General features: G+C 41.6%; 3 protein-coding genes across 7 annotated transcripts; 1 reads left to right on the top strand and 2 right to left on the bottom strand.

Moving 5' to 3' along the window:
- The first annotated feature begins 19,915 nt into the window (after window positions 1–19,915).
- ppp2r3b (protein phosphatase 2, regulatory subunit B'', beta) lies at window positions 19,916–75,933 on the top strand. 4 transcript variants are annotated; one of them, XM_023981757.2, is made up of 15 exons: window positions 19,916–20,027; window positions 24,712–25,103; window positions 55,150–55,335; window positions 55,998–56,101; window positions 62,354–62,456; window positions 67,310–67,384; window positions 67,618–67,704; window positions 67,933–68,089; window positions 68,726–68,774; window positions 68,975–69,064; window positions 69,184–69,359; window positions 71,518–71,636; window positions 71,736–71,842; window positions 72,223–72,286; window positions 74,743–74,829. In XM_023981757.2, the coding sequence occupies exons 2-14, from the start codon at window positions 24,735–24,737 to the stop codon at window positions 72,239–72,241; spliced, it is 1,641 nt and encodes a 546-aa protein (XP_023837525.1). In that variant the 5' UTR covers window positions 19,916–20,027; window positions 24,712–24,734; the 3' UTR covers window positions 72,242–72,286; window positions 74,743–74,829. The 4 variants fall into 4 exon arrangements, with proteins under 4 accessions (XP_023837525.1, XP_023837523.1, XP_023837524.1 ...); XM_023981755.2 differs by lacking the exon at window positions 72,223–72,286 and having other exon boundaries at window positions 19,919–20,027; window positions 74,743–75,933; XM_023981756.2 differs by lacking the exon at window positions 72,223–72,286 and having other exon boundaries at window positions 19,920–20,027; window positions 71,518–71,630; window positions 74,743–75,933.
- A 941-nt stretch (window positions 75,934–76,874) lies between these two features.
- Window positions 76,875–119,013, bottom strand: si:ch211-269e2.1 (cohesin subunit SA-2). Its single transcript, XM_023981754.2, has 32 exons — window positions 118,949–119,013; window positions 112,919–113,055; window positions 110,531–110,618; window positions 109,791–109,949; window positions 109,446–109,542; window positions 109,233–109,306; window positions 106,099–106,170; window positions 105,727–105,931; window positions 104,865–105,016; window positions 104,724–104,797; window positions 104,157–104,280; window positions 103,882–103,980; window positions 99,824–99,903; window positions 99,212–99,319; window positions 98,978–99,098; window positions 98,775–98,892; window positions 97,242–97,345; window positions 88,556–88,648; window positions 88,077–88,163; window positions 87,277–87,477; window positions 87,059–87,135; window positions 86,874–86,961; window positions 86,587–86,667; window positions 86,378–86,470; window positions 85,323–85,497; window positions 83,817–83,956; window positions 82,412–82,513; window positions 80,662–80,816; window positions 80,301–80,429; window positions 78,234–78,445; window positions 77,939–78,017; window positions 76,875–77,626 (listed from the first exon to the last, which is right to left on the bottom strand). Exons 2-32 carry the CDS (start codon window positions 112,960–112,962, stop codon window positions 77,494–77,496), a joined length of 3,564 nt encoding a protein of 1,187 aa, XP_023837522.1. The 5' UTR covers window positions 112,963–113,055; window positions 118,949–119,013; the 3' UTR covers window positions 76,875–77,493.
- A 2,237-nt stretch (window positions 119,014–121,250) lies between these two features.
- Window positions 121,251–125,342, bottom strand: LOC111959420 (P2Y purinoceptor 8-like). Of its 2 annotated transcripts, XM_023980946.3 has the most exons (3): window positions 125,297–125,342; window positions 122,819–123,137; window positions 121,251–122,670 (listed from the first exon to the last, which is right to left on the bottom strand). In XM_023980946.3, exons 2-3 carry the CDS (start codon window positions 123,109–123,111, stop codon window positions 121,911–121,913), a joined length of 1,053 nt encoding a protein of 350 aa, XP_023836714.1. In that variant the 5' UTR covers window positions 123,112–123,137; window positions 125,297–125,342; the 3' UTR covers window positions 121,251–121,910. The 2 variants fall into 2 exon arrangements, with proteins under 2 accessions (XP_023836714.1, XP_023836713.1); XM_023980945.3 differs by lacking the exon at window positions 125,297–125,342 and having other exon boundaries at window positions 122,819–123,261.
- Window positions 125,343–132,843: the final 7,501 nt, after the last annotated feature.

Genomic DNA, 132,843 nt, shown 5'->3' with positions numbered 1-132,843 from the left:
GTTATTTGGAACAGTTCGTTTACTCCAAGCCATAAGACTGGCTAAATAGTTAGCTAAATAGTTAGGTTAAATAGCTTAGTTAAATAGTTAGTTAAATAGCACTACCTGACTATCTGAAAATAACTTATTTTTACAAACTAACTCTTTGACTTCATCATGCTTGCGCTACTGTTTACTAGTCACTTTTAAACCACCCTATATGTACTTGGGGGGCTCCCGAGTGGCGCAGTCTGGAGCCCCAAGCAGAAATATAGTTTTGATTTCAGAGCTCTACAAAATGACATTGTTGGTTCTCAAAACCCATTCCTGGAGAGCAACCTTTCCTTCTGTAACACACCGGATTAAAATGGCCTCCTAAGTGGCGCAGCGGTCTAAGGCACTGCATTTTAGTGCTATAGCCGTCACTACAGACCCTGGTTTGCTCCCGGGCTGTATCACAAACGGCCGTGATCGGGAGTCCCAGCGTCATCCGGGTTAGGGGAGGGTTTGGCCAGGGGCTTTACTTGGCTCATCACGCTCTTGCGGCTCCTTGTGGTGGGCCGGGCGCCTGCAGGCTGACCTTGGTCGTCAGGTGAACAATGTTTCCTTTGACACATTTGTGCGGCTGGCTTCTGCTTCTGCTTCTGGGTTAAGCGAGCAGAGTTGCAGCGATGAGACAAGATCGAATTTTGGGAGAATAATCTTTGTAGTGGTTGATACATTTTTCCAGGTCCTGTTACCCCCAAACAACAGCAGTTCCCTCTTAATTATCAGAATATATTCTACTAGTACTGGATTTTCTTTTTGTGTGTGTGTGTGTGTGGATGGGGGGGGGGGTCTGTTGGTGGGGTGTGTACAGTGCATTCTTCCTCAATGCTTTTGTATGCATCCTCCTTGTGAGGAAATGTAAGACTTCTGGCTGTGTTATTTTCTTTCTGCTGTTTGTTCTTTTGATTTGTTGTGTACATTATCTCCAGCTCTTTGAATTTCAATTTCACTGTCATGTAAGCTCTTTTCATCACTGCCAGTTGCAGCTCTAATAATATTAAACATTTAAGTCACTGTGGAATGCTAATTTAATTTCTATTTCAATTAATATGTCCCTACAGGTTTGCATATCAAATCAGTTAACACTGGATTGTGCACTTTGATTTAATAAACTACAAAAAAGCCCCAAAATAAAATCACTTCAAAAAAGGGAGAGATTTGGAAGACAGGAGTAGAGTGCATTTGAACTGTGTTTACACAAACTGCTTAATCAACTGAATGACATTAAGCACATTGGGGTGGTTTTGAAACTAATGAGGCTTGCTTATATCTTTGTATTGTTATTAAAGTTCCAATGCAGCAATTATTTTAAAATCTCAATATCGAATCATTTATGTGTATCAATGTGTGAATGTGAATGTGAATGTTTTAAATTAAAATAGTCAAAAAGAAACAAAAATAGTTCTAAGCAAAGAGCAATTTCTCAAGCAATCATTTTTCTAGGACTGTCTGGGAGTGGTCTGAGTAGGGAGGGGAACTCGAAAACTAGCTGTTATTGTCAGAGATGTTTGGAGCTCTCTTATTGGTCTATTAACTCAGGCAGGCCAAAACTCACCGCACCAGCCGGAGATTTCAGGCAGTCTTTTCAAACAACTCCTACACTAAAAGGGCGCTCATAATATTCACAATTTCAGTGTATTATTCCAACCTCAAGAGGAGAAATATATATAAAACACAAGAAAATCTAGTTCTTGACTGCACTGGGCCTTTAATATATCCACACATGAACCTGCTAGCTAGATAAAAGCCTGCGTGGCTAATTATTGTCAGGGGCAGAGTTAAACGTTCTAAAATACTGTGACATAAGCACTTGTGTGTATTAATAGCCTTGAGTGTGTGTGAATGTGGTGGCATCACTGAGCTTATGTTTACAAGTGCTTATGCAGTATGTTGTAGTATCGTAAGTAATACAGCATATCAGGTGATGGTCTGTCTGTGTGTGTACGTGCGAGTGTGTGTGTTGGCCTGCCTCCTTAAATGCTTGTTTTGTCCGGCAGCTCTCTGTGTGCCATTCATCATGTTGAGTGGGAAGCAGTGCACCCTGGGATATGAGCACTTCTGTATTCCTCATGCATAATCAAAGGTCACACTGGGGGCCTGGTGTTGAGATTGCTTTACTTCACAGCAACACACACACACACACACCTGCCAAGCCCAACTGGTGCTATGCCAAAAGGAACCGACTAAAAGCTGTAATGTAACCTGGCTATTCTTCTCAGTAAATTGTTACTCTTTGTCTTTCCACTGGCATGGTTCCAGTTTGTAATTAAAATATTGTACGGTTTTAGTCATTTTCCAGTTTAAATTCGAAGGTACTTCAGTTAAATTGTTAAATCATCAGCTATCATCAATATCATCTAAACTGCTATGATAAGCTCATTTGCCACCTTGCATAACTAAATTTCCTCGATATCACGCTATTTTCTCAGTAAGCCTTTTAAGTATGTTCCACAGAACTACGGTTTATAGTTAACAATGATTTATCAGCATTTGTTTTATCTCAAGAGGTTAAAAAATATACAAAAGTGCAGAAGAATTAAAATAAGATGTTATATTCATATTAACCTAAACAAAAATCAACGTAGTTGTTTTGTATTTGATAGTATTCAAACAGCGGCACACTGATGTACCTTATTTAACAGCCCAGATTTACAAACCAGAACATGTTTAAACAGAATACTTTCTCGTGTACATTATAAATATTTTTCAGCTCACTGAGGAAAACTGATATTCAATGGAAGACGAAAAAGTATTTGGGTGTTTATTCTACTTTAAAATGAAGTGATGCGCATCTCGCTGCGATATAATTAATACGGTGGAAATCTTGAATTAAACATGTAAATCCTGACACTTTGGCAGGGGGCCGGTAAAGGACAGTGGTCTCCAAGGTCTGGATTATTCTTAGAGTATACCAATTAACACCATGTATCTTCTTTTATCTTAAATTCAATTAAGGCTCTTTACAATTTTAAAGTTCTTTTCTTCTCCGTAGTTAGAGAATGTCAGAGATGCAGATCAAAGCAGGTAATGCTGCTTTGCATAAAGACATCTGCATATTTCTAAGAAGGTTTTAATTTTGTTTTGCAGAAATTAGAATGCAGGAGAGGTTCGTGGTATCCTGAGATGGGGAGCTGTGTGTACACACATGTAAACATACATGCACGAACATATACATCCGTACACACACGGCCACACGTAGGTTCGCAGACAAATACAGTACCAGTCGAAAGTTTGGATTTACCTACTCATTCAGAGGTTTTTCTTTATTTTTACTATTTTCTACATTGTAAAATAATAGTGAAAACATCAAAACTATGAAATAACACGTGTTTCTATTATATTTATTTAACCTTTATTTAACTAGGCTTAGTTAGTTAAAATAACAAATTCTTATTTACAAGGCCAATTGTGCACCACCCTATGGGACTCCTAATCACGGCTGGAGATGATACAGCCTGGTTTCGAACCAGGGACTGTAGTGATGCCTCTTGCACTAAGATGCAGTGCCTTAGACGGCTGTGCCACTTGGCAAACATATGGAATCATGTAGTAACCAAAAAAAGTGTTAAACAAATCAAAATCTATTTTAGATTTTAGATTCTTCAAAGTAGCCACCCGCCAACTTTGCACACTCTTGGCATTATCTCAACCAGCTTCACCTGGAATGCATTTCCAACAGTCGTTGAAGGAGTTCCCACATATGCTGAGCACTTGTTGGCTGCTTATCCTTCACTCTGCTGTCCAACTCATCCCAAACCATCTCAATTGGGTTGAGATCGGGTGATTGTGGAGGCCAGGTCATCTGATGCAGCACCATCACTCTCCTTCTTGGTCAAATAGCCCTTACACAGCCTGGAGGTGTGTTTTGGGTCATTGTCCTGTGGAAAAACAAATGATAGTACCAGTAAGCGCAAACCAGATGGGATGAGGTATCGCTGCAAAATGCTGTGGAACCCATGCTGGTTAAGTGTGCCTTGAATTCTAAATAAATCACTGACAGTGTCACCAGCAAAGCACCCCCACACATTACACCTCCTCCTCCATGCTTCACGGTAGGAACCACACATGCGGAAATCATCCGTTCACCTACTCTGCGTCTCACAAAGACACGGCGGTTGGAACCAAAAATCGCACATTTCGACTCATCAGACCCAACGACAGATTTCCACTTGTCCAATGTCCATTGCTTGTGTTTCTTGGCCCAAGCAAGTCTCTTCTTATTATTGGTGTCCTTTGGTAGTTGTTTCTTTGCAGCAATTCGACCATGAAGGCCTGATTCACACCGTCTCCTCTGAACAGTTGATGTTGAGATGTGTCTGTTACTTAAACTCTGTGAAGCATTGGGCTGCAATCTGAGGTGCAGTTAACTCTAATGAAATTTTCTCTGCAGCAGATGTAACTCTGGGTCTTCCTTTCCTGTGGCGGTCCTCACGAGAGCAAGTTTCATCATAGCGCTAGATGGTTTTTGCGACTGCACTTGAAGAAACTTTCAAAGTTCTTGAAATTTTCCGTGTTGACTGACCTTCCATTTCTTAAAGTAATGATGGACTGTCGTTTCTCTTTGCCTATTTGAGCTGTTCTTGCCATAATATAGACTTGGTCTTTTACCAAATAGGGCCATATTCTGTATACCATCCATACCTTGTCACAACACAACTGATTGGATCAAACGCATTAAGAAGGAAAGAAATTCCACAAATTAACTGTTAACAAGGCACACCTGTTAATTGAAATGCATTCCAGGTGACTCACCTCATGATGCTGGTTGAGAGAATGCCAAGAGTGTGCAAAGCTGTCATCAAGGCAAAGGATGGCTACTTTGTTTAAAACTTTTTCGCTTACTACATGATTCCATATGTGTTATTTCATAGTTTTGATGTCTTCACTATTATTCTACAATGTAGAAAATAGTAAAAATGAAGAAAAACCCTTGAATGAGTAGGTGTGTCCAAACTTTTGACTGGTACTGTACATACCCAGATACGAGCATACACTCAGACACACACATGCACGCACATACACAGACGCACACACACACTCAAACTCCCTATCAAATCATGGGATATTATTTCACTCTGACACTGGTGTAGTAACATTGTAACCCCCACAGACTAACACCGGGTGTAGAGAACAATTTGTTTTTTTGTCATTTCTGTTTTTGTTCCAATTCCTTGCGGCGCAGGTCCAGGCTGGGACTAGGGAGGGGAGACAGCTATGCTAAATTGGGTCGCTGTTTTTTTTTTTTAAAGGCTTCTGTTGCAGCCTGTCACTGGCTATTAAGAGTGTTAATAATGTTAAAGTTCGTACACAGCAGTGTTAGCACCCAATAACACCAGGCTCTTGAAGTAATCACGCTCTGATTTATGCCTGTAATTTCCGTGCGAGGGCCTACTGAAGCTCTGTTTGTTTTCTAGATCACTATACTTTAATGGGCCTGTTAACCAGACCTGGCCTAATGGCCTTCTTCTCTCTTCTCCACTGCTGGGTTTCTCATTTATTTCTGTTTTTACGCTACTCCTTACCATTCCCTTGCTTTTCGCCTCAGGATTTGTGGTCTATGGTGTGAGGAGGTCGGGGTTGAAGTGGTACTGTACCCAGGTAGGTGTATCGTGACTGAATCTCCTCTCCTAGCTAACCAAATAATTAGATAGCCAGCCATGTTCCTAGCCAAGGCAGCCCCAATGATTATCATCATTAGGTATCAATGGACTGACTAATAAGAGTAATAACTACTAAAGAATTCAAATGTTATTTAATAATTCTAAGTACCTTGTGTGTGTGTGTGTGTTGTGTGTGTGTGTGTGTGTGTGTGTGTGTGTGTGTGTGTGTGTGGTGTTGTGTGTTGTGTTGTGTGTGTGTGTGTGTGTGTGTGTGTGTGTGTGTCAAGCCTAGGATAGGATAAAGTAATCCTTCTAACCCCCCCCTTAAAAGAGTTAGATGCACTATTGTAAAGTGGTTGTTCCACTGGATATCATAAGGTGAATGCACCAATTTGTAAGTCGCTCTGGATAAGAGCGTCTGCTAAATGACTTAAATGTAAATGTAAATGTGTGTGTGTGTGTGTGTGTGTGTGTGTGTGTGTGTGTGTACGCATGCGTGCGTGCTGCATGTGTGAGTGCGTGCATGTCAAGCCTGTAGAGGTGCACATGAGCATCTGCACAGTCAGTGTGTGTAACTGTGTATACCGTGGGTGATGAAGGGCTTGCTACCACACCAGATAGATGCTCTGAGGCCTCCACAATAAAAACACAAACAACCGGTTACCCAATGCGGTAATAATTGCCATGTAATTGCATTATACTACCAGCTATCAATAAATCAATGTGCATATGAACTGGCCATCTATGAGTAATAGCCATTTAGTTGTTTTCCTGTATTATTCTATTGATGTTCCACTAGCGGCTGTCCTGCAGATATTGAATGCCTTTTAAGCGAAGTGCTGACATCATAATAAAGGGCCGTGATGCTCAGGCCGGCCGTGTGGTTTGTGAGCTGAAGGCTAAAAAGTGACCGACAGCCATTGTGGGAGCAGGGACTAGACTCTACTCTCAGTCAACACTACTACCGAGGTCTCTCTAACATGTACTCAAAATAAACGCAATAGACTCAAACTATACTATCAAAGACTCAAGTACACCGCTATATCAAAGATGAACATGTACTCAATTTAAATGCAACGGACTCCGACTATACTATCAAAGACTGAGACACAAATGCACTGCTATACCAAAGACTAACTTGAGGCTTACTCAATATCAACGCAATAGAGTAGGGTTCTCGACTCCAATCCTACTACTAGGTGTGCAGGCGTTTATTCCAGGCCTTCAGTTAATCTGGTGTGATACAGAAGGGCTGGAATGAAAGGTTCACACTGAGTGTCTCCAGGAATGGATTTCAACACCCGGACGATAGTAACTATATCAAAACAGTACTGCTACCGAATACTCTAATGATACACATGCCAGAAACTCACAAACCCATCAAATTAGCTCTGAAATCAAAACAATATATTTCTGCTAAAGGGGCTCCAGACAGTCAAAAAACCTGTCTGGTAAATAGACATGTTATTGTTTGAGATTTATTTTGACTATAACTATTTTTCCCTCAAATCTTGTCAGTCTTATTTGACCCCGAAAGAGGGGGGGAAAGCATTAATTTGTATTGCATTGTAATTGGCCTTTCATACAAGTTTATTTTTAAGCATATTTTGATGAACTTTCACCTTAATTTGTGTGTGTGAACGTGTGTCTGTGACTCTTATCACAATATCCGTTTTAATCCAATGTTCAAAGCCGTTGGCTAATTCAAACATCAAAACATTTTGTCAGGTGTTATTTCTTTGTTGCTGTGTTTTCATAACCCTGGTGTCTCAAAGCATTATCAACTCAAATATTTTGCTCTGTCTAGCATTGCCTGTGCCAATAGGCAGCTCTCGCCAGCACAGTAAGTACACGAAGGATGCACTGCCATCTAGTGTTGAGATTGAACCTATGTACCATGACCCACTGCACAACTGCATAAACTTGAATATACAGTAGCAAACAGTAAAAGGCTATGTCTGCTTGATTGTACATGTTATTTTAGCTTCCACAGTGTATAGGGTAGTGGTAACACTGTGTATAGGGTAGTGGTAACACAGTGCAGAGGGCAGTGGTAACATGTTTAAGTCGAATGACTAGCATGCTGTGAAACCGTGATCTCTCTCAGTATGGCTCTTGATAATAAGATATAAAGTGGTAGAGATAGTGTCCACGTCTGGTCCATTTAACATCTTCATATCGGTGTCTTACTCTTAAAATTATACTTATTCACAGAGACTTCCTCCACAGTACAGTTATTGAAAAATGGGTCCACAATAATATATGCAATCCAAATAAAACCAACAATATACAATGTGTGTTGTTGCATATTGCCAACATGAATATGTATTTGCGGAGTCTTCAAACGGAGACATAAAGGGAGGCCCAACCTGTTGGTGTCCAAACCTCTTTTCCCCGCTGCGCAAACTTCACTCGGTTAATGCTAAACCATAATTATGACAATAGATATTAGAAAATAAACACCACATTATGTACATGACTGCACATTTGAATACACTCAAATAGACAGTATGCACATAATACACACACAGCTCTACATCTTTCCATCTAAGTCCCAGTCCTAGGCCCGGTTAATGTAATTGCTTTTCATTGATCTTGTCTGATCAGGTGACTACTGTTCATGCTTTTCCAGGAGGCCAATGCCAAGCTCCTCTGTCTGTCGGGATGTGAGAAGTGTCTGTCCTTTTCAGCGCATATAAAACAGCTGCCTCTTCATAGAACGACATGGCATTGAGCAAAGAGGATGTTTCACTCCAATTACTCCTCTCTGAAAAGCTTACATCGGAAACTTTCAATGAGAGGCAGTGGTGGAGGACTTTCTCTTTTGGAGGATACACTTAGAAAAAGTGCTCCAAAAGGGTTCTTCGGCTGTCCCCATAGGAGAACATTTTTTTTGTTCCAGGTAGACCCCTTTTTGCTTCCAGTTAGAACTCTTTTTGGGTTCCATGTAGAACCCTCTGTGAAAAAGGTTCTACATGGAACTCAAACGGGTTCTACTTGGAACCAAAAATAGTTATTCAAAGGGTTCTCCTATGGGGACAGCCGAAGAACGCTTTTCGGTTCTAGATAGCTGCTATGTTTCTCAGAGTGTAGGTGTGTGTGTGTGTGAGAGAGAGAGAGAGAGTTGAGCGAGTATGTGCGTGTGTGCGTTTGGCGTGTGTGTCAATTCTCATCGACCCACAGGGCCATGTTTGTGAGTGCTGGGCTCAAACATGGAAACACTTCATACTGTGGACAGACAGACTGACAGACTGACTGGGGGAAGGACTTCATTAACCAAGAGGAAAGAAAGAGGGGAGTCTCTGTGTTTTGGATGAGAAACAATGAGAGCAGACTTTGTAAGAGGGACAGTAAAGCCGCATCATGCAAGGTCAACCAGACCAAGGATTTGGGCCAGACACTCAAAGGCCCTCCCAGAGATCATGTGATTTTTAGCATCTGAAGTGTGTGCCAGGCCAGTGTGTGTTGGCCGCCGCAGCGCAGCAGGCCGAGCTGGAAGAGTTTTTAAGGATCTTTTAGTTTGTTTGAATAGCGCTGGGGAGCGCATACCTCCAACAATATATTTGAACACTTTTTTTTTTTTTTACATACCCCTGAACCCAACTGGACTGGAGCCATTTGTCTGGTACTCACATAGGCACGTACGCACACACACGCAGACATAAAGACACACACACTCCGCACAGTGTAGACTACTAGAGCATGTACCATAGAGAGAGTTTGTTACAGTTTTTTTCAATACATTTTGTGCTAATCTCACAAGTACTACATGTGGTGAATTTTAATAACTAATAGCACAAAACTCCAAATGAGTAACGCTTGGAACCCAGCAACTTTTGAATGTGCATTCATTTTGTTTGAAGGCATCTTTCACCACACAACCATTGATCCAAAGAATACATTTACTGTGAAATACCATGAAAACATTGATTTAAATCACCAAAACACTACATAAGGATATCTTCTCAATTTAGTTATTTTAACAACCAGTTAATCCAATAGCAAAAAATTCTAGATTCATGTTTCAAAATTGCCCTTTGAATGTAACATGCTATAGTACTGTAAATTACAGTACATTACACTGTTTTCACATTTGCTAATACACTTGAAATACCCATTAAAATTGACTGAACATCAAATTTTCCCGTAATTTCTATCCCATGTGTGATCAGAGGTGTGATCATTGAAGACATCTTTCACAATCACTGATGCAAAAAATTAAGCTATTGTTCAGATACATTTACAACATAAGTGTACTGTAATCAAATGAAACACATTAAAGAAATTAAAGAAACATAATTTTTAGCAGGCACTATCAAGCCTGTCTTGAGCATTTGGCCATAGGTTATCCTCAACATCGGAGTAAATGTCATCATTGTTCACGCACCTGGGGAGAAACCTTTTGGTATGGCGAATCCACGGCTGACCGAGGTCTGGATTGATGTTATTGCATTCCTCATCCATGGCCTGAAGAAGGGTGGTACTCTCATTGGGATGGCAATCATACATCTTCCACCTGTATTGTAATCATATTTTACAGTATTGTATTGTAGTGGTCCTGTACGTGGTTTAGTTTGTAAGAGCATGGCACTACTAACACCCGACTTGCGGATTCGATTCCCACTGGGATCACATAGGAAAATGTGTGTCTCATTGGATAAAAGTGTCTGCTACGTAAACTGCATTTATTACCTTAAAAAACAAAACAGCAACTTAATTTTGGACACATGTCCGCTGTGACATACAGTACATCTGTGATCTTGTAAATATCCGTCTTAAATTTGATTTACTACGAAGTAAAATCATGATAGTCATCACCGTAATAGAACATTACAGAATATATCATAATTTGTATGTTTCTACTTGTGTTTCTAGATGGTGGAAAAAAAGTGACTGTATGAATTTACGTGTTGTACTTTAGTCGATTGAAAATGTGCTTGCAGTTTTGAAACAACTGCCTTTTTGATCATTTGTTTGGAGGTGTGTACCAAGAGTTGTGAAAATTTTACCAAAGCGATTGAAAAAATATGCAGTCCAGTTTTTGGTGGTAGTATCTATCAGATCAGAGGCAAGGGGTTTTAAATCAGACCAGGCTGCCGAGAGACTCTGAAGAGACATTCTCTGACAGAGCCTAAGAGACCATTTCCCCCCTAGAAGATCACAGTTAGCCACTTACGATAGAGCAATAACATAAGGCCTTGTCTTGTGATGCTCATTCGAAACATTAACTTGAAATGTAGGAATAGTTTTTTAGCCTTAAGTTGGGGGATAGAGTTCCTTTGAAAGTAACGGCGTAATTATTGTAACTTAATGCATTATTGTAGTGGTCTGTCTTGAAATAGCTCTGAATGAATGGTAAACTCGACTACCAGATTTTATTTCCTATGTCAAGCTGTGAGGCGGTTTCACACACAAAAAAAGTATGATTCTGTTGTTCAGATTCTCCAGTCTTTATAAAGCTTTCATAAACACAGTCCAAAACAGATTGGATTCACAAAACAATTGGGCTCACCGATCACTCAGCCAGGCCTCTTGTGTGTTGAGGTATAGTTTCCTGTGTGTCTAAGAGGAGTATTCCAGCAGGCACTATGAAAGGTATAGTTATAAGCTCACTATAGCAGAAACCTCCATGTGACCCCTACTCCGATCAATGCTGCAAGTTAGGTTAAACAGACTCATACACACACCACTTCTGTGAAACGTAAAAGAATATCAGACACTTTGTTGTGTGTGTGTGTGTGTATATGTGTGTATATGTGTGTGTGTGTGTGTGTGTGTGTCAGAATCTATGTAAACGCTACAACGAGACTACCTGGATCACAGTATACACACACACACACACACACACACACACACACACACACACACACACACACACACACATCTGCAGTTCAAAACCCGTCTCTGTCTCTCCTAATGCCTCTGTAACAATTTATTTGTATTTCCACTATTAAATTAAGTAAATAATACACATGAACTGATGTTTTCATAGTACATGTATGTATTATACAGTGATGCACATCGATAAATTATAATACAAATTCACAAAACGTTTACTAATGTATTATCTAATGTATTATTAGTTAATAAGCAGATCTTTATCTTGTGTGTTACCAATAGCCTCTAATCATCCCTTTCTTTTACTCTGCATGATTCAGTCCGTTCCTGAGGAAACATCAGCCTTCCTCAACAGCAAGCAGAGCAGAGCGGCTGCGGAACAGGCCACAGATATAATGTGATGTAAAATGAATGATGAAATTCAAGGAGCCCGAATGAAAAAGACGCTGGTGTGTGTGCGTATGTGCATGTGTGCATGTGTGTGTGCTCGTGTTGGCGTTTGTGTGTGTGTATGTGTGTGTGTGTGTTCAAAGGTGAGGCCTTGGGTGATAGCGTAGCATAGGCTTCCTTTAACTTCTATAAGCACAGAGGATTAAAGAGAACTATAATGACCTTGGCATAATGAAGGCCTGCTGATTTCCATGATTTCCCTGCTTTCATGCTTGTTTTCCACTATTCCATATGAGGGGCTAAAGGAAGCTTTGTCTGGCCAAACATTAGCGATTGACCAGCAAAATTAGCCCAAAATCGAACACAAACCCTCGTTCCCATGTTTAAGTCATTATGGGCAAGATTGTAATCTCCAGGCAAATTAAGAGATGAAGCACATTTTTGTAAATGGCTTTCTCTTTTTTCATGGCGAACGATTTAAGAGCAATTTCCCTAATTCATGGAATTATTTCGAAAGTGATGTAATGTCCATTCCTTTTTATCTTGAAAGCAAAAGCAATGTCTAGGATTGGGCCTTTCGGAGCTGCTAATATGGCACAACAAAATCAAAGGCTTCAAAATACCTTTTCATTCCACTTAGAGTTGATGAAATGCTGCAACTGACCTAAAATATGATAGAAATATGATTAGACTACATCAAATAGTAGGCAATAAAACAATACAAAACAACACTAAACAACCCGTAATTGTTGTGAATCTTCCAAAATATGTGCCTGTTCCAATCTGTCCTGGCTTGATATAAAGCATAAAAAATAATATTCACACAGGTCCTGCTCATAGTGTGATATTACATGGCAATATAAAAGTATAGTGCGACATACACATAGCTATACACCTAATATAGCGCACCTTCACTAATATCGGGATATATTGAGGAATTCATCATCTGCTCCAATGGGTTTACTGATTGACCTGCTCCTATTCCCTATCAGTACTTGTTTAGAGGTGAGCATTGTCTAGAGATTATCACTGCTGTGGTTCATTCCACAGACACTCAAACCCACACCTCTATTAACTCACTCACTTTCAGTAAAAGACCACTGACCGGACAAGGGCCATTCCAGTGTCATATTTTTGGATATACAGCATGTTAGGTCTTTGTCAACATTGTTGTGGCACTTGGTTACAATGAGGCAAGGATATTTGTCAACAAGAAAAAGAGTGTACATTTAGTGTGTTTTTAAAATTTATTTTTAATTTTACCTTTATTTAATCAGGAAGTCCCATTGATGTCAAAATACCTCCTTCCCAAGGGACTGTGTGAGCGAGAATGACAGAATGTATGTGAGTTGAGCCGTAAACAAGGTGAAGTGTGCCCTCTACTGGCCATTGTCTTGCTTTTTTTACCCTTATTTTACCAGGTAAGTTGACTGAGAACACCTTCTCATTTACAGCAACAATCTGGGGAATAGTTACAGGGGGCAAGAGAGGGGATGAATGAGCCAATTGAAAGATTAGGTGGCCATGATGGTGTGAGGGCCAGATTGGGAATTAACCCTGGCCACCGGGGTTAACACTCCTACTCTTACAATAAGTGCCATGGGATCTTTAGTGACCACAGAGACACGGGACACCCATTTAACATCCCATCCGAAAGACGAAAGGCGTTGGCGGACTGGGATATTTATTTATTTTTAGATCAGAGGAAAGAGTGCCTCCTACTGGTCTGCCAACAACACTTCCAGTCTCACATCCAGGACCAACCCCGCTTAGTTTCAGAGGCAAGCCAGCAGTGGGATTCAGTCACCCACTCCATTCCCTTGTATGTCTCCAACAAAGAAACTGTCCACTGTTACATTATATTGCGATGATGAGGAGATCTTGTACCAAAATGTTTCGTATACAGTCCATATGGATCATAAAGGGGAGAGGAGATAATAAGGAAACTGCTTCAATCCTCCATCATATTTAGTTTTGTCTCTTCAGCTCACCGTGTACAGTAACAGTACCTTTCATTAATATGTGATGAGAGAGAATGCTCTCCGCAGACCTCAATAGGCAGAGGCATTGTCTCTCTTTTAAAGTCATCTCAGATGGAAGGAGCTAACTTCAGAGAGCTACTGATGTGTTCTAATGAAAGAAGTCTCCTCCTCTGCGGGCTCCATCTCGAGCCGCGTATTAGGAATCTAAATGTTGACTGAAGCCAGTTTGATTCTCTCCCTCTGATTTTCTTAAGGAATAAAAACACTGCTCTCGTGTTTACAGTATGACTATAAAAGGAGTATGAGAAGATTTATCAGCATCAGATTACATTTTGGGAGGTAGAACAGGAGGTTTGGAGTGTTTCACAGTTCGCACCCCAACTCAGTTCTAAGGATATCACAGATTTTTTTTGAAGAAGATCAAAGTAATGTACTGTAAATTCACAATGAGAGATTGCTATATCCCAACATTGTAGATTTAAAACAATACAACATTGCTCACATAAATTATACTGTATATGTTGCAGGATTTCAGACAAAGGACAGAGTGGCCTCATTGCCAAACAAAAATTAAATGACGACAAATTACCTCATAAGAATGCCAAACTACTGTACACATATCCACCATTACTGTAATGCGTAGGTGTGTAGCTGGTGTAGATGAGTCAGGCGCAGGACAGCAGATATGAATAATGAACGCAATTTACTCAACAATAATAACAATACACGTCAAATAAATACAAGGCCACAATAACGGACCGCAATACAATAAACAATCACTCACAAACAAACATGGGGGAACAGAGGGTTAAATAATGAACAAGTAATTGGGGGATTGAAACCAGGTGTGTAAGACAAAGACAAAACAAATGGAAAATGAAAAGTGAATCGGCGATAGCTAGAAGGCCGGTGACGTCGACCGCCGGACGCCGCCCGAACAAGGAGAGGGACCGTCTTCGGCGGAAGTCGTGACAATTACTTTATGTGGTGTAAATGTTGGAAAAATTACCAGTGTTTAAATTGTATTTCAGATATGATATGACTTTTGAATGAAAGTAAAAAAAAATAGTTGAAGCCATATTTCTCTTTCATGCCAATGGAAAATATTGTTGCAAAATACTGTAGATTGCAGTAAAGGGGTAAACCTACTGAGAGGAATCTTTATCTGCTACAGAGAATGTTAAATTAATGTTGTTTATGTGCAAGCGCTATATACATAGTCAAACTGTTGGCTTTTTCATTCTATTTTTTTTGTTGATATTTGAGACATTTTCCTACTTGCATTTTTGACTGAACTGTAAGACTTTTCTATTATTGTTAAATTGAAATCACAGATGAAAGAAAGTGAGAATATTCTGCACCCAGTTGTCAACTGTAGTTGCACTGTTGGCTTTGTCACATGTCAGGAAGTGAAATTGCAACACAACTTGATGATAAAAATCTATAACACCATTTAAATGGAGGACCACATGGAGGGCCAGACTAACACCCATTACGCATGTGTTTATACTGTACGTCTGATTGGGAAATAGACAGTAAACTTTGCAAAAACTCTCCCAGCAATCAAAGTACCAAGACTGGCCAAACACAAACTACTGTACGCACTATGCCTATACGGTTTCACCAGCAGTTAGTTCACGTTAGCCGCCTGCACAACATAATTTCCTATGTAACAACAACCAAACTATTTCAACTTTACACACTTGCCTTATTAGTGCAGATTGCTTTAAGCCTACTTCAGAGAGTCCATAAATTGACAGCAGTAGGGGCAAGCTGTACACATGAACCCCTCACTAGCACTCTTCCACGTTAACCAGCTATCCCCTGTGGTTTCTGACTGGGCCAAACCTTTGAAATGTCATTCCAGGCGTGAAAAAACAACATGTTTGCAGCTTTGGGTAAAATCCTATTTGTACACTGTAATTACGCTTTGAGAAGTTGAAAGGTTTAGGGTTTTGAGGTCTTCACTTTTCTCCTCTCATTTCTGATAAATGAGGCTCTCTGTTGAGAAGAACAAAGAGTTTTCTGATTACGTTCCTCGCTTCTGAAAACTCTGAATGCAGCAGATTTTAGTTACTGCTGTTATCAAGGGAAGCAATCAGGAGAACCCAGTCAATAATGTTCACAACAGTGAGATACATTTGCTCTTGGCAAACAAGCTTAACGCGTGTGCGTGTGTCTGTGTGTGCACAAAACACGTTTGCAATACATGTATAGCTTTCTACCTCCTTCATTACTATGCTACTCATATATAGTAAAATTACAGACCTTTCTAAACGTGGTTATATTTCCAGGTGAGTAGTGCAAAGACCGCCTTGGACTGTTGGACTTTCTTTATGGAAAAGTTGCAGCCTTGCAAGATTCATTCGGAGGGTACCGACGTAAGACGTCAACTTGTTTTCTGTATGGGTGTGTGATGGTACCTTTATTGGAACTGACCTCTCCCAGAGTTACTGCCTATGCAGGGGAAGCAGTGGCGGAGCCATGTTGCCTCAGAAGACTCCTCTCCAGTAATCAATAAGACCGCCCAGTTCGCTTAACACTGCCCCATCTCATCCTACAGAGTCTCCAGTAGGATGAGAAGGAAAGGGGGGAGAAGGAGAAGAGAGAGACTGGAATCAGACACAGATGAAGAATTGTCATTCGTGGAAAGAGAAGCAGGATCGAGTTATTACAGGAAAAATCGAACACATAATACTTGTTTCCTGGAAATAAGTACAGTACTTCAGTGTGGGGAAATTAGAGTATAACTCAAATCTGGATTATGAATGGTATAAAACAAACCAGCTTAACTGCAGTGGAATGTGGTTGACATTTACAAATGGAAAGAAATAGAAGCAGTTTTAGGGTATTGAATATATGGGCTTTCTGTGATTTTGTTAGTAATGTGCATAGCATCATAGAACGATAAGTAAAACAGGGTGGCATCTTGTCCATCTCATCTTCAGGGAGAAGTGTGTGTGTGTGTGTGGGTCCTTATTAGGTATACCATTTCCACAGTCAACTCCAGCTATATAATAGGACACACCTAAACGCTGACAAGCAGTATTTTTTTGTTGATGGAATTTTTTTCTCCCTATATCCTCCATTATAACCACCAGTTTCCTGCTGGCCTTTTAGTTCTATCTCAATGGCTCTTAATGGAGGGTGGAGGAATAAATACAATTTAAGAATTTGATTACAACATCTTCTTATTTGGCTTGTGTGACCTTATAGGTTAAATTTCCCTGCCGTTGACACACTGCACATCTCAGTGAATACTATTAGTTATTCATCATGGAGGGAATCTCAATTTCATGAAAATGTTTCACATTTAGATTTTTATGGATGATGGATGATGCTCGTCTTCAGTGTTAGTGATAATGAAAATTGTGGCTCCAAGGAAAATTGTTGATGTCAAATGTTGCTTATATTAAATGCATGTTGCAAGAACATCTTCAACACACTACCAATTTGTCCCTCATTTGGCTGCGGTATAATCAAAAAGATACTTAGAACTAACACTTATGCATCTGCGCTACACTGGCAAAAAGTAGAATAACAGCACTGATATCACACCATTTGTGGGTGCCTACCTGTCTTTGTCTTTGTGTCTACAGTGTTATGTCTTAGGGTAAGGCTATTGTTTAAAACACTGACCACATTCTCACTCACTCATGACAAAATGGTCTCTGATAAATGTGTCAGAATGGTGTGAATACGGCATACTTCCAAACCATCTTCCCTTTCTTCTTGAGTGAGTGGATGTGAGGAAACAAGGCGCTCACTTCATTTGTGGTCATGTGGTTATCAAATGATTTCAGCGATTTGCAATTGATTACATGGCAATCTGTGATTGAAACATACATTGTTGGACTTTTAAATGAATAATATTTACCTTATGAACTTAGTTCCACTGTCGTACCCCACCGGAACTCAAAATATACGTTTTTATTACTCCATTGTTTGTTAACACTGAAATAGTAACACTGTGGCCTAAAAACATGGTTAAAACCACAGATATTCTATTAAATTACTCTACTAAATGAATAAAGTCTTGTTCTAATATGTAATTCTATTGTTAAAACTATCATTTTGATAACATTTTGAGTCCTTGCATCCATAGCTCTGTCTCTAAATTCGAGAGTGGTTACAGCCCCATCACTCAGCTGTTTGTCAAAACAGTGGCGGGGAAGCTTTGTTGTTTAAATCCAAATTGCCCCTTTAACCCAATGAGTCCCACATAATGCTGGCATGATTTAGGACTTCTAACCCCTTTTAAACATTGTATGTTTGAGCTGCCATTGGATTAATCTATTTCTTCTTCATCTGTTGGTACCAACCATTAGTCTGTGTAATTAGGAGGAGAAAAAGGGGCCAGAGGGTAGGCTGCCTTCTGAGAATTCGTAGGAGATCGAATAAACTCCCACTTGCTTCCATTCTGCGAGCAAACATGAAATCTTTGGAGAATAAAATGTATGACCTATGCGGAAGATTAAACTACCAACGGGACATTCAAAACTGTAATATCTTATGCTTCACGGAGTTGTGGCTAAACGACGACACTATCAACACACAGCTGGCTGGTTATACGCTGTACCGGCAGGATAGAACAGTGGCGTCTGGTAGGACAAGGGGCGGCGGACTATGTATTTTTGTAAATAACAGCTGGTGCACGATATCTAAGGAAGTCTCGAGCTATTGCTTGCCTGAGGTAGAGTATCTCATGATAAGCTGTAGACCACATTATCTACCTAGAGAGATTTCATCTGTATTTCTCGTAGCTGTACATACCACCACAGACTGCGGCTGGCACTAAGACAGCATTGAGCTGTATTCCACCATAAGCAAACAAGAAAACAGTCACCCAGAGGCGGCGCTCCTAGTGTCTGGGGACTTTAATGCAGGGAAACTTAAATCCGTTTTACCTAATTTCTACCAGCATGTTAAATGTGCAACCAGAGGGAAAAAAACTTACTCCACACACAGAGATGCATACAATGCTCTCCCTCACCCTCCATTTGGCAAATCTGACCATAATTCTATCCTCCTGATTCCTGCTCACAAGCAAAAATTAAAGCAGGAAGCACCAGTGACTAGATCAATAAAAAAAGTGGTCAGATGAAGCAGTTGCTACAGGACTGTTTTTCTAGCACAGACTGGAATATGTTCCGGGATTCCTCCGATAGCAATGAAGAGAACACTACATCAGCCATTGGCTTCATCAATAAGTGCATTGATGACATCGTCCCCACAGTGACTGTACATACCCTAACCAATATCCGGTATCCCCCTGTACATAGTCTCGCTATTTTACAACTGCTCTTTAATTACTTTTACTGCTGCTCATTAATTACTTTTATTTCTTATTCTTATCCATATATTTTTTAACTGCATTGTTGGTTAAGGGCTAATAAGTATGCATTTCACTGTAAGGTCTACCTACACCGGTTGTATTCGGTGCATGTGACTAATACAACTTGATTTGAGCTAGAGTGGATTTTGTGAGACAATGGCAGATCCCGAAAGGGCCCGGTGCCGGTCTTTTTACAAAAATGTTTTTAGAGTCCGAATGGTTTGAGCTAGAAACTATTAAATGCTATCTATGAAAAGCTGAGACTCAGGGACTGAACATGTTTTGTTCTACACAAGAGTTGTTAGAAGGTACAGAGTTTTTCTATCACAAACTCCAAACAGTTGTCACTGACTAGTTAGATAATAATTTCCCACTGAGCATTCATATAAATGTATCTTTATCGGGTTTTTGCTTTGGCCAACCTTACTTTTATTTATTTACATTTGCTCCTGCACCTAAATATAAATCGGAATCTACTTCAGTCCAAGTAAAGCACTGGACATTTGTCAATAACACTTAGGAAACTCATTCATTGTTTTGTGTTCTACTTGTACCCCTGGTTGTCCTGAAAAGAAAGGCTAAAAAAACTAAAAAAAGCAACAACAAAAAAAAGGCTAAATATACGGGCTGGACAGATAAATGAAAGTTAGATAAATGAAAAGCCGACTTCTGATGGGGTCTCAGGACTGATAGGGTTAATTAAGTTACGTATGTACGTTCTTCTTGTCAGAGAGCTCCCGCGTTGTTTGCTCTTCCTGGTTACCTAGGTAGGGAACGAGATCTGGAATTCAAAGTAAACCCCGGTGAAATGAACGCTTCTCTACAATTTGTATCCTGACTATAATTTACATACAGGTAATCTTTAAAATGTGAATCTACTTGTATATGGTAGCTAGCTACATACATTTCCTTTCAATGCCTTTATCGTAGCTAGTGGTATTTTGCTTGCTTTGCTCCAATTAGCGTAGCAGTTTGTGTCACGACAGAAGCAGTAACTAGATGCTGCTGTAGCTATAACGTTATTTGTTTTAATTTTAACTTTGATTAAGTAACTTGTTATTTATTATGTTGCTTTTCAGTATTAGGAAATGGCTGATGCAACTGTCTAGCTATTTAACTGCTGGGTAAATTAGCTAATTGTTGTGATAATGATTTGCGAGCCATAGCTAATTTGCTAAATGCAACAACAAGCTAACGTTACCGTAGTAACATTAATCTTGACAGGGTTCGTGCAAAAGGTAACGTTAGTTAATCGGTTTAGATAAATTAGCTAACTACTACTGTTGAAGGCTGGCGTTTCTTGCAGTTTCCAAACATTAGATACCTATTTGGTTTTCCTTTCCAATGTATCTCTCTGTCTGATACGCGAGAGATGAGCTAACAAGTTTTCTAGCTACCGCACTAGCCCAATAATGGACTAAAGGAGCCTAACGTTACCCAAGAACCTTAGCTACATATTCTGTTCAGGCAAATTGGCTCTGGCAGCCAAAACAGCTAAATACTCAATCTAAATGTGAATCAATTCTCATTTGCAATACGGTTCTAGGAACATAGTCATCTACTTTCAAATCACATTAAAATAATTGTACAAATGCAAAATGTACTTATTGTACACCACAGGAGGTTGGTGGCACCAAAATTTGGGAGGACCGGCTTGTGGCAATGGCTGGAATGGAATTGGTGTAATGGTATTAAATACATCAAACTCATGTTTTTATGTGTTTGACTCGATTCCATTTACTCTGTTACAGACATTATTATGAGCTGTCCTCCCCTCAGCAGCCTCCACTGCTGTACCCTGTTTTAACATTTGCTGCCGACAGTAGTTTTCAGTGACAACACCTTTGTGGTATCTGTCTTCCGTTTACACACAGGTGTTCGGAGATGCATATAGCTAATTAGCACAGGCAGTCGATTCTGATTTCTGTCTGTTTTCCATAAAGAAGTGCTGTAACATGTAAATATGCCGTGTGGAAACCCTAACCATATACAGGTGTGTAGTAATTTAACCTTAAATAATAATCTTGCTGATATGATAGATACACTCCTTATGTTTCCAAAACCGTACTGCAAGCGATGCGTCTTAATGTTAGTGCAAGCGCCGGGGCTTTAACAAAACATCTGGCTAACGTTAATGCGTTTGCCGGAAGATAATATCGTCGAGGCGCTAACACGGAACCCAAACCGGCTGCGCACGTGTGCTATCGTGCATACATTTATTTTGTCCCCCTACACCAAACGCGATCACGACACGCAGGTTAAAATATCAAAACAAACTCTGAACCAATGACATTAATTTGGGGACAGGTCGAAAAGCATTAAACATGTATAGCAATTTAGCTAGTTAGCTTGCATTTGTGCTTTTTAGCTAGCTTGCTTTTGCTAGCTAATTTGTCCTGGGATATAAACATTGAGTTGTTATTTTACCTGAAATGCACAAGGTCCTCTACTCCGACAATTAATCCACACATAAAACGGCCAACCGACTCGTTTCTAGTCATCTCTCCTCCTTCCAGGCTTTTTCATCTTTGAACTTATATGGTGATTGGCATCTAAACTTTCATAGTATTACCACGACGACCGGCAAAACAGTTCGTCTTTCAATCACCCACGTGGGTATAACCAATGAGGAGATGGCACGTGGCTACCTGCTTCTATAAACCAATGAGGAGATGGGAGAGGCAGGACTTTCAGCGCGATCTGCATCAGAAGTAGAAAGGAGTTCTATTTTAGCCCTTGGCATCGCAGACGCCCGCGAGCAGTGTGGGTGCAATAATTGAATAACATGGATTTCAACATTTATTTTGCGACGCTCGTGCACGCGACGTGTCCGGTCTGGTCAGCATGTTAAGGTAGCGTCTATGAATGGGCTAGCTAACGCATTAACGTTAGTATCCATAGACTATTTAAACTCAACTCCACGATTTAAGCAGCTACTATTGTGAGCGCACTGGAGCTCTGACACCACATTAAAAAAAAATGGAAAAAAGAGAGACTTAATTCAGCATCTAAAGAATAGCCAGCAATTACACACAACATAGTTCTGCGTAATTGCAGTGGAGAGCTAAATAAATATGTAAACACTCGGTTGTATCTATTTTTGAATGTTTCATTATGTTAGTCTGTTTGTCTCCACCGTTAGGCACATTTTTCTATAAAGATGTTTGATATGGAAGTTAAAACTCTCTTCAAGTACCATTATGCCACAGATAGAAAAATTAGCTAGATATTTCATTGGATGTATAAATGTGAAGCATCCGGTTGGTGTTTCCACTCACTATCAAATATGGTATTTAAAATATATATATTTAACCTTTATTTAACCAGGCAAGTCAGTTAAAGAACAAATTCTTATTTACAATGACGGCCTACCCTGGCCAAACCCGGACGACGCTGGGCCAATTGTGTGCCGCCCTTTGGGACTCCCAATCACGTCCAGATGTGATGCAGGCGGGATTCGAACTAGGTACTAGAGGTCGACCGATTTATGATTTTTCAATACCGATACCGATTATTGGAGGACCAAAAAAGCCGATACCGATTAATCGGCCGATTTTTTTAAATATTCTTTTACTTGTAATAATGACAATTACAACAATACTGAATGAACACTTATTTTAACTTAATATAATACATCAATAAAATCGATTTATCCTCAAATAAATAATGAAACATGTTCAATTTGGTTTAAATAATGCACAAACAAAGTGTTGGAGAAGAAAGTAAAAGTGCAAAATGTGCCATGTAAGAAAGCTAACGTTTAAGTTCCTTGCTCAGAACATGAGAACATATGGAAGCTGGTGGTTCCTTTTAACATGGGTCTTCAATATTCCCAGGTAAGAAGTTTTAGGTTGTAGTTATTATAGGAATTATAGGACTATTTCTCTCTACCATTTGTATTTCATTAACCTTTGACTATTGGATGTTCTTCTAGGCACTTTAGTATTGCCAGTGTAACAGTATAGCTTCCATTCCTCTCCTCGCTCCTACCTGGGCTCGAACCAGGAACACAACGACAACAGCCACCCTCGAAGCATCGTTACCCATGCAGAGCAAGGGGAATAACTACTCCAAGTCTCGGAGCGAGTGACGTTTGAAACGCTATTAGCGCGCACCCCGCTAACTAGCTATCCATTTCACATCGGTTACACCGGTCTAATCTCGGGAGTTGATAGGCTTGAAGCACAGCGAAGAGCTTCTGGCAAAACGCAGGAAAGTGCTGTTTGAATTAATGCTTACGAGCCTGCTGATGCCTACCACCGCTCAGACTGCTCTATCAAATCATAGACTTAGTTATAACATAATAACACACAGAAATACGAGCCTTAGGTCATTAATATGGTCGAATCCGGAAACTATCATCTCGAAAACAATTTATTTCAGTGAATTACGGAACCGTTCCGTATTTTATCTAACGGGTGGCATCCATAAGTCTAAATATTCCTGTTACATTGCACAACCTTCAATGTTATGTCATAATTACGTAAAATTATGGCAAATTAGGCGGCCCAAACTGTTGCATATACACTGACTCTGCGTGCAATGAACGCAAGAGAAGTGACACAATTTCACCTAGTTAATATTGCCTGCTAACCTGGATTTCTTTTAGCTAAATATGCAGGTTTAAAATATATACTTCTGTGTATTGATTTTAAGAAAGGCATTGATGTTTATGGTTAGGTACACATTGGAGCAACGATACGCACCGCATCGATTATATGCAACGCAGGACACGCTAGATAAACTAGTAATATCAACAACCATGTGTAGTTAACTAGTGATTATGATTGATTGATTGTTTTTTATAAGATACGTTTAATGCTAGCTAGCAACTTACCTTGGCTTCTACTGCATTCGCGTAACAGGCCGGCTCCCCGTGGAGTGCAATGTAATCAGGTGGTTAGAGCGTTGGACTAGTTAACTGTAAGGTTGCAAGATTGAATCCCCCGAGCTGACAAGGTAAAAATCTGTCGTTCTGCCCCTGAACAAGGCAGTTAACCTACTGTTCCTAGGCCGTCATTGAAAATAAGAATGTGTTCTTAACTGACTTGCCTAGTTAAATAAAGGTGTATTTTTTTTATATAATGATAAATATCGGCCAAATCGGTGTCCAAATATACCGATTTCCGATTGTTATGAAAACTTGAAATCGGCCTTAATTAATCGGCCATTCCGATTAATCGGTCGACCTCTACTAGGTACTGCAGTGACGCACGCCTCTTGCACTGAGATGCAGTGTCTTAGATCGCTGCGCCACTCGGGATGAGAGGAAGCCTTTTGGCCGGTAGTGGGAGGAGATAGAGCGAGATGGATTTTTGGCCAACATTCTGCTCATTTTCTCATCGTTTGATCTCATTCAGTTTTCTGTTTCCAAAGCTTATTAGTTTTAGAGATGTTCAGGACCAGTTTATTACTGGCCACCCATTCCTAAACGTATCTAACGTGATGAAAACTGCCCACTGGTATATCTGAAGGGATCTAGCTAGCCAGCTACGTAGCTCCCCAGCCCATGTTCTCTATTTGATTTCCCCATTGACAGGTGCTGTGGTGTCAAAGTAGTAGATGGAGGTTAACAACATGCCATCGCCACAAGTCCTGCAACCGGTGCTTAAAATGAAAGTGGATGAGCTCTTCCTCAACTGGTTGAGTGAGCCAACGACCCAGCTGATACTCAAAGACTACCTGGGCCTGATCAAGAGTGGACAGAGCATTGACCTGGGGCTTGGGGACACTAAGGACAAAAGGTCGATGACCTTCAATGAGAACAACAATGTGGCGTCCAAGAGAAGTCTGACGGAGAGGTCTTCTGCACCCCTCGGTGCGCCTTCCAGCCCCCCCTCTACACACACACTACCATCTGGGAGCAGTGGTAACGCCAGAGTAGTGGGTCCCAATGGGAGGGCGCTACGGAGGTCTGTCAGCACGAAAAAGGTAAGGCTGCTGCTCACTAGACTCATTTGTCTCAGTCCCAATTCATCAACCTAACCTCTAGCCCTAGAAATGTATCATCATTGGATGGGTGTAGCCAAAATACAGTGCATTCGGAAAGTATTCCGACTCCACATTTTGTTATTGTTACAGACTTATTCTAAAATTGCTTCAAATAAATTCTCATCAATTTATACACTACCCCATAACGACAAAGCGAAAACAGGTTTTTAGAAATGTTTGCAAATGTATTAAAAATAAAAAAACAGAAATACCTTATTTACATTAGTATTCAGACCTTTTGCTATGAGTCTTTTTTTATTTTAGGAGTGTTTCTGTCAATCTTGAGTAAGGACACGCACCTGATTATGCATAGAAGTAGGCTTAGGCTACCTGGACTGTGTGCAAATGTAGGCCTATAAATGTGCCCATCTGGGGATCTGATACTATTTCTGATTGCCTTAACTCACCATCACTGTGTAGCTTCTCAAAGTAATTTTTTATTTGCCTCAAGTGGCAAATAAACATCCATTGTATCAACTATTAACTACTCAACGTAGCCTATTTGAAAAATCTTTCCAGCTCTCCCTTTTGATAACCACTCAGCATGAAAGGGGGAAAAAAATGTCATGCTCTGATCTGGTGGAAAAGTCCTAAAATAGGCCTACCTGATTACTTCTTATCCCTTGTGCAAATAGCCTACAGCTGTGTATGTCTGTCCAGCACTGACACTGGAAATTCTGAGGGCCTAGAATATTTTATACAATATTGCAAGTTTGCTAGCAGGAGCTTTGGGCCAGACCAAGTTAATAGTTGATACAATGTTTCAAGTTCCTTGCAGACAGACCGTGCGTAGCCAATGTGATTTATAGGATATTTACTTTTATCAGGATATTTTCTACCTGCGGGCTTCAATGTTTTTAGTTGCTGCCTTTTATGTAGGCTATTTTTACATATTGGCAATAGAAGTTACTTTTTTTTTTTTTGTATCAGTTTCATATAGATAGAATTTTGATTAACCACGTAACATTGATTTTGAGATATGAAGACTTTATTATAAATTAAACTCTTCCAGGAAAAGGTGCATATGAAATTCATAACTGTGGCACGCAGATCAGTAGAAATGGGACAATAACTTGACACTCCAAATGGAAAAGTTTGCTGACCGCTGGTGTAGCCTATTGCTGGCAACTTCAGGAGCTTAACAGCATAATCGCGGTAGGCCAGCAGCAGCGGGAGGATGGTCTGGAACAGGTTTTTGTTCTTCTGGTTAGGCTATATTGATCTCTACTGGCTCTCTCTGTAGTAATTAGTGTCTTCATTTTTAATTGCAGTGCTTAAAACATCAGACAAGCTTAATAGCCTACATATAGTTGATTTTATTCAGTTGGTGATTTTATCCTTCGGAAAGTATTCAGACCACTTTTCCACATTTTGTTATTGTTAGACTTATTCTAAAATGGATTCAATAAAACAATTTCCTCAGCAATCTACACACTATCCCATAATGACAAAGCAAAAACAGGTTTTTAGAAATTTTTGCAAATGTATATATATAAAAAAATACATACCTTATTTACATAAGTATTCAGACCCTTTGGTACATGTATGAGACTTGAAATTGAGCTCAGGTGCATCCTGTTTCCATTGATCATCCTTGATGTTTCTGCAACTTGATTGGAGTCCACCTGTGGTAAATTGAATTGATTGGATGTGATTTGGAATGGCACACACACCTGTCTATATAAGGTCCCACAGTTGACAGTCCATGTCGGAGCAAAAATCAAGCCATGAGGTTGAAGGAATTGTCCGTAGAGCTCCGAGACAGGATTGTGTCCAGGAACAGATCTGGGGAAGGGTACTAAAAAAGTTCTGCAGCATTTGAAGGTCCCCAAGAACACAGTGGCCTCAATCATTCTTAAATGGAAGAAGTTTGGAACCACCGAGACTCTTCCTAGAGCTGGCCGCCCAGCCAAACGGCGCAATCTGGGGAGAAGGGCCTTGGTCAGGGAGGTGACCAAGAACCAGATGGTCACTAACAGAGCTCTAGAGAACCTTCCAGTCTGGTGTGTTAGCTGGGTCTGGGACAAAAGTGTGACACCAAACTTAACACTGTAGTTTCTAAATATTTAAAACTAGCCAACCATTTTCATATCATAGATCATGGCTCTCCAACTCTGTTCCTGGAGCACTACCGTCCTGTAGGCTTTCCCTCCAACCGTAATCTACCGCACCCGACTCAAATAATTAGCTGGTTGAATCAGGTTAGTTACAACTGGGGTTGGATTGCAAACCAGAGGTTAGCTCTCCAGGTACAGGGTTTGAGAGTATGGTTACATGCACACAATAATGCAGTTTATTGTGGATAGTCAGATTTAAAAGGTTTACATGCTTTGCAAGAGGAACGATTTCCCTAATAATCCTGTTTACATGGACACATCTGAAATCAGGCTACCTGATGGCACTCTGATCAATGCAGAAAATTGCCAATCGAAATAAACGTTCTACCACAGCGACCATGTTATTTTTCGGAAGAATATTTGATTCTGAGTTGAGACGTAAAATGTGTGCGTGAACTACTTCTAGGCGCATACATGGTTCCGAACTCACTTCACTCGTACTAAAGAAAGCAGCTCGCTCGGCTGGCGCTGGCACATGCGCTGATCAAATGCACAGCTGTTACGCCGACGTAAGGTGTTTACATGTCCTAATATTCCTAAAGATGATTCAGAACCAGGTCTTTTAATCGGCGTTTGCTTACTTCGATTTTGACCTTGCATCGATTTTTAAGATGAGCAGTGTAAGGTGTTTATGCAATAGTCCTATAATCTGTCAACTGCCATAATCCGTTTTAATATCGAATTATTACTGTGCACGGAAACATACTCATCGATGGTCAGTTCTTGCATCCGTAGCCAAGCTGCGGTTACATTTTCTCAAGCCCCATCCTTCAGCTGTTTACCAAAACAAGTGGCGGGGTGGCCGCTTTGTTGTTTTTGGAATCCCAGATTGCTGTTTTAAAAAGTGTTAGGCCGAGTTAGTTTGTCTGTTTCATGATACTAAGAGCTATCCTATCAGCAACGTCCCATATTCCATGATCTTAAAATGGATTGTGAAGCAGTCCTAAGTCCTTTCTTTGGTTCCGGACAGTGACACAAAAACATGCACAAGTCTCTGTATGTCTCGTTCATTCAGATAATCACTCGCATGGCATGGTTCTCAAAGCTAAAGAGTGGGTGCAGTCAAAGCAAAACCAATATTTTCTTAGTATTCAACAGGGGACAGTTTAAATGGCCTAGTCTCTAGCCACAACAGTGATTGGCAGCATTTAGAGAAACCTCAACAGAACCATTCAGCCTCCGTATCTGTGGATTTTAGTCAGATAATGGTCTTTTCTCAAGGGAGACATCTGTTGGTAATGAATTGCTTGTCATAGGCTCTCTCTCTCTCTCTCTCTCTCTCTGTGCTGCTAGGGCTCGGATGATACCAATATCGCAATGCTCATTAGTAATTGTTGCGAGGAAACAAAACACGAAGCGGATTAACTTCTTTCGGGAAAAAAGCCCTAATGTTGGAAACACACATTATGTTGTCATTGAGTCACATTTTATTTATTTTCCAACCTATAGCACACTTTTTTTACAGCAGGTTTTTAAAGGACCAAAGAGTTTGGTCTGCTTTGTGTTTTCATTTTTGCCATGGAAAAAGTATTGCTGTGAAACGTCAAGAGGTGTGACAGATGTGAAAAGGTGATTTCCACGTCCGTTCTCTTTTTTTCCACGAGCTCTTCACTGGTCCCCGGCCCCATTCCCTCCATGTAGCAACTGTTTTGTACAGTCTGTATTTTGTGGCCTGACGTGAGAGGCTATCGGGTATCAAGTAATGCTCTATTTTAAGCAAGCCACAGGAATTCCAGAATACAAATGCATTCTTCAAAGGATTAGTTAAAAATGCAATTAATGTCATACTGATGCTGCTCAGAACAGCTGGTCCAACTTTCACACAAGACACTGATATAGATAGCCTTGGTTTCCCTTGTGCTTGCATTAACTTCTCAGAACTGAGCCTGGGTGTGCAGGCAAGGGTGGCAGCAGATTTGTCCTCTGTGTAATTTCAGTGAAGAGTAACTCCACACAGATGCTGTTAATTGTCTGAGTAAATGGCGGTCGATCATTCTTTTGATTTTCTGCTGAGGAGGGTGAGGTTCAGAGAAGGCAATATGTCTACTAGGCATGACCTGAGGTCTCAATGATTTGACGTGATCAGTGTTCGCCTTTTAATGGGCTGCCGAGGCTACATTCGAACAATCCCTATTCAGTTTCTACAATCACTGGAGTGGTCATTGAACCTGTTTTACTGTGACTCTTCTAAAGCTTTTGGCGCTTGCTCCTGCTCGCTTTCTTGTGAAGTCGGCCACACATAGGCTAGAACAATTCTAGCCAGCACCCAGCCTCAAGTGGCAACCCAAAAGGAATCAGCCACTACCCATCAATGGGTCCCAACCAAGCATTTTGGAAACAATTCTGACATGGCTAGGATAATGTATCAGTTAAGTATATGGCATTCCACTATAATTGAGAATTTCAAGAAGCATTTCTCTACGGCTGGCCATGCTTTCCACCTGGCTACCCCTACCCCGGGTCAACTGCCCGGCACCCTCCACAGCAACCCGCCAAAGCCCCCACCATTTCTCCTTCACCCAAATCCAGATAGCTGATGTTCTGAAAGAGCTGCAAAATCTGGACCCCTACAAATCAGCCGGGCTAGACAATCTGGACCCTCCTAAAATTATCTGCCGAAATTGTTGCAACCCCTATTACTAGCCTGTTCAAGCTCTCTTTCGTATCGTCTGAGATTCCCAAAGATTGGAAAGCTGCCGCGGTCATCCCCCTCTTCAAAGGGGGTGACACTCTAGACCCAAACTGCTACAGACCTATATATATCCAATCCTGTCTTTCTAAGGTCTTCGAAAGCCAAGTTAACAAACAGATTACCGAACATTTCGAATCCCAACGTACCTTTTCCGCTATGCAATCTGGTTTCAGAGCTGGTCATGGGTGCACCTCAGCCACGCTCAAGGTCCTAAACGACGACATAACCGCCATCGATAAGAGACATTACTGCGCAGCCGTATTCATCGACCTGGCCAAGGCTTTCGACTCTGTCAATCACCACATTCTTATTGGCAGACTCGACAGCCTTGGTTTCTCAAATGATTGCCTCGCCTGGTTTACCAACTATTTCTCTGATAGAGTTCAGTGTGTCAAATCAGAGGGCCTGTTGTCCAGACCTCTGGCAGTCTCTATGGGGTGCCACAGGGTTCAATCCTCGGGCCGACTCTCTTCTCTGTATACATCAATGATGTTGCTCTTGATGCTGGTGATTCTCTGATACACCTCTACGCAGACGACACCATTCTGTATACTTCTGGCCCTTCTTTGGACACTGTTAACTAACCTCCAGACGAGCTTCAATGCCATAACTCTCCTTCCGTGGCCTCCAACTGCTCTTAAACGCAAGTAAAACTAAATGCATGCTATTCAATCGATCACTGCCCGCACCTGCTCGCCCGTCCAGCATCAAAACTCTGGACGGCTCTGACTTAGAATACGTGGACAACTACAAATACCTAGGTGTCTGGTTAGACTGTAAACTCTCCTTCCAGACTCGCATTAAGCATCTCCAATCCAAAATTAAATCTAGAATCGGCTTCCTATATCGCAACAAAGCATCCTTCACTCATGCTGCCAAACATACCCTCGTAAAACTGACCATCCTACCGATCCTCGACTTCGGTGATGTCATCTATAAAATAGCCTCCAACACTCTACTCAACAAACTGGATGCAGTCTATCACAGTGCCACCCGTTTTGTCGCCAAAGCCCCATATACTACCCACCATTGAGACCAATATGCTCTCGTTGGTTGGCCCTCGCTTCATACTCGTCGCCAAACCCACTGGCTCCAGGTCATCTACAAGTCTCTGCTAGGTAAAGCCCCGCCTTATCTCAGCTCACTGGTCACCATAGCAGCACCCACTCGTAGCACGTGCTCCAGCAGGTATATCTCACTGGTCATCCCCAAAGCCAACACCTGCTTTGGCTTTCTTTCCTTCCAGTTCTCTGCTGCCAATGACTGGAGCGAATTGCAAAAATCACTGAAGCTGGAGACAAATGTCCATCTCTAACAATCAGCTGTCAGAGCAGCTTACCGATCACTGTACCTGTACACAGCCAATCCGAACTTGTTCTCAACTGGCCTACCCTGTTAAATAAAGGTGAACAAATAAAAAGTGAAATAAACAATACAAATTTACAGTAAACATTACAGTCACAGAAGTTCCAAAAGAATAAAGACATTTCAAATGTCATTGTCTATATACAATGATATGTGTTGTATACAATGATACATATATGTGTTGTACGGATGTGCAAAAGGGAAAATAAATAAACAAATATGGGTATTTGTGGTGTTTTTTACAATGGTGCCCTTTTCTTGTAGCAACAGGTCACATCTTGCTGCTGTGATGGCACGCTGAGGTATTTCACCCAGTAGATATGGGAGTTTATCAAAATTGGGTTTGTTTTTGAGTTCTTTGTGGATCTGTGTAATCTGAGGGAAATATGTGTCTCTAATATGGTGAAACATTTGGCAGGAGGTTAGGAAGTGCAGCTCAGTTTCCACCTCATTTTGTGGGCAGTGTGCACATAGCCTGCGGCAGCCTTTCTCAATAGCAGGGCTGTGCTCACTGAGTCTGTACATAGTCAAAGCTTTCCTTCAGTTTGGGTCAGTCACAGTGGTCAGGTATTCTGCCACTGTGTACTCTCTGTTTAGGGCCAAATAGCATTTGAGTTTGCTCTCTTTTTTTTTTGTTAATTCTTTCCAATGTGTGAAGTAATTATCTTTTTTTCCCCTCATTATTTGGTTGGGTCTAATTGTGTTGCTGTCCTGGGGCTCTGTGGGGTCTGTTTGTGTTTGTGAACAGAGCCCCAGGACCAGCTTGCTTAGGGGACTCTTCTGCAGGTTCATCTCTCTGTAGGTGATGGCTTTGTTATGTAAGGTTTGGGAATCGTTTCTTTATATGCGGTTGTTGAAATTAACGGCTCTTTTCTGGATTTTGATCATTAGCGGGTATCGGCCTAATTCTGATCTGTATGCGTATTTGGTGTTTTACGTTGTACACGGAGGATATTTTTGCAGAATTCTACATGCAGAGTCTCAATTTAGTGTTTGTCCCATTTTGTGAATTCTTGGTTGGTGAGCGGACCCCAGACCTCACAACCATAAAGGACAATGGGTTCTGTAACTGAGTCAAGTATTTTTAAGCCAGATCCTAATTGGTATGTTCCTTTTGATGGTATAGAAGGCCCTTCTTGTCTCTCAGATATTTCACACAGCTTTGTGGAAGTTAGCTGTGGCGCTGATGTTTATGCCGAGGTATGTATAGTTTTTTTGGTGTGCTCTAGGGCAACGGTGTCTAGATGGAATTTGTATTTGTGGTCCTGGCGACCTGACCTTTTTTGGAACACTTTTTGTCTTACTGAGATTTACTCTCAGGGCTCGGGTCTGACAGACTCTGTGCAGAAGATCTAGGTGCTGCTGTAGGTCCTCCGTGGTTGGTGACAGAAGCACCAGATTGTCCGCAAACAAGACATTTGACTTTCCATCAATTTGTATAGCAGACCCTTATGTCAAATTGAGTCGAAGGCTTTTTTTTTTTTTTTTTATCAAGAAAGCGTGAGAAGACTGCCTTTGTTTTGGTTTGTTTGTCAATTAGGGGGTGCAGGGTGAATACGTGGTCTGTCGTACGGTAATTTGGTAAAAAGCCAATTTGACATTTGCTCAGTACATTGTTTTTATTGAGGAAATGTACGAGTCTGCTGTTAATAAGGCAGATGATTTTCCTAGGTTGCTGGTGAAGCATATCCCGCGGTAGTTATTGGGGTCAAATTGACTTCCTTTTGGATTTGGGTGATCAGTCCTTTGTTCCAAATATATTGGGGAAGATGCCAGAGCTAAGGATGATGTTAAAGATTTTAACTATAGCCAATTGGAATTTGTTGTCTCTATTTAATAATTTCATTGAGGATACCATCAACACCACAGGCCTTTTTGGGTTGGAGGGTTTGCATTTTGTCTTGTAGTTCATTCAATGTAATTGGAGAATCCAGTGGGTTCTGGTGGTCTTTTAATAGTTGATTCTAAGATTTGTATTTAATCATGTATATGTTTTTGCTCTTTGTTATAGGGCCAAACAGATTGGGGAAGTGGTTTACCCATACATCTGTGTTTTGGATAGATAACTCTGTGTTTGTTTAGTGTTTTCCAATTTTCCCAGAAGTGGTTAGTCTATGGATTCTTCAATTATATTGAGCTGATTTCTGATGTGCTGTTCCTTCTTTTTCCGTAGTCTATTTCTGTATTGTTTTAGTCATTCGTAGGCTTAGGTTTTCTGGGTCTCTATGTTTTTGTTTGGATAGGTTTCTCAATTTCTTTCTTAGAGTTTTGCATTCTTCATCAAACAGTTTGTCATTGTAAATGTTCTTTTGTTTTCTTATTTCACAGACTTTAACCTGGACCTAACCAAAAAAGGTCTTGTTTAGCCTACTTAACACAGTGGTGACAGAGCCCTCGTTTTATCTGAGCAGGAACATGAAATCAAATCAAATCAATATTATTTGCCACATGCGCCAAATACAACAAGTGTAGACTTTACCGTGAAGTGCTTACTTACAAGCCCTTAACCAACCAGTTCAAGAAGAACATTTTTACGAAGTAGGCTAAAATAAAAAGTAATAATAAAAAGTAACACAATAAGAATAACAATTACAAGGCTATATACAGGGGGAACCGCTACCGAGTCAGTGTGCAGGGGTACAGGCTAGTTGAGGTAATCTGTACATGTAGGTGGGGGTGAAGTGACTATGCATAGGTAACAAACAAACAGCGAGTAGCAGCAGTGTACAAGAGGGGTGGGAAGGACGGAGGGGTCAATGTAAATTGTCCGGCGGCAAATTTTATGAATTGTTCAACAGTCTAATGGCTTGGGGGTAGAAGCTGTTGAGGAGCCTTTTGGTCCTAGACTTGGCTTCCTGACAGGCTGTGTAACGTACGTCAGGTTTGTAGGCCTCCTTGCTCGCACATACTTTTTCAGTTCTGCCCACAACTTTTCTATAGGATTGAGGTCAGGGATTTGTGATGGCCACTCCAATACCTTGACTTTCTAGTCCTTAACAATACCTTGACTTTCTAGTCCTTAAGCCATTTTGCCACAACTTTGGAAGTATGCTTGGGGTCATTGTCCATTTGGAAGACCATTTGCGACCAAGCTCAACTTCCTGACTGATGTTTTGAGCTGTTGCTTCAATATATCCACATCTAATTTCCTTTCTCATGATGAGATCTATTTTGTGAAGCGCACCAGTCCTTTCTGCAGCAAAGCACCCCCACAACACGATGCTGCCACCCGCGTACTTCACGTTGGGATGGTGTTCTTTGGCTTGCAAGCCTCCTCCTTTTTCCTCCAAACATAACGATGGTCATTATGGCCAAACAGTTCTATTTTTGTTTCATCAGACCAGAGGACATTTCTCCGAAAAGTACGATCATTGTCCCCATGTGCAGTTGCACACTAGTCTGGCTTTTTTATGGTGGTTTTGAGCAGTGGCTTCTTCCTTGCTGAGCGGCCTTTCAGGTTATGCTGATATTGGACTCGTTTTACTGTGGATATAGATACTTTTGTAACTGTTTCCTCCAGCATCTTCACAGGTCCTTTGTGCTGTTCTGGGATGATTTGCACTTTTCGCACTTTCATCTCTAGGAGACAGACCACGTATCCTTCCTGAGCGGTATGATGGCTGCGTGTCCCATGGTATTTATACTTGCATACTATTGTTTGTACAGATGAACGTGGTACCTTCAGGCGTTTGGAAATTGCTCCCAAGGATAAACCAGACTTGGGGAGGGTCGACAAGTATTTTTCTGAAGTCTTGGCTGATTTCTTTTGATTTTCCCATGATGTCAAGCAAAGAGGCACTAAGTTTGAAGGTAGGCCTTGAAATACATCCACAGGTACACCTCCAATTGACTCAAATGATATCAATTAGCCTAACAGAAGCTTCTAAAGCCATGACATAATTTTTCAAGCTGTTTAAAGGCACAGTCAACTTAGTGTATGTAAACTTCTGACCCACTGGAATTGTGATACAATGAAATAATCTGTCTAAACAATTGTTGGAAAAATTGCTTGTCATGCGCAAAGTCGATGTCCTAACCGACTTGCTAAAACTATAGATTGTTAACAAGAAATTTGTGGAGTGGTTGAAACACTGAGGTTGGAGTCATTTAAAACTTGTTTATGTAAACTTCCGACTTCAACTGTGGGTCCTGGATGGCAGGAAGCTTGGCCCCAGTAATGTACTGGGCCTTTTGCACTACCCTCTGTAGCGCCTTATTGTCAGATGCCGAACAGTTGCCATACCAGGCGGTGATGCAACCGGTCAGGATGCTTTCGATGGTGCAGCTGTAGAACCTTTTGAGGATCTGGGGGCTAATGACAAATCTTTTCAGTCTCCTGAAGGGGAAAGGTTTTGTTGTGCCCTCTTCACTAATGTCTTGGTATGTTTGGACCATGATAGTTCCTTGGTGATGTGGACACCAAGGAACTTGAAACTCTCGACCCGCTCCACTACAGCCCCGTCGATGTTAATGGTGGCCTGTTCGGCCCGCCTTTTCAGTAATCATTTAGGTAAGTTACCTTCGCTTCCTTGGGCACAGGGACTATGGTGGTCTACTTTTAACATGTAGGTATTACAGACTCGGTCAGGGAGAGGTTGAAATGTTAATGAAGACACATGACAGTTGGTCCGCGCATGCTTTGAGTACACGTCCTGGTAATCCGTCTAGCCCCGTGGCTTTGTGAATATTGACCTGTTTACAGGTCTTGCTCACATCGGCTACCGAGAGCGTTATCACTCAGTCATCCAGAACAGCTGGTGCTCTCGTGCATGCTTCAGTGTTGCTTGCCTCGAAGCGAGCATAAAAGGCATTTAGCTCATCTGGTAGGTTCACGTCACTGGGCAGCTCACGTCTGGGTCTCCCTTTGTAGTCCGTAATTGTTTTCAAGCCCTGTCAGAGCCGGTGTAGTAGGATTCAATCTTAATCCTGTACTGACGCTTTGCTTGTTTGATGGTTCGTCTGAGGGAATAGCGGGATTTCTTATAAGTGTTCGGATTAGTCTCCCGCTCCTTGAAAGCGGTAGCTCTAGCCTTTAGCTCGATGTGGATGTTGGTTGTAATCCATGGCTTCTGGTTGGGATATGTACGTACAGTCACTGTGGGGACGACGTCATCGATGCACTTATTGATGAAGCCGATGACTGAGGTGGTGTATTCCTCAATGCCATTGGATGAATCCCGGAACATATTCCAGTCTGTGCTAGCAAAACAGTCCTGTAGTGTAGCATCCGTGTCATCTGACCACTTCCGCATTGAGCGAGTCACTGGTACATCAATTAGTTTTTGCTTGTAAGCAGGAATCAGGAGGATAGAATTATGTTCAGATTTGCCAAATGGAAGGCGGGGGAGAGCTTTGTATGCATCTCCCTGGCCAAAAGGAGTGCCGCTTCTGGGTGAGCATTTTTTCCCTTGCTTTTGGCCTTATAGAATTGGTTGAGAGCGGTCTTAGTGCCAGCTTCGCTTTGTTGTTGTAAATAGACGGCTACGAATAATACAGATGAGACCTCTCTTGGTAGATAGTGTGATCGACAGCTTATCATAAGGTGCTCTACCTCAGGCGAGCAATACCTCAAGACTTCTTTAATATTAGACATTGCGCACCAGCTGTTATTGACAAAAAGACACACATCCCCCCCTCGTCTTACCAGAGGTAGCGTCTCTGTTCTGCCGGTGCATGGAAAATCCCACCAGCTCTATATTATCGATCTCTTCGTTCAGCCACGTCTCGGTGAAACGTAAGATATTACAGTTTTTAATGTCCCATTGGTAGGATAATCTTAATATTAGGTTATCGATTTTATTTTCTAACGATTGCACGTTGGCAAGAAGAATGGAAGGCAATGGGAGTAGTTGTCGACCGATTATGATTTTTCAACGCCGATACCGATTAATCGGCTATTTAAAATAAAAATATGTATATTTATTTATTAATTTAAAAATAAATTATATATATTTGTAATAATGACAATTACAACAATACTGAATGAACACTTTTATTTTAACTTAATATAATATTTAAATAAAAATCTATTTAGTTTCAAAAAAAATAATGGAACATGTTCAATTTGATTTAATAAATAATGCAAAAACACAGTGTTGGAGAAGAATGTAGAATTTCAATATGTGCCATGTAAAAAAGTTTAAGTTTAAGTTCTTGCTCAGAACATGAGAACATATGAAAGCTGGTGGTTCCTTTTAACATGAGTCTATAATATTCCCAGTTAGGAAGTTTTAGGTTGTAGTTATTATAGAAATTATATAACTATTTCTCTCTCTACCATTTGTATTTCATATACCTTTGACTATTGGATGTTCTTATAGGCACTATAGTATTGCCAGCCTAATCTTGGGCGTTGATAGACTTGAAGTCTAACAGAGCTGTACTTCAAGCATTGCGAAGAGCTGCTTGCAAACGCAGGAAAGTGCTGTTTGAATGAATGCTTACGAGCCTGCTGCTGCCTACCACCGCTCAGTCAGACTGCTCTATCAAATTGTAGACTTAATTATAATATAATAAACGCACAGAAATACAAGCCTTAGGTCATTAATATGGTCAAATCCGGAAACTATCATTTCGAAAGCAAAACGTTTATTCTTTCAGTGAAATACGGAACCGTTCTGTATTTTATTGAATGGGTGGTAACCCTAAGTCTAAATGTTGCTGTTACATTGCACAACCTTCAATGTTATGTCATAATTATGTAAAATTCTGGCAAAGTAATTACAGTCTGTGTTAGGAAGAAATGGTCTTCACACAGTTCGCAACGAGCCAGGTGGCCCAAACTGCTGCATATACCCTGACTCTGTTTGCACAGAACGCAAGAGAAGTGACACAATTTCCCTGGTTAATATTGCCTGTTAACATGAATTTCTTTTAACTAAATATGCAGGTTTAAAAAATATATACTTGTGTCTTAATTTTAAGAAAGGCATTGATGTTTATGGTTAGGTACATTGGTGCACCGACAGTGCTTTTTTCGCGAATGCTGGTAAATCATCACCCGTTTGGCGAAGTAGGCTGTGATTCGATGATAAATTAACAGGCACCGCATTGATTATTTGCAACGCAGAACAAGCTAGTTAAACTAGTAATATCATCAACCATGTGTAGTGAACTAGTGATTATGTTAAGATTGTTTTTCTATAAGATAAGTTTAATGCTAGCTAGCAACTTACCTTGGACTCGCGTAACAGGTGGTCAGCCTGCCACGCAGTCTCCTCGTGGAGTGCAATGTAATCGGCCGTAATTACCGATTTGTTATGAAAACATGAAATCGGCCCTAATTAATCGGCCGACCTCTAATTAGGAGTTTACTCGCTCGCCTATGGATTCTCAGAAGGATCCCCGATCTGCGTCCCCCTTTCCGGCATCTTTTCCTCACGCAAAAGGCGTGGATCTGGGCCTGTTCCAGTGAAAGCAGGGTATCCTTCTCGCTGGACTTGTTAAAGGAAAAAGTTTCTTCCAGTCCGCGGTGAGTAATCGCTTTTCTGATGTCCAGAAGTTTTTTTGCGGTCATAAGAGACGGTAGCAGCAACATTAAGACAATAAGTTACAAAATAAGTTATGCAAAAAAATAGTTGTAAAAATTGCGCAGTTGGTTGGGAGAATGTAAAACGTCAGCCATGTTCTTCGTCGCCATCTTTTCAAAGGCCTATGGGCTACGTCAAACCCACACTTTTTCTTGATCAGGTCATTTGGTGAGGAAAAAACCTGATCTGTGTATCATTAGCTCATTAGCAGTTAGGCTAGTTCCAGTCGTTGATGTCGGCCACCTAGCCCTTGGCTCCAGTTAGTCGCCACGTTGGCCATATGGATTTTCCCCCTAAACCTCCATGATGACAGTGTCATTCTAGCTACTGCCTTATCACTCTTTTATGCAAGCCAGCTGATCCTGCTCACATCATGTTCCGCTAGCAGGCCCTTCCCTAAGCCCACCATGTATGTCGGTGAAATGGGCCCTATTTTTGTCTTGGGTTCATATGGATTCTCAAATCCCTGTCACAGCCATAAGATTGGCGAGGTTAGAGCTGGATCTTGCTTGTTTCCATTTATAGGCTACTCTGCTATTGTTTTCTATTGACTTTCTCCCGCTGTTGGGTCAGAGGGGTCACTTGCTCACTCTCTCTCTCTCATGCTCGCTCTCGTGCTGTCGCTCTGTCTCGCACGTTCTCGCTCACTCTCACCATAATCTCTAACATTACGCAACAAGCTCTCACTGACAGCATGGTATACTGTTTCCTGTTCATATTTAGAGCCTTCAGATTAGACACGTTGGTGGGTGGACTCACTGTGTAAGAATGTGTTTACTTGTGTTTGACACGGTCTCTCTATAGTGTACCATGCCTACTTTTGTCTCTCTATGCAATAGTTTTTATTTAATTGAAATGTTTTTTTTTGCGTCTTCATCTTTTGGCAACCAGGGTAGGCTATAGCCTTTCAACAGCAGCGCAGACAAAAGCCCAAGGCTGAATTGGTGAGTGGTGTCATTGTTAAGTAGTTTTGGTCTCTGTGTGCATGTCTGCGTGAGTCTGTGTGTGTGTGTGTGAGAGAGTGGCACTGTTGGCACTGACAGCTGTCCTCTCCAGTGAAGGCCCATCTGATTCTCCCAGTCAGTCCAGTAGTACTCAGTACCAGAGCTCACTGGTACTACAGAGAGACTTCTCTCTCCCTCTCTGTGTTCCATTTTCCAAAGAGAGGCTGTGTCCTAAAGTGTGAACGAACAGATCGTCATCGCAGAATAAATACCTCTGTTTAGGAAACAACTTCAGATTATGGCTCTCGCTAATGCAAACACTGACAGAATATATATATACACTGCTCAAAAAAATAAAGGGAACACTTAAACAACACAATGTAACTCCAAGTCAATCACACTTCTGTGAAATCAAACTGTCCACTTAGGAAGCAACACTGATTGACAATAAATTTCACATGCTGTTGTGCAAATGGAATAGACAAAAGGTGGAAATTATAGGCAATTAGCAAGACACCCCCAATAAAGGAGTGATTCTGCAGGTGGTGACCACAGACCACTTCTCAGTTCCTATGCTTCCTGGCTGATGTTTTGGTCACTTTTGAATGCTGGCGGTGCTTTCACTCTAGTGGTAGCATGAGACGGAGTCTACAACCCACACAAGTGGCTCAGGTAGTGCAGCTCATCCAGGATGGCACATCAATGCGAGCTGTGGCAATAAGGTTTGCTGTGTCTGTCAGCGTAGTGTCCAGATTATGGAGGCGCTACCAGGAGACAGGCCAGTACATCAGGAGACGCGGAGGAGGCCGTAGGAGGGCAACAACCCCAGCAGCAGGACCGCTACCTCCGCCTTTGTGCAAGGAGGAGCACTGCCAGAGCCCTGCAAAATGACCTCCAGCAGGCCACAAATGTGCATGTGTCTGCTGAAACGGTCAGAAACAGACTCCATGAGGGTGGTATGAGGGGGAGGCCCTCCTACGGCCTCCTCCACGTCTCCTGATGTACTGGCCTGTCTCCTGGTAGCGCCTCCATGCTCTGGACACTACGCTGACAGACACAGCAAACCTTCTTGCCACAGCTCGCATTGATGTGCCATCCTGGATGAGCTGCACTACCTGAGCCACTTGTGTGGGTTGTAGACTCCGTCTCATGCTACCACTAGAGTGAAAGCACCGCCAGCATTCAAAAGTGACCAAAACATCAGCCAGGAAGCATAGGAACTGAGAAGTGGTCTGTGGTCACCACCTGCAGAACCACTCCTTTATTGGGGGTGTCTTGCTAATTGCCTATAATTTCCACCTTTTGTCTATTCCATTTGCACAACAGCATGTAAAATGTATTGTCAATCAGTGTTGCTTCCTAAGTGGACAGTTTGATTTCACAGAAGTGTGATTGACTTGGAGTTACATTGTGTTGTTTAAGTGTTCCCTTTATTTTTTTGAGCAGTGTGTGTGTGATATATATATATGTACTGACAGTTTCATGTGCTCAGTTTGTTTGAGTCCTCGTGTTTTCCTTTCGTGTTTGTGTCAAGCTGACGAGCGTAGAGGGACGACAAAAGGCAGATGGCGTGAAAAGGCTTCACAAATGGCTTATCAAACTGGTGCCGTATCCTGCTGTTGGGGGACAACAGGAACTAGGTTTGTGCTGAAACCAGTGGAAGAATGTGGACTCTGTGATCCCCGTCATCTAAAAATACTTATCATTTTAGCCCGGCTGTGCTTTTCTATTCACACCCTGCATTTTTACACACCACAACCACACACTGTATTCACTAACACACACACACACACACACACACACACAGAGCTCAAGTCATTTTCTGCCTAATTAGATTTGTTTGAGAGAACAACAACTGGCGTTTATAAAAACATCTCTCCTCTTGAACGCACCCCTCCTCCACGCCTAGGCTGCCTAGTGCCGTTGGATCAGCACGTTTATGGGGAATTGATGTAATTGCTGTCAGTCCAGGACAGGAGGTGGATGTTTGCGCAAGCACTGAAGATACATACTTGTTTCTCCAGATCTGGTGTCTCGGGTTGCCCAAACAGTGCTCGCTGGTGCTTTTAATAGGCAGAGACTGGTTCGGCCATCATTCTTTGAAATTCAACACTTCCCCTTCCATACCGCCGGCTAGGGCCCGTCAACTATAATAAGACGTGGAATGGATGGCAGCCCAAGCCTGTGAAGGGAAGGGAAGGCAAAACAAAGGAAGACCATAAGACGTGATGCACAGAGGAAAACTGAGGCTTTTCTTTCCCCACTTTTTGTGAGTTGTCACAAGTTTTGATGGCTTCTCCTATCGTCCTCATCGGCTCAAGGCTACACATATTCATCCCTCAGAAACAAGGTGTGCCCTGCCTACATGTATTTTGAAGTTGGTTAAATATACCGTTTTTAATATGACGGAGGCCCACGAATGAATCTGGCTGCTGCCACAGAACCTAGTATCTCATGCTGAGCGGACTCTCTGAATTCCCGCCGAAATAGGAGGAAGAACTGACGGTGAATCTTGCATTTCGAAGCTCTTGCCCTGAAGAAATGTTTGGTACTTCCAACTACCAGCTGGATTGTGGTCATAAAGAGACAGCTCTAGGTATTTTCCTGTGGCACAGACCTACTAGTGTCTCTCGGGAACCGTTAGGTAATATGGTTGCTGTGCTGTTAGGAAGCTGGTGAGCAGGGGGTCATCTTGGCATTCGGCTGCATTCTCAAGTTAGCGGGCCCTCAACAACAGCAGGTCTGTCTCTTTACATAACCTTCTATGAGAGCTGAGGAATGCAAACTGGAAAGGGCATATCCACACCCCTCACTCTCTCTCACACACACACACACACACACACACACACACACACACACACACACACAGAGTCCTTATCTCCCTAGTGGCTGCTGGTAGGCTGGGGCTCCCTGACCCTAGCAGTCAGTCACTGTGGTGTTTGGTGTGTGTGTGTAGGACAGCAGACAGACGGGCAGAGTTTTGAGGCTCGTGACACTGCAGCAGCTGCTGCCCAGCATTAAGAAGTTCTCGCTCTGTTAAAGGACAATCACAGGGACAGAGGAGTGCTACCACTACTTCTACTGCTACTCTGACTTCAAGAGCCTCTCCCAGGACAAGGACAGTGGACACACACTGAGTATTTATGTTCTAGTAATTAGCCTAACTACTGCTAGTACTACTACTACTACTCCCACTACTACTCTTGCGATTTCTACTATTGGGACAATCCATAGGAAGATAATCCCATTGGATCAGAGGGTGTGGATCTGTGTGTGCGTTTGTGCGGAGGCATCCTGTCCTGTCTGGCGCGAGGATGAGGATGAAGGAGCTGTCGTTGCGTCAGGACCCTGACCTGAGGAAGGAGCTGGCTCTGCTGGCCCGCGGATGTGACTTCGTTCTGCCATCACGCTTCAAGAAGAGGCTCCGAGCCTTCCACGCTGAGCAAGGACAGGCAGGTGGTCCACTCCCAATACAAGACTGTGTTTTCATCCTCTCTAGTGTTTGTCTGTATAAATGATTGTGTCGGCTAAGCCTTCCAGCAAGGACAGACCTGCGGTCCTACTGTAGCCTATAAGGTCCATCTGTCTGTCCATTGATCTACTATGTCCATCAGCAGTAGGAAAACTGAGAATGTAAAAGCTTTCCAAAAGGACAGGTCCTATACTATAGCAGTCTAGGACAAACATTACATGTTTTGTGGCTTCTAACAAGGACATGCATGTTGTCCATCCATGTTGTCCATTGCGGTCTGTTACTCTTGGGGTTAGATTTTACATTTTGGATTGTGGCAAGGGAAGACTGGGTTAGGGGCTGGAAATTGATGTTTCTTTTGTTCTGTAGGTCATGGTTGGATTCCGATGTCAAGCATACCACTTAGCATGCACCAATACATAGCTTTATTATAGGGTGGTACGCTAGTATGGATATTGGAACAGAGGCCATGTCACATTTTTCTGGCTGTAGTCCCATCATATCTCACAAACTCCGATTTGTAGATGCATTGTGGGTAATGTAGTTGATGTAGCTGTGGTTGTAGTTAGAGGTGTGAACATTTAAACATTGAAATGAAATTGGGACATTAACGTTAAGAAGAAATATATATTCTACAAAATTAAAATCAGTTATCAAAACTACCACTAACAGGTCCCGATCATAAAGGGAAAAATAATGCTGCAATGTTAGTAGAAGATATGCGTCTTTCTAATTATTTGCCATGGATATAAAGCGCTCCGCACACCATCGTTAAGTTGGAAAAATGGCAGAGAAAGGCAAGCAACCTGCAGCGAATAGCCTGCTCTGCCCCGAGTCAGCACAGCATCTAGTCTGCTGGTGCGCTGTGTTTTTTGTTGTTGTTAATAGATGACCTAACTTTACAAAGTAACGATTGGTGCATTGGAAACATGCTGAAGTATGGACTGACTGCTGGGAACATGCCTACAACTTCATCAGCAAGCTGTCAAACTATCGTCAATAAGTGACAAGCTACACGGTGTTTATCAGTGCAGTGCCCAACATCCTTAGCTAGCTAGAATTCTACCCCTGTGTTTGTCAGTGAAGCTAGCTAGCAGCAGGCAGGCTACCACAAGCTAAATCAGCTGATGGAATCACTGGGGACCGATATAGTTGCACATATATTTTGTGCAGGAGTAAAGATGTTTTGTTTTTACGACTTTCTCACTGCCTATCAGAGTATGCACACAGCAGAACACAACAGCAAGTGGCCACTCGATAAAGGGCTTAGGGGCCAACTGTTTGGTTTGAGATTCAGCCTATGACTGTGGTAGGTAGAATTTCATTGCCCCTTAACGTTCATATGCAATAGGACCATATTCTGCATTGTGGAATTGTGTACATTTTTCTCACACAAAAAAAAATAAATGACAGTTTTAACGTTAAGTAAAATTGTCAATTTGTCACATCCCTAATTGTAGTCATTCCAGTAGGTCTGTGTGTAAACGGCTTCCAGTTAGATCTTAGGCAAGCTGTCTATACTATGGCACAGGTGAGCCATAATTTGCTAAACTAGGCCAGGCGGTGTTATCTTGCTTAAACTGATAATTGTCAAAATCTCGAACTAACGGAGCTGATCTCTTCGTCATTGCGCTAGTTAGCAATCGCTCTCGAACTATCCATTTAAACCAAGAAACCCCACACAGAGAAACAAAATGTTTTCTACGGGAGACCTGGCCCAAGAAGACCGATCCAAAGCTTTGCCACAGTTTGGTTTTAGGCTGTTTTTAAGGATACTGTGGTTGTAAATGTTGTCCCAGGACACGATAAACTTAAATTCAGGTTAGGGGTGAGCCCCAAGTTGAGGTGCCCTTGTGCACTGTGTTTAGTTTGACCGACCATGTGGTTCTTGTGAATGTGTGGAATATCGCAAGGATTAGCGGTTGTGCTTAGGGGAGCTCTGCTGGTGGAGAGAGAGTGGGAGCAAGATCAGGTGGAGTTGGTGAGTGAGGGGGGGGACAGTCGGACAGTTGAATGGGGCAGCAGGAGTAATCTGTCCTTTTATAGCCATAGTTGACACCCGCGCGCAGAGAGGAGCAAGAGAAGATCAACAGCATTTATCCATGCCTGCTCTGAGCAGAATGCCACAGAATATTTCCAAACAGACAACACTGCACACGCCATACAAGGACTCATGTAGATAGACATGTAGACGTCTAGATCACTGCTCTCTTGGTCATCTGTATTAGTTAGGATAACTGTTGTTTAGCTTTAGTTAAACAGCAGTCCTCACTGAGACTTTGACAATAAGGCATGTTGTTACAGAGCCACGTGTAGGGTGAGTTTAAGGCCACTGATTGGGGAAAACAGAATACAACATAACACGCAACTTTTTGATTTAGGAGCGTCAAACTTTGTGTTCAGGCATGGACACAGCTAATTTAAAGGACGAGCAGACAGATCCAGAGGTTAAATGTCATGCAAATGGTCTCTGGGAATGATGTACATTTTGACATTTATGTCATTTTAGCAGACAGAGCGATGGCCGTCTGCACTTCTCTGTCTGATAACACTCACGGGATAGCTAAAACGAAGTCCAGCTACAATATGCTGTCCTAAGTTAGAAAATATTACCAAGGTAACATCGTCCACTGAATCACATTTTCACCCTCGAGAGTTCGTTAATCTTACCAAAAACTACTGTATAAACCTGAGGCTAATATTGTCTTCTTTTTTTTTCATGAGCAAGTCTTCACTATCTAATTATATATCTAGCTAGGGTGTTTTGTGGTGGCAGAATAAGTTTACGGAATGTGCATGAAAATTTGCAAGCTAACGCGTTGCTGGCTAAACCAGTCTCCAGTCAATCCGTATGAAAGGAAAGGCAGGGATGCTAGCGCCAGTTCACACACTCCCTGCTAAATACTCCCTCTAGCTAACTAGTCAGTGTGGTGAAGTTCTAACTAACGCACAAATTAGTTTTCATGGTATCTGCTCTGCTGTGAATAGTGCACCGAATTTTACACTATAGCTGACTTTTCTCTGCAACTTTTATTGCGTTAGCCAAATGTTACCCGGTAGCAAGGCACACTGCCAGCTGTCAGTCAACTTCCTCAACAAGCTCGCAAACTAAGTGCACTATTTTTGACCAGAGCCCTATGACCAAAAGTAGTGCACTGTGTAGGGAATAGCGTGCTATGCTTTCTCCCCTTCAGACTCACTTCATCCCATAAAAGAAGAATGAGCATCTTAGCCATATTGAGTGTACCTGTAAAGTATCTATCAGACCCTTGTCTGACTCATCTACTGTAGAAGTAGGGAGGATTTCTACCTGTTGATTAGGATATCCTAATAGTATGTGTGCTATGCATGATGGGTCTATGAAAATCGTAATGGGGTGTATGGGATCAAATTGAACATGACCGGCATACTAGGGTTAATGTCATAACAGGCTAGTTATCATCAAGGTTATATAGCTTCTTATAAACTGGGTCGGTTCGAGCCCTGAATGCTGATTGGTTGACAGCATATGAGCTGGGTATGAGACAACATGTATTTTTACTTATCTAATTGCTTATCTAAAAATGATGCTGCAATGTTAGTAGAAGATATGCGTCTTTCTAATTATTTGCCATGGATATAAAGCGCTCCGCACACCATCATTAAGTTGGAAAAATGGCAGAGAAAGGCAAGCAACCTGCAGCGAATAGCCTGCTCTGCCCTGAGTCAGCACAGCATTGAGTCTGCTTCTGCGCTGTGTTTTTTTTAAATAGATGACCTAACTTTACAAAGTAACGATTGGTGCGTTGGAAAACATGCTGAAGTATGGACTGACTGCTGGGAACATGCCTACAACTTCATCAGCAAGCTGTCAAACTATCGTCAATAAGTGACAAGCTACACGGTGTTTATCAGTGCAGTGCCCAACAGCCTTAGCTAGCTAGAATTCTACCCCTGTGTTTGTCAGTGAAGCTAGCTAGCAGCAGGCAGGCTACCACAAGCTAAATCAGCCGATGGAATCACTGGGGACCGATATAGTTGCACATATATTTTGTGCAGGAGTAAAGATGTTTTGTTTTTACAACTTTCTCACTGCCTATCAGAGTATGCACACAGCAGAACACAACAGCAAGTGGCCACTCGATAAAGGGCATGACAGGTATACTAGGGTTACTATCATACAGGCTAGTTATCATCAAGGTTATTATTATAAACTGTGTGGTTTGAGCCCTGAATGCTGATTGGCGACAGCCGTGGTATATCAGACCGTGTATGAGACAACATGTATTTTTACTTATCTAATTGCGTTGGTAACCAGTTTATAATAGCAATGCACCTCGGGGGTTTGTGGTATATGGCCAATATACCACGGCTAAAGGATGTATCCAGGCACTCTGCGTTGCGTCGTGCTGAATAACAGTTCTTAGCCGTGGTATATTGGCCATATACCACACCTCCTCGTGCATTATTGCTTAAATGACACGCACAGCTCAGCCATTATGAGCCTAGGAGCAGACACCTCTGTCATTCTGTCTTCGGTGGAAACACTGTAGGGACACACACACACACACACACACACACACACAGCTGTGCCCAAGCTCTGACATGCTTTGGGTTTTATGTTACTGGGGTCGCAGCAGGCACTTTGGAATAACATTCAGGTTTTAGGAGGATTGATCTCCACAGATTCAGAGAGTAGAACAATGGTGGGTCTAGGTTGTACCCTATGACATAAGCAAAGCACCAATCCCTTGAACAATGCTGAATGTTAAAAGTTTGCTGATGACACTCTCACTCACTCAATTCACAGGGCTTTATTTTGCAGGGGAAATGTGTTTACATTTCAAAAGCAAGTGAAATAGATAAACTAATGTGAAATAAGCAATTTGAAATCAACATTACACTCACACACATGCCTGCTATGAGCTGCTGTTCTTCTCTAATCAGGGGTCTGGCATTCAGGCCCAGCCAAGATGGCTCTTTTCCTATCTCTCTGGGTGGCTGTCTCCTGACTTTGCTTTCCGAGACATGCTGGTTATCTCTGGTTGCCAGATTACACTCGTACACGAGCAGAACAAAACACACACACACACACACCTACATTCGAGCTCTCTGATCTCTTTTTTTACTCTGCTATTAGGCCTAGTTAACTACTTGTTGTTTACAAACTGATAACGTTTGCCAATTTGTTATGTCAGGGATGTTTAGAATAGGCCAGGCTGTCTGTCGTTTTTCCTTTAGCTAGATAATAGATCATCTCTATTTTTGCCAAAGTAACAGGCTACTTACTCCTTGTTGATTACTTTCTTAACCTTAAAATCTGTTGAATGACTGAAATGTTACAAATCCCATTGATATGGAATTTGCCATCCTCACTTCTGTCTTGGGCTTTGCTTCTTGTATTGTTCATTAATTTGGCTAGTCTATATAAATGTAAGGCAAGCAATACCTACCTACTGCTTTAGTTGGGCTACAAACTTAGGTCTACTAATATCTACCAGTACTTACTTACCTGTCTGGTCATCAACTCCGGTCTACCATGACCTATCTACCTCTCTAGTAGGGCAGGGAATTGCCAGGGGCCTCACGTTACGATATTATCACGACACTTAGGTGCCCGAAACTATATGTATTGTGATTCTATATGTATATGCGATTCGATACTGAGATTTTGTGGTTCAATGTTCCAAACATATTGTTCACCGTATGTCTGCTACAGCGGGACAGGAGAGCCATTAGAAAACAGCAAGTTTTAATTAGTCATAGAATTAAATGTGTTGAACACAAATTGACTCCCTGTTTTAGAAGATGGAGATTCAGCCAACTAGCGCAAATATAATATTATGATATGATATCGTCAAATAATATTTTGATGATTGAACTGTTYMCYCCCCCCCCCCCCCCCCCATTTTTATAAAATCGTTTTTTTTTTTAAGAACACTATGTTGATTACTTAAGTATTCACACCCCTGAGTCAATACATGTTAGAATCACCTTTGGCAGCGATTACAGCTGTGAGTCTTTCTGGGTAAGTCTCTCTAAGAGCTTTGCACACCTGGATTGTACAATATTTGCACATTATTCTTTAAAAAAGCTCTGTCAAGTTGGTTGTTGATCATTGCTAGACAGCCATTTTCAAGTCTTGCCATAGATTTTCAAGCAGATTTAAGTTGAAACTAACTAGGCCACTCAGGAACATTTAATGTCATTTTGGTAAGCAACTCCAGTGTATATTCCTCTTCTTTCCTGCCTAAGCAAGTTCTGTCAGACTCTGGCATCATAACTAAGAAGCATGGGATAAGTGATGCTTTTAATAATTTTATCTTGACAAGCTTTTTATTTAAGCGAAACGGTGGTTTAATTGACCCTGGTCAGTCAATCGACTGCACTTCCGTCTGCCAGCCTCTAGCTGACTCAACGGTTAACCCGTCAGCTTCTTGAATCTTTGTTTTCATTTCAACAATTTATTATCTATGATGTGCTAGATGCCTTGCTTAATATTGTTGTAAAAACATCCACTGGGGGAGCTGATATGCTTGATCCATTTTTGCTGCAGCTCTCTGCCCCCCTGATTTGCCGAATCATTAACCCATATTTTTAACCTGACGATTATATCTGGGACTATCCCTAAGTTTTGGAAGGTGGCCCATGTACCCCCTCACAAAGGTGGTGACCCTTGTGACCTAAATCATTATCGCCCTATTTCTAAACTTTCTTGTCTAGCTAAAATATTATAATCCTTGATTCATTCTAAATGTATATCAGTTGGGTTTTAGACCAGGTCATAGCGCTCACTGCTGCATCCCTAGTTATACATTATGTGGTTAACTGTATGGATAAAGGCAACTTGGTGCTGCCCTCTTCATTGACCTGTCAAATGCTATTTCGATACTGTTGCTCACTCACTCACTGTTAATTCAGAGGCTTTCCTCAATTGGTCTAGGCTGCATGTAACTGGTTAAAAAAATTACATGACAGATAGAACTCAATGTATATCTACTGATGGTGTTAAATCAGGTTTCCTGGGAAGGTGTCCCACAGGGGTCGATTCTGGGTCCTGTACTTTTGACTGTTTATATTAGCAATATCGACTTGTCTGTAAAAACAAAATGTAACATGCACTTGCATGCCAGTGATACTGTTGTGTGTGTGCTATTGCCCCCACGGTTGTCCAGACTCTATCTGAACTACAGTCTGCCTTTATTGTATTGGAGAACATCTTTATTGACCTGAAATTAGTATTGAACGCAGGTAAAACTAAGTATACAGTGCATTTGGAAAGTATTTGGACCCCTTGACAGTACCCGATAATGACAAAGCGAACACACGTTTTTAGAAAGTTTAGCAAATGTATTAAACATAAAAAAACAGATACCTTAAACAGACCATTTGCTATGAGACTCAAAATTGAGCTCAGGTTTCCAGGTTTCCATTCATCATCCTTGAAATTCTTCTACAACTTGATTGGAGTCCACCTGTGGTAAATTCAATTGATTGGACATGATTTGGAAAGGCACACACGTCTATATAAGGTCCCACAGTTGACAGTGCCCCCGCACATTGACTCTGTACCGGTACCCCCTGTATATAGCCTCACTATTGTTATTTTACTGCTGCTCTTAAATATTTCTTACTTTTATTTCTTTTTTTTTCTTCTTTTTTTCTTAAATGCATTGTTGGTTAAAGGTTAAAAGTATTTCACTGTAACGTTCTACACCTGTTGTATTCGGGGCATGTGACAAATAACATTTTATTTTATTTGTTTAATGCCAGTGGCAGGTCATTGGTAAAACTAGAAAAGAGTAGAGGGTCTAGAGAAGCTACCATTTAAAAAAAAAAAAAAAAAAATCTTTGAGTTCTATTAGATATCTCTGAATCCACAATATGGAAGAGGTTGAAAAGCCATAACACAACAACCGGTTATGGTCAATAATATCAAAGGTTGCACTGAAATCTAACAGTACAGTCCCACAATCTTATTATCGATTTCTTTCAACCAATCATCAGTCATTTGTGTCAGTGCAATACATATTGTGAGCCCTTCTCTATAAGCATGCTGAAAGTCTGTTCATTTGTTTACAGAGAAATTGCATTGTATTTGGTCAAACACAATTATTTTCAAAAAGTTTGCCAAGAGCTGGCAGCAGGCTTATAGGTCTGCTTTTAGAACCAGTGAAGGCCCCTTTACCATTCTTGGGTAGTGGAATTACTTTGGCATCCCTCCAAGCTCAGATTAAAGATATGACAGATAGGAGTGGCAATAGTCGGCTACCATCCTAAGTTGTCAATGTCAGGAGGTTTGTCAATATTGATCGATAACAAAACATTTTCCGCTTCCCCCACACTAACGTAAAAAAAAATCAAACTTGCAATGCTTTTCTTTCATTATTTATTTTTTTATGCATGGATACGATGGCTCACTGTTCATTGCTGGCATTTCCTGCCTACGTTTGCCCACTTTGCCAATGAAGTAATCATAAAAATAATTGGCAACATCAAATGGTTTTGTGATGAATAAGCCATCTGATTCGATAAAAGATGGAGTTGAATTTGTCTTTCTGTCCATAATTTCATTTAAATTACTCAAGTTTTTTCGCGTCATTCTTTATATAATTGATATTGGCTTCAAAATATAGTTTCTTCTTTTTTTTGAGTTTAGTCACATAATTTCTCAATTTACAGTAAGTCAGCCAGTCAGATGTGCAGCCAGACTTAATAGCCACTCCTTTTACCCCTTTCAACCATACAGTTTTAACATTTCTCATCAATCCATGGAGCCTTAACAGTTCTAACAGTCAGTTTCTTAACAGGTGTGTGTTCATCAATAATTGGACGAAGCAATTTCATAAATTCATCAAGTGCAGCGTCTGGATGCGCCTTATTAATCACATCAGACCAACAAATATTTTATCATCCACATAAGAGTCACAGCAAAATATTTTGTATTATCTCTTATACAGTATTTTAGGCCCAGCTTTTGGAACTTTGGCTTTCCTGGCTATAGCCACTATATTGTGATCACTGCATCCAATGGGTACAGATACAGCTTTAGAACATGTTCTACAGTATTAGTAAAAATGTGATCAATACATGTGGATGATCTTGTTCCTATAGTGCTTGTAAACATCTTGGTAGGTTGATTTAATAACCTGAACCAGATTACAGGCACTGGCTACGGTGAGAAGCTTCCTCGAGCGGACAGCTTGATGAAAACCAGGCAATATTAAGGTCCCCAAGAAAGTAGACCTCTATTTTTACGTCACTTATACTATCAAGCATCTCACACACATTATTTATATACTGACTGTTAGCACTTGGTGCCCTATAGCAACACCCCAAAGGAAAAGGCTTCAGATGTGCCAAGTGAACCGGCAACCACAACACTTCAATGATGCTTGACATAAGATCTTCTCTAAGCATTTCAGGGATATGGCTCTGAAATAATACGGCAACACCTCCAACCATAATTGTTTGCCTCTTCTATAGATGTTATATCCTTGTATTGCTACTGATGTATCATCAAAATAATTATCTAAGTGAGTCTCAGAAATGGCTAATATATGAATGTTGTCTGATGTTAGCATGTTATTGATTTCATTAACCTTATTTCTACGGCTACATGTATTAAAAGGGGCTATTTTCATCCCTTTCCTGGGTAGCGTATCAGAGATGGAAAAGAGCAAACAAAGCGAGAGAAAAAAAAATTACATTCAGCATTCCATTAATCAATTGGTGTGTGTGCTACGAACCCATATGCTTGGCTCTCTCATCCCTTCCAGGTGGGAAGGGTGGACAATGAGCCTGTCATAGCGGAGGTAAGCAATGTCCCCACGTGCTCTGTCAGCTTTCATCGCTGGGATAAGTTCTTTCCTCTTCTGGCGCACAGCTTCAGGGTGTCCTCATTGAGGAAAATATACATTCCTCTCAAGTTCTTGGCTCTTTCGAGAACAGCTACCTTGTCCTTGAACCTCAGGAACTTGACCACTATGGCCCTGGGCCTGTCACCTGGGCCGGTGGTAGGTTTTCCAGTTCTGTGGGCGCGCTCCACCTCAATCTTCCTGTGGTCCATCTTCAATTTCTCATAAACTCAGCAAAAAAAGAAACAGCCCTTTTTCAGGACCCTGTCTTTCAAAGATAATTTGTAAAAATCCAAGTAACTTCACAGATCTTCATTGTAAAGGGTTTAAACACTGTTTCCTATGCTTGTTCAATGAACCATAAACAATTAATGAACATGCACCTGTGGAACGGTCGTTAAGACACTAACAGCTTACAGACGGTAGGCAATTAAGGTCAATGAAATATGAAGGGTGGTACTCAGTGATGTGTTCAGGTCATAACGTTAATTTTTGTCACATTTTTTGCAGTTTTACTTTAGTGCCCTATTGCAAACAGGATGCATGTTTTGGAATATATATATATATATATATATATATATACACACACACACACGTATATACACACGTATGTGTGTATATATATATACACACAAATACAAAAACATATATGTATGTGTGTAGATCTATCTATCTATCTATAGAGAGTGTGTGTGTATTTATATATACATGTATATATGTCATTTATTTTTTTCTGTACAGGCTTCCTTCTATTCACTCTGTTATTTAGGTTAGTATTGTGGAGTAACTACAATGTTGAGCCATCCTCAGTTTTCTCCTATCACAGCCATTCAACTCTGTTTTAATGTCACCATTGGCATCAATCCCGTGAGCGGTATCCTTCCTCTCCGGCAGCTGGGTTAGGAAGGACGCCTGTATCTTTGTATTGTGTGTGTGTGTGATAGATAGATAGATAGATAGATCTATCTCTCATCCAAAGTGTAATTAATATCTTCACCATGGTTAAAGGTAATTCAATATTTGCATGTTTATTTTCTTTCTACAAATAGGTGCCCTTCTTTGCGAGGCACTAGAAAACCTCCCTGGTCTTTGTGGTTGAATCTGTGTTTGAAATTCACTGCTTGACTTCGGGACCTTGGAGATAATTGTATGTGTGGGGTTACAGAGATGGGGGTAGTCATTTAAAAAATCGTGTTTAAACACTAATCATGTTAAACACACAGTGAGTCCATGCAACTTATTATGTGACTTGTTAAGCACATTTTTACTCCTGAACTTATTTAGGCTTGCCATAAGAAAGGAGTTCAATACTTATTTACTCAAGACATTTCAGCTTTTCATTTTTAATTCATTAATTCAAACATAATTCCTTTTTGACGTTATGGGGTGTTGTGTGTAGGCCGGTGACACAAATTCTAAATTCAGGCTGTAACACAACGTTTGGAGAAAGTCAATGGGTGTGAATACTTTCTGATGGCACTGTGCCTCTCTTGTTAGGAGATAATTCATTGGATCAACCATCTTTAGAGCATTTTCACTTACCATTCTGTATGTTGATCTCAGGTCATGCACTAGGCTGTATTTTACAGCTTTGCATTTGAAACAAACATGGATCACTGCTGTCAATTATTCTTGGATCGTAGCATACATTATTCACTGCTTTCATTCAGATAATTTGATACATAATTCCATTCATCTGTTGCTTATTTTCGATGTAGACTTGTGTGCAGAAGTCTATCCTGGTGGTTGGCGCCTGCCAGAATGTCTCTTAGTGTAAATGGTGTGTTTTGAACATTCCAACATCACTTGACACATCTTTATTGAAACCCATTAGTTAATTGGTTGAAGGGAGGGGGGAGTTGTTTCCCTAATGGCGCAGATGGAGGCGGGGCCGGTGGTGGATAACTTTATTGGGACTAGGTAGCCTTTGCTTACTTTAGCCAGCGCTAGTGTCGTTGGGTCCTAAATGTTAGATACTGTTTGCCGCTGATGCTAACACAGGCTATTTCTGTCCTGTCTGTTTCTCCTCAGGCCCAGGTGAAGAGCGAGGCGCCTGTTCCCACGGCGCTGAGTGAAAGCATTCCAAAGTTCTACTTTCCGCGGGGGCGGCCCAAAGCCAACCTCAACATCGACGGCCTCATTGCTAAGATCGAGAAAATATTTTCCCAATTCCCCAATGAAAGGGCCACCATTGAGGACATGGGGAAGGTTGCCAAGGTGAGAAGGTGATTTGTAGTGCCGGGGCTCCATAGCCACCCAGCAAATTTGTTTTCATTAGTGCAATTAGCCCCTGGCTTTAGTGAAGGTTTGCAGCTCAGACGTGGTTTTTCTCTCTCTCTCTCTTAACCCATGAAAATATTATTTCTGAGCCCCCCCCCCCCCCCCCCCAGGTATGTGACCGCTGACCTGTGGAGGAACCTGAGTTGAGAAAGAAACATCAGCCAGGTTACCTCAGGGAGGTCTTTGAGGGGAAACACCACTGTTATCTGTGCGAGATGGGCACTTTATTGACATTTTCATTCCAAATCGAATCCTCTTCAGGTCAAAGCCAGTCATCCCAGGCAGCCCAGGAAATCGCTGTGTCACATTTTGACGGCTGGATTAAACGTTTTTAGTTGGAATTAGAGCAGAGTGACTGACAGCTGTAAGGTGGAGAGAGAAAATCCAAAAAGCACTGTAAAACAAAATAACATTTAGTTCACCCTGATGGAGGATAATGTTGAACACTTAAGCGTGTAGCTGGACAATATTTTGTTTGACACAGTTCTATTACGTGTGAGCTGTCACGGATAGTTAAGTGAACTGACATTCAACTGCACAGAAGAGGACACTTGTCTAAATCACTTATTTCTCCCTCCCTCCCCCTTATCCCCCTCCAGGCATGCGAGTGTCCGCTCTACTGGAAAGCTCCATTGTTCAATTCGGCTGGAGGCGATAGGACGGGCTTCGTGTCCGTTCACAAGTTTGTGGCCATGTGGAGAAAGTAAGACAATGGCTCTTGTACCCAGCCAGCCAACCCCACAGAGCTACTCTCACAACCCATAGTCCGATAGTCTCTCGTAAACAACTACCAATAGCCACATGTGTTGGCCAAAGCTTCAGCAAAGAGTACACAGTAACTSGTCTTCCAATAATGTTTTGTACTATTTTTTCATAGCAATTAAAATGGTTGAAAAACAAACCCTTGAAATGTTTACATGTACAGTGCATTCGGAAAGTATTCGGACCCCTTGACTTTTTCTACATTTTGTTAGGTTACAGCCTTATTCTAAAATGTATTCAATACCCCATAATGACAAAGAAAAAATGGTTTTAGAATTGTTTAATTTATCAAAAGAATAAAAAATGATATCACATTTACATAAGTATTCAAACCCTTTACTCAGTACTTTGTTGAAGCACCTTTGGCAGCGATTACAGCCTCGAGTCTTTTTGGATATGACGTTACAAGCTTCGCACACCTGTATTTGGGGAGTTTCTCTCGTTCTTCTCTGCAGATCCTCTCAAGCTCTGTCGGGTTGGATGGGGAGCGTCGCTGCACAGGTATTTTCAGTTCTCTCCAGAGATGTTCTATCGGGTTCAAGTATGGGCTCTGGCAGGGCCACTCAAGGACATTCAAAGACTTGTCTGAAGCCACTCTTGCGTTGGCTTGGCTGTGTGCTTAGGGTCGTTGTCTTGTTGGAAGGTGAACCTTCTCCCCAGTCTGAGGTCCTGAGCACTCTGGAGCAGGATTTTATCAAGGATCTCTCTGTATTTTGCTCCATTTATCTTTGCCTTGATCCTGACTAGTCTCCCAGTCCCTGCCGCTGAAAAACATCCCCACAGCATGATGCTGCCACCACCATGCTTCACCGTAGGGATGGTGCCAGGATCCCTCCAGACGTAGCGCTTGGCTTTCAGGCCAAAGAGTTCAATCTTGCTTTATTCAGATCAGAGAATCTTGTTTCTCCAGGTCGGATAGTATTTAGGTGCCTTTTGGCAAACTCCAAGCGGATTGTCATGTGCCTTTTACTGAGGAGTGGCTTCCGTCTGGCAACTCTACTGTAAAGGCCTGATTGGTTGAGTGCTGCAGAGATGGTTATCCTCCCATCTCCACAGAGGAATTCTAGAGTTCTGTCATAGTGCCCATCAGGTTCTTGGACACCTCCCTGACCAAAGCCCTTTCCCCCCGATTTAAGAATAATGGAGACCACTGTGTTCCACTGTGTTCTTGGGGGCCTTCAATGCTGCAGAAGTGTTTTGGTACCCTTCCCCAGATCTGTGCCTATGGACAATTCCTTTGACCTCATGGCTTGGGTTTTGCTCTGACATGCACTGTCACCTGTGGGACCTTTATATAAACAGGTGTTTGCCTTTCCAAATCATGTCCATCAATTTAATTTACCTCAGGTGGACTCCAATCATGTTGTAAAAACAATTTTCGCTTTGTCATTATGGGGTATTGTGTAGATTGCTGAGGATTGCTGAGGATTTTTATTTATTTTTCCATTTTGGAATAAGGCTGTAACGTAACAAAATGTGACCCGATTCAGGAAACTAGGCTTATGTCGCAAGTGAATCGTTTGAACGTAGTAAAATTTATCAAGATGCATTTTTTGGCAGAATTGCCTTCTCAAACATGTGAACTTTCATGTGCCTTAATATCAAACTTGTATGCCATCTAAATACGAATAAAATTGTTAAATTACGAGCTTAGTTGGTTTAGTCACAGAAAAAGTGAGCAACCTTCCCGCTAGCCATGATTGGCTGAGATAAGGAGTAAGCTGGACATGCCAAGAGATGAGTTTGGATTGGTCTGCCATATAGCACGCGTCTGTCTATTGGAGCTGGTCAGTATGTCCAGGTAATTGTGTTAAACGCCGCTTTTATTTTTTATATATCGAGTAGTAAAACTGCATAAATCTAATGTCATGTTAAAGTGTACTGTTAACTAGCTTACGTTAGCTGGCTGTCTCGCTAGCTAACATTGTGTATGCTCTCCACTTTCTGGGGGACCGAGTTTTGAAATCAGTGGAATTCAAGTATGATAGCTAAGGAGATGGAGAAAACACCAGTCTGGATTATATCTTCAAACTAAGGGCAACCATACATTGCATCAGACAGGATTTGCATCCAACCATGATGTATACAGGTAAGATAGTCTAGCTAGTTACATTTTCAGATATTACATGTTTCTAATTTTGACAGAACATTTTTCATTTCAAGTGTGCTGTTAGCTAACGTTAGCTAACTTTGTGTATGATCTTATTATTTGTAAATCAGACACATTTGCTTGACTAGTTATAGCCGTAGAACTGGTTGGTTAGCTACCTGCAGATTCATGCAGGGTAGTAACATCATGTGTTACGGACATATTGTGTGTGTGTGTTTACGGACATATTCAAACACACGTGTGTTTACGGACATATTCAATTAATCCCTATCCGAATCTGCTGTTCCCACATGCTTCAAGAGGGCCACCATTGTTCCTGTTCCCAAGAAAGCTAAGGTAACTGAGCTAAACGACTATCGCCCCGTAGCACTCACTTCCATCATCATGAAGTGCTTTGGGAGGCTAGTCAAGGATCATATCACCTCCAACCTACCTGACAACCTAGACCCACTTCAATTTGCTTACCGCCCCAATAGGTCCACAGACAACGCAATCACACTGCACACTGCCCTAACCCATCTGGACAAGAGGAATACCTATGTAAGAATGTTGTTCATCGATTACAGTTCAGCATTTAACATCATAGTACCCTCCAAACTTGTCATTAAGCTTGAATCCCTGGGTCTTGACCCTGCCCTGTGCAACTGGGCCCTGGACTTTCTGACGGGCTGGCCACAGGTGGTGAGGGTAGGAAACATCTCCACCCCAACATCTCCACAAAGGTGCGTTCTCAGCCCGCTCCTGTACTCCCTGTTCACCCATCACTGTGTGGCCATGCACGCCCTCCAACTCAACCATCAAGTTTGCAGACGACACTACAGTGGTAGGCTTGATTACCAACAACGACGAGACGGCCTACAGGGAGGAGGTGAGGGCCCTCTGAGTGTGGTGTCAGGAAAATAACCTCACACTCAACGTAAACAAAACAAAGGAGAATTGTGGACTTCAGGAAACAGCAGAGGGAGCACCCCCTCTGTGGAACGTTTTAAGTTCCTCGGCGTACACATCATGGACAAACAAACGGTCCACCCACACAGACAAGAGCGCAACAGCGCCTCTTCAACCTCAGGAGGCTGAAGAAATTTGGCGTGTCACCGAAAACACTCTCAAACTTTTACAGATGCACAATCGAGAGCATCATGTTGGGCTGTATCACCGCCTGGTATGGCATCTGCTCCGCCCCCAACCGTAAGGTTCTCCAGAGGGTAGTGAGGTCTGCACAACCCATCACCGGGGGCAAACTACCTGCCCTCCAGGACACCGACATCTCCCGATGTCACAGGAAGGCCAAAAAGATCATCAAGAACAACAACCACCCGAGCAACTGCCTGTTCACCCCGCTATCATCCAGAAGGCGAGGTCAGTACAGATGCATCAAAGCGGGGACCGAGAGACTGAAAAACAGCTTCTATCTCAAGGCCATCAGACTGTTAAACAGCCATCACGAACATTGAGTGGCTGCTGCCAATATGCTCACTCAATTCTCTAGCCACTTTAATAATAAAAAATTTGATGTAATAAATGTATCACTAGTCACTTTAAACAATGCCACTTTATATAATGTTTACATACCCTACATTACTCATCTCATATGTATATTCTGTACTCTATGTCATCTACTGCATCTTGCCTATGCCGCACGGCCATCGCTCATCCATATATTTATATGGTCATATTCGTATTCATCCTTTACACTTGTGTGTGTATAAGGTAGTTGTTGTGAAATTGTTAGATTACTTGTTAGATATTACTGCACGGCCACACGCATTTCGCTACACTCGCATTAACATCTACTAACCATTTGTATGTGACCAATAAAATTTGATTTGATGGTCAAATGTTTAGCTAGCCAAATCAAATCAAGTTTATTTTATATAGCCCTTCGTACATCAGCTAATATCTCGAAGTGCTGTACAGAAACCCAGCCTAAAACCCCAAACAGCAAGCAATGCAGGTGTAGAAGCACGGTGGCTAGGAAAACCTCCTAGAAAGGCCAAAACCTAGAAGAAACCTAGAGAGGAACCAGGCTATGAGGGGTGGGCCAGTCCTCTTCTGGCTGTGCCGGGTGGAGATTATAACAGAACTATGCCAAGATGTTCAAAATTGTTCAAAGTGACAAGCATGGTCAAATAATAATCATGAATAATTTTCAGTTGGCTTTTCATAGCCGATCATTAAGAGTTGAAAATAGCAGGTCTGGGACAGGTGGCGGTTCCATAACCCGCAGGCAGAACAGTTGAAACTGGAATAGCAGCAAGGCCAGGTGGACTGGGGACAGCAAGGAGTCATCATGCCCGGTAGTCCTGACGTATGGTCCTAGGGCTCAGGTCTCCGAGAGAGAGAAAGAAAGAGAGAACGAGAGAATTAGAGAGAGCATACTTAAATTCACACAGGACACTGGATAAGATAGGAGAAGTACTCCAGGTATAACCAACTGACCCTAGCCCCCCGACACATAAACTACTGCAGCATAAATACTGGAGGCTGAGACAGGAGGGGTCAGGAGACACTGTGGCCCCATCAGAAGAAACCCCCGGACAGGGCCAAACAGGAAGGATATAAGCTAGCTAGATACATGTCTTAAAAAAAGACTCCATGCACGTATCAATTTCAATAGAATGTCACTGCAACTGTAGATAGACGTACTAGCTGGTAAATTTGCTCTGGCTATCTACTCCGATTTTAGACCAAGGGTAAGATAGTCCAGCTAGCTACATTTTCAGATATTACGCATTTCTAATTTTGAGAAAGTATTTTCATTTCAAGTTAGTGTACTGTTGGCTGGCTCGCTAACTAACGTTACGTCATGCGTTGGGATTCATTGTTTACCTAGCTATCTAGCTACATTTCTTAACAAAATACTCTCGTCTTAGAGTGCAGAATAACTGATGAATTGTTGAACGCTCACCACCCGTTGCATATGTCCGGTGTCAGTAAACATCAACAAAGCATAATTCAATTGTTGCCAGTAGCACAGTTAGTCACCAATGCTCTGGATAACATGAACACAGCCTAACCAGCTCTAGTAGGGTGAGTAAAATGGTCAGAGTGGGGTGTTCTCATTGTGTATGGAAGTAGCTAGCCAATGTTAGCCAGTTAGCTTGAGTGCTTGACTGTCGTTGTGAGGTCACAGCTTTCGGATCAACCCTACTTATTGGCCAGAGCGTCCAGTGTGTGCGCTCTGTAAGCGGAACGCTCTGTATTTACGAATGGACAATCTGATAGCACAGTTGCAGTCACCAATGTTCTGGATAACATAACAGCCTAAGCAGCTCTGCTAGGGCGAGTAATGTTCAGTGAGCTGTTCTCTCTCAGATGTCTGGATGTAGCTGGCAAGTTAGTACAGAACGCTCGGCTCAACCCTTAAAGAGATTGGTGGAGCTACGGCTTAAGAGGGTGTGAACAATGCTGAATGGGTGTAGACAAGGAAGGGCTCCAATAGTAGTACTAAAACATTGACAGACGGTTTTCTCCAAAGTGAGTTTACAAGTTGGCCAACTTTCAAAGCAGAATTACTTTCAAATTTTTTCCTCAAATGGAGTGTATGATATACCATTTTGTAGCTCTGAGTCTCTACTTTTATCCAATGTATAAAAAAAAAATTAAAAAAAAAAAAAAAAGAATTTCAAATGTTGCTGCATAAGACCGAATCCAGGTGGTGTCACAAATGTGCAAAAAGTAAATGGGTCTGAATACTTTCCGAAGGCACTGTTTCTCTTGGATAAAGTAAGATGTACTGTACTCTACTGGACTGTTCTCTTGGTTGTGTGTTGTAAGCGTACTGTTTTAATAATGTGTGAGTCTCTAGAGAATTGGAGTGGAATGGCCTCTGACATTACCTCATGGCTCTGAGGGGGTTCAAAAAAGAAAGTTCCATTATGTCATCATCACTGCTGTAACACTCTGAGCATGACCCAGCGTCAATTCAGAATCCTAATTTCAGAATGTATTAACCTGCACTGCCACTTCAGAGGTGAATGATTTCAGACTCGCTCTGAAGTGTTCTCTGATGGAGAGAGAAAATAGGGAGAGAGCGAGACCCTGAAAAACCCTGAAACCATATGTTCCCTCTTTCCTTCCCAGAATGCTGCAGACCTGTCATGACGACGTGTCTAAGTTTGTACACCTCTTGGCCAAACCTGGCTGTAATTACCTGGAACAAGAGGACTTTATTCCATTCCTTCAGGTACAGGAACACCACACACACAGCCACCCGGGGAGAGAGAGTGGGATTCTAGTTTGGGGAGACGTGCTGGGCAGCGGCGTATTACTAGGAAGAGAAGCAAGGAGGGGGTTCTTTGGGGCAGGGCAGGGGGAGAGGGGAATTTTGGGCCAGTGGTAGAGTTAACATGAGGACTTCATTCCATTCAGTGGTGTTTTATACTGAACAAAAATATAAACCAACATGTAACGTGTATGTCCCATGAGCTGAAATAAGAGATCCCAGAAATGTTCCCTACACACAAAAAGCATAATTCGCTCACATTTTGTGCACAAATTTGTTTACATCCCAGTTAGTGAGCATTTCTCCTTTACCAAGATAATCCATCCACCTGGCATGTGTGGCATATTAAGAAGCTGATTAAACGGCATGGTCATTACACAGGTGTACCTTGTGTTGGGGACAATAAAAGGCCACTCTAAAATGTGCCGTTTTGTTGCACAACACAATGCCTAAGATGTCTCAAGTTTTGAAGAAGCATGCACATTTTCTTTTAACCTTTATTTAACTAGGCAAGTCAGTTAAGAACAAATTCTTGTTCAGAACAAACTGCCTTGTTCAGGGGCAGAACGACAGATTTTTACCTTGTCAGCTCGGGGATTCGATCTAGCAACCTTTCGGTTACTGGCCCAACGCTCTAACCAATAGGTTACCTGCCGCAATTGGCATACTGACTGCAGAAATGTCCACCACAGCTGTTGCTAGAGAATTGAATGTTAATTTCTCTACCATAAGCTGACTTCAATATCGTTTTAGAGAATTTGGTAGTACGTCCAACCGGCCTGAACACCACAGATGATATATAACCAGGCCAGTCCAGGACCTCCACATCCAGCTTCTTCACCTGCAGGATCGTCTGAGACCAGCCACCCGGGCAGCTAATGAAACTGTGGGTTTGCACAACTAAAGAATTTCTGCACAAACTGTCAAACTGCTGCAGGGAAACTAATCTTCGTGCTCGTCGTCTTCATCGTTGTCTTGACCTGACTGCAGTTCCGTGTCGTAACCGACTTCAGTGGGCAAATGCTCAGCTTCGATGGCCACTGGCACACTGGAGAAGTGTGCTATTCACGGATGAATCCCAGTTTCAACTGTACCGGGCAGATGGCAGTGTGTGGGCGAACGGTATGCTGCTGTCAATGTTGTGAACAGAGTGCCCCATGGTGGCGGTGGGGGTATGGGCAGGCATAAGCTACGGACAACCAACACAATTGCATTTTATTGATGGCAATTTGAATGCACAGAAATACCTTGACGAGATCCTGAGGCCCATTGCCGTGCCATTCATCCGCCGCCATCACCTCATGTTTCAGCATGATAATGCACAGCCCCATGTTGCAAGAATCTGTACACAATTCCTGGAAGATGAAAATGTCCCAGTTCTTCCATAGCCTGCATACTCAGACATAATCACCCATTGAGCATGTTTGGGATGCACTGGATTGACGTGTATTAACTTCGGACAGCCATTGAAGAGGAGTGGGACAATATTACACAGGCCACAATCAACAGCTTGATCAATTCTATTCAAAGGAGATGTCGCGCTGCATGAGGCAAATGGTGTTCACACTAGATACTGACTGGTTTTCTGATCCACGCCCCTACCTTTTTTAACTATCTGTGACCAAAAGATGCATATCTGTATTCCCAGTCATGTGAAATCCATAGATTAGGGCCTAATGAATTTATTTTAATTGACCGATTTCCTTATATGAACTGTAACTTAGTAAAATCTTTTAAATTGTTGTATTTTATGTTTGTTCAGTGTAGATTTATCAGAGAAGTAACTGTACCTTGTATTTATTTTATCCCTTTATAACAAACAAATTGTGCCAATCACATCCCTGAGTTGAGCATCGCTGTGCTGGCCATTTGTGTAGTCTGTCTGCCAGGGTTTCCAGGGTTAGCCTGTCTGCAATGGTTTTCTGGCACCTGACAAGTGACCAAAAACCAAAAATCTCAAATTTGAGCTCATCAGAACAAAGGACAGATTTTAGCAGTCTAATGTCCATTGCTCGTGTTTCTTGGCCCAAGCAAGTCTCTTCTTCTTATTGGTGTCCTTTAGTTGTGGTTTCTTTGCAACAAATCGACCATGAAGGCCTGATTCACGCAATGATGGACTGTCGTTTCTCTTTGCTCATTTGAGCTGTTCTTGCCATAATATGGACTTGGTCTTTTACCAAATAGGGATATTTTCTGTATACCAACCCTATCTTGTCACAACACAGCTGATTGTCTCAAATGCATTAGGAAGGTAAGAAATTTCTCAAATTTTTACTTTTAACAAGGCACACCTGTTAATTGAAATGCAATCCAGGTGACTACCTCATGAAGCTGGTTGAGAGAATGCCAAGAGGGTGCAAAGTTGTCAGCAAGACAAAGAGTGGCTACTTTGAAGAATCTCAAATCTCAAATATATTTTGATTTAAAACACTTTTTTTGGTTACTACATGATTCTATATGTGTTATCTCATAGTTTTGATGTCTTCATTATTATTCTACAATGTAGAATATGGTAAAGATAAAGAAAAACCCTGGAATGAGTTGGTCAACTTTTGACTGGGTATGTGTGTGTATATGTATATGTGTGTATATATACATACGTATATATATGTACGTACATACATACACACAAAAAGTAAGAGAAGCTTAGGCCTAACCCCAGAGAGAGCGATTTGCCGGCGGCATGTTACGACACCGACAAATATTTCTTTAACCTTGTCAGATACTACTGCGTCTGCTATACACATATAGGCGTACAGAAGGGGGCAAATTCGTACATTTTTGATCAGAATATTTTTTATATTGTTACATTATATGAGTAACTGGTAGGCTTTAAATATTCTTCCTCACCTCAAATTCAACTGTCGGAGTCAGTTGGGAGCGCCGGTGTGCACTGCCTTCATATCATAGGCCTGCAGTATAGTAGCGTAATAACCACACTGCTCCAAAAATTTCTAAACTTTATTAAGGTAATATCAAAAGCAAGTCATTCCATTGTTTCTAGGGAAAATACTAGCAGGATATTATATTGCGGCAAACACAACATTACAGTTTAAACTTAATTTGGCCAGAGAAAATGGCTCAACAGAATGAAACAAAACATTTTGCGAACTGGTTTAAAACTTTACTAAAGTTTTGAACAGGCTATATTGCAGCAATTACCAAGAAAGGCTAGTGCCTATCTTACCCAACAAATGAAAGCAATAGTGATATTTATTTTACAACAGGTTTACTTATAACTTACCTTAAATACGGAGCACACAATTAAAATGACAGATCTTACTTAATTTAGCACACACAAATGTCTCAACAGAATGAAACCTAACATTTTGAATATTTAAATAATTCGTTTAGATGAATTAATATGCCTAAAATAATAACAATGATATACAATAATAACAATATAATAAAAAAATATAACGTTCCAAAAGCATCCTACCTGATTAGCGAGTTGTGCGGTAGCCTGCATTTGTTCTCGCCAACATTCTTCTCATCTTTGTCCACTACAATATTAAAACGTGTCCATGCAGAGGACATTCCCCATGTAAACTTTACACTATAAGCATACTCTCAAACTTTTGTTTTAATTCAATGAAAAAGTCCTCCATCGTAGCAATCAACAATAGCCTCCTCTCTCGCTCTCTCCTCAGCAGCAGGTGCATGCACGCAAAGAGTGAGAGAATGGTGCAAAAGTGCGAAATCGGAGTGTATGACAGGATCGGCCAAAAGTCGTCAATTACCGGCTAACGTAAACCCTGCTGTCTGCCTACCTACCTGGTGGTGTACCGTATCTGCCCCAAATTGGGCTGATTCATATTCATGCTGGCAGAACCGTCTGGGCTGTGACAAAACACCCGTTAGCATACCGGGAGGAGATGCCTTCTGGCACTCACTGTTTAATTTGTATTGCGACTCCGGGGTGAATGGGCTCTGACTGTTGTGATGAATGAAGGAAGGATTGGCGCCGAGTAGATGTGACTGTCCCCGGCAGTTTCCTCACCCTGGTGATTTATGGGTTTTTCTATTATTTAATTTCTCACAGGAAGTGTTAAGGGGGGAGGAGTGGGCGCACCGCAGTCCGCCTCCAAAATAAAGCTATTTTCATTTCACTGCCGCCTTCGCATTTACATCAACGTTTAGTTCCTTTCACCCATCTGACAGAGAGGGGTTAAAAAAACGACAGAGGGGGCATGAGTGATTTTCATGGCTTGGATAAAAGTACAGTTCATTAGAGATTCAGCTCACCAGTCACCACATGAAAGGATCTGTGTGTGGTGGTCCAGCATGGAGAATATGACCAGCTATATAACAGAGCAGGCCTCCTCTCCCATGGTCTCAATGTCTCCACGATGTCCCCTACTCACGCCGGCCATTTAAAGGGATAAGAGTCTGTTAGATGCTTTCATACTTCAAAAGTGCAATTCAATTGTCCTCCCAATTTAGATTCTTCCCATTCATCTGCCATTGCGGTCTGCGGATTTCTCCTAATGCATAGCTGGATCTACACAACAGATGGAGCGGCTATATGGATGGACGCCGCTTGACATTAGTCCACCTTTTTGAAGTTCCAATACATCTTGAATATGGTGTTTGAGCTAGTCAAGCTCTTTCAACATCTCTCCAACAGGCAGAGCAGAAAATGGGGTCTGTCTTTCTGCTACTAACTCCCCAGAGTCCCCAGAGAGTGATTTGACATACTGTTGTATGTTTGATTGTCTCTCTAGTGCTTGTCTTGTGGCAAGGCCCAGTTAGTCCTCTGACCTGTCCCCAGCCTTGTTGTAATGTTATTAAAACCTCCTGTCTGTGTTGTTCAGGATGTGGTGAACTCTCACACAGGCCTGGCCTTCCTGAAGGAGGCGTCCGACTTCCACTCACGCTACATCACCACAGTAAGTCATTATACATACCACACCAAAATACATTTTGGCATTTTTCAATCCATACCACTTGGTATGTCTACAGAGGTTAGCGCGTGATGTTGAATGTAATGTCAAATGTGTCCTATCGTGACTGACTCTGAAGCTTTTTTGTCATACACAGAAAAAAATCTGTATATGTGGATGAGGTTGAAGTGATCGTTTTGAGTGTTCTGGAGGCTATTAAAGCTGTGTGTTATCTGCAGGTTGCCCAGAGGATATTCTACAATGTGAACAGGTCATGGTCAGGCAGGATCAGCTGTTCAGAGCTCAGGAAAAGCAGCTTTCTCCAGGTAGGAACGGAGCTTTGAGGTGGAACTGATCAATTGTCACATCTACAGTAATGCTGCGAGTCGGATGAAGATGGGGCCCACCCTCTTGTCGAGTCTAGTTCCTCCAATGTTTTTTTTCCCATCAAGGGAGCTTTTTTCATCATCACTATATCTGTTAAAAGTGCTAAGTAAGTCATCAGTGATTTGATTTGGCTGGTTGGTTGGTTGATGAATTGATTGGTCCAACAGAACGTGGCCCTGCTAGAGCAAGAGGAGGACGTGAACCAGCTGACAGAGTTCTTCTCCTACGAACATTTCTACGTCATCTACTGCAAGTTCTGGGAGCTGGACACAGACCATGACCTATACATAGACCAGAGAGACCTGGCCCGACACAACGACCAAGGTACACCGAAACACACACACACACGACCTCTACATAGACAAAAGAGAGCTATGGGGTATGTCACGTACCGGGATATAGAGAGTTCAGAAACTCAATTCTGACATAAGGATAACCGTTGAGTTGGAAAGCGCTAGCTTCGTGACATACCCCTCTGATCCGACACAACGACCAAGGTGTGTGTACACACACACACACACACACACACACACACACACAGAGAGGATTACCAAGGCAACCTTAATGTTCAAGTGGAGTCCAAGTGCTTTTGCTCCCACACACCACTCCATATGTTCCTGGTCATGAAGGAAACGGGAAAGAAGATCAATGGGGCAATAGGCCTAACTCACCCACCCACCCCCCCAAATGAATGTCTTGGTTGAATTGGATGACGCCATGTCTGGCTCCATTTATTAGTCCTATAGATCTCCCCTACAAGCAGAAATCGCTGTATTTATTGTACGGGAAAGATAAAGGAGAGGTTAACAGTTACATCATTCACTTTACTTCCCAATGAGCTGTATTTATGATCTGTGACTGGATCACATCTATAATGAAAGACCTTGTATACACGGTAACTCGCGTCACGCTGTTATCTTGCTTAGTTTGTAAAGTTTTTTTTTCTCCTGTGTTTTCCAGCTATCTCCCACAAGATGATTGAAAGAATATTTTCTGGGACAGTTACCAGGTAAGAGACATGAACTAATTAATGGCTGTTATGACGTTCCACACTGTGTTCTGTATCGACTCCTTTCACCGAGTTGAGGTTGGCTTGGGTCCCCTGTGTGTTTTTCCTTAGATAAACGCAACATTTAATCTACCATTGAATTGAAAGGGAAGTTGGAGTGGTGTGTTTGAGTGTTGCCCTACCCATCTCTCTCCTCCCAGGGATAGACGTCTGCGTAAAGACGGCAGGCTGAGCTACGCTGACTTTGTCTGGTTCCTCATCTCCGAAGAAGACAAGAAGACTGACACCAGGTACTACACACAGTAACACCAGTCTCACATTGGAAACAAAATAGTCCCCCACCTCCCCTCCATTTGGAGTGATACCACTCTATCCTGTGTATCTAGCCTGTCTCTTTCTCCCTCCACAGTATAGAGTACTGGTTCCGGTGTATGGACCTGGATGGGGACGGTGTGTTGTCTATGTACGAGCTGGAGTATTTCTATGAGGAGCAGTGTGTGAAGTTGGAGACCATGGCAATCGAGCCCCTGCCCTTCGAGGACTGTCTCTGTCAGATGCTCGACCTGGTCAAGCCGGAGGTCGAGGGTCAGACACCTAAACGCAAATTCAAAAATTGTTTCAAAGTGACATGCAGACAATAGATACGTGTTAGCTATGAAGTAAAGAGCTAGCATGCACACACACCAGTACATCACAGCAACTGGGACAAATAGTAATACATTCCTGCGTGGAATGAAAGACTGACTAATCAAAGGGTTCCAACCTCTTTACGTCAGAAATTAGAGAAAGAGACGCATGTAGAGGGACAGACAGATGAAATCGGCTGAGACAGGATTCACAGCCACGTTGCCAGGGGTATACAGTGCATTAAGAAAGTATTCAGACACCTTGACTTTTTCCACGTTTTGTAACATTACAGCCTCATTCTAAAATGTATTGAATTGTCCCCCCCCCCCCCAATCTACACACAATGCCCCATAATGACTAAGGAATAACAGGTTTTTACAAATGTTAGAAAATAAAAAAAGTTAAATTAAATATCACATTTACATAAGTATTCAGACCCTTTACTCAGTACTTTTGCTGAATCACCTTTGGCAGCGATTATAGCCTCAAGTGTGATGCTATGAGCTTGGCACACCTGTATTTGGGGAGTTTCTCCCATTCTTCTCTGCAGATCCTCTCAAGCTCGGTCAGGTTGGATGGGTAGAGTTGCTGCACAGCTATTTTCAGGTCTCTCCAGAGATGGTCTATCGGGTTCAAGTCCGCGCTCTGGCTGGTTCACTCAAGGACTTTCAGAGACTTGTCCCGAAGCCACTCTTGTGCTGTCTTGGCTGTGTGCTTAGGGTGGTTGTCCTGTTGGAAGGTGAACCTTCACCCCTGTCTGAGGTCCTGAGCGCTCTGTAGCAGGTTTTCATCAAGGATCTCTCTGTACTTTGCTCCGTTAGTCTTTCCCTCGATCCTCACTAGTCTCCCAGTCCCTGCCGCTGAAAAATCCCTGCAGCATGATGCTGCCAACCACCATGCTTCACCATAGGCATGGTGCCAGGTTTCTTCCAGATGCGACACTTAGCATTCAGGCCAAAGAGTTAAGTCTTGTTTTCATCAGACCAAAGAATCTTGTTTCTCATGGTCTTACAGTATTTAGGTGCTGGGCTGCCATGTGCCTTTTTACTGAGGAGTGGCTTCCGTCTGGCCAAACTACCATAAAGTTATTGTTGGAGTGCTGCAGAGATGGTTGTCCTTCTGCAAGTTTCTCCCATCTCCACAGAGGAACTCTGGAGCACTGTCAGAAAGACCATCTGGTTCTTGGTCATCTCCCTGACCAAGGCCCTTCTCCCCCGATTGCTCGGTTTGGCCGGGCGGCCAGCTCTAGGAAGAGTCTTGGTGTTTCCAAACGTCTTCCATTTAAGAATTTTTGAAGGCCTTTTTTGAATTTTTTGGGTTCCCTTCCCCAGATCTGTCACGGAGCTCTTAGGACAATTCCTTCGACCTCCATACCTTGGTTTTTTCTCTGACATGCACTTTCAACTGGGACCTTTATATAGACAGGTGTGTGCCTTTCCAAATCGTGTCCAATCAATTGAATTTACCACAGGTGGACTCCAAGTTGTAGAAAAATCTCATGGATGATCAATGGAAATAGGATGCACCGGAGCTCAATTTTGAGTCTCATAGCAAAGGGTCTGAATATTTAAGTAAATAAGGTATCTGTTTTTTACTTGTAATAAATTGGCAAAAGTGTCTAAACCTGTTTTCGCTTCGTCATTATGGGGTATTGTGTGTAGACTGAGGATTTTTAAAATCCATTTTACAATACGGCTGTAATGTAACAATGTGGGAAAGGGAAGGGGTCTGAATAATTTCTGAATGCACTGTGTGTTGTCCGGAGTTGGTACTCCAGCACACGACTATGAATGCTAGCCTAGTTTAATGCCACAAGTAGCTGTTAGTTCCAGCGTGTAGCATTTTTAGACCGAAGCTATGGTAATTCGCTAACACCTTCCCACCTTCCCTGATCTGGGTGAAAAACACATACTGTATGCCACAACTGAACATGTTTGAGGTGTGTTTGATTTAGTTTGAGACAAAAATTACTACAGATTTAGTTCCAATGTACCAGGTAAACGAAATCAAGCGCACCTCAGGTATTTGACATTTATTTTACCTAGTTTGGGAGCGTCACTAAATCTTGAAAAGCAGCTGAATTTGGCATAAAAAATGAGATTTCTATTCTCCCCAGGAAAGATCACCCTACGGGACCTGAAGCAGTGTAAGTTGTCTCACATCTTCTATGACACCTTCTTCAACATCGAGAAATACCTGGACCACGAGCAGAAAGACCCCTTCTCTGTTGTAAGGGTAACTATTGACTACGACAGGATGTTATTATTACGCAGGGATGACCTCAGGGCCTGAGGGACGGTGGATAATGGCGTTTTGTTGGTTGTCTTTTGTAAGGAGGCTGAGACAGAGGGCCAAGAGATCTCGGACTGGGAGAAATATGCAGCGGAGGAGTACGATATCCTGGTTGCCGAGGAGACTACTACAGATCAGTACAACGACGGGTAAGACGGACGGACTGACTACACTCAACCAGTGTTCTATAATTTACTGGACAGAATCGCAGGAGCCTCTTGTTGATTTAATGACAGATCTCTCATCGGTATCTGTTTCTGTAGAGGAGAAAGTCGATAGTTGAGTTCACAGTTGGTTAGGGGACTGACTGCTGTCCTGAAGGATAATTTGTGCTTTGACCTATTCTGCAGTAGGAATGCCAGGGTTAGTGACTGAGCCAGGGTTAGATTATCACTGCAGATTTTATGTATGCCAAGTTTTTCTTTGTTATTGCTTGACTTCAGGAGGATTGCTGTGTTTGTGTAGAATGATTATAGGCGGCCAGTGTGAGGGACAAGGCTGTTAACAGGCTATTGTGTGGTGGTTTTAGGAACACCACAGACTTCTAAAGACAAGCTGGGTAGGATGAGGGAGAGGCTGCTTTGCCTGGCCAGGTAAGAGATCAGGGTGTCTGTCTATCCCCAGGGTGTAGGCTCTCTCACTCCTTCACTCTTTCCATGCTCGCTCAGTTCCAATTCCACCAATAGCCTCTAGGTACATGTCTAAAAGGATTGGATAGGTAGTAGTGGGTCGGTACATGGTAAGCACTCCACCTTGTCCTCTGATAAGCTTGGGTGTATTTTTTGCCATAACTACACTCTTTCTACACTATCTGTTTTTTCAACACCTTGGACGTAGGGAGGTAGGTAGGGGCTACAGGCTGATATGGAATTGATATGGCAGCTGTGTTTCAAAACCAATCCCTTCCTCAGCACTCTGGAACTCTTCACCATCAGTATTTTCCCACCTGTTGCTCCTCCTGTTGTTGGTGTCCTCACCTGTTTCTCTCTTGAACGATGGTAGCTCCTCCATGGAGTTGATCCCTGCATATCTACTGTACCACTTTTTGTCCTGTCTCGTGTAGATACTTTCCACCTAACCCACCCTACCCCGGCCAACAGCTCTGCACCCCCCCCACAGCAACTTGCCCAAGCCTCCCCCACTTCTCCTTCACCCAAATCCAGATAGCTGATGTTCTGAAAGAGCGGCAAAATCTGGACCCTTACAAATCAGCTGGGCTAGACAATCTGGACCCTCTCTTTCTAATATTATCCGCTTCAATTGTTGCAACCCCTATTACTAGCCTGTTCAACCTCTTTCGTATTGTCCGAGATACCTAAAGATTGGAAAGCTGCCGCGGTCATCCCCCTCTTCAAAGGGGGAGACACTCTAGACCCAAATTGTTATAGACCTATATCTATCCTGCCTTTCTAAAGTCTTTGAAAGCCACGTTAACAGATCGCCGACCATTTGAAATCCCACCGTACCTTCTCCGCTATGCAATCTGGATTCCGAGCTGGTCATGGGTGCACCTCAGCCACGCTCAAGGTCCTAAACAATATCATAACCGCCATCGATAAAAGACACTACTGTGCAGCTGTCTTCATCGACCTGGTCAAGGCTTTTGACTCTGTCAATCACCGCATTCTTATCGGCAGACTCAACAGCCTTGGTTTCTCAAATGACTGCCTCGCCTGGTTCACCAACTACTTCTCAGATAGAATTCAGTGTGTCAAATCGGAGGGCCTGTTGTCCGGACCTCTGGCAGTCTCTATGGGGGTGCCACAGGGTTCAATTCTCGGGCCGACTCTTTTCTCTGTATATATCAATGATGTCGCTCTTGCTGCTGGTGATTCTCTGATCCACCTATACGCAGACACGATTCTGTATACTTCTGGCCCTTCTTTGGACACTGTGTTAACAAACCTCCAGACGAGCTTCAATGCCATACAGCACTCCTTCTGTGGCCTCCAACTGCAAGTAAAACTAAATGCATGCTCTTCAACCGATCGCTGCCCGCACCCGCCCGCCCGTCTAGCATCACTACTATGGACGGTTCTGACTTAGAATATGTGGACAACTACAAATACCTAGGTGTCTGGTTAGACTGTAAACTCTCCTTCCAGACTCACATTAAGCATCTCCAATCCAAAATTAAATCTAGAATCGACTTCCTATTTCGCAACAAAGCCTCCTTCACTTATGCTGCTAAACACACCCTCGTAAAACTGACTATCCTACCGATCCTCGACTTCGGCGATGTAATTTACAAAATAGCTTCCAATACTCTACTCAGCAAATTGGATGCAGTCTATCACAGTGCCATCTGTTTTGTCACCAAAGCCCCATATTCTACCCACCACTGCAACCTGTATGCTCTCGTTGGCTGGCCCTCACTTCATATTCGTTGCCAAACCCACTGGCTCCAGGTCATCGAAGTYWTTGCCAGGTAACGCCCCGCCTTATCTCAGCTCACTGGTCACCATAGCAACACCCACCCGTAGCACACGCAGGTATATTTCACTGGTCATCTCCAAAGCCAACTCCTCCAGCCACCTTTTCTTCCAGTTCTCTGCTGCCAATGATGAACGAATTGCAAAAATCACTGAAGCTGGATACTTATATCTCCCTCACTAACTTTAAGCATCAGCTGTCAGAGCAGCTTACCGAACATTGCACCTGTACACAGCCCATCTAACTACCTCATCCCCATATTGTTCAATTTTTTTTTGCTCCTTTGCACCTCAGTATCTCTACTTGCACATCATCTTCTGCACATCTATCACTCCAGTGTTAATGCTAAATTGTAATTATTTTGCCACTATGGCCTATTTATTGCCTTACCTCCCTAATCTTACATTTGCACACACTGTATGTTTGTTTATCCCATGTGTAACTCAGTGTTTGTGTCGCACTGCTTTGCTTTATCTTGGCCAGGTCGTAGTTGTAAATAAGAACTTGTTCTCAACTGGCCTACCTGGTTAAATAAAGGTGAAATAAAAAATCCAATGCAATGCTTTTATTTCACAATGTTGGAAGAACTTCTCTCTCGCTCATATATTCTCTGTAGGTATGACAATGCTCTGAGTCACATCTCCAGTGAATTGGGTCTGAGGACAGAGGAGAGACATTTCTTTGAGATCCCCAACCCTCACTGCAATCTGGACTTGGATGAGGACGACTTTGAATAGCCAGCACTGGGAGAGCAACAAAACAGGGAGAAGAAGCGGCTACGGGATACAGGACATATAGCAGTGTGAGCAGTTGAACGCCAAACCAGAACCACAAAATTTCACACGAAACAATGGTACAGATACGATCACACTGTAGTGAGTGACGGTCAAATGGCTAACTCTGAACCACAGACACTCGTCAAACTAGGGATGAAAACAAGCGCTACCACCAAACTACAGGACTAACAAACATCACACGGTTACTTAGTGGAAGCTGGCAACCACAGGAACAGGAAACGCTCACCAGACTCTAGGCAATACAGGAAGAAGACACATTCTGTGGTGGGAAGTTGTATCTTGATCTGCCAAACGATGCAGGTGTCGTTACCAGCTCTTACCTTTAACTAGAGGACACTTCAGTCCATGGCCTCAAAAAAAAACCTCATGTTTTGCCTTTCTCTACACAGTTAAGGTACAAACACATTGTTGCAACAGAGTGATAAGAGAAAGGTGCTGCCGTCATCTTAGCAGTGGTGTTAAACATACATGAATTGGTTTAAACGCTGGTTCCTACTGGGTCCTGGCTCAACACTTCTTGGTTGTGACTACAAACATCAGTTTTGTTATGTGGTGGCTCGCGAGGCAATTCAGGAGGCCTTGGATGGGTTGCAGCGGAAAACATTTAGGAGATCCGAGGCTTTTAGGTGGGTCGATCACATCATGAAACAGTTTGGTAACCATTAGACAAGAGCCACTGAGGCACACTTGAATTATTAAGTTAATATCCCACATCAATGACAAACATTGTTTTGTTATTCATTCTTAGCAATTGGCTAATTCAACATTCCAGAGATATGAACCATATTGAGTCGTTTCTGGTCCGATTGCAAAGTAAAAAGGTAAGGTCTACCTGCTGGGAGGGGCGGGGTAGTAGAGTGCTGGAGCGCAGTCCAAATGCCTGGCAAGGCACAGACAGAGTCTGTCTAACTGTACAATATTGAGTTCATCAGTATAATATATTCTTTCTCATATGCTTTTTTTTTTGTGTGAGATGGGGTTATAAATTTGAAATAAACTGTAAATATTTATTTTGTGCTTGCTGTGTTGCAAAATAGGTGGTCAGATGTTTTGAACAAATATTTTTTTTTTTATATATATATATCTGACAAAGTACTTTAATACAGGAAGTAAAATGTATGTTTTGTTCAAATAAAGAATGAAAAAAATTGTGGCATTTCTTCATGGAAAGAAGCAAGAGCATTTTGTGCGAGTAATATTTATTCATGGTACTATTTCCAATGACAAGTACATTTAAAACAGGTCTGATCAGTTACTATGACCACACTTGTGTAAAAATCTACCATTAGAACAACAAATGAACAGTGGTGTGTTTCAATAACAATCTGATAAAGATAGATAATGTAGGTGAGATCTAAGTCATAACACAATCACCTACTAGCTAGGGCACATCTGCAGTTCAATCTTCTACAATACTGGTACAACAACCTGACTCATTGATAATCATTGTCTATATGACCCCAACCCCATACACAATATGCTTATTTTATAATCAAAATTAAAACGCTGGCACCAAAATATAATTTGCTACGATTTAAGTTGACATTTTCATGAATATGCTTTTAGTGTAAAAACGAGCACATTAGCTTTCGCTAAAAGCTGTTGACATAAACAATTGAGTCATTCTTTCAAGCTTGAGTACAATTTTTATCATTTAGTATCTTAGAGGGACTTTTCCCAAGAGCGAAGCTCAATTATGGGTCAAATGTAACAGCACCAGCAGATACATTGGTTTCAATACAAATAAAGAAGAGCTTATATCCATAATGCAACACGACAATGGAGGTATACCCAGTGTAATTAGTCTTAACCTACCATTGGTACAGCATCTTCTCTAAGGAAGACTGTCAAATTATGTCTACATGGGCTGGAAGCTGTAAAAAAGAAAAAACACTTTTTTGTCAAAGAGCCAGTTCTATTTTGACAGTTGGTTTAAATGAGGTTACAGAAAAATACTCCAACCATGTCTCAATAGACTAAAGCGGCTTGCATGTCTCATCTCCTTTTCCTACATCTGGATGGGGGAAAAGCATACGCCATATTACTTTCACCCATCCTATTTTCTTCCTCTTTCAAATCAGTGCCATGAAGGAGAGGAAGCAAGACTGTTGTCCCTTTTGATAACTAAGATGTGTATATGGGTGTTCAGCCCTCTATTCCATCCCTGTCCAGACACGACCCCTAGCCACCTGTGTAGATATCAATAGGTATTGGAGTTATAAGCAATATGGTACTACCACCACATCCTTTCTGATAGGCAAGGTGATGTTTGTCATATTGCTTAGACATATGCAGTCCTTTGCCTCCCATCCATTTTTATATCGACTCATCACATACGCTGCTGCTGCTGTTATCATGTTGCCTAGTCACTTTATTCCTAGTTATATTTACATAATTACCTCGTACACCTACACATCGACTCGGTACTGGTACCTCAGGTTATCATTACTCATTGGTGTCACTATTTTCTTTCTCTCCGCATTGTTGGGAAGGGCCCGTAAGTAAGCATTTCACTGTTAGTTTACAAAGCATGTGACAAATATTTTTTTCTATTTGATCCACCTTCCAGTTCACAGGTCAACCTCCACGGTGTCCACATCCAATTCCTCGTTAGCGTGGAACGGCTCCTCTGATATCACTATGGTCGGCGGGGGTTCCCTGACGATGGGACCAAGCTCAACCTCTGGCTTCCTGTCCTCTGGGCTGACCGGGTCAAAGACAAATATAATTAATAGAACGATTATACTCTATGGTAAGAAACAGGGAGCACTGCTTGAATATTTTTTTTAAACATTTATGCATCCCTTCCTGGTAAAGCAGTCACTGATCTGTAGGTGATTGAATGAGTATAGGCAGTGTAGGCATCTTCAAGGTAAAACAGAAAGAAATAAGTATTTGAAAGGAGTAAAAACTTGCCCAGAGTTGGGATCAGTTCCATCTCCAATCCACTTAATTCAGGGTTAGGGTTGGGATAAGTGTTAAAGTCAGGGTTGGTATTAGTGTTAGGGTTTCTACCTTGTACTGCTGCTGGCCTTATGGGGCCTCCTTACTTTGGTCTCAGTAGAGGTAAGAGCAGACGGGGACCTCACGTCTCCTATCAAAGACAATATACATTTCTCTTATCAGTCCGCTCAATCGAATATGTTCTGTGTGCATAGCGATCTTGCCGGCCTTTTCTGGCACTCTGAAAACTGAATATGCAAGAATAAATCCTATACAAAGCAATACAAAGTGCAATCACTCATGGAAGTCATGTCATGGTGGGCATCATGATCAGAAGGTCCCTGTCAGATGATGTCAAAGTACCTACCGTCAGCAGTAGGGCTGTGTCTGACAGAGGGAGAGCGTGAGCGATTGGCTAGAGACGGTTGCTTTAACGTATCAGAGCTGATGAAGGACACAGCATCTTCCCCCTCAGCCCCAGTAGCCAATAAGGAGGCTCGGTAGTAGATGAGTGGCAGCCAACACTCCTCTCTGTTACTGATGGTCTGTTCACTTATGTACCTCTGTAGGTAGGTGTAACTGGAGGGAGAGAGGGACAGGTTTAAGCTAGTCCACTGACATACAAACAGTCTTTAAATGTCCAATGCAGCCATTTTTATCTCAATAGTTACCAGAAATGATTTTATATTAAGTACTTACTGTGATTGTTATGAATTAATAATGGTCAAGAAGAAACACATAACTTCTTAGCAAAGAACAATTTCTCAAGCAAAAGTTTTGCTGGGACTGTCTGGGAGTGGTCTGAGTGGGGAGGGGAAAACTGAAAACTAGCTGTCATTGGCAGAGCGGTTTGGAACTCTTTCATATTGGTCTATTAACTGCCTGAAATCTCCACCTATTTTGGTGGGATGGAGTTTTGGACTGCCTGGTGACATCACCAGATCTAAAAAAGGCATTATTATTTTCAGTTTCACAGTATTATTCCAGCCTCCGTGTGGAAATGTTTACAGTGCCAGTCAAATGTGGACACCTGCTCATTCAAGGGGTTTTCTTTATTTGTACTATTTTCTACATTGTAGAATAATAGAAGACATCAAAACTATGAAAATAACACATAGTAATCAAAACAAAGTTTAATCAAAATATATTTTAGATTCTTCAAAGTAGCCACCATTTGCCTTTGACAGCTTTGCATACTTTGCATTCTCTCAACCAGCTTCATGAGGAATGCTTCTCCAACGGTCTTGAAGGAGTTCACACATATGCTGAGCACTTGTTGGCTGCTTTTCCTTCACTCTGCGGTCCAACTCATCCCAAACCATCTCAATTGGCTTGAGGTCGGGTGATTGTGGAGGCCAATGTCATCTGATGCAGCACGCCATCACTCTCCTTCTTGGTCAAAAAGCCCTTACACAGCCTGGAGGTGTGTTGGGTCATTGTCCTGTTGAAAACCAGATGGGATGGCTTATCGCTGCAGAATGCTGTGTTAGCCATGCTGGTTAAGTGTGCCTTAAATTCTAAAATAAAGCATCATCACACCACCTCCTCCATGCTTCACGGTGGGAATCACACATGCGGATATTATCTGTTCACATCAGACAGATTTCCACCCGTCTAATGTCCATTGCTCGTGTTTCTTGGCCAAAGCAAGTCTTCTTGTTGGTTTCCTTTAACAGCGGTTTACTTTGTAGCAATTCAACCATAAACCTGATTCACGCAGTCTCCTCTGAACAGTTGATGTTGATGTGTCTGTTACTTGAACACTATGAAGCATTTATTTGGGCTACAATTTCTGAGGTTGGGAACTCCAATGAACTTATCTTCTGCAGCAGAGGTAACTCTGGGTCTTCCTTTCATGTGGCGGTCCTCATGAGAACTACTTTCATCATAGCGCTTGATGGTTTTTTGCGACTGCACTTGAAGAAACTTTTCAAAGTTCTTGACATTTTTCAGATTGACTGACCATGTCATGAAATAAGGGTGGACTGTCGTTTCTCTTGGCTTATTTGAGCTGTTCTTGCCATAATATGGACTTGGTCTTTTACCAAATAGGGCTATCTTCTGTATACCACCCCTACCTTGTCACAACAAAACTGATTGGCTCAAATTAACTTTTAACAAGGCACACCTGTTAATTGAAATGCATTCCAGGTAACTACCTCATGAAGGTTGAGAGAATGTCAAAAGTGTACAAAGCTGTCATCAAGGCAAAGGGCTACTTTGAAGAATCTCAAATATATTTTGATTTGTTTAACACTTTTTTGGTTATCTCATCTTTTTGTTATTTCATAGTTTTGATGTCTTTACTATTCATCTACAATAGTGAAAATATAGAAAAACCCTGGAATGAGTAGGTGTGTCCAAACTTTTGACTGGTACTGTATAAAATCACTTTTTGACTGCATGTTATACAGAGAAGAGAACACACACGTACACAATCTTTTTGTCTGGTCTGAGGAGCTTGCTGGAGAACTCGCTGAGGATGGTGAGGTAGGAGAGGTACGGAGGAGAGGGCTTCTCTGCTCTCTGGACAAAGCCCTGAAAAACAAACTCTATACCGTCCCTTCACACACACACAGAGAGGAAAAGTGAATGAATGACATATGAGCGCAGGAAATGTGCTACAAATTGTATTATTAGTATAATTCTTATGAGTACAAGTAACATGAGTATTATTTCAAACAAATGCTCATAGTACTGGTGTGGTGTGATGAGGCCTCGGAAACCATGATGAATAACATTAATGGGACGTGAGTGTGCACGTATACAAGGTTATGAGGGTAGTGTTTACCTACCTATGGATCAGAGCGAGGGACTCTCTGGACTTTGTCTGGTCCCAGCCGAAGGTGAGAGAGAAGCGTCTGGCCAGCTCCTTGATGCTGCTGAATGTTTGGACACCTGAGCTACAGGTGACTCCACTGTCCTGCTCCTGCTTCAGACGCAGGAACAACTGAGTACAAAGTGACGGAGACATCACTGATCAACTTGGTCACAGTTTCGTTCAATTCATTTCAGCTGAATCTAACTCAAAGTGTACTTTACTCAATTTAATTCAGTTCAGATAAGCTCAGTTTAAATCAAATCCAACTAAAATCCGATCAGCTCAATTCAATCTAACTCAGTTCTCGCCCTCATTTAGACCTGAATGATATTTGCCATCCATTAGCCAGCCAACTAAAGGACAACACATACCCATAGACTGCAGAGCTGTGTGAGGCCAAAAAAGAGCAATGAGTGCATCCCCTACAAGCCACCCCTCCCTCTGTGGGATCTACCATTAAGCCTTACCCAGGCCTTTACAATTAGTCTGTATTGGTGTCATTTAAAAACTTCACCATGTGAAGAATACATTTTATGGATAATAAAAAATATTAAACGTGAACATCTAAAACCTAGAGGCCTGGATAGTGCCAAAATGTCACACATTTCCCAATTTAAATTATTTTGGATACAGATTTAAAATGCATGCAAAATATCCTTCTCCCAATGGATTTCATTTGAGGAAGATGCCAAAAATATATTCTAACCTTTCTGGATTACAACCAAATTATGATAAGTGATAATACGTATTGGATCACTAAAAAATGCAACTTTTACATTACTGAGTAGTTTACCAATAAAATGGTCTGATGGTGAAGTGGACATACTCTGTATTCATATTGCAAAATTACCAAACTGCAATACATTTTAATACAAAGTTAGCAAAAATCAATAATCCCTTGCTACCAGGGAAAGATCACCCTGGTTAACTCTTTAGTCATATCCCAGTTGACCTATTTGCTTATTTGTACAAAAAATAAAAAACATTTTATTTGGAACGGTAAGCCAGACAACATTAAACGAGCCTATTTATATAATGAATGTGAATTCAGATGGCAGAAATTATTCAATATTAAAGCATTAGACCTCTCACTAAAGGCTTCAGTCATACAAAAGATATACTTAAATCCAAACTGGTTCTCTGGCAGATTAGTAAGAATGGCTGACCTAGTGTTCACGAATGTAATCTGAAGAAAGGGGAAAAGACCAATCTCACTTTTGGGTTATTTGAAAATGTAAATGTCAAAAATGTAGCTATTTTTTAAAACAAGCCATAGAAAGTAGGTTGCAATTTCAGTTTAATCCACCAGAAAAGACAGAAAAATAACAAATATTATACATATTTGTAGATATATATTTTTATCAATTAGCATATATATTTTTGGAAGAAAGAAAATGCAGTATAATCTTTGTAAATGATAAATAGGACTGGTGGAGCTACTTTTAAGAATCTCAAATATAAAACTTTGGATTTGTTTAACACTTTTTTTTGTTACTACATGATTCCATATGTGTTATTTCATAGTTTTGATATCATCACTATTATTCTACAATGTAGAAAATGTGTGTCCAAACTTTTGCCTGGCACTGTATGTATGTATGCCTTTTGGGGGGGGGGGGGATTGTTGGAATGCGCCATGGAGGGTAAAGGGAAGGGTGAAACATGATGTAAAAAAAGAAAAAAGGTGAAGGGGTAGAGGTAGAGGGAGGACAACCCTGGCCAACCTGTTGCAGACAGAGCACCAGCGTGCGAGCACTCTCTATCTTATCCATCTGCCGCGTTCTGCTCAGAGTCTCCTTAATGATGTCACCAAAGTTATTATAATACTGCAGAGAGAGAGAGAGACAGAATATCAGTGGTGAGGAGACAGTCATATCAGAGCCTTTCATGTGGCGTCTGGCCTCTTCCCCCTCGCCCCCTTCACTACAGATAGCTGTATCACTGCGTGTGTGCATAAGTGTGTGCTTTATGCTGCTTGTCCCGCTCGGAGAGAATGTTGATGACCTCACATTCCCTAAAATGCTGAAGTGCCCCACACAAAACATACAACTGAATATTCATACCTGTGTGAGAATTCTGATACACTGTTCTAATGTACTGCTCCTACAGTCGTGAGGATGAGGAGGGGTCCTATCCAATATAACCCTAAATCTAGGTTTCCGGTGCGGTATAAATGTTCTACCTTGACATTTTGTTCTACCCAAGTAGAAAACATGCAGTGTCTTCAGAAAGTATTCACGCCCCTTGACTTTTTCCACATTGAGATTTTTTGTCACTGGTCTACACACAATACCCCATAATGTCAAAGTGGAATCATGTTTTATTTTTAGAAATGAATTCAATAATGAAAACCTGAAATGTCTTGAGTTAATAAGTATTCAACCCCTTTATTATGTCAAGCCTAAATAAGTTCAGGAGGAAAAACATGCTTAACAAGTCTCATAATAAATTGCATGGACTCACGCTGTGTGCAATAATAGTGTTTAACATGATTTTTGAATGACTACCTCACACATAGAGATAATTGTAACGTCCCTCAATTTCAACCACAAAGACCAGGGAGGTTTTCAAATGTTTTGCAAAGGGCACCTATTGGTAGATGAGTAAAACTGAATATCTCTTTGAGTAATCAATACACCCAGCCACCTTTCAACAGGACAATAACCTAAAGCACAAGGCTAGACTGGAGTTGATTACTAAGAAGAGTGATTGTTTCTGATTCGCTTGAAAATCTATGGTAAGACTTGAAAATTGTCGTCTAGCAATGATCAACAACCAATTTGACAGAGCTTTAAGAATTTGGAAAATTATGGAAATATTGTACAACCCAGGTATACAAAGCTCACAGGTGATTTTATCATGTATTGACTCAGGGGTGTGAATACTTATGTAAATTAGCTATTTCAGTATTTAATTTTCAATACATTTGCAAAAATGTCTAAACATTTTTCTACTTCATCATTATGGGGTATTGTGTGTAGAAGGGTGAGAAAAAAATATGATATTTAATCCGTTTTGAATTCCAGTTGTAACAACAAAATGTGGAATAAGTCAAGGGGTATGAATACTTTCTGAATACACTGTATATGTATATTGTATGCAGAAATTACTTTGTGATAGTAGCATTACCTTCATGTAATACTTGAAGAGATCAGCAGCCATACTCATCTCCAGCACCCCGTGTACTATGAGTTTACAGTAGCCTGCCAATAAGCTCCTACGTCTGTGGAGCTCCTCCAACCTCCCCTCACCAGACTCTACATCACTACCTGAGAGAGAGAGACATGCAGAATGAGTAAGGGGAAGAAAAGGATGAACGAGAGGAAAAGCAAAAAAAGAGAGAAAAGAAAGAAAGGGGGGGAATGAGAGACAGATGAGAGGGAAAGAGTGGTTCAGTTAAGTTTCAGGACAATGGGTTTAACAGGTGGAAATAAGTGACAACACGCAACTATAGTTATGACACCATGTGGGTTCAATCTTTCACAGAGCCAATAAAACACTCTCAGAGGTAAACCAAAGTTAATGCTATTTTCTCACGGAAAAACCATTGCCCTTATTTCATAACTTAATGCCTTTGCCCCGAGACTGATCTCCAATCCAACATCTAATAGAAAACAGTGTCTATACTATAATGGCCACGAAGTAAATCAAATAACACAATAGATCTTTATTACATGTTCCAAACCAATAGTCCCATATTGCATTTGTTTGAACATATGAGAAATTCCTTCCTGTGCGCATATTGACTTATCTGGACTATCCGTGTGAGGACGCAATATGTTTCACATGAGAAAGGCTGTCGTCAAGTACCATTGATTATGAATGCCTCCTCTTGACCATCAATACTCAACACACAGTAAATGGCCCGCACAAAATACATTCTCGGAGAATAAAGCAGTGCATACGGTTTCTATCGATCCAGTTTCCCTTTTGTTTAAATATAGCCATTTTTTTAAATTGAACTTATCCCACTGTGGAACCTGTAAAAATATATTCAAACGCTATACAAAGGATCCATAGACACGTCACCTAACAAATACTTATGATCTCTTGGACTAACAACACACTGTATAATGAGTCTGTGTAGCACTAGTATTAGTGGCTTTCCTACGGGATTTGAAGTCGACTGTTAGGTCAGGTTTGAGGAGTAGAATATGAAGTGATTTATAGCCTAGGAGCACCTCCGTGTAGATCCATTAGCTACGACTGCGGCTGTGAATTTAATATCTGAATGTATTATCATGATTAACTTGTAACAGAAACAGGGAGTGAACTGTAAACCTGTGACATACTGTACATCTGTACCAATCCTACCGTCTGACAAAGAAAAACAGTGCCATCTGCTGGGGAACGGTACAAGTGTGTAAGACACACAGGACGAAACAAAGAGACAGAGGTGCTATTTTCTCTAGCCTCATCTAGTCTTATGGATATAATTTTGATCATTGCACTCTACCCTGACTTAATACATTCCTGCAAACTTTTGACAAACTCCTATTGATCTCCGGTCAAGTTTGGGGAGAAGGGGTGAGCAAGTCAGGTAGAGGTATGGTAAGATGGGGGTGCATTAGGCTCGCTCTCCATCTCTAATAAAGAAACTACAGTAATCAGAAGTAGAGTTGTCAATGGTCTCACCCCTGCTGTGGCTGTCGTACTCTGCTCCAGTGAAGACGTGCTCCAGAATGAAGGCGAGCAGCGCCCTCTGAAGTTTCGGGTCGGGAGTGTAGAGCAGGGGGCCGTAAGACGAGGGATCCCACACTTGCAACTGGTAGTTGTGGGCCGTCAGGACATCACACAGAGACAGGAATGCCTGGGGGGGGGGAGAAAGTGGGAGAGGGACGGAGAAAAATCATTAAAAAAGGAGAGCGAGACCATCAGAGAGACAGGAGCAAGACAACCTATTAGTTAGTTTCACAGTAAAGAGACAAGTAGCCAACATTCAGAGAACTAAATATATATATATTTTAACTGACTTGTGGCATGGTTGTCAGAGGTGTTTCTGCTTTAGCTAACTCTTTAGTAGTTGTCATGATGAATACTAGCTCACGCTAGTTGTGCCCTTCACAGAGAGAGCAGATGAACCACCCAGTGTCAGTGAGGTTATCATACACAGAGACATACTGTAGATACAAAGGCCTGAGTGGTTGAGGACACAATCAATCACATGACCAGTGATGTAGAATCAATGGTATGTCCAATGGTGTAAGCAGCACATTGTCACACATGCTGGAGCCACCGAAAGGCAGAAACAACAGAGGAAATTATCATATAAATAAATAATGTTTGTTCTTTAAAAAGGCTAATAAAGCACATTTTGACTATAGTACATTTTTACTCATGGGAAGAGATTGCTGATAGTTTATTAGTTTCACTAATTATCAGAATGAGGTATGGGGGGTGGCGGTGTAACAAAATCACTAAGATGTAAACGATAACAGAGTCACTAGGACAGTGGAATAACAAAGATCATAGTTCACTAGTCAATACTGATGCGCAACATACAGCGCGGGTCCATTTAGACAAAATAACATGGAGGCTAGCAGTCCTGTGTTCAGACCCGTTTCATTGAGCCTGCCTTCTGTGCCAGATGGACAGGATTTACACTCTTGGGACTATTCCATTGAATCCAATGCGCCAGTGCAGCTAAAGTATTTAAAGGTTCAGACTCATAGTGCTGCGGTGTGTCCTACCTGCTCCTTCACACTCTGATCGTTGTGGGACAGACAACGTAGACACTTCTCACACAATGCTCTCATCTGACTCCTCTGGGCGACAGCCTTTTCCTGCACACACATACACACACGGTCAGTCATAGCATCCAGCACAACCGTACAGGAAACTAGCTAACTGTAAATAAAGCCGGACTAGCTAACTGTAGGAGGTAATATCAGGTGGTCACCCGCGAGGTCAGGGTCTCTCCGCTGGTGTTGAGGTTCCAGAGGACAGAGTAAGATACACACTGCAGAGCTTCCACTGTCAGCTGAGGGCGGAGAGAGAGGGAGGTCAGAGGTGGTGAGGCATGGTGTTCTCAACTAGGCTGGTGTTTTACACTTCAACCGTACCTGTAAGTGTCAAAAGGTTATGTGATGTCCCATATAGGAAGAGCTCAGGGGTTAGTAGGACGCGACTGGTGTGACGTTATTTGACAGAGGGTGATCATAGCTCAGGGCAGGGTATACTATCTACCTGTGTAGGTAATCCACCATGAATGATCTCCACTGAGAGAAGAGGAAAGACCTGCTCATACAGTCCCCAACGAGACAGGTCCTGGGCACTACAAGAGAGCAGAGCAGGTGTCACACGCGCAGACACGGAACGCAGCCATGATCACCTGCCTGCGTACACAGGCACAAACGCACACATTATCTTACTTGTGGAAAGCAGTGAGTTTCTTCAGTGTGGATAGAATCTCTCCTGTCTTTTCCGCATCAGCAGTGAAGTTGCCATCCTGAGAAGAAAGAGAGAGAGAGGGGGGAGAGGAACATGGCAAACAGATACATAACTCAAATCGCCACTCTGTATTAAAGAAACTGCCTAAAGAAACTGCATATTTTTATGTATGTGTTACACATGGCATCTCTGTGCCTACCTGCAGTGCGTCACCCAGCAGTGCTGCCAGTCTGTCTGCCCAGCATTGGACCACTGCGTCTCTGCCAGGTCGTGCCAGGGGGTGCCAGGCTGTTTCCTCTCCACACAGGCTGAGGTATGAGCGAGCAGCCGCCTCCAGCACCGCAGGGTGAGTGTGGAGCTCCAAAACAGCTCCCATCTCAGCCAGCAGGCCCGACAACGCCTGGAAGGAAGGGGGACGGAGAAATACTCTTTAAAACAGGGTTGTTCTGACATTTTGTTGAATTTTGGTTGTATATGTAAAACATTGGTGATCTCAAACAAATGGTTGGGTCAATAGACCTTCATGGAGGTTGAACTTTAACCCCTGATCAAGGTCTATGGACTAAATATGTTTTGGACCATTGAAAGTACTGTGAATCATACAAGAATGCTGGAGATCTTTTCCTTCTAAAATCTGATTTAATAGTCTCGCCAGCAGAAGGTGCTAACAGCAGTCTGCGAAACAACAGGATTGCAAAGTAATTGCTGAGAAGTACATAGCTCACATGTCCCATACACTAATACAATAATAAATTATTACTAGTCTTGTCATGTATTTCTCACTCATTCATCTCTATGGTATTTGTTTAACATTATCTTGTTACTCATTTACCAAACACTTTTTTCCCCAGACCAACTTACAATAAGTGCATTCAACTAAAGTAGTTAAGACGATAGCATATCACCATCACTGGAATTTTGCATTTGTTGACAACAACTTTTACAAGAACAATGTAAAAGTGCTGATTGGCTATAAAGCACATTTTCTAGTAAGCTGACCTGTGGGAATTCTGCATGAGGCGAGTCTGGGTGTAAGTACTGAGGTATCTTCAAAAGAGATGCCACAGTTTCTGGGCTCCCTGAATACTAGGAATATAATTAGCACAATCATCATATCACAACAATCATCATTATCATTGTTTTGATTAGTCTGCACACCAGTTTGTTCATTGTAGCAAAAGCCATGTTAGTTGTGAGATTGTTAAGACGGAATATAACCGGTCACCTGCTGGATTGTAATGCCCTCTAGTGGCAGTAGCCTTAACATATATTAACTAGCAGGAGGATAAAACGTGTAATATCAATACAATCATTATTATCATTCTCTTAACCTTCATCAGTAGCAGCATTATCATCAATATCATCGTCATCCTTTCTGTCATCACCAGCCCTCCTGCACTGGTGTAATATGTTCCCATGAAAGAGTGTGTTTTACTTAACTAATTAATGTGTGTGTGGGCGCATGTATATGTTCTTACCTTAATCAGCAACTGTGGCAGTACCTTGAGGAAGTGTTCAGTGAGTCTGCCACAGTCATCTACCGGAGATTTTTTTTCTCTGGCACTTACCACCTGTCAAAAACAGTGTGACATTTACAATATTTGAAAAAATATATATATATATATTTATTACTATTATTAACCCATCCACACACTATTATTATTACTAATACTGCATACACTACTGTTCAAACGTTTGGGGTCACTTAGAAATGTCCTTGTTTTTGAAAGAAAAGCAACATTTTCGTCCATTAAAATAACATCAAATTGATCAGAAATACAGTGTAGACATTGTTAATGTTGTAAATGACTATTGTAGCTGGAAACAGCTGATTTTTAATGGAATATCTACATAGGTGTACAGAGGCCCATTATCAGCAACCATCACTCCTGTGTTCCAATGGCACGTAGTGTTAGCTAATCCAATGTTATCATTTTAAAAAGGCTAATTGATCATTAGAAAACCCTTTTGCAATTATGTTAGCACAGCTGAAAACAATAAAACTGGCCTTCTTTAGACGAGTTGAGTATCTCGTCAGTCTATTCTTGTTCTGAGAAATGAAGGCTATTCCATGCGAGAAATTGCCAAGAAACTGTAGATCTGGTACAACGCTGTGTACTACTCCCTTCACAGAACAGCGCAAACTGGCTCTAACCAGAATAGAAAGAGGAGTGGGAGGCCCTGATGCACAACTGAGCAAGAGGACAAGTACATTCGAGTGTCTAGTTTGAGAAACAGACGCCTCACAAGTCCTCAACTGGCAGCTTCATTAAATAGTACCCGCAACACACCAGTCTCAACGTCAACAGTGAAGAGGCGACTCCGGGATGCTGGCCATCTAGGCAGAGTTCCTCTGTCTAGTGTCTGTGTTCTTTTCCCCCCCATCTTAATCTTTTATTTTTATTGGCCAGTCTGAGATACGGCTTTTACTTTGCAACTCTGCCTAGAAGGCCAGCATCCCGGAGTCGCCTCTTCACTGTCGATGTTGACTGTTGTTTTGCAGTCCCACATACCAGTCAAAAGTTTGGACACACCTACTCATTCCAGGGTTTTCCTTTATTTTTTACATTGTAGAATAATAGTAAAGATATCAAAACTAAGAAATAACACATGGAATCATGTAGTAACCCCAAAAAAAGTGATAAACAAATCCAAATATATTTTAGACTTCAGATTCTTCAAAGTAGCCACCCTTTTCCTTGATAACAGCTTTACACACTCTTGGCATTCTCTCAACCATGAGGTAGTCATCTGGAATGCATTTCAATTAATAGGTGTACCTTGTTAAAAACTTATTACTGCTGAGATCCCGTTAACGGGATCGACTTGACAACAGCCAGTGAAAGTGCAGGGCGCCAAATTCAAACAGAAATCTCAATTAAAATTCCTCAAACATACAAGTATTTTAAAGATACACTTGTTGTTAATCCCACCAGTGTCCGATTTCAAAAAGGCTTTACGACGAAAGCACACCATCTGATTATGTTAGGTCAGTACCTAGTCACAGAAAAACACAGCCATTTTTCCAGCCAAAGAGAGGAGTCACAAAAAGCAGAAATAGAGATAAAATTAATCATTAACCTTTGATGATCTTCATCAGATGACACTCATAGGACTTCATGTTACACAATACATGTATGTTTTGTTCGATAAAGTTCATATTTATATCCAAAAATCTTAGATTACACTGGCGTGTTATGTTCAGTAATGTTTTGCCTCCAAAACATCCGGTGATTTTGCAGAGAGCAACATCAATTTACAGAAATACTCATAATAAACATTGATAAAAGATACAAGTGTTTTACATGGAACTTTAGATAAACTTCTCCTTAATGCAACCGCTGTGTCAGATTTAAAAAAAAACTTTACGGAAAAAGCACACAATGCAATAATCTGAGTACGGCGCTCAGACACAAAAACAAGCCATACAGGTACCCGCCATGTTGTGGAGTCAACAGAAGTCAGAAATAGCATTATAAATATTCACTTACCTTTGATGGTCTTCATCAGAATGTACTCCCAGGAATCCCAGTTCCACAATAAATGTTTGTTTTGTTCGATAAAGTCCATAATTTATGTCCAAATACCTCCTTTTTGTTTGCGCGTTTAGTTCAAAAATCCAAATTCAAAAAATTCCATTACAGTTCGTAGAAACATGTCAAACGATGTATAGAATCAATCTTTAGGATGTTTTTAACATAAATCTTCAATAATGTTTCAACCGGAGAATTCCTTTGTCTGTAGAAATGCAATGGAACGCAGCTAACTCTCACACGGGCGCGCCTGAGTGAGCTCGTGGCCTTCTGGCAGACCACTTAAATCAGCTCTTATTCCCTCATCCTCACAGTAGAAGCCTGAAACAAGGTTCTAAAGACTCTTGACATCTAGTGGAAGCCTTAGGAAGTGCAATATGACCCCATAGACACTGTATATTAGATAGGCAAACCTACAAACCTCAGATTTCCCACTTCCTGGTTGGATTTTCTCAGGTTTTTGCCTGCCATATGAGTTCTGTTAAACTCACAGACATCATTCAAACAGTTTTAGAAACGTCAGAGTGTTTTCTATCCAAATCTACTTTCTGTAAATGTGTTAATAATAATAAAATATTTTATAGTATTAGGAAATAAATCCTTACAGTTAATATCATTCAGTGGAAATTGAAAAAAACTTTAGCTTGAAATATGTTGCTTCCTCTTTCAAAATCTAATTTGGTGAATCATGGATGACTCCATAATTTGTAACGCATTTCTGTAAATTCGTTTTGGTAGCATTTATATATTGAAGATTCAATAAAAATATTTTTCACCATTTTCCATCCAATTCACTTCATTTTTGTAATACATTACACTTTATCGTTCTTGAGTAAGTACCTCCAATTCTTGTTGGTATTTCGCTAACCTATTTTATGCCTCTATAGTACAGTTTCCATTACCATCTAACTGCACTGTTATTTCCTTTATTAGTCTAATCTCTGTTGACCTAAACTGCTTTTATTTGAATGAGTATTGTATTGAATGACCTCTAAAAGTACATTTAAAAGTGTCCCATACAATAAGGGGATCTGTTGTGCAGAAAAAAAGTAAATTCTGAATTATTTTGTCTTAGTTAAGAACAAATTATCATCCAAAAGGCTTTGATTCAATTTCCAATATTCCAGTCCACGTGGTAATTCTGTAAAAGTTACAGTGGGGAGAACAAGTATTTGATACACTGCCGATTTTGCAAATTTTCCTACTTACAAAGCATGTAGAGGTCTGAGAGACGGAATCTAAAACAATAATCTAGAAAATCACATTGTATGATTTTTAAGTAATTAATATGCATTTTATTGCATGACATAAGTATTTGATCACCTACCAACCAGTAAGAATTCCGGCTCTCACAGACCTGTTAGTTTTTCTTTAAGAAGCCCTCCTGTTCTCCACTCATTACCTGTATTAACTGCACCTGTTTGAACTCGTTACCTGTATAAAAGACACCTGTCCACACACTCAATCAAACAGACTCCAACCTCTCCACAATGGCCAAGACCAGAGAGCTGTGTAAGGACATCAGGGATARAATTGTAGACCTGCACAAGGCTGGGATGGGCTACAGGACAATAGGCAAGCAGCTTGGTGAGAAGGCAACAACTGTTGGCGCAATTATTAGAAAATGGAAGAAGTTCAAGAGGACGGTCAATCACCCTCGGTCTGGGGCTCCATGCAAGATCTCACCTCGTGGGGCATCAATGATCATGAGGAAGGTGAGGGATCAGCCCTGAACTACACGGCAGGACCTGGTCAATGACCTGAAGAGAGCTGGGACCACAGTCTCAAAGAAAACCATTAGTAACACACTACGCCGTCATGGATTAAAATCCATACATACAATGTGATTTTCTAGATTTTTGTTTTAGATTCCGTCTCTCACAGTTGAAGTGTACCTATGATAAAAATGACAGACCTCTACATGCTTTGTAAGTAGGAAAACCTGCAAAATCGGCAGTGTGTCAAATACTTGTTCTCCCCACTGTATATGGAGGCCAATTAGATGGTGGTCCGATCGCATTTGGTCTTCTATTAATATTTTTTTTTTTTGATGCCAGCAAGAATGAGACCAGGAAGTAATCAAGACGGCTAATGTCAAGCCCTGTCTCTTATACACATCTAGATGTGTATAAGAGACAGATCTATGAGTGTGCTTTTTAAGATAACTAACCAAAAATGGAAAACATTCAGAAAAAAACAAAACAATAATAGATCATATTAATACAAATAATAACAGCCCAATATATAAAAACACGCATATTTAGAATGTCCTAGCAAGGCTATAAGCATGTCGGCCCAGCCTGGTCAGTTCATTGGATCCAATTGTTTGACTTTTTGGGGGAAAACATGAATAGAAATCAACCTGAAGTCAGAAGTTTACATTCACTTATGTTGGAGTCATGAAAACTATTTTTTCAACCACTCCACAAATTTCTTGTTAACAAACTATAGTTTTGGCAAGATGGTTAGGACATCTACTTTGTGCATGACACAAGTCATTTTTCACAGACAGATTATTTCACTGTATCACAATTCCAGTGGGTCAGAAGTTTATATACACTACGTTGACTGTGCCTTTAAACAACAATTCCAGAAAATGATGTCATGGCTTTAGAAGCTTCTGATGGGCTAATTGACATAATTTGAGTCAATTGGAGGTATTTCAAGGCCTACCTTCAAACTCAGTGCCTCTTTGCTTGACATCATGGGAAAATCAAAAGAAATCAGCCAAGACCTCAGAAAAACTATTGTAGACCTCCACAAGTCTGGTTCCACCTTGGGAGCAATTTCCAAACGCCTGAAGGTACCACGTTAATTTTTACAAACAATAGTACGCAAGTATAAACACTATGCGACCACGAAGCCGACATACCGCTCAGGAAGGAGACGCGTTCTGTCTCCTAGAGATGAACATACTTTAATGCCAAAAAGTGCAAATCAATCGCAGAACAGCAGCAAAGGACCTTGTGAAGATGCTGGAGGAAACAGGTACAAAAGTATCTATATCCACAGTGAAACGAGTCCTATATCGACATAACCTGAAAGGCCACTCAGCAAGGAAGAAGCCACTGCTCCAAAACCGCCATTAAAAAACCATACTACTGTTTGCAACTGCACATCGGGACAAAGACCATTCTTTTTGGAGAAATGTCCTCTGGTCTGATGAAACAAAAATAGAACTGTTTGTCCATAATGACCATCGTTATGTTTGGAAGCCAAAGAACACCATCCCAACCGTGAAGCACGGGGGTGGCAGCATCATGTTGTGGGGGTGCTTTGCTGTAGGAGGGACTGGTGCACTTCACAAAATAGATGGCATCGTGAGAAAGGAAAATTATGTGGATATATTGAAGCAACATCTCAAGACACCAGTCAGGAGGTTAAAGCTTGGTCGCAAATGGTTCTTCCAAATGGACAATGACCCCAAGCATACTTCCAAAGTTGTGGTAAAATGGCTTAAGGACAACAAAGTCAAGGTATTTGAGTGGCCATCACAAAACCCTGACCTCAAACCTCAATCCTGGGCAGAACTGAAAAAGCGTTTGTGAGCAAGGAGGCCTACAAACCTGACTCAGTTACACCAGCTCTGTCAGGAGGAATGGGCAAGAATTCACCCAACCTATTGTGGGAAGCTTGTGGAAGGCTACCCGAAATGTTTGACCCAAGTTAAACAATTTAAAGGCAATGGTACCAAATACTAATTGAGTGTATGTAAACTTCTGACCCGCTGGGAATGTGATGATTTTTTGGGGATTTTTTTATAAATCGTTCTCTACTATTATTCTGACATTTCACATTCTTAAAATAAAGTGGGGATCCTAACTGACCTAAGACAGGGAATTTTTACTAGAATTAAATGTCAGGAATTGTGAAAAACTGAGTTTAAATGTATTTGGCTTAGGTGTATGTAAACTTCAACCGTATATATATATCTATCCAGACCAGTTCTTTATGTCTTTTACATGCAAGACATATTTCATATAGTCCTCATTATATCCTGTTTTATTCTGACAGAAAAGCAAGGAAAAAGTAACACAGATGCTAATGACTGCCAGCAAAAATGTGTTTTAGGTATTCCTTTATGGGTAGTGTGATGACTAAGTTCAACTTAGAATCGACTCGGACATAGCCATGGCACGATAGCCAAGAATACATGTACCACTAAAAATCCAGAGCGAGTAATCCTGTAAAACCAACCCTCTCTCCAACCACACACACCTTTTGTTTTTACCCCAGGGTCGTTGCTCTATCACTTTGGCTGTTTTACACCTAGACCTAAATCATTAGGATCATTAGAATATAAAAAGGTAGTGTAAATAGCTTATATAGAAATATGTAATATACCTCTCGCTTAGAGAAGTGCTTCCATAAGACAGTTACTGTGTTGGTTCTACCGTTAACTTTAATCCGTTTATCCCAGTGTTAACCAGCCCGCCACACACTAAAGACAACAACCCTGTTGACAATACGTAATCCATTTGCCGGTGTGTATCCGAACAATAACATGTCCTTTACATTTTAATATTGAGATACATTTGTTAAATGTAAAAGGATAATGACACCAATTATTTTAGGATTGTATAGGCCTACTCCAATAGACAACCTAGGCAGGTTTTTATTTATACAATCCTTTTTCCTAGATTTTAAATATATTTGCCATTGCAATCTGTACAATATAAAATCATGTAAGCGTTGAATTTTAAGTGATACTCATTCTTGAATATCATTCCAGAAAGGATTTGTAAGAAAGCAATAAAACAGGAGTTGTGTTACATAAATGTATTTCTGTTCAACGAAAAATGCCAAAATATATATAAACTCAGCAAAAAAAGAAACGTCCCTTTTTCCAGGACCCTGTCTTTCAAATATAATTTGTAAAAATCCAAATAACTCCACAAATCTTCATTGTAAAGGGTTTAAACACTGTTTCCCATGCTTGTTCAATGAACCATAAACAATTAATGTACATGCACCTGTGGAACGGTTGTTAAGACACTAACAGCTTACAGATCGTAGGCAATTAAGGTCACAGTTATGAAAACTTAGGACACTAAAGAGGCCTTTCTACCGACTCTAAAAAACACCAAAAGAAAGATGCCACGGGTCCCTGCTCATCTGCTTAAACGTGCCTTAGGCATGCTCCAAGGAGGCATGAGGACTGCAGATGTGGCCAGGGCAATACATTGCAATGTCTGTACTGTGAGACGTCTAAGACAGGGAGACAGGACGGACAGCTGATCGTCCTCGCAGTGGCAGACCACGTGTAACACCTGCACAGGATCGTTACATCCGAACATCACACCTGCTGGGCAGGTACAGGATGGCAACAACAACTGCCCGACTTACACCAGGAACGCACAATCCCTCCATCAGTGCTCAGACTGTACGCAATAAGCTGAGAGAGGATGGACTGAGGGCTTGTAGGCCTGTTGTAAGGCAGGTCCTCACCAGGCATCACCGGCAACAACGTTGCCTATCGGCACAAACCCACCGTGGCTGGACCAGACAGGACTGGCAAAAAATGTTTTCACTGACGAGTCGCGGATTTGTCACACCAGAGGTGATGGTTGGATTTGCGTTTATCGTCGAAGGAATGAGCGTTACACCGAGGCCTGTACTCTGGAGCGGGATCGATTTGGAGGTGGAGGGTCCGTCATGGTCTGGGGCGGTGTGTCACAGCAACAGCATCAGCTTGTTGTCATTGCAGGCAATCTCAACGCTGTGCGTTACAGGGAAGACATCCTCCCCCCTCATGTGGTACCTTTCCTGCAGGCTCATCCTGACATGGCCCTCCAGCATGACAATGCCACCAGTCATACAGCTCGTTCTGTGCATATTTTCCTGCAAGACAGGAATGTCAATGTTCTGCCATGGCCAGCGAAGAGCCCGGATCTCAATCCCATTGAGCACGTCTAGGACCTGTTGGATCAGAGGGTGAGGGCTAGAGCCATTCCCCCCCAGAAATGTCCGGGAACTTGCAGGTGCCTTGGTGGAAGAGTGGGGTAACATCTCACAGCAAGAACTGGCAAATCTGGTGCAGTCCATGAGGAGGAGATGCACTGCAGTACTTAATGCAGCTGGTGGCCACACCAGATACTGACTGTTACTTTGATTTTGACCCCCCCTTTGTTCAGGGACACATTATTCCATTTCTGTTAGTCACAGGTCTGTGGAACTTGTTCAGTTTATGTCTCAGTTGTTGAATCTTGTTATGTTCTTACAAATATTTACACATGTTAAGTTTGCTGAAAATAAATGCAGTTAACAGTGATCAGACGTTTCTTTTTTTTGCTGAGTTTATATTTTAAGGCCAAAAACATAAATCACAATCAACAACTGGAGTTCAATCACAGATACAACTAAAAGCAGGGGTTTCATCCAGCATTTACCTATCCAATCATGTGAAAGAAGCATTTTCAAACAGGGCAGTTCTACGCTGCGGTCTGACTCCCTAATCTTCTCCCCGAAGAGTGCACTTACTCAAAGCGTTGGGTTGGAGGTGTAATAAATATGGTATACACTCTATTACCAATCCAATGTTCTTAAATCCTTGTGGGGGAGTAAACGAGTCCATACGCCAGGGAGAATGGGTGATAATGGTAATTGCGCTTCAGCCTCTCCAACCACTGACCTTCTTGCATGTGCTCCTTCCCGCCAGCAGGGGTCCCTCTACAGCCTGACGCACTGATGCCACCAATAACTCTACAACCAGAGACTGCTCTCCAGCACTCAGATCTGAGGACACACACATCATATGATATGATGCACACATAGAAACAAACACACAAATGCATGTTACAGGACAGACAGCTTTTGCACAATGCATACACCCTCTGGTGCTATTGCTCTGTCACTTAGCATAGGCTAGTTTAGCTGGGGTTTAGAACAAACATGAAACCGTTGCTAGTTTAGCGCTCAGTTGTGCGTTAGGTTAAACGTGATTGCACGGTAAAACTCCCTTTGAAGGCTAAACCTGAACTAACCAAGGAGAGAGCAATAGACCCCATTTATCCAAAACAGCACTATTCCCTGGCTGATGTTCCATATTAGCTATATTCCATATTAGGGTGCCATTCTGGACACCATCCCTGTTTTTCCCAGTTCTAAATCAGATGCTGATGTCATGTGGCTCAGAGTGTGGGTGTAAGCAAAGAACTACAGGGGTGTTGACATAGATGATAGGAGCACAACATACAGTCATTGGAGTACACACACATTGTTAAACATGTAGGCTTGAAAATCTAATTAAAATAAATGTATAACGTAATTACTTTTAGAAACACTTTTAGAAATTATTGTTTAATAACTAGTATAAGATGTCAATAAGTGTGTATATATTTTTTTTTTAAGAAAAAAAAAAGGAAATAATTAATTTACAGTTTACAGGACAGGACTCTTATTATGAAGGATTCCCAAAAAATCGTGCCCCGGAAGTGCTTCAGATTCAAAACAAGAGGATGGCGGGGCAAGCGAAGCCTGGCAAAGATTTTAGACGAAGGGACGAGAGGTCGGAAATGGCGGTGAATAGTGCGGACGAAATGGAGAAAAGGTTAGTGAAGCAACAGCTGAATAGCCGCACCAAAACGTACAATATCAAAAGTCAAGCCAAGCTATTGTTTATAGGGAAAATATGAGCATTTCAGTTGGAACTTAATTTAGACAAAGAAAATGGCTCAACAGAATGAAACAAAACACTTATGAACTAGTTGAAAGTTTTGAACAGGCTATATCGCAGCAATTACCAACAAAAGGCTAGTGCCTACCTGAATAGCGAGTTGCACACAGTAGTCTGCATTTGGCAACGCCAACATTCTTCTCAGACATTCCCCTTGTAGACGTTTCACTATAGGCATACCACTGAGTTTCTAAACCATACTGTACTGTTTTGGCCATACTCTTTTTCCTCTCATTTTTGTTTACGTCAAGGAAAGATGCCTCCATCTTCGCAATCAACAGTTGCCAAGGCCAAGGCTCCTCTCTCACTTTCCTCAGCAGCAGCATGTCAGGCAGCGCAAAAGGAGTGAGAGAATGGTGGTGTATGATAGGTAGCCAAATCTGGGATTTATTTTGACCAACTACAATTTTATTTATCGACTTTTCATTATAATGTTTGCGGCCAAAAGCCGGCTATTACCGGCTAACGGAAACCCTGACACGCACTGACCTGCATCCTGAGTGGAGGGGTCCTGTAGCAGTAATGAGGTAAGAGATGACCAGTCCTTCAGCATGGCACCAGCACAGTCCCACAGACTGTCCACCAGGTATACTACATGCTGATGGAGCTAGAAAGAGAATACACACATTCACTGTCCACCTGTGCTGATGTACAAACAGAATACATACCAACACACAGGCACTTTCTCTTACCTCACTGTCCTGGTAGAAGTGCAGCAGAGCCCTCACTCTGGCTGTCGTCAGCTGTGTGTGTGTGTCCTGCTCACTCGCCCCCTCTCTGAGGTCAGGTGCCTGAGTAGGGGAGCTGAGCAGTCTGACAGCAGAGATGAGAATGTCACCAGTGACTCTGGCCCCCATTCACTTACTCTCACTATTATAGATACCCCAGCTAATGTATATGGTCTATGGCCAACCCACTGTACTGACCGTGTGTAGAGCAGCTCTCCTGCGGCGGTAGCCAGAGGGCGATGTGAGGAGAACACCAACTGGAACAGCTGCTTATAGTCCTCAGGATTAATAACCTCCTCAGCTGACCTGAGAGGTAGGAGGGGGTGGAAAGAGAAAGAAAAGAGGGGCCGATGGCCAAAGAGAGAGGGGGAAGTTGATTAAGTATTTTAGAATGGATGTCATATTAGCACCTTTATCCTCAAACTTTTGGTGATGTAACAATACGAGAGCGCCTCCGACAATTCCCCGTGAAATGACCCGCTGCAAACAAGCAGCGAATTGAACCGTCATTTTGACCGAGTGGCATTCGTGATCATGTGTATCCAAGTCTCTGTGTTGTGGTGTCAACAAATGTCATATTCACTTTCACTAGACAATTTGAAAGCGTTCAGAAATGAACGGCGCAACTCAAAAGCATCCGTTATAACCTAACAACAGAGGAGATTCTGGGCGCTCTCTGAATGTTCAGACAGAAACATCATCCGTTGACCTACAACAGCAAAACCCAATAAATACTGTATATGTCTCTGGATAGTGTGTGTGCGTGCGTGTGTGTGCGTGCGTGCGTGCGTGCCTTCGACAAGGACTCACTGGGAGATGAGTGTGAGTAGTCTCAGGGTCTGTACTGCCACCTCGTGGTCCTTGTCCAGAGTCATAGAGATCATCCTGTCCTGTAGAGAGCAGATAGTAAATAGTTAAAAGGGGCAATCTGCATTTGAAATGATAACGGAGCCTCTGTTTTAGAATAAATCTGACACACACACACAGTACCAGTCAAAAGTTTGGACACACCTAAAAATTCCAGGGTTTTTCTTTATTTTGACTATTTTCTACATTGTAGAATAGTGAAAACATCAACACTATGATATAACACATATGAAATAATGTAGTAAAGAAAATAGTGTTAAACAAATCAAAATATATTTTAGATTTTAGATTCTTCAAAGACGCCACCCTTATCCTTGATGACAGCTTTGCACACTCTTGGTCTTGTCAACCAGCTTCATTTTATTTTTTACATTTTATTCAACCTTTATTTAACCAGGTAGGCCAGTTGAGAACAAGTTCTCATTTACAACTGCGACCTGGCCAAGATAAAGCAAAGCAGTGCGACAAAAACAACAGTTACACAAACAAACGTACAGTCAATAACACAATAGACAAAAATCTATGTACAGTATGTGCAAACGTAGAAGAGTAGGGAGGTAAGGCAATAAATAGGCCTTTTTTTTTACCCCCTTTTTCTCCCCAATTTCGTGGTATCCAATTGTTAGTAGTTACTGTCTTGTCTCATCGCTACAACTCCTACCCGGACTCGGGAGAGTCGAAGGTCGAGAGCCATGCGTCCTCCGAAACACAACCCAACCAGCTTAACACAGCGCGCATCCAACCCAGCCGCACCAATGTGTCGGAGGAAACACTGTACACCTGGTGACCTGGTCAGCGTACACTGCGCCCGACCCGCCACAGGAGTCGCTAGTGCGTGATGAGACAAGGATATCCCTGCCGGCCAAACCCTCACTAACCTGGACGACGCTAGGCCAATTGTGCGCCGCCCCATGGGCCTCCCGGTCGCGGCCGGCTGTGACAGAGCCTGGGTTCAAACCCAGAGTCTCTGGTGGGACAGCTAGCACTGCAAAGGAGTGCCTTAGACCACTGCGCCACCCGGGAGGCCCCAAATAGGTCTTTAAAAAAATATTTATTTCACCTTTATTTAACCAGGTAAGCTAGTTGAGAACAAGTTCTCGTTTACATTTGCAACGTGGCCAAGATAAAGCAAAGCAGTGCGACACAAACAACAACACAGAGTTACACATGGAATAAATAAGCGTACAGTCAATAACACAATAGAAGAAAAAAAAAGGTAAAAAAAGTCTATATTACAGTTTGTGCAAAAGGCGTGAGGAGGTAAGGCAATAAATAGGTCATAATAGCGAAGTAATTACAATTTAGCAAATGAACACTGGAGTGATAGATGAGCAGATGATGTGCAAGTAGTATGGAGGAGGAGGTGTGATGGTGTGGGGGTGTTTTGTTGGTGACACTGTCAGTGATTTATTTAGAATTCAAGGCACACTTAACCAGCAAGGCTACCACAGCATTCTGCAGCGATATGCCATCCCATCTGGTTTGCACCTAGTATCATTTGTTTTTCAACAGGCCAATGACTCAACACACCTCCAGGCTGTGTAGGGGCTACTAGACCAAGAAGGAGAGTGATGGAGTGCTGCATCAGACCTCCACAATCACCCAACCTCAACCCAATTGAGATGGTTTGGGATGAATTGGACTGCAGAGTGAAAGAAAAGCAGCCAACAAGTGCTCAGCATATGTGGGAACTCCTTCAAGACTGTTGGAAAAGCATTCCCAGGTGGAGCTGGTTGAGTGAATGCCAAGAGTGTGCAAAGCTGTCATCAAGGCAAAGGGTGGCTACTTTGAAGAATCTAAAACACTGTTCCTAGGCCGTCATTGAAAATAATAATTTGTTCTTAACTGACTTGCCTGGTAAAGTAAAGGTAAAATAAAAAAGTTATTTGTTTCTAGCCATTTTGAGCATATAATCAACCCACAAATGCTGATGTCCAGAAACTCAACTGGTCTAAAGAAGGCCAGTTTTATTGCTTCTTTAATCAGAACAACAGTTTTCAGCTGTGCTAACATAATTGCAAAAGAGTTTTGTAATGATCAATTAGCCTTTTAAAATGATAAACTTGGATTAGCTAACACAACGTGCCATTGGAACACAGGAGTGATGGTTGCTGATAACGGGCCTCTGTATGCCTATGTCAATATTCCATAAAGAAAAGCTGCCGTTTCCAGCTACAATAATCATTTACAACATTAACTTCTTGTGGGCAGGGGCCAGCATTTTCACTTTCGGAAAAATAGCATGCAAAAATTCAACTGCCTGCTACTCATCCCCAGAATATAAGATATGCATATTATTAGTAGATTTGGATAGAAAACACTCTGAAGTTTCTAAAACTGTTTGAATCATACCTGTGAGAATAACAGAACTTATGTAGCAGGCAAAACCCTGAGGACAAACCATTCAGAATTTGTATTTTTTTTATGTCACTGTCTTTTCAATTTGTTTTTTTAGAGACACCAGATTTCTAATGGACTTGCTTGCAGTTCCTAACGCTTCCACTGGATGTCACCAGTCCTTGGAAATTGGTTGAGGTTATTCCTTTGTGTCCTGAAGAAGTAGGGCTATCGTAAATGAGGGTCACATTAAGTCAATTTTTTGAGAGAGCCACGTTACGAAAAAAGTTGCGTCAGTTTGTTTTCTTTTGTATTGGACACAGATCATCCCGTCTTCAAATTGATCGATTATTTTATTTTATTTAAAATTGTTATTTTTTTACCCCCTTTTCTCCCCAATTTTCGTGGTATCCAATCGCTAGTAATTACTATCTTGTCTCATTGCTACAACTCCCGTACGGGCTCGGGAGAGACGAAGGTCGAAAGCCATGCGTCCTCCGAAGCACAACCCAAACAAGCCGCACTGCTTCTTAACACAGCACGCCTCCAACCCGGAAGCCAGCTGCACCAATGTGTCGGAGGAAACATCGTGCACCTGGCCCCCTTGGTTAGCGCGCACTGCGCCCGGCCCGCCACAGGAGTCGCTGGAGCGCGATGAGACAAGGATATCCCTACCGGCCAAACCCTCCCTAACCCGGACAACGCTAGGCCAATTGTGCGTCGCCCCACGGACCTCCCGGTCGCGGCTGGCTGCGACAGAGCCTGGGCGCGAACCCAGAGACTCTGGTGGCGCAGCTAGCGCTGCGATGCAGTGCCCTAGACCACTGCGCCACCCGTGAGGCCCAAATTGATCGATTATTAACTTTTTAAAATACCTAACGTTGTATTTTAAAATTTGTTTGAAATGTTTTGGTAAAGTTTACATGTAACTTTTGATATATTTTGTAGAGAAGTGGCAATAGTTGGAAGCTGTGTTTTTCTGGATGAAACGGTCCAAATAAATTGACATTTTGGATATATATCGACGGAATTAATCGAACAAAAGGACCATTTGTGATGTTTATGGGACATATTGGAGTGCCAACAAAAGAATTTCGTCAAAGGTAAGGCATGATTTATATTTTATTTCTGCGTTTTGTGTCGTGCTTGCAGTGTTGAAATATGCTACTCTGTTTGTTTACTGTTGTGCTGTCATCAGATAATAGCATCTTATGCTTTCGCCGAAAAGCCTTTTGAAATCTGACATGTTTGCTGGATTCACAACGAGTGTAGCTTTAATTTGGTATCTTACATGTGTGATTTAATGAAAGTTTGATTTTTATAGAATGTTATTTGAATATGGCGCGCTGTATTTTCCCTGGCTATTGGCCGGTGGGACGTTTGCGTCCCACCTGCCCCAGAGAGGTTAACATTGTATTTCTGATCACTTTTATGTTATTTTAAATGGACAAAAATATTGCTTTTCTTTAAAAAACAAGGAAATGTCTAAGTGACCCCAAACTTTTGAACGGTAGTGTTAATTAAATGTATTTAAATCATAAAATGTATGTGGCAACAGCGGATTGCCCATTTAACACACACAGGCAAGCACGCACATACAGTACACTCACACTGGGTCGAGGGCAGGCACATGTACTGTACACACATATACACACACACTGTACCTTGAAGCGGCTGTTGAAGAGGTCTAGTTTGGGCAGGAGGAGCGGGTCTCCGTACAGACCCTGTAGCCCCAACACACACTTCAGACGCACGTCAGGTAGCTAGGGGGAGGGGGAAGAGTGTGTGTACAGTTTAAAATTGTGTTTATGTGTAACAGAGTGAATTCTGTCCCTGTCCTCCTCAGCCAGGACATGATCCCAGAATCCTCGGCACAATAAATCGTCACTTGACTTTGTGCAGGCTACATGTTGTTGTTGTGGTGGTTGTTGTTGCTTACCTTGTCGTGCATCATCCAGCCCATGTATTTGAGGTAGCTGTCAGTCAGAAACACTGGACTGTAAAGTTTCATCCACACAGCCAGCTCTTCCATACACATGGACCGGATCTCTGGGAGCACATCCCTACAGAGGACAAAATGTAAACAATTCATTTTATTACAAGTACAGTACCGGTCAAAAGTTGACACACCTAGAATGCCAAGAGTGTGCAATGCTGTCATCAAGGCAAAGGGTGGCTACTTTAAAGAATCTCACTTGTTTGATTACTACAAGATTCCATATGTGTTCTTTTATAGTGTTGATGTCTTCACTATTGTTCTACAATGTAGAAAATAGTAAAAATAAAGAAAAAACCTTATAATGAGTAGGCGTGTCCAAACTTACTGTAGATGTAATACAGTACATGCCAATACTTTCCAAATGTATTTCCAAAAACATTTCAATAGTCTACTTCAACTGTCTAAATATTTTTTTCGAAAATGCATTTGAAAGTAATATAATAAATATTTCAATCCAGGTCGGATTGAAAACACAAATGGGGTGAGTAGAGTAAATAGCATGCCTACCGGTATCTCTTCAGGAAGACTCCTTTGAATATGGCATCCATCATGTTTTCTATCTCCACCCTTCTATCCTGCAGCTGAAGAAGTTACATGTAAAATGCGGTGTGACATAACACACACACACACACACTGACACACACTCACCTCTGTGGTCTTCCTGTTTATTCTCTCCAGTCTTGGTGAGTTGCGTCTTCCTGATGTCTTGGTTCTCTCCACCTCGCCCAGTCTCTGGCTGTTCTCTATACTCACACTCAGACTAAGGGCTACTCCAATCAGAGAGCTTAGCAACTTCATTGCTATGGGGGTCACAACAGGAGGAGGTCATACAGGTTCAACATCCTGGTGGAAGTTGCTACAGCTGCAACTCCTTGCTCTATTGCACTCTTTTTTTATATGATTAAATACAATCTTTTCTAAACAATACAAAACGTACACATACAAACGACGACATCATACAAACGTCAACTACATCACACCTGCCAAGACCCACATCTCCAGCTCCCGTACCACTTTTCGCCACATGGCCTCAAAATGCACGAGTCTCTGTCGCCCACACTTTCAATTTTTAGATTGTAAAGCATTTGATCTTTCCATTGTGTGAACAACAGAGGATTGGAACATTTCCAGTTTGAAGATACAATTTTTTCTGATTGATGAGAAAAGTATTGTCCAACCCATTGGGTATCTCACTGCACCCTCATATGACCATCTTGAAATATGCAGACAGACGGATTAAAAAGTACATTTACATTGTAATACTTCTGACACCCATCTTTCCAACTCCGCCCATAACTTTCGGACTTTATAACATTCCCAGAAGGCATGAATTATTGAGTCATTAGTAGTTTCACACTTCAGACGTCAACAACAAAGCCATTTGATATTTTACACACACACACCTTGGGCATCTTAGGGGTGCTTTGCCATGCGTGTGTGACATCTGCCAGAGTGCAGGGGTGTGTGTGTGTGCGCGCGCGACCTGCCAGTGTGTGTGTGTTTTTGTTACCTGCCAATGTGCAGGTGTGTCTGAAGGCTCGTACACGGGAGTCGGACAGCTCGGTGAGCAGAGAGATGAGTGTGTCCATGAGGTAGCTGTCAAAGATCACATTGTATTGACACTGGGTTACCAACACCGACACAAACTCACAGAACTCACCACGGAACCGGCGCCAGTACGGACCAGACATGGTGAGAGGATATTCCCCACTGTCCTACACAGACAGACGCACAAACACACAGAGAGAGACGGAAAGAGACACAGAGAGAAACTAAGTAAGGGTAGCTATGAAAACTTGAACCTGACTAAACATGAAAATGGGGAACTAGATTCGTAAAGTGCTTTAATTTCTTTAAATGTAAATACGTATCTGAAACTGACCATGTCCATGGGCCACGTGACTGTGAGGATCCAGGGAAAGGCCAGGAATTTCTTATACTGCAGCCCCGAACCCTGACACACACACAAAATTATTTAACAAGAGTTCATTTCAGAGAAATAATCTTGTTGTTGCAAAACAGTATACATATCTGCCATAATCTTGAAGCACCGCTAGGGTTTACACAGTCAAATGAGACAAATACATTTTTTTATAAAAATAACTGTACAAATTAGGGATTGAACGTTATTCATACGGATTACATGGAGAAAAATCAGACCTCTCTGAAATGAAAATGGATAGCCCTCCCGTCAGCAAAATATATCTGAACACTTCAAAAAAAGAAAAGACAAAATACCCAAAACCTATACCCAAAATAATAATTTAAAGAAAGTGGATAGCAGAGAACATGTCTACTGAGAAAATAACCCTCACATCTTGGACAGACCAGAGCATTACAGTGGCTTGCGAAGGTATTCATCCCCCTTGGCATTTTTCCTATTTTGATGCCCTACAACCTGGAATTAAAATAGATTTTTGGCCGGTTAGTATCATTTGATTTACAACATACTACCACTTTGAAGATGCAAAATATGTTTTATTGTGAAACAAACAAGCGTGCATAACTATTCACCCCCCCTCTGGCCACTCTTCTGTAAATCCATCTTTGTGGAGTGTACAGCTTAAAGTGGTCCTATGGACAGATACTCCAATCTCCGCTGTGGAGCTTTGCAGCTCCTTCAAGGTTATCTTTGGTCTCTTTGTTGCCTCTGATTAATGCCCTCCTTGCTTGGTCCATGAGTTTTGGTGGGCAGCCCTCTCTTGGCAGGTTTGTTGTGGTGCCATATTCTTTCAATTTTTTTTATAATGGATTTAATGGTTCTCCGTGTGATGTTCAAAGTTTTGGATATTTTTTTATAACCCAATCCCGATCTGTACTTCTCCACAACTTTGTCCCTGACCTGTTTAGGTCATTGGTCTTCATGGTGCCGCTTGCTTGGTGGTGTTGCAGACTCTGGGGCCTTTCAGAACAGGTATATATATATATATATATATATATATGTATATATATATAATCAAATCATGTGACAGATCATGTGAAACAGATGGACTTCATTTAACTAATTATGTGACTTCTGAAGGTAATTGGTTGCACCAGATCTTATTTAGGGGTTGAATACATATACACCCCAAGTCATTTTTTTCATTTCACGTCACCAATTTGGACTATTTTGTGTATGTCCATTACATGAAATCCAAATAAAAATCAATTTATATTACAGGTTGTAATGCAACAAAATAGGAAAAACGCCAAGGGGGATGAATACTTTTACAAGGCACTGTAGATATGCCGTTTTAGAAACTGTTCTTCGTCCTGTAAGCATTACATGGCAACTTAGGAATTTTGATAGCGCACAGGGCTGCAGGTCAGAAGGTTGTGGGTTCACAGACCACCATGGGCAAGAGTAGGGGCGGAAAGATCTCCTTTAAAGTAAAAGCATTGCATGGATCTATCATCTATCCTATTTCTCCAATGCCAAATCAGTGTGTCTTGTTTGCAACGAAACTGTCCCTGTTTGCAAATAATGAAATCTGAGCACGGTACTTTCAAAAGTTAGGCCTACCTTTCCACCCCCAAATGTAAGCTTTAACAAATGGCTACTCTTCTTCCGTGGCTTAACCCAACGAGAGAAGGTCGCAAGTGTTTCCCTGAAAGCTGTCTGGGTTTAAACATCTTCCATTATACAGAAAGTGAATAGCTTTATCAATTGACAATGACAGAATTAGATTACTTCCCAATCCAAGTCAGCCTCGGAGTGTCAAAGAAACAAAACAATAATTAAACCATCACGGACCAAAGCGCTGTTATAGATCACTTTATATAAATCGGATCAGTTTTATTTTCTTCAAAATCTTAAGCTAACAAGGGTTAGGCCTGTGCTTTTTGCCATTTCCTTTAATAAAAAGTAGGCCTATGGCATACCCACTCGTACCCCCTCAAATAGAGTCTTGGTTTTAACTTAACAGCCCTTGACATATAGGCTATTTAAAGAGCACATGGTGGGTGGAGGAATTACATTTACATTTAAGTCATTTAGCAGACGCTCTTATCCAGAGCGACTTACAAATTGGTAATTGACTGACATCTATGGATAGGCCTACCTCTTATTTCTTAAATAGGAATAAGTAGGCTCCAAAAAAGTCCTCTTGTTGATATTAAAGTCTAATTAAAATGAAGACGCTTAAAATGAATTATGCCTACTCAAATGTGCCTCCTTTAGCACTGTGAGCTGTCCATTTCTGATTGATCGTGCAGCGGCTGCTGCTTCAAGTTCCAAAAGATTTGGAAGAAACCTTTTGACTCCCCTCCTGAACTGCCACCGTAGCCCTACACAGCACAGCCATTGGTTAAGCAGCACACAAAAAAAGCTTTTGACCAGCAAGAGCAGAGCAGGCCGGGGCTCAGGGTTGGAATATCCATTGCAGTGTGTAAGGCAGGCTAGTTTAATTTACACTATCCCAGCAACTCTCTTAGAAATACAACTTTGCTCTGTGCTTCTCTGAGGATGCACTTCGTAGCCTATAGACTATGGATAATTTGATTGAGACCATAGTAAATAGCCTATAGGAGTAATATTACGCACCCAGTGGAAAATCAGAGATGAGGAGCGGCATCAGGCACACACCGATAGGTAGCCTAATAAGCAATTCATTCTAAAACACTGAGAAACATGGCCCACCCCTGGAGTAGATTTAACAAAAAATATCTAAACCCTTCCCTTGACTGAAATTGAAAAAGCATGACCATTTTCCTCCAGGTAACCATACTGTAAATTTCAATCAGTCCCTTATACAATCTTTTTATATTTAAAAAAAAGAAATCAATACAGTAATGAGATATTTATGATATGGACATTCCATTCCTGCTAAACAGTGGATATATAAACAGCTAAACAATTATTATAAAGTATTATATAAATTCTGAGAACAGTAATATTTTATACACAAAAGCTACCCATAAGCATTTCAGATTTTTGTTGTTGTTGAAAAATGGGTTGGTATTGCATTTTTGCAACAAAACTCTTCAAATGTAGATGGTAGACAGAGGAGGACACAATGACTGACAAACCCACACCTCATCCAATTCCTCCACCATCTTCCTCATGACATCATCCTGCCTGCTTTGGAACATCTCAGCTGTCACCAAACCTGGAAAGGGTAACAACCTGTATTCAAATACCTCATACTACATTACATGACTTATTCACTTATAGTTAACTTCTTCTAATCATGTATGCATTTGGTGGGTGTTGAGAGAGTTGGGTGTTTTGTGTGTGTGTGCGCTTGCCTTTGCAACCAGAACACTGGATGAAGAAGCTAATGAGGTCCAGGAGGCCAGAGTCTCTGTCTGTGATGTACGCCTCAATCCAATCATCAACTACAGCCTGCAGGGAAGACAGACAGACAAACTCTCCCACTTTACACGTAGAAACAAAGGTGTCAGATACAAGACCAAGTCCAAAAGATCATACAGCATTGTTGGGAGGGATTATTATGACAAAAAAAAATGGATCTTCCCACTAGGCAGACGTAAATTCAACATCTATTCCACATTGGTTCACTGTAATTTCATTCAAATGACATGGAAACAATGGTGATTCAACCAGTGTGTGCCCAGTGGGTTTATTCGTACCTGCATGGCACTCCTGCCCATGGTGACCACCTCGAACAATGTGACGGCCTCAATGTCCCCATGTTTGAGGTGTCTGTTCTGACCCAGACTGCCATTGGTTACCTTGGTGTGTCGGCGCTTGGCATTCTCAGAGCCCCCCCGTGCCCTCCTCTTCCCTCTCTGAAGGGTTAAATACAGTGAGACCGACAACCACACACGCAGACACCCTAACAGGAACATAGACTATTACTGTACAGTCCATTTACGTTTCTGGAACATTCTTGGCTGAGTACCCAAAGTCGTATATACAAAGTCTACATAGTAAATTCTTTACTAAACTATTTTTGATATTCGTATCTGATTATCATGTTAACTGAATAAGAAAGTATCCACCACAGTGTTCCCCAATCAAAGCACAGCCCATCCTGGTTGTAGGCTGTAAAGTAGCCTGTGTGATATTTCTCTGTGCCATTGTAGATCTTATCACAGGCGGCCGGTGGCAGCTTAATTGGGGAGGACGGGCTCGTAATAATCCCTAGAACTGAATAAATGGAATCAACCACATCAAAACACATGGTTTAAGTGTTTGATACCATTCCATTCCAGCTATTATTATTTGCCTGTCCTCCGCTCACCAGTCTCCTGTGGATCCTATTATATGTAAATGAACAGCATTGAAATTCTACAATGTGTTAATGACCAGCAGTGAAATTCTACATGACCAGAAGTGAGATTGGAATATGTAAATGATCAGCACCCACCAAACTCTTCTGTCTGTTCTCATTCCGGGCTCCGCCCACTGTGTGATTGACAGCTCCAGAGGAGTTTGCGTCCACAGCCAAGTTCTCACTGGGAAATCACAGATGATACTGATGGACAACTACCACACAGGGCATTATTCAGAAAATGATTAACCTAGGCCTGTATTTTATCAATTGTAGATAGTGGATTTTCTGCATAGAGAGGACCGGCATTATGGGCAGGCCTTAAGGCGTCCGCATGCTTCCCATCCGAAAACAGTTTGTGCATTATTATGATATTTCGTGACGTTATTTAAAAAAAATGTTTGGTAAGGGTTTTTCTGGCTGTTCGTCCGCACAACATTTTTTTCTCGAGGCAAGCCGAAGTCGGTAACCGAAGTCTACGTCCCTCCGTTGGTGATTGGTACAAGTAGGGATTCTTCAATTAAGTGTTTGTTGTCATTCAACAACAGACGACTCGTTTTCATCTTACATTTTTCCACTTGTTAAATACTGCACCAAACATATTAGTTAGCTGTAAAATTGCACAATCTCCTCTGCAAAAACATCAAAAGGAATGACACATTTCTTGAGTTATTTTACATTAATTCTGACTACGGCATCTCAAGGTGGACAAATGGTACTATTACCGCTTTTTTCACCGAAGGTATTTTAAGGGAGTATACGAGCACACGTTCGGTTCGCCTAGTCAGCCGAACCGAAGGAGGCTGATGCCTTTAGGCTAGGGTTACATGAAGCAACTTTCACACAATTTCTGTTGCAGGTGAAATCATCTCAAGCAACTTTGCTGTTACATGAAGCAACTCAAACACGATTAAAATGGCATGCAATAGCCAATCAAATTAAAGCTGCTTGTTTGAAGATTCTAAACTCACCCCATGCCATCTGCTGCATTACATTGTGGTTACACAAATGATTTGTTTATCCAACTGTTTGGTTATTGTAACAGCATGTATATACAAGAAATGCAGCCTGTACAATTTAGCTAGCTAGCAAATAGGACATTGCAAACACCAATGCAGCTAACTACTGTAGCAATGAGCAAACCAAGCTAGCTAAGCTAGCTAGCACAGTTCATGTTGAAACTGGTCAGGGGGAGGTTTGGGTTCACCATGTACAATAATTTGTATAAATCTCCTGTTGTGCTAGTCTCTGTTCTCTCAACCCTAATCGCGGGTTGTGCTTCGTAGCACTGACAGCTGTGTTGACATGACAACTCGAGCTCCCGAGTGGCGCAGCAGTCTAAGGCACTGCATCTCAGTGCTAAGGGCATCACTACAAACCCTGGTTCGGTTCCAGGCTGTATCACAACCAGCCGTGATTGGGAGTTCCATAGGGCGGCGCACAATTGGCCCAGCGTCATCCGGGTTAGGGTTTGGCCGGGGTAGGCCGTCATTGTAAATAAGATTTTTTTCTTAACTGACTTGCCTAGTTAAATAAAGGTTAAATAAAAATAAAAAAACCACTGGGTCAGAATTCCAAACCTTTGAATGGATCATGTGACAAAAGTGTTTGTTTTGATTGACTGTTGCTTGCAACTAGTTGCACAAAGTTGAAAAGTTTCAACTGGATACAACCAAAGTTGCAGATGAGTTGCTTATTAGTKGVGGGGGRGSGGRKGGRGGTGTTTCATGAAGCAATCAAGAAGCAAACTCAGTTGCAAGCAACTCAAACTGCAGGCAAATGGCATTATGGAGCCTTAGGGGGCCTGGCCCGCCCCTAGCTTACATCCTTGCCCATCCAAATAAAATATGTAAATATTGAGAATTTATTTGACTGAGATGCGGGGGAGACAGAAAGACCCATCAATCTCAGATAAAGCAGCCAAGCGAGGGAAACAGCACCCCTCTGTCCCATTTATCTGATGCTGTCTGGCCAAAAAGAGTATGGCACGTCCCATCATCGCATGATCGTTCAGAGAAGTCTCCCAGTGCACGCAATCTAACAATTTCTATATCAGGTGCCAACTCCAGTGGGGCACCGGTCATTTTTTACATGGGTAGTTTAGGGGTTGCTTGGTTGTAATCTATGGTGTATACACGGGGGCTTCAAGCCCCTCTCTGGAGCCGCCCATTGTCAACTACCCAACTATTCCATCTACTGCTGCGCAACTGAGTGCACATCTGGAAAGCTACTAGGCATATCTATAACTGACTGAATCCCGGCATAAGAGATTATATTACTGCTACGACAACAGCATTAGCCTAGTCTGTTTCTGCTTCAGACAATTTGTTGTTGTCTTATTTGCTAAGACAAAACATTTGCATTGTTGATAACAGAAACAGCCAGGCACTCTGGCTACTATCTTTCCAGCTTGATTAAGAGGTTTCAGAGAGTGGAAAGTTACCACTATTTCATAAATGGTGTTATAAGAAGAATGTTTCTTACTTCTGTACTGAGGACCGGGAGGTGACTGTAGGTTCTGCTATCATCTCTTCACATCATCCCACAGGAGCTGGGGGAGGTGGTGTGTGTTTCAGTGTAGAGCTATGAGTATAGATGTGTCCAGTGATGTTTCCGAGTTGCTGTTGAAAAGGGAGACATGCAGATACTGCATCACAATAAATCCTCAGATGCACAAGATCTGTACAACTACACCATAGACTTGCAGTGCATACGGTATATAAAATAAAATAAATTACCGGCAAGAGCATGTCCATGTTGTCAGGCAATTGCTCTTAAAAGTGCCAATGCCTTATTTAGGGATGCAAATAATAGCATTTTGTTAACCAGATATAATAGCTGTAGTTGAATAGAGAGGGAGGCCTATAAGGCCATTGAGATGTACAAGCACTGCCTGAAAAAGACGGTCAAAATGTGTACTATTCATTTGTTTTCTGTGGACTTTATTCAATTGGAAGTGTACTCACGGTGGAAATGAGATTAGCGCTGTTGTAGCAGGATTAGATTAGATTAGCCCCCCTATCCACATCGAAGGGACAGCAGCAGAGAAAGTGGAATGTTTAAAGTTCCTCGGCATACACATCAACGACAAACTGAAATGTTTCACCACACTGTCTGTGTGGGTGGACAAGGCGCAGTAGCGCCTCTTCAACCTCGGGAGGCTGAAGAAATTTGGCTTGTCACCCAAAACCCTGACTAACTTTTACATATCCACAATCGAGAGCATCCTGTCGGGATGTATCACAGCCTGGTACGGCAACTGCTCCACCCTCAACCGCAAGGCTCTCCAGAGTGTGGTGCAGTCTGCACAACGTATCACCAGGGGCAAACTACCTGCCCCCCTGACACCTATAGCACCCAATGTCACAGGAAGGCAAAAAAGATAACCAAACACAACAACCACCCGAGCCACTGCCTGTTCACACCGCTACCATCCAGAAGGTGAGGTCAGTACAGGTGCATCAAAACTGTGACCGAGAGACTGAAGAACAGCTTCTATCTCAAGGCCATCAGACTGCTAAACAGCAATCAATAACTCAGAGAGGCTGCTGCCTACATGGAGACCCAATCACAGGCCAATTTAACAAATGGATCACTAGTTACTTTAAACAATGCTCATCTCATATGTTACTCATCTCATATGTACAGTTGAAGTCGGAAGTTTACATACACTTAGGTTTGAGTCATTAAAACTCATTTTTCAACCACTCCACAAATTTCTTGTTAACAAACTATAGTTTTGGCAAGTCGGTTAGGACCTCTACTTTGTGCATGACAAGTCATTTTTCCAACAATTGTTTAGACAGATTATTTCACTGTATCACAATTCCAGTGGATCAGACGTTTACATACACTAAGTTGACTGTGCCTTTAAACAGCTTGGAAAATTACAGAAAATGATGTCATGGCTTTAGAAGCTTCTGATGGGCTAATTGACATCATTTGAGTCAATTGGAGGTGGACCTGTGGATGTATTTCAAGGCCTACCTTCAAACTCAGTGCCTCTGATTGACATCATGGGAAAATCAAAAGAAATCAGCCAAGACCTCAGAAAAAAATGTGTAAACCTCCACAATGTATTGTTCATCCTTGGGAGAAATTTCCAAAACGCCTGAAGGTACCACGTTCATCTGTACAAACAATAGTACGCAAGTATAAACACCATGGGACCACGCAGCCGTCATACCGCTCAGGAAGGAGTTCTGTCTCCTAGAGATGAACTTACTTTGTTCCGAAAAGTGCAAATCAATCTCAGAACAACAGCAAAGGACCTTGTGAAGATGCTGGAGGAAACATGTACAAAAGTATCTATATCCACAGTAAAACGAGTCCTATATCGACATAACCTGAAAGGTCGCTTAGCAAGGAAGAATCCACTGCTCCAAATCTACCATAAAAAAGCCAGACTGCGGTTTGCAACTGCACATGGGGACAAATATCGTACTTTTTGAAGAAATGTCCTTTGGTCCGATGAAACAAAAATAGAACTGTTTGGCCATAAGGACCATCGTTATGTTTGGAGGAAAAAGGAGGAGGCTTGCAAGCCGAAGAACACCATCCCAACCGTGAAGCACGCAGGTGGCAGCATCATGTTGTGGGGGTGCTTTGCTGCAGGAGGGACTGGTGCACTTCACAAAATAGATGGCTTCATGTGGAAGGAAAATTATGTGGATATATTGAAGCAACATCTCAAGATATCAGTCAGGAAGTTAAAGCTTGGTCGCAAATGGATCTTCCAAATGGACAATGACCCCAAGCCTACTTCCAATGTTGTGGCAAAATGGCTTAAGGACAACAAAGTCTAGGTATTGGAGTGGCCATCATAAAGCCCTGACCTCAATCCTATAGAGAATTTGTGTGCAGAACTGAAAAAGCGTGTGCGAGCAAGGATGCCTACAAATCTGACTCAGTTACACCAGCTCTGTCAGAAGGAATGGGCCAAAATCCACCCAACTTATTATGGGAAGCTTGTGGAAGGCTACCTGAAACGTTTGACCCAAGTTAAACAATTTAAAGGCAATGCTACCAAATACAAATTGAGTGTATGTAAACTTCTGACCCCCTGGGAATGTGATGAAATAAATAAATCCTGAAATAAATCATTATCTCTGCTATTATTCTGACATTTCACATTTTTAAAATAAAGTGGTGATCCTAACTGACCTAAAACAGGGAATTTTTACTAGGAATAAATGTCAGGAATTGTGAAAAACTGAGTTTAAATGTATTTGACAAGGTGTATGTAAACTTCCGACTTCAACTGTATTTTATACCATCTATTGCACCTTGCCTATGCTGCTCGGCCATCCATATATTTATATGTACATATTCTCATTCACCCCTTTAGATTTGTGTGTATTAGGTAGTTGTTGGGGAACTGATAGATTCATTGTTAGATATTACTGCACTGTCGGAACCAGAAGCACAATTATTTTGCTACACTCGCATTAACATCTGCTAACCATGTGTATGTGACAAATAAAATTTGATTTGATATGAGATAGACATGGTAAAGTACAGAAAAACTTGAGATAATGTAAAATAGAGAGTGAAGTTACAAATCTGTGTTTTTCTGCCAGATACAACTGACTCCTGAAAAATGGCTTGGGGCTGTCTTGAATGTGTGCACTAAACAAGACTGTGCAGATACCTGGAGTAAGAACAATGATGGTGTTTGTTATTTGACTGATTGTGAACTAGACATGCACTTAAAATGAGTTTGCACTTAACTGATTTAAAATCAGCTTCAACTGTATCTGCAACATCCTTATCATAGTGCTCTACTGAACAATCCCTTGGTGTGTATTCTGCACCTTGCTGGCTGTCACATATTTAAATAGGATAATTAGTACCCACGCTATCATCTCCCAGGGGTCACAGGCGTGTGTGTACTTGGGTGAAAATACAACGCCTGTTGTCAGAAGAAGAAACAAATAAGCTGTTGGAGTTGCGAATTATATGAATTTAAACCAAAGGTGTAAATGTAATAAAGGGAGAATGAATGTAAATTCTAATACAATCGCCTGTATCGTGAGTTTTCAGCGGCAGTGTAGCATCACTCAAGTAGGTGCTACACAGTAGAGTATCGACATATGGCTAAACAATGCACTTTTTAGCGTACGTTCTCTTGAGTGGCGTTTTGGAAAACGCAAGTTACATCTTCGGTCGTTGTAGGAAAGATGCATCGTTAAAACACTCGTAAGCCTACCTGCATAAATGTATTTTGTCCCCCTACACTAAACGCGATCACGACACGCAGGTTATAATATCAAAACAAACTCTGAACCAATGACATTAATTTGGGGACAGGTCGAAAAGCATTAAACATGCATGGCAATTTAGCTAGTTAGCTTGCACTAGCTAGCTAATTTGCCCTATTTAGCTAGCTTGCTGTTGCTAGCTAATTGGTCCTGGGATATAAACATTGAGTTGTTATTTTATCTGAAATGCACAAGGTCCTCTACTCTGACAATTAATCCACACATAAAACAGCCAACCGAATCGTTTCTAGTCATCTCTCCTCCTTCCAGGCTTTTTCATCTTTGAACTTATATGGTGATCGCATCTAAACTTTCATAGTATTACCACAACGACCGGCAAAACAGTTAGTCTTTCAATCACCCCCGTGGGTATAACCAATGAGGAGATGGTACGTGGGTACCTGCTTCTATAAACCAATGAGGACATAGCACGTGGGTACCTGCTTCTATAAACCAATGAGGAGATGGGCGATGCAGGACTTTCAGTGCAATCTGTTTCAGAAATAGAAAGGACTTCTATGTTAGCCCTTGGCATCGCAGACGCTCGTTGGCGTTTGCAATAATTGAATAACATGGATTTCAAAATGTATTTTGCGACGCTCGCGCACGCGACGTTTCCGGTCTAGTCAGCATGTAATATACATTCCATAGCTATCCGGAAACCGGGCCGTGGAACAGAATAACTATCATATCATCTGAAATGGTCATCATTACATAATGTTGATTATACTAGGCCCATTGTGCATTAAGTCATGCAACATTAATATAAATACATCTACTTCCAGGCAAGTATTTAAGCAATAAGACGCAGTGCTGTATCATGAATACAGTCATAGGGCGTTGTTCGGCCCGACGTGATAGAGAAGCATGAATACAAATTGATCTGAGAATTACTATTGCATTACCGCCACAGGATATAGACTTCCTGATCAAAATATGAGCAACATGCCCACCCCAACTAGTCATTGGCTATTGTTGATATCTGCCAGTGATCATAAAGCACGCAGTTTGAATGAACGCTTCGAGAAGCACTCAGAATTTCGTGTACAATAGGTGTTATCACTTCTTACCACAGCCACAAAGTCAACGTGGGCTATTTCGTAAAAATTCATGAGACAAAAATGTGCTTCTTGGTCTTAATTTAAGGTTAGGATTAGGTATGAAGTTAGCAGTGTGGTTAGGTTAAAGCAGAAAGTAAGAAGATAAATTGCAGTAATAGGCGGGGTTTATGACGTTGTGGCTGTGGTAACTAGTGAAAACCGTGGTAAAGGGTCAGTGACCACAGATTTTCCATTATATTGACCAGATACTCCATTGGCCATTCTAACAATGAAAATAAACATCTTCAAAAATGGAGGCAGCCGGGAAGAGGCAAGATCAGGTGGGATCCTTCTAGCCAATGAGAAGGCACAACGATTTCCATTAGTTACCAAAGCCACAAAGTCAATAGTTGACTATTCTCGTAAAAAATCATTTAAAAAAATGCCATTTTGGTCTTAATTTACCGTTAAAGTTAGGCATACGGTTAGCAGTGTGGTTAAGTTTAAGTTTAAAAATCACAATTTAAGAAGATAGAAATAGGCTAGAGTAATGACTTTGTGGCTGTGGTAAGAGTGATGACCATCAAATGTAATGTAAATGTAATGACCAGGCTATAAAGTGTTTTTTCTCAAAGTTGCCGGGATGTAACGTGTCCTACTTATATCAGTGCATTCGTAACAACCTCGTTATTAAAACGCTTCTATTCGATTAAATAAGCCACACGTAGCAAATAAGCCATTACATATTTTGTTAACCAAATTCGACACACTCATTGACCTCGATAAAAAAAAATCCTCGCTTGTTGAGTGAAAAAAATACAAAACGCCACCTGCTGGAGAAGACAGATTGTGACAATTTATCCCTCTCTCTTCGCCTCTTCCTCTCTGCTGTGACTGCTTCCTCCAGCCTCTCCGTTCCCATCCCCCATGTTTCACTAGTTCATTCCGATACGAATGTCATGGGCTGGCTACTTCTACAGTAAATGTATTTTGACGGTGTGGCATAATATTTGAATAGTGTAGTAGGCCTACCTAACGTTTCTCATCTCGTTTCTATCTCGATGTTTTGATAAGAACAAGCTCAAACAACAACATCGATCTCACATAGGGCTGAACAGCTGACTGAAATACTGACTATTGCAAGAAAACATGAGTATAACACGTTCCGTAATAAAAGTCTGAAAACCTGTCCAGATAAAATGTAATTTTCTTACCAGAAGCGTGAGAATTTCAAAAAGCAGCTGTCAATAAGCAGTGCCAGGTCCCTGATGTGACAGCGCCACCCAGTGGAATTATATCAACAGAACAAAAGCAGGAGGAGGGACAGACCTGACCTATCCTAAAAAAAAGAGAAAAAGTCCAACTTTTGCACTATTCGTTTGTAATTTAATTGATGTATAGTGTCAGGTGGAAATGTTTATTGTATAATGACAGGTGGTAAACATTTTGATGTCTAAAGCTTAATTATCAATTACAAAACATATTTGACATTTTCATATGGGTGTCAAAGGCAACCATAGAATAATACCATTTTCAAAATGGCTACAGATCAATTTTAAGTTGAACATAGTATAGGGCTTCATTTGATGTCTAACACGTCCGATGGAAACCCTCTTCATAATTTTTTCCATGTTTCTTTGGTAGTAACTTTAAAAATAAAAAAAATCTGCTTCTAAAATATGGAACTGTAGCAGTCGTAATGGAAGGAAATCAGCTTAAGTCAAGTGCTCAAGGTGTAGACTTTATTTACAGGTCTTTCATGGTGATCCAACAGTGAAGGCGGCATGTAATAGAAAATATCAGGCGAATCAACCTGGCACATAAATGCATATAAATCAGACATGGTTATTCATATTGTAACAAATCTTGATATAAATATTCAGAACTCTGTCAAGACTCAATATATGCCAAAATATTCTGATAAACCACATGGTGGCGCTATAACAGGCACCTATTAATATCTATTGATCTGTTTGACTCTGAGTTATGGAATTTGGCACACATTCTCAGGGATGTGAGTCTAGCTAACCTGTAGAGCAGGGGTATTCAACTCTTACACTATGAGGTCCGGAGCTTGCTGGTTTTCTGTTCTTCCTGATAATTAATTTCACCCACCTGGTGTCCCAGATATATATCAGTCCCTGATTAGAGGGGAACAATGAAACAATGCAGTGGAACGTGCTTCAAGCTCCGGAGTTGAGTTTGAGGGCTGTGGAGTATTCTTGTATTTGGCCTCATGGTGGTGCTGTTGGAAGAAGGAAAGCTGCTGACCAACAGTTTTCTCTGGAATCTTTGAAAGAAAAGGGAGGTTTGAGATGGGCCTATAATTTGTCTAATCATCTGGATCAATTGTTTTCTAGATATTGTTGTTTAGATTTTCAATATATACACTGGCAACAGCCAAAATAAATAACCTCTAAATCAGGCTCAACCTGTAGCATCTGAACAGACACAGGTTTTCAAGACCTGGCTCATCTGCCGTTTCTTCGCTCGCTGACTGCATGGTGTGTTTTCGGGACCACCCACCTGTGGGTGTCTGACTGCCGACATGTTCGGCCATTTCTACATGTAGAATCGGTTTGCGCTAGGTTTGCAAACTTACTGCTGGAACTCTGTTTAGAGGTGCTAAGTACTCTCGGCCGGCAAAGTCTACCAGTGTCCATGCCAAGAAACCAAAATGAATCTGAATCACAGGACCTCAAACCGATGCATATGCACTTGCAAAGGCAATTCCCATATCCATCATTACATTGGTAAATGCATCTAAATAAGACTTAATCTTAACATTTTATCACAGTTCCTAAATTGAACACTTTTCATACTACTGAACCCAATCGTAGCGCACAGGCCATAAAGACCTCTTTCTACGCACGCTCAGATGTTTACATTTTTACATTTTACTAATTTAGCACACACTTTTATCCAGAGCGACTTACAGTTAGTGCATTCATCTTAAGGTAGCTAGGTTAGAAATGTTTACGTTTACATTTTAGTAATTTAGCAGACGCTCATATCCAGAGCGACTTACACTCCATTTATCTTAAGATAGCTAGATGGGACGACCATATATCACAGTCAGAGTAAAAAGGAAATTCCTCAATGAGATGTTTATCAGCTAAGTCAGTGCTAGTAGGAAAAGACAAGTGCAATTATTATAATTTTTTAAATATATTTATTTATGAAGTGTTCCAATGTTCCACATTGGGGACAATTACATCAAACTCTCTGAGAATGAGAATGGTAAATTAATATTGATTTCATGAATTAATAGAATTTCGTGATTTAAACAAACCCTAACATTCTAGATGACGGAGATTAACATTAAATTAATTACTGGTGATATAATTAGTGGGGAATGGATAAACATTGAACAAAGGTACCCACTGGGCAGAGAATCAATTCAAATTCTATTCCACACTGGTTAAATGTAATTTCGTTCAAATTACCCCAGTGGGTAGGTTTAACAATTCACACAATGAAACAATGAATCCGCCCAAATTGGCGGGAGGCAGAGATCACATTTGTGGTAAAAGGGGCCCAGCTTTCACTTAGCCACACACATCCCATTCATATCTTTATGCAAGTTGCAACAGTCCTTCACAAAAATAAATAACCCTATTTTACTAACTTTTTGAAGCACCATCTAGCCTGGTTTGTTACTGGGTCTATATACACAAAAACATTCCTGTGAAATTATCTAAACAGGGGATATTACAAAATGACATCTCTCTCAGTTTCTGTTGTTGTAATTTTTACCCCCTTTTCTCCCCAATTTGTAGTTACAGTCTTGTCCCATCGCTGCAACTCCCATGCGGACTCGGGAAAGGCGAAGGTCGAGACCCATTCGTACTCCGAAACACAACCCTGCAAAGCCACACTGTTTCTTGACACACTGCTTGCTTAACCCGGAAGCCATCTGCACCAATTTGTCGGAGGAACGTGCATGCCCCTGGCCCGCCACAAGGAGTCGCTAGAGTGTAATGGGACAAAGACATCCCGGCCGGCCAAACCCTCCCCTAACCTGGACGACGCTTGGCCAATTGTGCGCCGCCTCATGGGTCCCCCGGTCACTGTAGGCTGTGACACAGCCTCCGATCGAACCCCGGTCTGTAATGACGCCTCTGCGATGCAGTGCCTTGGACCGCTGCGCCACTCGGAAGGCCCTCTCTCTGTTTTTTAACAGTGTTGTTTAACAGACACTCTGCTGTTCTCTCCACCCTGTCCATCAGATACATACTGGGCGGAGTACAGGCTCTCTCTGTGCAGGTCTGTCTTCCCCGTGTCCAGACTGCTCAGTGTTCTCAGCCTTAGCATCTGCCTCAACTTCTTCCGGAACTCCCTACAGGCAAAGTAGTAGATGAAGGGGTCCAGGCAGCTGTTGAAGCAACTGAGGGAGAGAGTCAGCTTGTAGGCCATGTACAAGGACTCCCCATAGAAGAGCCTCCGGATGGTGTGAGCCAGTAGGAGGATGTTGTTGGGAGTGAAGCAGAGCGTAAAGACCGTTAGGACAGTGACGGCGAGACCTATAGCCTTATCCTTCTGTTTGGTCTTGGAGTCTCGGGCCAGCTTGCGGATGATGCTGATGTAGCAGAAAACAGTGATGCAGAACGGGATGAAGAAGAGGATGACAAACAGTGCAAGGAGGAAGGCAGCCCAGGCCACCATGGATGGAAGCATGTCCCTTTTTAGAACGTCGAAGCAGGTGGTAATCCTGAGTTCTGGAACGTGGAACGTCAGGTCGGTTATAGTGAGTGGGTACAGGACCAATAGGACGACTGTCCACATGGCTAAGCAGACAATCACAGCGAATGACTTCCTTTCCCTGGTCTCACAGAAGAGCATGGGCCGGCAGATGCCCAGGTAGCGGTCTCCGCTGATGGCGGTCATAGTTAGAATTGAGCAGTACATGTTGGCAAAGAACACCAGGGTCAAGAGCCTGTGGAAAATCAGAATATAATGAATCATTATTAATCTGTGATGAAAGAAAGTTGTTGGCTCTTGTCCAGGGCTTGTAAAAGACGCATCTAACTCAATGGGACTGATCAGGATAAATAAATGATAGTCAAAAGAATAAACAAGAATACCTGCACATGTCCGGGCCCAGGCTCCAATTATACCCCTGCAACTGATACATGATCTGGAAGGGCAGGACGAGGCCCAAGGTCAGGTCAGTCAGGGTCAGGTTGATCATGAAGATGATGGAGGGAGTTTTGGGAGAGGTATGGAAGAGGAGGAGCCACATGGAGAGGCTGTTTCCTACCAGGTTGATGATGGTGACCACAATATAGATGATGGAGATTGCTGTACTGGCTGTCACGTTCTGGAACAGGGACAAGGTGGTGTTGTCCAGCTTGGTGCTGTTGGAACTCCATGCCATGGTGACAATGACTTCACACAGACAACCTATGATCAGGCAGACATTTAGATTCATGTAAAAAGGTAGCATGGTCCTGTCTGTAGTGTCACCTGGGATCTGAAACCGTTTAAAACAAGATTTGGCAGACTATCGTGCCAATGAATTAAAACCAGTTAAATTCTGAGTGTTTGTTTTGGACAAGATACCAGGTCCGGCGAGTTTGGTAGATACTTTTTGTTATACAACATTATTTTATAATGCTAGCGAGCCAGGCTAGGTATGATACCACAGATGAAAGGGGAATGATACAGTAACTAGCTAAATACATCAAGCTAAAGTGTAATGTGATGTAGCTTGTCACAACTCAAATCATACTGCTAGCATTGCAATAAGAATACCCCCCCCCCCCCCCCCATAAAGACCATAAGTAATGCGCTATGGTCATATTCATAGAGTAGGAAATGTAGGTCAAGTCACCAGAAGTGCAAACATTTAGTATGCATGGAAATGGCACACCCTGGTGGTCATTGTAAAGCAATGCATTTCCTTCTCCGTCCACATTACCCTGTGTGACTCCTCCACATGTGCAGTTGATCTAGCTCAACATTTACAATAGGAAAAGTGAATGGGAAAATACGTTTGAAGTTTCCTCACCTGCCTGTGTCATATTTTAATTAGTTCTACTCCATAACTTGAAAGCCCTGGTTGATAAGGTCGTTTTAAGATGTCAGGTTTGAAAATCCATTTAGCCATTTTGGCACAGTGACTCACTAACCAGACCAGATCCAAATGGTTTCAAGTGGCCAAGAGACGTCATGTGATCACCTACTGCTATCTAGTGAACTAACTGGGAAACAGACAGGGGTTATATTTACTGTACATCAATAGATAGATAGAGATGGCAGCTTCCTTCCTATGTATATCATTCCTGTAAGAAGAAAACACATTGCACAAGCCCTGTGCTTTTAAAATGGCTGTGTTCCTATGAGAATGTGTGCATGTTTAGAGCGCCATCATTAGGTCAAAGATCAGAATCTTTGTCTTATCCTTTTCGAACAGTAATTGGTGACATATTTTATTTCGAACCTGGAATTTGAAATCTCTTATTCCCGAACAAAAAACTACAACTGTACATTTCAAGGGTTGTAGCTCAGGCTCTGTAGTAGTCACATTGTTTCCCTTGTCAGAATCCCCCAGTTCTTACCTTTCTAACAGTACTAAGCATGTGTAGGACTTATAGTTTTGAAACTGAAATGTACCTTTAGAAAATGCCACCAGTGGGCGCCAGAGTTTGAGGTTAAATGACTGCGTACAGTTTATGCTTCTTCATTGAAGTCCATTGTTATATAGACTTTTTTCTGAACTGAAAGCCAATAATAGGCTATCCCCTCGTCAAGTTGAAATATCATCACGCCTAGAACAGCCTCCAGGCTTCTGTATCATAACGGTAAATTCTGAATGAAAAAAGTATTACATGGGGGCAGTTATAAACAGACATGCTGGGGTAATAATTATAAGTATCTAGTAATACTAGTCCTGTGCAAATATGAACTAGATCATGTGTTATAGATGTTGTAATAAAAAATATTGTCTATTAAATCTATAATTTTTGCACTGAGTGTGATATTTGGCAATTGTTGTGGTGACAATTGATATACTTTTTGACTCTGGAGTGATCCTCTACAACACTAGCATACCTTTCACCCACACATTGTGATGGGATAAATAACCACACACCAAATGTGACTGTTTCGGAGGCTTCTTGTGTCACATTAGACGAGCCAAAACTTCTCATGCGTTTCCTCTGCTGGCGCTTTCTATATACTCTTGAACAAATTTCCAGTGCAGTACGAAATGTGAAATTCCAAAAGTGTACGATATTCCAACAGTGCATTGGCTCTTGCACAATGAATTCCCCTCCACGTGCAAGTGAAGTGGTACTCTAACCCAATACAAACTACATAACCAAAGCACAAGCTTTGCCAAAAGTAAATAGCACAGGTGCCCATCTGAATGAGTGCCTTGATTCTATACTTAAAATGTATAATAGAATATATCTGAATATTATCCCTATTGTCTGAGACAATGTTATCCCATATTGCAACAAAGAACAATTATACATTTTAGAATGACATTTTAACATTAACAGTCCAAATTGAAGTATCTCTGTATGAAATGTAAAGCAAAGAGACCGAGCAGTACTTACCTTTGACAATACACAGACACGAGTCAGAGAGGGGCGGTTGGGGCTGGATGCATTGGTACTTTAACGGGTCAGGAAACTGGTTATGAGTGCACGTTCCTGTAAAAAAGGGAAGTGCGTCATGCTTCATATCCAACTCTTTTGCCATCATATGCAGGCAACACTAATAAACAGATTGCACATATTATTAGTAATATGTAACACTGTTTGTGTTTGGTATTTACTTTTCATTTATTAGGTAAGTTGATTGTGGACACGTTCTCATTTACAACAACGACCAGGGGGAAACATGCTGGTGACAAACATTGTTTGTCATTTGGCAGCACAAATATTTCTTATTATATATGTAAATACAGTAAAAGACTGTCCCAAATTGTAGTTACAGTGCATTCAGAAAGTATTCAGACCCCTTTACTTTTTCCACATTTTGTTTATCTTACAACCTTATTCTAAAATGTATTGAATTGTTCATTTTTTCCACATCAATCTACACACAATACCACATAATGACAAAACAAAAACACATAAAAAAAAAAAAATCCCACATTTATTACAAAAAACCCCCCAGAAATATTACATTTACATAAGTATTCAGACCCTTTACTCAGTACTTTGTTGAAGCACCTTTGGCAGCGATTACAGCCTCGAGTCTTCTTGGGTATGACGTTACAAGCCTCGCACACCTGTATTTGGGGAGTTTCTCCCATTCTTCTCTGCAGATCCTCTCAAGCTCTGTCAGGTTGGATGGGGTGCATCGCTGCACAGCTATTTTCAGGTCTCTCCAGAGATGTTAGATCGGGTTCAAATCCGGGCTCTGGCTGGACAACTCAAGGACATTCAGAGACTTGTCCTAAGCCACTCTTGCGTTGTCTTGGCTGTGTGCTTAGGGTCCTTGTCCTGTTGGAAGATTAACCTTCACCCCAGTCTGAGGTCCTGAGCACTCTGGAGCAGGTTTTCATCAAGGATCTCTCTGTACTTTGCTCCGTTTATCTTTTCCCTCGATCCTGACTAGTCTCCCAGTCCCTGTCACTGAAAAATATTCCCATAGCATGATTCTGCCATCACCATGGTTTACAATAGGGATGGTGCCAGGTTTCCTCCAGACGTTACGTTTGGCATTCAGGCCAAAGAGTTCAATCTTGGTTTCATCAGACCAGAGAATCTTGTTTCTCATGGTTTGAGTCTTTAGGTGCCTTTTGGCAAACTCTAAGCCGGCTGTCATCTGCCTTTTACTGAGGAGTGTCTTCCATCTGGCCACTACAATATAGGCCTGATTGCTGGAGTGCTGCATAGATGGTTGTCCTTCTGGAAGGTTCCCCCATCTACACAGAGGATCTCTGGAGCTCTGTCAGAGTGACCATCAGGTTCTTGGTCACCTCCCTGACCAAGGCCCTTCTCCCCCAATTGCTCGGTTTGGCCGGGCGGCCAGCTCTAGGAACAGTCTTGGTGCTTCCAAACTTCTTCCATTTAAGAATGATGGAGGCCACTGTGTTTTGGGGATCTTCAATGCTGCAGATTTTTTTTGCTACCCTTCCTCAGATCTGTGCCCCAACACATGGTTTGGTTTTTGCTCTGAGATGCACTGTCAACTGTGGGACCATATTTAGACAGGTGTGTGCCTTTCCAAATCATGTCCAATCAATTGAATTTACCACAGGTGGACTCCAATCAAGTTGTAAAAACATCTCAAGGATGATCAATGGAAACAGGATGCATCTGAGCTCAATTTTGAGTGTCATAGCAAAGGGCCTGAATACTTACGTAAATAAGACATTTCTTAAAACCGGTTTTCACTTTGTCATTATGGGGTATTGTGTGTAGACTGATGAAAAGATATACTTAATCCGTTTTAAAATAAGCCTGTAACGTAACAAAAGGTGGAAAAAGTAAAGGGGTCTGAATACTTTCCGAATGCACTGTAAATATCATAAATTAATAGAAAATTGAGGTATATTGAAGTGTGTGGTGATCACCCAGAGATGGCACGACTAGCTAAAGGTCTATATTCTTATCACAGAGGTAGATAGATAAAGAACTACAGCTGAGCCCTTGGGTGGTGAAAAATACAAAGAAATAGGAAATTACACACCTCATCGTGTTGGATAACACTGAAATGGGGGGGTACGCACATACACGTGTGCACGTCGATACAGGCATGTGCACACATCCACATGCTTCCAACCATGTAGCTTTCATCTTTCTCACCACATCCTTTCACACCTCCAGCCTGTGAGTGATATAACCAGCCAACACCCCAGTGAGCAATACCACCCATCCTCACATTTTCAACATCCAGACATAATGCTAGACTAATTATTTTGAAACAGGATGTCACGATACATTATACACTGCTCAAAAAAATAAAGGGAACACTTAAACAACACAATGTAACTCCAAGTCAATCACACTTCTGTGAAATCAAACTGTCCACTTAGGAAGCAACACTGATTGACAATACATTTCACATGCTGTTGTGCAAATGGAATAGACAAAAGGTGGAAATTATAGGCAATTAGCAAGACACCCCCAAAAAAGGAGTGATTCTGCAGGTGGTGACCACAGACCACTTCTCAGTTCCTATTGCTTCCGGCTGATGTTTTGGTCACTTTTGAATGCTGCGGTGCTCTCACTCTAGTGGTAGCATGAACGGAGTCTACAACCCACACAAGTGGCTCAGGTAGTGCAGTTCATCCAGATGGCACATCAATGCGAGCTGTGGCAAAAAGGTTTGCTGTGTCTGTCAGCGTAGGCTGTAAGCACAACCCCCACCTGTGGACGTCGGGCCTCATACCACCCTCATGGAGTCTGTTTCTGACCGTTTGAGCAGACACATGCACATTTGTGGCCTGCTGAAGGTCATTTTGCAGGGCTCTGGCAGTGCACCTCCTTGCACAAAGGCGGAGGTAGCGGTCCTGCTGCTGGGTTGTTGCCCTCCTACGGCCTCCTCCACGTCTCCTGATGTACTGGCCTGTCTCCTGGTAGCGCCTCCATGCTCTGGACACTACGCTGACAGACACAGCAAACCTTCTTGCCACAGCTCGCATTGATGTGCCATCCTGGATGAGCTGCACTACCTGAGCCACTTGTGTGGGTTGTAGACTCCGTCTCATGCTACCACTAGAGTGAGAGCACCGCCAGCATTCAAAAGTGACCAAAACATCAGCAGAAGCATAGGAACTGAGAAGTGGTCTGTGGTCACCACCTGCAGAATCACTCCTTTTTTGGGGGTGTCTTGCTAATTGCCTATAATTTCCACCTTTTGTCTATTCCATTTGCACAACAGCATGTGAAATTTATTGTCAATCAGTGTTGCTTCCTAAGTGGACAGTTTGATTTCACAGAAGTGTGATTGACTTGGAGTTACATTGTGTTGTTTAAGTGTTCCCTTTATTTTTTTGAGCAGTGTATAACAAGCAATACATCTACAAAGAAAGGTCGCTCTCACTATAAGGGTGGCCGGTATTTTGCAGAGTTAAGTTAATGATACTCTATATAAGTAGACCTACATGTAGTTTCACAGTTACAGTGAGGCAGGTCATTGATGACTATAGTAGAACTTCACACACATGGGCCAACACACAGGCTTAAACATTCAACTGGAGGAGTGGATAAAAATTGTATCAATGAAAAGAGAATAATGTAGAAATGCAGAGATATGCTTAACATATTATAAGAAATATATAAAGTTGTCATGAAAGGTCACTCTTCTGTGTTGTTAAAATAATCCCATGATTATAGGGTACGGTAAAAGCAGAACTGTCGCTATCAACAGGAAGACATCCCATGCCTGCCCTTAAACAGATGTCTCGTGAATCTGGTGAACAACAATAAGGAAAGCACACTGTTCTCACTTCAGTCTCATGACATCACATTTCACAGTTGTAACCCAGCTAGCACATAATGTTCTGAGAACCATATGTTTCTTCAAACTTGGTGAGAGCGTTGTTGTCCTATTGTTATCTTGCATTCAACCTTCCCACAACWTTCTGGGAATGGTGCATGATGGTTGCTTGGCTTTGGAACATTCTGAGCACATTTAAGGAACTTCACAAAAAAAAAAGGTTATTTTCTTGGTATTTCAATACTTTAACAGAATGTTTCCTAAAAGTTGGTCACATTTCATTTACATTTTGGTGATGTTCTAGGAATGTTCTCCAACTGGTTTGACATTGGGAATGTTCACAAATAGTTCAGAGAACGTTAAGAAACAGTGTCCTTCTATGGGAATTTCCATACTCCAGCATAACATTTCCTACAGGTTTCCTCATGGTGCTATTTAAAGTTATGTTCTCAAATTTTTCAGAGAACGATAAGAAACAACGTTCTTCTATGAGAATTTACGTACTCCAGCATAACATTTTCTACAGGTTTCCTCATGGTTCTATTTCTTGTCATGTTCTCAAATTGTTCCGAGAACGTTAAGAAAACTTTCCATAAAAACCACAAGAAATCTTTAGTAACGTTCAGAGAACATTCTAAGAATGTTATTTAACCTTTTCACATGTACCAACAAACGGGTGTGATCATTCTACAGTGGTCTCTGCAGCGTACGCTTAAACCGGTTTGATTAGAACGCTTATTTAGAACGTCCAGTTTCGATTGACGAAACAGTCAGCATTTGAGGTAGCCACACTGTTTTTTCACAGAAACATTTAGCAGAAACACAGTCCTTACAAAGTTATGTCCTGAATGTGACAAGTTTATTTTTGGATGCAATGTTCAGACATTCACAGAAGTAGAAACAGCATAACACAATCATCCAAACCGTAAAATGTAAGCTACACTAGTCATTCATCACATCACGGGTGAGCTCAACATTGATCGAAATAATTGAGTAAAACACTTTATAGAAATCGAAAGTAATCCAATGATGGATAGTTTGTGCGCGCCGCCATGTTTGTTTTTCGTGTCAACCAGAAATAATAAAAGGAGACAAGATGAGTTTGGTCTGTTTACAGTATGCATGTTGAAGGGGGTGTGTCGTCTACGGTCATTCACTTTTTACCCGAAAGATGAGTGAACCATTCCTTCACCTCATTATAAAATCTTTGGTCTGACAGACGTTTACGTGACACTCACAATGCATTGCATGATGTCAGCAAACATGGTGCCACACATAGCTAGCAAATAGCTTAGCATTAGGTAAATATAATCAGTACAACCTTCAAAAAGTATTTTACACTCATCAAAGGTGTCCATTACAATCTATGCAATAATCGGAATGCATTGTTTGTGACCAGTACTTGAAAACATGTGAATAAAACTGTAAATACATTATGCTCCATACATACAGTACATACATACACTACCGTTCAAAAGTTTGGGGTCACTTAAAAATGTTCTTGTTTTTGAAAGAAAAGCAAATTTTTGGTCCATTAAAATAACATAAAATGTATCAGAAATACAGTATAGACATTGTTAATCTTATAAATGACTACTGTACCTGAAAACGCCTGTTTTTTAATGGAATATCTACATAGGTGTACAGAGGCCCATTATCAGCAACCATCACTCCTGTGTTCCAATGGAACGCTGTGTTAGCTAATCCAAGTTTATCATTTTAAAAGGCTAATTGATCATTAAAAAAAACTTTTGCAAATATGTTAGCACAGCTGAAAACTATTGTTCTGATTAAAGAAGCAATAAATCTGGCCTTCTTTAGAAGAAGCTTACTAGTTAGCAGCTAGTTAGGCTAGTTGAGACTGCATGCGCTTTCTCATCCTACACAGTTACAAACAACAACTCAATTTAGAATATAAAGTAGCAGACTACCTGTTTGCTCTTGGTAGTTGTAGCCTATCCTTCTCCTTAAATGTTTTATTCCATCATTTTAATTCCCTCTTCCATTGATTAGATATCCCGTAACTTTTGCCCCACATGGAGGTTCTATTATTGCCACTTTGATGACTTAGGATTGGCCAACAACAGCAACGAGCTACATGCGCCACTCAATTTCTCTCTCTCTCTCTCTCTCTCTCTCACTCTCTCTCTCTCGCTCTCTCTTTCTAATACAGCAGCTGCGTTCGGATCTGTATGGGTCCTTCTGGACAAGTCAGTTAAAATTACACATACCCGAGACCCGTGACAATCATATCAGAACCGAACAAGACATTATTTAGAATTCGGTATCCGGACCCGCTCTGGTCCCGGATCAGGTCTCGGGTATTCGGGGACTGGTGGATCCGTGAAGACCTCTAGCTTGGAGTTTAAAAAAGTTAACAAGCAGTGTTATTAAAAGTCTTATTGAAACATGTTCTCAGAATGTTATTTAATTACCTTCAAATAAGCTATAATTTCCTTTCTCAGAATGTTAATAAAACCTCCCAGGAAAACGTTCAGGGAACAATAGTAAAACGTTCCCAGAACCAATGCGAAGCGAAAAACGTATGTTCCCACAACATGCAAGGAACAAAATTTGCTAGCTGGGGAGGCAGTTAGCTAGTTCTTGCTCGCCCACTCTCCACACACACACGCACACACACACATACACTGTTCGATACAGATCTGACTCACACTAACGCCCGTGAGGAGTATCATTCCACAAATAGAGTAGCTTTTACAGTGCCTTCAGAAAGTGTTCACACTGTTGACTTTTTCCACATTTTCTTGTGTTACAGCCTGAATTTAAAATGTATTCAATTTAGGAGTTAAAATGTGCTTAAGAAGTTACATAATAAGACATAATGTGCAATAATAGTGTTTAACATGATTTATGAATGACTACCTCATCTCTGTCCCCCACACATATAATTATCTTTAAACTCTTACAGCTACCCCCCACCCCCCTTCTTTCAATTTCCGCCTGAAGACATACCCAAATCTAACTGCCTCTAGCTCAGGCCGAGAAGCAAGAATATGCATATTCTTGGTACCATTTGAAAGAAAACACTCTGAAGTTTGTGTAAATGTGAATTGAATGTAGGAGAATATAACACAATAGATCTGGTTTAGATAATACAATGAAAAAACCATACGTTTTTTCTTTTTAATTGTTGTATCATCATCTTTAAAATGAACAAGATAAAACAAACATTCAGTTATGAATATGGGGACAATTTCAGTGAAAAACACAAGAGGTCAACAGTACTTGTGCAAAGTGTCACGTTCCTGACCTTATTTCCTTTGTCTTGTTTAGTTGGTCAGGACGTGAGCTGAGTGGGCATTCTATGTTATGTGTTTCTATGTTGGGTTCATGTTCAATTAGCCTGATATGGTTCTCAATCAGGGGCAGGTGTTTTACATTTCCTCTGATTGAGAACCATATTAAGGTAGGCTGTTCTCACTGTTTGTTTGTGGGTGATTGTGTTTGTGCCACACGGGACTGGTTCGTTCGTTCGTTCGTTCGTTCGTTCGTTCGTTCGTTCGTTCGTTCATTCATTCATTCATTCATTCATTCATTCATTCATTCATTCATTCATTCATTCATTCATTCGTGTGTTCCTTCCTGTTCGTGCGTTCTTGTTTTATGTTCTCAAGTTCAGGTCTGTTCACGTCGTTTATTGTTTTGTAGTTTGTTTAAGTGTTTTTCCGTCTTCGTTTAATAAACATTA

The sequence above is a fragment of the Salvelinus sp. IW2-2015 genome, linkage group LG36 (assembly GCF_002910315.2).
Source record: "Salvelinus sp. IW2-2015 linkage group LG36, ASM291031v2, whole genome shotgun sequence".
NCBI lineage: Eukaryota > Metazoa > Chordata > Actinopteri > Salmoniformes > Salmonidae > Salvelinus > Salvelinus sp. IW2-2015.
Note: the sequence above shows the minus strand (reverse complement) of the source record. Positions and strands in the feature narration are given on the sequence as shown.

Bases quoted from the DNA above. Each gene is read 5' to 3' on its own strand.
- ppp2r3b (XM_023981755.2), top strand. From the start codon at position 24,735: ATGGAGGTTAACAACATGCCATCGCCACAAGTCCTGCAACCGGTGCTT. The intron at 67,385-67,617 runs GTAAGTCATTAT...TGTTATCTGCAG, and splicing joins ACTCACGCTACATCACCACA to GTTGCCCAGAGGATATTCTA. The intron at 71,637-71,735 runs GTAACTATTGAC...GTCTTTTGTAAG, and splicing joins ACCCCTTCTCTGTTGTAAGG to GAGGCTGAGACAGAGGGCCA.
- si:ch211-269e2.1 (XM_023981754.2), bottom strand. From the start codon at position 112,962: ATGATAGCAGAACCTACAGTCACCTCCCGGTCCTCAGTACAGAA. The intron at 105,017-105,726 runs GTAACAAAAACA...TGACCCCCATAG, and splicing joins ACACACCTGCACATTGGCAG to CAATGAAGTTGCTAAGCTCT. The intron at 99,099-99,211 runs GTCAGTACAGTG...CTCTGCTGTCAG, and splicing joins GGAGAGCTGCTCTACACACG to ACTGCTCAGCTCCCCTACTC.
- LOC111959420 (XM_023980945.3), bottom strand. From the start codon at position 123,180: ATGCTACCTTTTTACATGAATCTAAATGTCTGCCTGATCATAGGTTGT. The intron at 122,671-122,818 runs GTATTCTTGTTT...GATTTTCCACAG, and splicing joins CTGGGCCCGGACATGTGCAG to GCTCTTGACCCTGGTGTTCT.